At 42.4% G+C, this 144,179-nt stretch overlaps 2 protein-coding genes, 1 long non-coding RNA gene and 1 pseudogene across 8 annotated transcripts in view; 3 read left to right on the top strand and 1 right to left on the bottom strand.

The window, feature by feature from the left end:
• LOC136794284 (uncharacterized) overlaps positions 1-11,636 on the top strand; it is a 37,103-nt gene extending 25,467 nt beyond the window's left edge. The window contains exons 3-4 of the long non-coding RNA XR_010840863.1: positions 8,651-8,792; positions 10,102-11,636. This is a non-coding gene — a long non-coding RNA (uncharacterized lncRNA). The remainder of the gene's footprint in view (positions 1-8,650; positions 8,793-10,101) is intronic.
• Positions 11,637-35,207: 23,571 nt separating this feature from the next.
• SH3BGR (SH3 domain binding glutamate rich protein) lies at positions 35,208-99,099 on the bottom strand. 3 transcript variants are annotated; one of them, XM_059065292.2, is made up of 8 exons: positions 98,855-99,099; positions 90,985-91,170; positions 76,272-76,352; positions 57,606-57,680; positions 57,002-57,094; positions 48,697-48,726; positions 39,884-40,081; positions 35,208-35,636 (listed from the first exon to the last, which is right to left on the bottom strand). In XM_059065292.2, the coding sequence occupies exons 1-7, from the start codon at positions 98,897-98,899 to the stop codon at positions 39,917-39,919; spliced, it is 675 nt and encodes a 224-aa protein (XP_058921275.1). In that variant the 5' UTR covers positions 98,900-99,099; the 3' UTR covers positions 35,208-35,636; positions 39,884-39,916. The 3 variants fall into 3 exon arrangements, with proteins under 3 accessions (XP_058921275.1, XP_066891232.1, XP_066891233.1); XM_067035131.1 differs by lacking the exon at positions 48,697-48,726 and having other exon boundaries at positions 98,855-99,051; XM_067035132.1 differs by lacking the exon at positions 90,985-91,170 and having other exon boundaries at positions 98,855-99,050.
• LOC131757633 (dihydrolipoyllysine-residue succinyltransferase component of 2-oxoglutarate dehydrogenase complex, mitochondrial pseudogene) lies at positions 43,969-45,311 on the top strand (annotated as a pseudogene).
• A 9,102-nt stretch (positions 99,100-108,201) lies between the features above and the next one.
• On the top strand, positions 108,202-140,552 carry LCA5L (lebercilin LCA5 like). 4 transcript variants are annotated; one of them, XM_067035127.1, is made up of 10 exons: positions 108,202-108,263; positions 110,016-110,081; positions 121,045-121,370; positions 121,630-121,754; positions 126,738-127,252; positions 129,888-130,025; positions 134,021-134,102; positions 135,509-135,615; positions 135,782-135,899; positions 139,800-140,552. In XM_067035127.1, the coding sequence occupies exons 4-10, from the start codon at positions 121,703-121,705 to the stop codon at positions 140,528-140,530; spliced, it is 1,743 nt and encodes a 580-aa protein (XP_066891228.1). In that variant the 5' UTR covers positions 108,202-108,263; positions 110,016-110,081; positions 121,045-121,370; positions 121,630-121,702; the 3' UTR covers positions 140,531-140,552. The 4 variants fall into 4 exon arrangements, with proteins under 4 accessions (XP_066891228.1, XP_058921256.1, XP_066891229.1 ...); XM_059065273.2 differs by lacking the exons at positions 108,202-108,263; positions 121,630-121,754 and adding an exon at positions 109,126-109,194 and having other exon boundaries at positions 139,800-140,547; XM_067035128.1 differs by lacking the exons at positions 108,202-108,263; positions 121,630-121,754; positions 134,021-134,102; positions 139,800-140,552 and adding an exon at positions 109,126-109,194 and having other exon boundaries at positions 135,782-135,870.
• Positions 140,553-144,179: the final 3,627 nt, after the last annotated feature.

Below are 144,179 nucleotides of genomic sequence, written 5' to 3'. Positions count from 1 at the left end.
GATCAATGTGGATGTGGAAGACACCCCTTTCAGTGCAGTGCACTGAGGTCTTGGAGGGTCTTGCGTGGAAAGCCAAGTTCAGAGATTCCCACATATTTAGTTAGTGGACTGCTTGTTTTTTGGGGGTTTTTTTTCTTGACGTAAAAAAGACATCCTGCATTCCTGACGTCTGTTGCCTGGGAAGGTAAACACTGTTGAAAAAGCCTCATAAATTTTAAATGATTTTGCACCTTCTGTTTCACAAGTGTCTCTACACATAGTTGAATAACAGAGAACACGTAGGAGGGAAACTCTTTATCTGGGACATGCCTGATGCTAATGGCACACACATGGGTTTAAAGTCCCTTTACAAAGCTCTCTGCTCCTCAGGAGTTTGGAAACCCTAATCAGGGGAAAACATCCTGGCCTCTGAGTCAGAGTGACATGTTTAAAGTTATATCCGGCCTCATAAAAGCTGTGTGATTGTGAGCAAGTTAAGGAAACTCTCTGAGTGAGCCTTGGCTTCTGTATCTGGAAATTGGGAGTGATACACATTCCCTTGTAGGCGTCCTCTGATGATGAACTCAGTCAATGTAAGCCAAAGAGCTGGCATACAGCAGGCACTCAGCAAAGACCTGTGTCCTCCCTCTCAACAGGGGAGTCACATTTAAATCCACATCCAATAATAAAACCCCAAGAGAAGAGGATCAATATGATTTTGAATATTTTATATCAAGAATATATATATATATTTTATATATATTTGATAAATCAAGTTTTCTCTCTATACATTTGGAAATTATGCCTTCCCCTCTCTATTCTTTGGGTGGTTATCCTTAAAATTGGACTAGACGTACATGGCAGATGCCCAAAATTAATCCACTGTCTCATCCCACCGGGCAGCACAGACCTTACAGTGTGGAGTCTCCAGCCCTCTTCCTGCTGTATCTTCCTGCCTTGTCGTCCTGCATTCTCATTCCCTTTATTTAGAGCCCCAAACTAGTCATCATTATTTTATATAGTCCATGCTTTTTGTTTTTAATAGCTGTTCTCTTCAGTGATTCAGTGAAGGTCTACTGGTTTCCATCTGGTTTCCGTTTTATTTGTCTGAAAATGCCCTTGTTGTGCACTCATGCTTTAATGACCTCCCCCAGGTATAGAATTCAAAGCTGAAGGTATTTTCTCTCAGCTATTTGAAAATGTTCCTGTGTGATGTGAGAGTTATAGGCACAGGCTCTGCCTGGCTTCGCCAACTACTAGCTGTAGGAACTTGGCACGTGACTCAGAGACTCTGGGCCTAGCATCCTCATTGGCAACACCCGGATAATATAGGTCCCACCTTGTAGGATTGTTGTAAAGACATGATAAATGTAAAACCCTGAGAACATAACAATGCCTGCCATAAGGTTAGCTATTCTTTTTATCGTCACTTTACTGTCTTCTGACTTTTACTGCTGCTGTTGAGAAATCTGATGATGTCTAATTTTTGTTCTCTTTTTTTTTAGGTAACCTGACTTTGCTCCCTGCTTCCATGTAGGATCTTTGTTTTCGGTGTTTTACAATTTCATTCCCATGTATCTAGCTGTTGTTTTTTTTTAATTTATTGAGGTCTCACCGAACTTCCTGAATCAAAGAACTTGTTTTCTTCCTTGAGATTGGAAAATTCTCAGCCATTATTTCTTTGAATATTGCCTCTATCTCTTGCAAGCTCAACCTTGCATTTACAAGGATCTTTTTTTATGTCATCCAGTATTTCTAGGGTTTTCTTTAATAGCAGTAAGGTTTTCCGTGTATGTATTTCAGTGACAGAAATAAAAGTCCTAATCTGTGCATTTTTCAAGTTCTTTAAATTTAGCATTAAATTCAAATATAATACCAAAGAACTCTTTAGAGCCCCAAATTACTTATTTAAATGGAAAAATCTGAATACACTGCATACAATGACATTACTCTTATAACAGTGCTAAGCTGATCATTGAAAGCAAGGGAATATTTGAATTTAAATTTCCTCTGACTGATGCTCAAAAGATGTTCAAAAACCTTATTGTGCCAACATCTTTTTCCCAAAAACTTATCTGCCTGCAGAAACCTCTTACCAAGGCCAGTGAGTTAAAGAAGATACACCATGCGTTTCTTTTTTAGGGTCACCAACCTGCCCATTTCTATTCTCTTGTCTGTGGGCTAATTAAGCATCATGATTTCATTCCATTAAACATACCAACATTAAATTTATATTTTTTTCAGAATACTTAATAGCATTTTTATATACTTGACAGCTTTTTTTTCTTTTTGCCTAAATTCACACTCAAAATCAAATTTCCCTATTTCTTTTCTTTCAACTTAACTCTGCTGAGAAAAAGAGAATATATCCATTTCTAAGTTAAATGTTTCGGTGCATAATTACATGCCTTCGTTTTTTCCATCTCCTGCATTCTTTAAGTCTGGACTTCGTTGAAATCATTAAATCATAAAATGTGAGCTCCAAAAGGGCAGGGACTTGTTCTTATTCAGCCCTATATCCTCAGCCCTGTAGGATGCACTCAACAAATATCTGTTGAATGAATGAAAGAAACTTTAAGCTTTTTTTTTTTTTTTTTTTTGCAGTACGCGGGCCTCTCCCGTTGCGGAGCACAGGCTCCAGACGCGCAGGCGCAGCGGCCATGGCTCACGGGCCCAGCCGCTCCGCGGCACATGGGATCCTCCCGGACCGGGGCACGAACCCGTGTCCTCTGCATCGGCAGGCGGACTCTCAACCACTGCGCCACCAGGGAAGGCCTAAGCTTTTTCAAATGAACTTCCCTCCCAAAGCTGGAATCCCTTTTAGTGGCATCAGAGTAATCCAGACTCTGCCTAAATATCTCCGGTGGCAAAGAGCTCTCAACAGCATACAGAAATGTATTCCACTCACCCCTAGACGTGTCCCCCACTAGACCCAGTTGTTTGGTTGGTTTGGGTTTTTTTGTTTGAGTCACTCTACTTCCTACATCTAGTCTATCTGGGTCCCAGTTGATTCTTCTGCAGTAATGCTTCGTAGGATTATACTTGATTCTGCATGATAACCTATCATAAAAAAACCTCTCCCTTATCTTGTAATAGATTCTTAGAGTTGGACAGGATCTGAGGTTGGGTCAGTTTTTGGAATTTCCCCAATGGCTTTGGATGCAATTGGTTCATAGGCCAGCCCTAATTGGGTCACTATTCTGGCAACAAATTCTCCTCCAAATTTCTCCTCTCTTCAGTGAAACAGTCCTCATCCTTTTAACTGGGTCTATAAAGTGATGTTCTCCAGTTGCCTTCTTCTGTATTTAGTCTAATCTGGTCATTCCTTCCAAAAATATGTCACACATATAAATGGATTCAATACTCTATGTATGATCTGCCCACCACAGGCCATAATGAGACCAGATGGACACCATTTTTCTATCAGTGTGGACTGAGCTTTTCCATGGCCCCAAGTTTTGTCCCATTTTTAACTCATTGTCAGTTAATTCACAGTCCACCTTTTTCTCGTAGGCATAGCACCTGTAGTTGGAGGGGGTGGGGGAGACAATAAACTCAATGCAGAAATTTATGTTCACCCTTTTAAAATCTTATATTGGCTTTTGGCAAATGTCCCAGGAATTGGAGAAATATTTTAATCTTGAGTATCCAGTAGGAATTTCCATTCAGCTTTTTGTGATTTGCAAATATAATTCACATGCTTTCTGTTTCTTCATTTATTCACTCAACAAACACTGATAACCCACCATGTGCAAGTCATTAGCTAAACCCTCATGTGGGACATGAATTTCTACAAGACACAATGACTGTTTGCAGGGGCCCTGAACTCTAACAAGCACATCTACGTCTTCATTTGTATGACTGACAACAAAAGCCACCTCGGGGCAGAGACTTGTGGCCCAAGATTACAACTCTTTACCTCCAGACTGTGTCCTCCATCAACGCTATTTGAAGACAGTCCTTCATCAGGTCAGAATCCACCTCCTGGACCTTAGCCCATATTTCCTTATTTCTCCACCGTATCAAAGAACATTTCTATGAGAAACTTCATCAAGTATTTTAAGGAGATGAAAACATGCATACAGTATTCCTAAATTCACTAATTAAAAGCAAGAAGAAAATGAGGCTAATGGTGATGGATTTGTTCATCAGGAACCTCAGCTGGCACCCAGTGTTTGTTATCGCCTCTTGTACACATTCAGACGCCATCTGTTTCATGCGTCATTCCCAAGGCTGCCAGGGACTGACTTGAAGTTCGCCAGTTCAGAGTCTCCATTTTCCCATTTTTCTGAAGGGACTCACATGAGTCCAGTGTCTGGAGCCCCTTCCCAGGACTGTGACTCCTCAAAGGTGCCTGGTGGGAGCTTTGAGAAATGCTCTGGGATGTGACTGGTCTGAAGCTGAAGCATCTACTTGCCATTTAAACACTCGACCAATTTTCCGACTATGTTTTCACTTCTCCTGTGTCTACCTCCCTTTATATGTTGTTCTATGCTTTCTAACCAGAAGGCCCCCTTTGGAAGACCATAGATTGAGTGAGTCTGTTGGCCTTCCTCCATCTAGGGACAAGAGCATCTTCCTCATAGAAAGGTCTTACACTTCTCGGTCACCTGACCCTCTTCTTACAGGTCCCTGCCAAAGAGTTTTATTCTATTTATATAGAGCACCTCCCCCTCCATCCTTTGTACATTATTTCATAAAGTTGAGCTCAAAGACCTTCTTATGCAGCCTTCTGTCTTCTCTAGATGTCTTTCCCTTTAGTATTATTTGTGAGTTCTAAATCATCATTTTATTTTTTTTTCAAAGCTTCTATTCCTTATAGATGACTATCCCTTTTAAGAGTCTGTAGTCAGATCACTGCATCTTAACATCTTTTTAAAATAAATAGAAAAATCCAGAAAGTAGGGAAAGTTGTGTACAAGCAAGAGATTAAGTCGAGAGGATGCCAAGAAAATAATTCGAGAAGTTTGTAGCTGATGAAAAAAGATCACATTCAAAATTTCAAATACAAGAATGTCAAAAGTAGGAAGGCACTTTAGTTATTATCGGAACATAAAGGGGATATTTGGGAATGAAAGCCAAGAGGCACATGATTTTTCCCATACTTGCACTAAAAACATCAAAAGTACACGTGCTTGCTGTGGAAGAACCCAGACATTCCAGAGCTGCACCGAGTTCTACAAATGCCATGATCACTACCCGGTTACAAACCACAGTAAACAATCCTGTATGTCTCTTCCTAAGATGTAGGATTTCTTCGAGACAGCCTATATTGAACCTGAAGATTCAAATGAGGTTTCGTGGCACAGAGATCAGAAGCATCAGACTTAGTAATGTTTAGCAAGCAGGATTTTCTAAACCCAAGCTGACAAAATCATTTCTAAATAAGTCATTCAGTCTTCAGGGCACCTACCCAAGGTGAAATTCTAAAGCAGCCGCTCATAATGTTGCTGTAGAACTCACCCTCCCTGGAGGACAGAGGGTGGCAGCTTAGCCCCCAGCCAAATACACTTACTGAAGAGTTTGCATATTTTCCTATTTAAAAGGATGCCCCATTCCTCATACATAAATAAAACGAGACTATACAAACATATGTATCTGCATCGGTATCTGTATACATATGTACATATACATCCCTCTTTCTTGCCATCATACTTCTCTTGAACATGAAGTTTCCCAAATAGCTCTGAATCTGTCAGTCACCCCGTTTTAATGTTCTCAGGCTACCATAACAAAGTACCCCAGATGGAGTGGCTTAACCAACAGAAATGCGTCGTCTCACATTTCTGGAGACTAGCGGTCTGAAATCAAGGTGTTGGCAGGGTTGGTTCCCTCTGAGGGCTGTGAGGAGAAGGTCCGTTCCAGGCCTCTCTCCTTTGGCTTGTTCATGGCTCTTTTCCCATCTGCACTATCCCCATCTGCAAGCCTGTCTCCAAATTTCCCCTTTTTATAAGGACGCCAGTCATATTAGATTCGGGGCCACCGTAATGACCTCATTTTAACTTGGCAAGAACCCGTCTCCAAAAACAGCCACTCTGTGAGGCAGTAAAGGGTCAGGACGTCACCATACGGTTGGGAGGGTTACACAATTCAGCCCGTAAAGCACTCCCACCTCCAGCCTTTGCCCTGAAAGTCACTTTAATCTAAAAGATGCAGCTCTTCAGCAACACACAACAAAATCAGCTGAGAAGAACCAAGGCTCCAAAGACTATGCCCAGTTCTTGTAGAAATCCATGTTCCAGCTGGCTGAGTATCTATGAAAAACCAGCCTTTGCCAGGAGAGTAAGAAACACAGGAGACATAAGAAAGGAAAAAAAAGTAGGAAAGGAAAGGAAAGTACAGCAGAGAAAAGTCCCCCAAGCAGGTTGAGAGTGTTGCAGGGGGAGCTGCTGAGTAGCTGTTTGTTTAGCCCATCCATGCACCCCCCCATCGGGGAAACCAAGTCAGCCGTGCCTGTGGCTGGAAGCCCCAGGCCCCGACAGCAGACCACAAGGACTCCACGCGCCCGCCATCCAGACCTGTACAGGCACTCGGGGTCGTTAGCTGCCATGTTTCACACCTACAAGGTCACAGTCGTAGCCTACCGACTGGATTGTTGTGTCGATCATTCATTGCCACTGAGCTCCCTTCCACACTGTAGATGTGGGTGAGGGCGTCGCAGGATACGGGAGTGAACCTCCATGCAACCCAAGCGCTGGTCCACTACATATGCCAACATGTGTTTATTGAGCTCCTGCTCTGGACCAGGCACTGTGCTGAATACTGTATTTCAGTGTGACTGGGAGTCTAAGTGGAGATCGAGAGTTGATGGGGTGTGAGACTCTGGTTCCTTCCACCCCACCCAAGCATCCATTTTCATAAGCTGATTGGGGGTGGGGAATGTCATTGGAGTTAAAGACGGAGGGGAGAGGTGGTGTTTGGGGCCTGGGGAAGAGGCTTGGAGGGAACCAGGGGAACTTTGTGGGGAATGTGGGCAGCCCAGCCCCTCCCCTTCTTCCCCTTCAGAAAGTAGGGTTGTAAGTCAAAGGCAAAGAGAATGTTTTGATTAGGACTTTGTGACTTTGGGGCTCAGGGACAAGTTTCTCCCCTTTCCCGTGTGGACCCTGTAGCCACGTCAGTGGGGGCCTGAGGAGGTCAGCAGAGCAGACTGCTCTTCCCTTAGGAGCTTCTAAAATTGCCAACTTTCCCATACTTTGGTCAACAATTTATTTTGCAGATATTTACTGAACCAGTTTTTCTTTCATATCCTCAAAATATTTTGTTTCCATGAACAAAGACCTGAGACTTGTAAATAATTGCAAATGTTTTGATTTAACTAATTGTGAATTACTGAATCACATACATTCTTAAATTACTTAGGTAGCCATTACAAGAGAAGCATCTCCATGCTGAGTCTAGTCACTGGGGGAGTTTTTCAATGATGCCCTTTGAGAGATTATAACCACACCTGTTTAAGAAGGAACGCAGGACTTCCCTGGTGGCACAGTGGTTAAGAATCCACCTGCCAATGCTGGGGACATGGGTTCGATCCCTGGTCCGGGAAGATCCGAGATGCCACAGAGCAGCTAAACCCGTGTGCCACAACTACTGAAACCTGTGCACCTAGAGCCCGTGCTCTACAGCAAGAGAAGCCAGCGCAATGAGAAGCCCGCGCACTGTCTGCAACTAGAGAAAGCCCGCGCTCAGCAGCAAAGACCCAACACAGCCAAAAACAAATTAAAGGAAGAAAGAAAGAAATTTTTTTAAAAAAAAGAAGGGACCGCTACATTATAAAAGAAAGCATATTAAACTCTTGGCTTGGTTTTAATATTCACAATAATGTTTTAGAATTTGCCTCTCCACATTTTAAAATTCCATTTCTCTCCCACTTAAATAGCCATGATTGACTCTGGGCTTGCAACCTGCAAGGGTATTTCAGGCTTAAGCAACACCACATTGTCTTCTGTGAGTTATTCTGATAAGGCTGCTAAGTCATTAATTTTGCTTTTTCTCTCCAAGAAAAAGGCAATTTCCTAAAGTATAATTTCTCAAGCAGCATTTTCTGGTTCTCTTTCCTCCACCAGTGTATAAAGGCTTCTGTTATGATTTGCATTAACTTGCCAAGTGAATTAAATCAGTGTGCAAAATGCAAACGTTACCATGCAAATGTAGAACCCTGTCTGAGTGTGAGGGAAACCCACCCACCCTCATGCCACAGAGCCGGGGAGCTGCCCAAACACAGGAGAAGTTTGGCTGAGGGCATAAAACAGTCGTTTTATAACCCACTTATTGGGTTCCAGAACAGTTCATAAGTCAATTTCCTGTAGCCGCAAGTCCAGGCTTTCTTTGTTAGCAGACTGACGCTCTGTGCCATCTGCAGATGGGCCAGCCACTCGCCCAAGGTCTGGTTTCTATGTGCTTCCAGCTATTCCCTGGAGAGTTCTTCTGATCTTTCACCCAAAAGTACAATAAACATGGCCATCAACTGGTTTTAAAGTCTGTACATATTTTTTCAGGATGCATTTATAAACAATAAATATAAACCATACTTCAAAAAATTCTAAATTTAGCCAAAATCATCATTCTTTCCTTTCTCACCAATATTTAAATTTCTTCTCCCCATCTTCTTCTCTCTCACCCTACGCCACGACCGTCCATCCTCTCCTCCTGGTCTGTAACATTTCCAAGATAGAAATGGAGAGCAAAGAAGCAGTGCTGAGAGGAGAGGCACGTTACCCTCTTTAGCTCCTCTCCCTACAAGATGTGCACCTATGGTACCCAGCTTCTGAGGGACTTTGGAGGAACTCAATTGCTTGAAAGGAAATTACAGCAAGGTACTGAGGGAGGATATTTCCCCACTCATCTTTGTCTTTTGTCAAATTCCAAGTGCCCTCTTCATCCCTGAATCCCTGACTAGAGCTGTGAGATGCTCTCCATAAGGAGAAGGCATTTATTCTTTCTGTGCCTTCCTTAGTTCTTTGTTTTTCCTTCCAGTTTTATGGACATATCATTGACATACAGCACTGTATAAGTTTCAGGTGTGCAGCATAATGATTTGACTTACATACCTCATGACATGATGACCACAGTAAACTCAGGGAACATCCATCCTCTCATATGGATACAAAATTAAAGAAAGAGAAAAAAAAATTTTTTCCTTATGAGAGAACTCTTAGGATTTCCTCTCTTAACACCTTTCATATATAACGTACAGCAGTGTTACTTATTTTTATCACGTTGTACATTACATTCCTAGTAGTTAATTATAACTCGAAGTTTGTACACCTTGACCACTCTCCCCCAACCCCCTCCCCCCACCTCTGATAACCACAAATCTCACCTCTTTTTCTGTGAGTTTGTTTGTTTGTTTCTTTTTGAAGTATAACTGACCTACAGCACCATGTCAGTTCCTGTTACACAACATAGTGATTTGATATTTCTATACATTGAAAAATGATCACCAAGATGACCTACATGGGAAGGAAATCCAAAAAAGAGGGGGTATATGTATACGTAGAGCTGATTCACTTTGCTGTACAGTAGAAACTAATGCAACATTGTAAAGCAACTCTACTCCAATAAAAACTTTTTTAAAAAGGAAAATTAACAAAAATGATCACCACGATAACCCTAGTTATGATATATCACCACACAAAGATATTATATAGTTATTGGCTATACTCCCCACACTGTACATTTCATACTTGTGATTCATTTATTTTGTAACCGGAAGCTTGTACCCCTTAATCTCCCTCACCTATTTCTCTCCTCCCCCAACCCCCCTCTCCTCTGGCAACCACTTGTTTGTTCTTCATATCTATGACTCTCTTTTGTTATGTTTGTTCACTTGTTTTGTTTTCTAGATTCCACATATAAGTGAAATCATACAATATTTGTCCTTCTCTGTCTGACTTATTGCACGTAGAGTAATATGCTCTAAATCCATCCATGTTGTTGCAAATGGCAGGGTTTCATTTTTTATGGCATATATATTTTTATGTATCACATATGTCACATCTTCTTTATCCATTCACTTATTGATAGGCGCTTAGATTGCTTCCATATCTTGTCTGTTGTAAATAGTGCTGCAATGAACATAGTGGTGCATATATCTTTTTGAATTAGTGTTTTCATTTTTTTCAGATAAATACCAAGAGCGGAATTGCTGGATCATATGTTAGTTTTAATTTTTTGAAGACTCTCCCTACTGTTTTCCGTAGTGGCTCCACCAATTTGCATTCCCACCAAAGTGCACAAGAGTTCCCTTTTCTCCACATCCTCACCAACAATTGTTATTGGTTGTCTTTTTTTTTTTTTTTTCAGTATGCGGGCCTCTCACCGTTGTGGCCTCTCCCGTTGCGGAACACAGGCTCCGGATGCGCAGGCTCAGCGGCCATGGCTCACGGGCCGAGCCGCTCCGCGGCATGTGGGATCTTCCCGGACCGGGGCACGAACCTGTGTCCCCTGCATCGGCAGGCGGACTCTCAACCACTGCGCCACTACAGAAGCCCTATTGGTTGTCTTTTTGATAATAGCCATTCTGACAGATGTATGGTGATATCTCATTGTGGTTTTGATTTGCATTTCCCTGATGATGAGTGACATTGAGCGTTATTTTCATGTGCCTGATACCAAAATCTGCACATTATTTAGTTTCAAGGAGCAAAATTGTATATTCTGCTGTTGTAAAACTTGGGAGTGCTTAGGAAACTGAGTACTTAGCAGACCACAGTTTCAAGCAATGAAGGTCCATACAACAAGAGGAATGAACTATCTACAACAACATGCAAAACTGTAGATGAAATCTCACACACATAATGTTGAGAAAAGCCAGACAGCAAAGAAGACCTACAGTAAGTTTGTAATGACACAAAATTCTAAAAAAGAAAGGCAATATTAACTTCCAGTGTTAGAGGTCAGGAGAGCGGTCACCCTGGCGGCATGAGAGTGGATCGAAAGGGGCCTGAGGGGCACACCTGGGGTTCTGGTTATGCTCTGAGTCTTAATCTGAGCTCATACACAGGTGTACTCTGTCTATGAAAATTCATTGACTTGAGCACTTAGGATAACTGCTCTTCTCTGAATGTACATTATATGCCAATAATTTTTTTCAAGTGTGTGCCTTTTTTGGTCCATTTCCTACTTTGGCCCTCACTAACACTTTTTTTCCTCAACTTTGAATTTCAACACAGATTTTCAGAGACAGAATCCAAGTCCCATTCTTCCGTGAATGTAGTTCAGTATTTGTTCTACCTCATTGTCTGAATACTAAGCTGCACAGATGGAGAGGTGAGCCGTAGGAAACCAGCCTTTAAAACAAAACACACAAAAATTTTTTTTAAACAAAGCATATTCAACAGCAGCTGGATACCACAGGGGAAAAATGTTAATTTGCAGATTTAACCGAAATAAGTCACTAAACAAAGGAACAAGGGGAAAATACCAATAAAAATATTTGGGGGGAAATCAGAATTGAGAGTTGATACAATATACAACCTCAGAGATCAAGTTTTCAACAAAAAAATTATAAGATGTAAATAAAACAGTGACCCATACTCCAGAAAAAAAAATTCAATTAACACTGTCGCTGAGTGTCCCCAAATGTTGGGTTTAGCTGACAAAGACTCCAAAGTAGCTATTATAAATATATTCAAGGAACTAAAGAAAACCACGTGTAAAAAATTTAAAGGAAATTATGAGAACAATGAATCAACAAATGGAGATTTTTGATAAGGAGATAGAAAAGTATAAATTAAAAAATTCTGAGGGTGAAAAATCCAATAACTGAAATGAAACTTTCACCAGGAGGACTCAGCAACAGATTTGAGAGAGCAGAAGAAAGTTTCTATGGACTTGAAGGTAGATCAATAGAAATTTCCAATCTGAAGTATAGAGAGAAAAAAGATTAAGTAAAAATGAACAGAGCCTCAGAAACCTATGAAAAACCATCAAGTATAATATCTGCATGCAATGAGAGTCTTGGAAAGGGTGAAGAGAGAAAAAGAAGCAGGAAAAAATTGAAGGAATAATGGCCAAAACTTTCCAAAATTTATGAAAAAGCATTAATCTACCATCTTAATTCAGTCTGCTAAAGCAATTACCATAAACTGGGTAACTTAAACGTCAAGGATTTACTTCTCACAGTTCTGGAGGATGGCATCCAAATCAGCATGCCAGCAAGGTTGGGTTCTGATGAGATACAACTTCCTGTTGTATCCTAAGATGGCAGAAAAAGACCATGCTAGCTCTCTGGCCTCTTCTAATAAGGGCACTAATCACCTAATTACCTCCCAAAGACCATCCCACCTCCAAATACCATCACACTGGAAATTAGAATTCAACATATGAATTCAGTCAATATTCAACAGATATACAGTCAATAACATCTGTATATCCAAGAAGTCCGATGAATACTGAGTAGGATACATTCAAACACTGCATAGTCAAATTGTAGAATGACAAAGAGAAAATCTTGAAAGTATCAAGAGAAAAACAATTCATGTACAGAGAAGCATCAGTATGATTGATGGGTATCTTTTCCTCTGACAAGTGGAAACCAGAAAGCTGGAGAATGACATAGTCAATGTGCTTAAAATTGAAGAAAAAAAAAAAACTATCAATCAAGAATTCTACTTATTGTAGTAATCATTTTGCAATATGTCGATACATCAAATCACCATGTACACTTAAAACTAATACAACTGTTAGATGTCAATTATATCTCAGTAAACTGGTGGGGAACACAGGGAGATCAGCCCAGTGCTGTGTGACCATCTAGAGGGGTGGGATAGGGAGGGTAGGAGGGAGACGCAAGAGGGAGGAGATATGGGGATATATGTATATGTATAGCTGATTCACTTTGTTATAAAGCAGAAACTAACACACCATTGTAAAGCAATTATACTCCAATAAAGATGTTAAAAAAAAAAACTGGTGGGGAAAAAAGAATTCTATATCCACCAAATCTGTTCTTTGAAAATGAAAGCAAAATAAAGATATTTCCAGATGAACAAAGAGTAGGAGAATTCATTGCTAGCAAAACTGCATTACACGAAATACTAAAGGAAGTCCTTCAGGGTGAAAGAAAATGGTACCAGATGATAAAAAATCCAGGGAAAGAAATTAATAGTTCAGGAAATGGTAAATATGGAGGTTAAAGTCTATAAACATATTTTTTTCTCATTTATCCTCTTAACTTCTTCAATAGACATAGATTCTACAAAGCCATAACTCCTACACTGTGTTGTTGGATTTCTAACATCTACAGATTTAATATATAAGACAATAACGGAACAATTGGAGGAGGGAATAAAAGAAGAGGGCAATGGAACTATATTGGAGCAAAATTTCTACATTTTTGCCAGAATTAAGTTAGTATTAGTCTGAAGTGGGTTATGGTAAACTAACAGTCATATTGTAATCCCTAGCTCAACCACTAAGAAAAAAAACTCAAAAGAGATATAATTTTTTTTTACATCAACAGGAATTTAAATATGTTTTTAAACACTTATTTTAAATAAAAAGAGTGATTATTTTAAAAAGAATAGAACATTTATATTCATAATATGATTCTAAGCACTGTAAGCAGCACTATTATTTTCAGAATTTTTTTCTCATCTCAAGCAGTTTGGTTGGAAGGAACATCAGATCCAGTAAAAAGGCGGTTGAGAAATATGCCTGGGCCTCCCAGTCACTGAGGACATCCCAGGAGCTACTCCCTTTCTGAGACCCCAAGGATTTTGATCTGTGCTCCTTTCTGCACGTCTGCTTCATTGAGCGTCCAGCTTCAGTGTTGGCTTATCAGCACATACAGAGCTCCCGGTGGTTACCAGCCCCTGGGCGACTCGACCTTACAGGCCAGGCTCACCTGTCTGACCAGGCGCATTCCTTTTTGCAAATGCGCTCAGAAGAGGCTCTGGCTGGGTGCTGGTAGGCAGCGGCTAGGCAGGCACGTGTCAGCCCGCCGGGATCACCTTGCCTTCTTGGTGGTGGGAGAGGCCGGGCAGAAGAATCTCAGCAAGGGCTCAGAGGGGCCAGCAAAATGACTCATGTGGCTACACCACCTTCTTTTACCGAAAAAGGAACATCCTTTCGCTTTGTTCCCCGTGTGCCGGCTTGTTTGGTGGACACGTTTAGTTCCACGCATTCCTTTTTAGTCAGAAATCTTGACAAACAGCCAGAATCTAAGCAGTGGTTGGCGGCCCACAGAGGGGCCTCCCCCGGGGGGGAGCGGCGAGTGTGAGCTGCAGCCGGGGGGCTGGGGGCAGGGCCCCAAGGAACCCCGAGGAGGGCAGGCAGACCCTGGCAGTCGGCCTCACCCCTGGATGCACCCCAGAAGCCCTGGGGGAGCTGTTAGTTCCAGGAGATGCCAGGGCTGCATCCAAGATAGACTGAACGGAAATCTCTGGGCTTCGGGGGCTTCCCTTCCCTGGTGGCGCAGTGGTTGAGAGTCCGCCTGCCGATGCAGGGGACGCGGGTTCGTGCCCCGGTCCGGGAAGATCCCACGTGCCGCGGAGCGGCTGGGCCCGTGAGCCGTGGCCGCTGCGCCTGCGCGTCCGGAGCCTGTGCTCCGCAACAGGAGAGGCCACAGCGGCGAGAGGCCCGCATAACGCAAAAAAAATAAAATAAAATAAAAAATTATAATGTTGTATACCTGAAAGATAATAATGTTATATACCAAGTTTGCCTCAATTTTTTAAAAAAAGAAATCGCCTAAAAAGAGGTTAAGTAATTAATCCAAAATCTTACTCATGGAAGATTAAAAACACAAGAACAAACCACAAAGCCTAGGATTTACCGTTGTAACTTCCAACATAGCTGTTGTCATCGATCAAAATGAACCGGAATTCAGACACATTTTCACTGTCGCTAAAACTTCCAAACTTAGCAATTCTCTTTCTTTAAAATTCAAAATTATACCTTTTTTCAGGCTCAATACTTCCCATCCCAAACATTTTATTAACTTGGGATCTATTTTTGTCTTGAATTTGTAACACACGGATTATCTGTTAGTTGACAATAAACTCCCTAAGCAATGGGACTAAAGTAGACAACTTCGGGAATCACGCATCATGAAAAAGGTGCTACTTTGTTTTTAATTTTTATCGGAGTAGAGTTGACTTACGATGCTGTGTTAGTTTCAGGTGTCCAGCAAAGTGAAAAAGGTGCTACTTTTAATCCTACTTCATTTCTGAGTGGGGAACTAGTGGCCAAACCGACTAAAGCAGCACCTAATGGAAGCATAATATTCTAATAGTGGGGGGTATTTTAAAACAAACTCTGAGAGACGATGGCTTTTACAGTCCCTTCTAGACATTCGAGACAGCTTTGGCTACTGTGCAATTTGTACATAAAATGAGAAATAGTTAAAGAACACATTCAGACTCGGTGGACCATCAAACGCGTTTGTGTGGTAACATGTTGAATGAAGCAAAGATAACCTTTTAGGAGAGGATCCCGAATCACATGGGCACATTCATCGGGTTTGCTGGCATTTTTCATTCATCTTCTCATAAAATAATTAACGGTGCAACAATTAAGACACATTTTTCCCTCACGGGGTCCTCAAGGCCGAAGGCTTGCCATGGCCACTGTCACAGCCTGTGGCTTTCCTGGGTCCACCTGAACACAGAAAAGACTTTGTTGTAGGAATTAGCCTCCCAGCCTGAGCCCCTTGAGCTCTGAGAGCCATTTCATGTGGCAATGCTGTTGCCACAGTTACCAGGCCCTCCTAGGGTGCTTTCCAGATTACAGATATTGCTTGAAAACAAACTGGCTACTTGGTCTCCATTCACACAGTTTCCACTGTTTTATTCTTGGATGAAAAACCATCGTGACCCTCTGACATCAAAGAAAAATCCATCTCGGTTCCGGTACTCAAAAGCACTGTGAGCGTTATGTGGTTTTATCAACCATGGCGCTCGCTGCTTGGTTTGACAAATGGAATGTATGCCTTTATGTAAATGTCCTTATGTATGTCTATTTCACATCTTGGTGGGGTTTCCTGCCAGGGAATCCTGTGATGAGTTACTTCAATAAGCAAAAGAAAAAAAACATGTATTACTGATATAATAAAGTAAGAATTGCAGTGACCAGTTAAAAACCATCGTTTATGGCTTGCAGGCGTAAGTTCTTTCCCAGTGGTCAGAGGAGAGCAAAGATCTCGGGGACATTGTCTGCATCACTTCAGCAGCCGCAGCTCCAGGAGGGCCCTCTCACAGAGAACCTGCCGGAAGCTGGCCGCACACACCAGCCAAGGTGAGGGTGGCACATGCCCATATGGGCACCAGGTCCCTCCTGTCATTATGAAGTTAAGTCAACCCAATCTACACTAGTATAAAACAATACCAGGGGCGTTATTACTGACCTTGGAACTTTTTCTAATTTACTTATTTTATTATTGGCTGTGTTGGGTCTTCGTTGCTGCTCGCGGGCTTCCTCTAGTTGCGGGGAGTGGGGGCTACTCTTCACTGTGGTGCGCGGGCTTCCCATTGCAGTGGCTTCTCTTGTTGCAGAGCACAGGCTTCAGTAGTTGTGGCTCGTGGGCTTCAGTAGTTGTGGCTCGCGGGCTCTAGAGCGCAGGGTCAGTAGTTGTGGCGCCCGGGCTCAGTTGCTCCGCGGCATGTGGGATCTTCCCGGACCAGGGCTCAAACCCGTGTCCCCTGCATTTGCAGGCGGATTCTTAACCACTGCGCCACCAGGGAAGCCCCTGACCTTGGAATTTTACAAAACGTACAAGGCCTGAGCACCACTGAACCCATGCCAAGAGGGAAAGCTATGTGCTTTTTTTTTGCACAATTAAGATTTACAGATAAGTGGATATCAAGGTGCTGTGCTTAAGGATAGTTTAAGAGGACCAGCTATGAAGTCAGGGAAATCTGGGGTCAAACCCCGGCCCTGAGAACTCAGGTGAGCCAGGTAACGTTTCTGAGTGTCCATTTCCTCGTGGCAAAATGGGAACGATGACACCAGTTGTATGAGAAAATGTATTGAGATACTGTAGGTGAAATGCTTGATACAACACTCAAGACACAACATAGTAAACATTTGATAAGCGGTGGCTATAATAATAATAATGAGAAGAAAGAAGGCCAGGAGGCGGAGGAGGGGGAGAAGGGAGAGGGGGCAGTGGGGGAGGAGCCCTGAGCGGGAGGAAGAAGAGAGAAAGAGGAAGAAGATTCAGAAGATGAGTATTTACAATGCTTACAGTGTTTGCAACATCTGTAATGTGTAAACAGGGATGGAGGTGGTGAGTCATGGCCTTGAGATACGGAGTGATCTGGGTTCGAATCCTGACTCTGACGTGTATATATTCCTGACTCTGGAAACATCTCTATTTGTTTCACCTTCCCTTCAGACCATACAGATTCACTTTTCTGCTTAGAGTTTAACTAAGTGAAAGAATCCACCCAACCACCCCCGACTTTAGCAAGAACATTATTTAGAAGATACAACAAGGATCCAGCTTTAAGAAACTCTCAGTTTTACCCACTTTCTCTGCAGAACAGTCATTCTGTCCCAATGTCCATTCTCCAGAGCATAGCTAAGGAGGAAGCCTCAGAGACTGGGTTGTGACTCAGAATTCATTGGGGCCACTTAATCACCGTCCTCATAAAATTGGCCCCTCCAAGTGCCACCAAGCAACAAGGAGCAGTAAAATCAAGTATTGGTTGGACTCCAAGGAGCAGGAACTATGTGAGGTCATCTGCTGCCTTTTGCAGCATTTGGTGGCTTCAGAACTGGGCCTGGGAGGCAGAGAGTAAAGATTACCAAAGAAGCAAGGCTTAGGGGAACAATGCTGTGCTGATTTTCATCTTTCGCTGAGACATTTCCCCAGCATATTTCAAGCTAAGAAGCAGAGTTATTTCCCTGATTCCAAGAGCAGGGCAGCTGTGCCATTTTAGGAATTTGGAGTGGCAGATCCAATTGTGTGTGTGCGTGCATGCATGCAAAGTGTGTGCGCGCGTGCGTGTGTGTGTGAACTAAGCATCTGAAATACAATTAACAGTTAGAAATTGTTAGACATCAACTCTCAGTTTTCACACACAACAAACACTTTGTTTGATAAAAATACAAGCTGGCCAGAATAATAAAGTATGGTATACATTCTCAACTTCCAACAGAACGACTTGAACAAGTCTAAAGTCATATAGAGTAATCGTGTCTGGGTGTTGGCCAGAATTTTAGTGAAGAGCTCATAACTTAGTTCAATTATTTTACAGTGTGCCTGGAACTGACAACATAGAAGCCCCTGTGAACACTACAACCACTTTAGGACACAGGTCCCTGGCACCTTCCAGGATCTGTTCAGCATCTTCCTAGACTTAAGGTTCTCATAGACTTGGCTTGTTCCATCTGGCTGTTATAATTGATTTTCAGACCCAACTCCTCAATGCTTGGCCACCCCAACTGTTGGAAACCCCTTTATAGATGGCCTCCATGCACATTCCAGTATATACTTGACCCCCAAACCCTTCTGTATTCTCAAAACAAGACACCTCAGGATTATCTTGGTTTCCAAGATCTAAGATCTAGTGCTATTTACCCTTCAGGTGTATTGACCATGACATTTTCTGTGTCCTGATGCTTTGGCATCTGGGACCTTGCTGACCCTTGAAAGATTGCCCCTCCCAGGGCGAGCTAATTCCTAGACATAGTCAACAACTCACGAGCTCTCCAAATGCACACCAACCTGTCTAGAACCCACTCTCTGACCACTTCTTCTCACATTCTGGGCTACTATCCCCCTGTCCTAATCAGGGCCAGGTACCCGACAAGGAGGCAGTCCCTAGGCCCCAGAGTCCGCTGGAATTATTCAAACTAGCCCATCCGGAGCCTGCTGGCCCGCCTAGGCTGTTCCTTTCCACAAGAACCACAGTCAAGCCTTTTGCCCATATTTCTCCCACTCCCTTTGCTTTCTGACCCACCCTGGTGCTTCCCCGTGTGGCCTCCCCCCGCATGGCACAGAGCACCCTCTCCTTTGGGAACTGTAGTAACAAACTATCATTTCAATGGCAATCGTTTCCTGATCAGTTGGCCTTAATGAACCTCAAGTTTTCTATTAATACACTATACGTTTTCCTGGGGGGAAGAGAGAGTAAAAGATTGAACGTTCGTTGCTGGTCCCACACAGTTGTAGGCAAAGTGACCCCAGAAAGGAGCCTTTAGTTACTCACTGAGAGAAGAGAGTCTTACATCTTATAAAGTCATAAGTCTATACTGAGGTTTTCAACCGAACCTAGTTCCACCAAGTCATTTTCTTACGGTAACCTAACACAAAAGTGTCTCCACGTTTGCTCTCTTTTCCTCATCTGAGCAACAATCTTTTTATCATCTTTTGGAAAGGACATCTGTGCCAGCTTCAATGTATAGACAGTGGACCCTTGAACAACACAGGTTTGAACTGCATGGGTCCACTGATACGTGGATTTTTTTCAGTAGTAAATACTACAGTACTACACAATCCAGGGTGGTTGAATCTATAGATATGGAAACCCAGATACAGAGGACGGCTGTAAGTTATAGTCAGATTTTCAACTGTATGAAGGGTCATCGCCCCTAAACCCCACAGTTGATATTGTTCAAGGATCAACTATATAGTCACATTTATTCAATCAACTAGACAACACATATTTATTGAGCACCTACTGTATGCACTATTCTAGGCTCATGGGATACAACAGTGAACAGTACAGACAAAAATCTCTAATCACATGGAGTTTATAACCCAGTGAGGTAAGGCAGACAGTACACAGAATAAATGGTATAGTAAGTTAAGATTGGCAGGAAAATAAATCAAGAAAGGGAGATAATGAGTATCAAAAGGACAGGGAGTTCACTTTTTTTTTTAATAACAGCTTTATTGTGGTACAGCTCACCCTTTAAAACTGCCCAGTTCTGTGGTGTCTAGTATATTCACAGAGTTGTGCAACCAAACCCACAATCTACTTTCAGGACATTTTCATACCCAGTCTCCCCACCAAAAAAAAAAAAAACCATACCCAGTAGCAGCCACTCACCTTTACCCTCTCTCCCCAGACCCTGGCAATCACAGATCTCCCTTCTGTCTCTGGATTGGCTGTTCTGGACATTTCATATAAATGGAGTCCTACAATATGTGGCCTTCTGTGTCTGGCTTCTTTCAATCACATAATGTCTTTAAGGCTTATCTGTGTTGAAGCCTGTGTCAGCCCTCCATTCCTTGCTGTGGATCAATAATACTCCACAGTATGGAGAGACCACCATCTATTTATCTGTTCATCAGTTGATTGAACACCTGGGATGTTTCCACTTCGTGGTTATCGTGAGTAATGCTGCTGTGAACATTTGTGTACAAGTTCTTACATGGACATATGTTTTCCTGTCTCTTGGGGATAGACCTATGAGTGGAATTGCTGGGTCATATGGTAACTCTATGTTTAATTTTGAGGGAGAGAGTTCCATTTTAAATGGAGTGGTCAGGGGAGGCCTTATTGACAAGATGACCTTGAGCAGACACCTGAAGGTGGTGACCTAAGTGAGTCATACATGGAGACGGAGGGAGGACATGCCAGGCAGAGAACAGAAAGAGAGAAGGCAAGGGCACACGCGGTGTGTCCAAGCAACAGCCAAGTACACTTGTGTGGCTGAGATAGAACAAGAAGGAGACCACACATTGACCTACAGGGCCAACCACCGAGTTAGAAATATCACATTTAAGTGCAACTTGTTAATATGTTTTTGAGCAAATGGGGCCACACAGTCCAGCCTCATGAACTGAATTTCTCGCCTCAATATATTCACAAGAGTTTCCTTAATTGACTGATTCCCATTTCATCCAGTGTCATCCATGATTCTGTGTTGTCCTGACACGTTTCGTAAAGGAATATGCATAATGTAAGAGCACAGTGGTTATAGAACAAAGACTCGGTTACAGAGGTGTCTCTGGGTTCGGGGGTGGCATGGACAGGTATACCGCTGCCCCAGCCGGGTAAAGAAAGTGAACTGGAAAGCCCATCACCAAGTTCTGGTAGTGCCCACCATTTCCCAGCCCTGGCAAAGCAAACCAAGTGCAAGTTCAGGAAGAGCTGCATGATCACAGACCCCAGCAGGCTGCAACGGTGGTCACTACAGTTCCTGGATCACCTCTTCTTCTGTGCTGGTCAAACAGGAGAACGGAAGAGTGACCTGATGGGCTTAACTACTCGCTCCTCCTGGAAGTCTTGATTCTGTGGCTGTCACCCAGTTTCCCAGGACAGCCTTGGGGTATGATTTAATAGGGTGGTCAGAGTTCTAGACAAATGGAGTGTGTGAACGGCTAGGGGAGGCTCACTGGACACAGAAGAGATGGGGGCAGGGGAGCTGTGGTCAGGTGATGCTGCACGGAGGAAATGATGTCTTGGCTAAGATCTGAACAAAAAGATTTTTCTAGGTATGAACCAAAGCACTCTAGGAGAAAGAATAGCATGGACAGTGGCTTCTTTAAAAAAGCAGTTAACTATGGCTCAAGTGTGATGGGGAATGCAGAGAGAAGACCAGCCCTGGAAAGTACAGCCTCATTGCAGAGCGTTTTTAGACACACAGAAGAGTCTGGACTTCATGCTAAAAGCAACAGGCAGGAAAGGGAGGATTTCAAGGAGGGAAGTGACATGATAAGGTTTGATGTGGCTGATGGTTATGGATTGAACATGAGCAAGAACAGAGGAAAGGCACTTAGATAAAATTCACAGTTCTCGCCATGACTTTGGACTGACTGAGTGTGCCACTTTGGGATATCACAATTTGCAGATTTGAATCCCACCTCTGCCACCAATTTTACTTAATATGAAGAGCATAAATACTCACTGACACAACAAATACACCCCAGTGAGCCAAATCTGACAAGATCAGACCAGTCCAAATTCAGCCACATGAATGCTGTAATTATTTTGAAAAAGACCCATGTTAAGAGGGTTGGTTTGCCTACCTCTCCTTGCTGAGTCCTTCTTTTTAACTTAAAAATTATTTCAGTTGAGTGAAAGCAACTATGACAGATATGTGTATATACGCATGCTATATGTATGCAGAAACATACAATCATTGTAGTTTTTCTCTCCACTAAACTATCATGTCATCAAGATAATCTTTTGCTTTGAAAACTTCCCAAAGGGGGATGGGTTTTCTTCTATGAATGAAACAGGGGTTTGAGCCAAATTTAAGTAGATCTTAAAGGACCGCTACCCTTAGCTGACATCGAGATTATACTGGTAAAAGGAAAGAGAACTCTGAGACCTCCATTGTATTACTATTTTTCATAAAACAAAGAAAACCTTATCTGAAATTGCATCCTTGAAAATAATCTCCCATCATCATCACTTACCAAAAAAAAATCTTTCCTTTCCTTAGGTGTATTTCTAGGTTCTTCCTTTGTCTTCCCCAAGATACATCCAATGAACTCTTAACCAAGAATAGGTGTTCACAAAGGAAGCACTCTTATATGAAAATGGTCATAATCTTTTAGAAAACCTTATCTACCATCTATAGTCCTTTCTCCTTGGGTCTGTGTGTGGATGAAGGAAGAAGAGGTGGCTTAATGATCTGCCATCATGAGGACTGTGCATTTGAGCTGGAAGCTCCCTGCTCTCCATTTCTTGCTCAATGCTTCCATTTCTTTGGTGTTAGTCTTTTCTACACACACACACACACACACACCCCACAAAGCCTATCTTTCCATCTTATTTCTTGACACTTTTAGGACGAAAGCTGCTATATAGCTTTTGCCCTTAAAGTTGTGCCTGTCACATAAGATGGCCAACGGGCACATGAAAAGATGCTCAACATCACTAATTATTAGAGAAATGCAAAGCAAAGCTACAATGAGGTACCACCTCACACTGGTCAGAATGGCCAACATCAAAAAGTCTACGAATAACAAATGCTGGAGAGGGTGTGGAGTAAAGGGAATCCTCTTACACTGTTGGTATGTAAATTGAATGTAAATTGCTGCAGCTGCTATGGAGAACAGTACAGAGGTTCCTTAAAACACTAAAAATAGAGTTACCATATGATCCAACAATCCCACCCCTGGGCATATATCCAGACAAGATGAAAACTCTAATTCGAAAAGATACATACATCCCTATGTTCATAGCAGCATTATTCACAATAGCCAAGACATGGAAACAATCTAAATGTCCATAAACAGATGAATGGATGGATAAAGAAGATGTGGTACATATATACAATGGAATATTACTCAGCCATAAAAAATGAAATAATGCCACTTGCAGCAACATGGATGCAACTAGAGATTATCAATATCATACTAAGTGAAGTAAGTCAGAAAAGAAAGACAAATACCATACTATATCACTTATATGTGGACTCTACAATATGACACAAATGAATTTAAGTACGAAACAGAAAAAGCCACACACAGACATAGAGAACAGACTTGTGGCTGCCAAGGGGAGGGGAGGTGGGGGAGGGATGGATTGGAGTTTGAGATTAGCAGATGCCAACTATTATACATAGAATGGATAGACAACAAGGTATAGCACAATGAACTACATTTAATATCCTGTGATAAACCATATGGAAAAGAATACAAAAAAATGTGTATATATATATGTGTGTGTGTGTGTATGTGTGTGTGTGTGTGTGTGTGTATGTATAACTGAGTCACTTTGCTGTACAGCAGAAATTAACACGACATTGTAAATCAACTATACTTCAATAAAATAAAAACTTTTTAAAAAGCTGTGCCTGGGCTTCCGTGGTGGCGCAGTGGTTGAGAATCTGCCTGCCGATGCAGGGGACACGGGTTCGAGCCCTGGTCTGGGAAGGTCCCACATGCCGCAGAGCAACTAGGCCCGTGAGCCACAGCTACTGAGCCTGCGCATCTGGAGCTTGTGCTCCGCAACAACAGAGGCCGGGACAGTGAGAGGCCCGCGCACCGCGATGAAGAGTGGCCCCCACTCACCGCAACTGGAGAAAGCCCTCGCGCAGAAACGAAGACCCAACACAGCCAAAAATAAATAAATAAATAAATAAATAAATTTTTTAAAAGCTGTGCCTGTCATTTCAATTCAGAAATACGGTCTTACCAAGGAAAAGAATGGCTGGGGAGAATAGGAATCTCGATATTTGTCATTAATGATTTAAAAATAAAGATTCAAACCCCAAAGAATTTGCAGTGTTTCTGTCCAGGAAGCCATACTTCTTTGCCTTCAGTTGATTTTAGATGCAAGGCCCACAGTGACTGCCTGCTTCCCTCCAAATCTATAGGCAAAAAGAGTAAAGAGCAAAATGCAAAACTCAAGCATTATGTTTGTCTTTCACTTTTAAAGCCTGTTTTCTCTTTACTTTCTACTATTTTGAATCAATTAATCCTTAGCAAAAGAATCTCTGACCAAAAAATGAAGACAGAAAAGCATGGAGCCAAAATCAACTTCAGCAAAGTTGGTCTGAAGCCATAGAATAAGCTCTTCTGGAATTCACAGCTACAGCCTCAAATGTCTGAAAGGAGCACTCACTGAGTGAATCCACAAGAATTCAATGGAAATACAGTGGCCAGCACTTTGGGAGCACCTGGTGTGAGGTCTTTGCACCCATTAACTCATTTCTCCCTAACAACAACTGTGAGGTAGATATTACCATAACCATTTTACAGATGAGAAAACTGAGGCAGAGAGAAGTCGTGTGATTCGCCGAAACTCACCAGAGATCACACATGCTGGGAAGTAACAGAACCAAGAATCAGAAGTGAAGCTGGCTGACCCCAAAATCAGTGCTTGTACTGCTGTGTTATAATGTCTGCTTGTGCTTTGGCACAGCCACAAAAACTTGGAAATAGACTTTAACCAATTGTTTATGCCTAAAGCACATGCAAGCATCATGAAGGGATAAAACAACAGGTTGCTGGGGTTTTTAATAATGAAAAGTGGGGTAAAAATATGATTGACCCAATGCCTGTACATTTCTGTTTTGAAAATGCCTTTTAGAACGACAGGAGGTGTTCTAACTTCTTAACAATTTCATGTCATGGGGCTAACCGGTGGGAATGGACAGCGGCCAAGACATTGGAACAGGGTCCTGGGGGCCCCCTGTGGAGATGGGTACTAACCCTTTAGTTGCTGGATTGGGGGGCAGTGGAGAGGAGGGTGTCCCAGGGGAGGAGCCAGAGAGTATCTATTTACCTACGGCCGCAGAAGTGTTTCAACATTTTGTTCATCAATAGGAGCAAACCAGTGCATCCCAGCAAGGTCAGCCCCACTTCCAGCCCACCCTGTCCTTACCCTGGCCCTGTGTGCCACACTGAACCTGGTAGCAACTGCCCTCCTATATTTCACGCCCACTTGAGGAGATGGACGGATATAAAATCTTGACCCCTGGATCCCACAAAGATCTCTTTTTTCCCCCAAAAGATTCCCACGGCTCAAGAAAAAGGCTCCAGAATACAGAATAGCCAATGAACATGGTGGAAGTGTTATTTATTGTGAATCAACATGTGAAGAGCCAGATAATTAAATTTCCACAGGATGGCAATGGAGAATTCGTTTAATAGCCAAACATTGATAACATGGACAACGCAGGCAAAAATGTTAAACCCAGCTGATGACTCCCTTATTCTTAACCGTATATCATTTACAGCAGTAAATGATACAGCATCCCAGGCTTATGGGCTAACCCTTAGAGGCCATCGCAGCAGGATCTGACTTGTGTCTGTGGCCAGAGAGGCTCTAACGATCCCACAGAGGCCCTCTGGAGAATTTAAGGATTTTCCCACAAATTAAACTGCTTTAACTGTTTGAGGAGGGACCAAAAATAGTAGGAATAAATAAACCTGCCCTTTGGAGTCAAAGAGGGTTTGAATCCTAGTTCTACAACTTCCTAGCTGTGTGCTCCAGGGCTGACCACTTAAGTTTTCTGAGCCTCCATTTCTCCAGCTGGAAATAAAATTCTGTAAAAATAACACTTAGGTCTTACAGTCATTGGAAGGATTGAGTAAGGCAATCAATGAAAAATCCTTTAAGGAGTATCTGACACCTAGCAAACATTCATTAGGTATTAGTTCTCTTTTATGACCAAGAAATTCACATAACGCTTGGACTCAAGGCGCTGTGCTCTGGGTCACAAAGGTGAATGACATGTGCATTCTATAATGCATCTACAACCGAAACCTACAATCAAAACTCCCTTACTTGGTATTTCCTCAAGAGAAATAAAACATATTTGTGTGCTAAAAAGACTTGTCTGTAAATGTTCATGGCAGCTTTCTTCAAAATAGCCAGAAATTGGAAATGACTCAAATGTCCATCAACAGATGTATAAATAAACAAACTCTGGTAATCCCATACTCAGCAGCAGAAGGGTACAAACTGAAATTAGAGGCAAGGGGGCAGGGCACAACCATCAAAAGAATGACATAGGGACTTCCCTGGTGGCTCAGTGGTTAAGAATCTGCCTGCCAATGCAGGGGACACGGGTTCGATCCCTGGTCTGGAAAGATCCCACATACTGCAGGGCAACTAAGCCCACGAGCCACAACTACTGAGCCCAAGTGCCACAACTACTGAAGCCCATGCACCTAGAGCCTGTGCTCTGTGGCAAGAGAAGCCACCACAGTGAGAAGCCCGTGCACTGCAACGAAGAGTAGCCCCCAGTTGCCGCAACTAGAGAAAGCCCGTGCACAGCAATGAAGACCCAATGCAGCCAAAAACAAAAAACAAAAAAGATGACATAGCCATAGGACATGACAAAAACTGGTTAGAACCAGTTAGGTCCAAGATGGCAGAAGAGTTGACTTCCAGTGGACATTGAGCCTCATACACTCATTGTAATACATTAAAATAAGCTAAATGACACACCCACCAGCAGCATGACAGTTCTGAGGCCGACCATCATAGATCAAAAAGTGGGCAGTGGCCCAATTCCTGGAAACATCTGCCCCTCTCCCAAAATAGCTGGAATAATCCTCCCGCTCATTAGCCTATGAAATTACCCCACCCATAAAAACTAACCACCCCATATTTCAGGGTCTCTCGCCTTCTGAGATGGCCCACACTCTGTCTGTGGAGTGTGTATCTCTCTAAATAAATCTACTTCTTACCTATCACTTTGTCTCTCACTGAATTCTTTCTGCAACGAGACATCAAGAACCTGAGCTTCATTCAGTCCTGAGACCAGGTGTGTGATCTTAATTAAAAGATGGTGGGACTTCCCTGGTGGTGCAGTGGTTAAGAATCCACCTGCCATGGGCTTCTCTGGTGGCGCAGTGGTTGGGAGCCCGCCTGCCGATGCAGGGGACACGGGTTTGTGTCCCGGTCCGGGAAGATCCCACATGCCGCGGAGCAACTAAGCCCATGCACCACAACTACTGAGCCTGCACCCTAGAGCCCACAAGCCACAACTACTGAGTCTGTGTGCCACAACTACTGAAGACCGTTGCCTAGAGCCCGTGGTCCGCAACAAAGAGAAGCCACCGCAATGAGAAGCCCATGCACCACAACAAAGAGTAGCCCCTGCTCGCCACAACTAGAGAAAGCACGCGTGCAGCAACGAAGACCCAATGCAAACAAAAAATAATTAATTAATTAAAATTTAAAAAGAAAAGACCATTGGTTCAAGTCCCAGTCGGGGTTGCATGGTTTCTAAACTACTGATTCAAGCACCAACATGGATGAATCTCTGAAACATTTTGAGGAGAGAAAGAAACCAGACAAAAAAGAGTAAAGAGTCGTTTTACTCATTGAGAAGAAGTTCTAGAAAGGGAAATCTATAGTGTCAGAGAGCAGTGTCATGGTTGCCTGGGGATGGGGTGGAAGGGAGGGATTAGCCGCGAAGGAGCACAAAGGAATTCGACCAGGTGATAGAAAGGTTCTGTATCTTGACAGGGGTGTTAGTTACATGGATATGCACATTTGTCAGAACTCATCAAACTACGCCCTTAAAATGGGTGCTGTGGTATAATATGAAATACTTCTGGTCTTTGTCTCCAATTCCTGGCACAGGGCTCCTAGAACCCTTGGAATTTCCTTAGTGATAAAAGTGGATCCAAAAGAGCCCCTTTGAATCATGAGGTGACTCACTGAGGAGTGGTGGTGGGTCTAGATGCCTTCAGGATGGGAGTCGATGGACAAGAAAACCAACCACGTGATTAGAAGGTTAGAACGTTCATCGCTCCCCACCCACCTCCCAGGAAGCAAGAGGAGACGGAGATTGAATTCAGTCACCAGTGGCAATGGTTTAATCAACTGTGCCTACATAAGGAAACCTTAATTTTTCTATTTTATTTATTTATTTTTAATTTTATTGGAGTATAGTTGATTAACAATGTTGTGTTAGTCTCAGGTGTACAGCAAAGTGATTCTGTTGTACGTATACATATAGTCATTCTTTTTCAGATTCTTTTCTCGTATAGGTTGTCACAGAATATTGAGCCGAGTTCCCCGTGCTGTACAGTAGGTCCTTGTTGGTTCTCTACCTTATATATAGTAGTGTGTGTATGTTAAGAAAAAACGACAACTCAGATGAGTTTCAGGAAGCTTCCCGGTTGCTGAACACGGTGATGTACTTGGAAGTGGTGCCGCCCTCCTCCATAGGGACAGAGACTCCTGCACTCAGGACCCTTCTGGACCTAGCCCTTTATACCATTTACCAAATAAAGTTGGTGTGTCCAACACACAGTGAGGCCAAATAAACGGAAACGTCGGAGTTTGGAGCAGAAAAAGGTTTACTGTAGGGTCAAGCAAGGAGAACGGGTGCTCAAAAAAACCCCGAACCCCTTGATGGTTTGGGGGGAAAAGTTTTTCTAGGTAAAATTTGGGGTGAGAGCTGCAGGGTGTGTGGCTGTTTTCTGATTGGCTGGTGAGGTAACAGGGCAGTGCTCCAAGAATCTCACCCTGGGCCTGAAGTTACCATCCTCCACCCGGGTGGGAGCTCTGGTTCTACAGAAGAACTCAAAGATATTGTTATTTATATTGTATCCCTTGAGGAGGAGCCAGGACCCTGCCCCAAGGCTGCACTATTGCTCCTTGACTGTTCCTCCCTTGTCTCCCCATCCCCTCCCTTCCCTGATTAGCAACTGTTTGAATCTAACCCTTTGGAACTCAGGGAAGGCGGAGGAGGCTGAATGAAACCTATTTCCTACAAACAAGAAACAGGGGACACAGAAGGCTTTTGTGACCAGGAGCCCCACAGGGTCCTGCTGGGTTTCATACCTGTGCATCTGGCTGTTCCTTTGTATCTTACATAATAGATTATAATTATACGTATAGTGGTTCCCTGAGTTTTATGAGTTATTCTAGCAAATTGTCAAACCTGGGGGTGGGGTGGGGAGGAGGAGCCTCTGGATCTGTAGTCCGCCGGACAGAAATGCAGAAAGCGTGAGGACCCCATTTTCTGCTGGTGTCTGAAGTTGGGGCAGTCTTATGGCACTGAGCTAACCCCAAGGGACAGTGTCAGAATTGATTTGGAAGATATCCAGTTAGTGTCAGAAAATTGAAAAATTGGCTAGTGTTGGAAAAACAGCACAGGTGCATATTATTGTGTAATTAACCTCAATGAAGTTGACCTAAAAAGAAAAATCTACAACCAAGCAAAGGGTTTTCAAACTGTACTCTGAATTGAGTCCCCTGGGGGGGTCAAGGTCCCTGTAATTACATTCAGAGCAGCTCTCCTTCCCCCCGATTTTTACGTGGAGATCCGTTTAAACAAAGTGTTCCATGGCTTAAATATATATATATATTTGAAAACCACTGGTTCCTTTGTAAAAGTCCACAAGGAGTGATCAACTTCACTGTCCCATACAGGTGCGGGAGAAAGAATTGGGTGTTTCCCCAGGATCTGAATGCCTCCTGGCCAGCATTTCTTAAACCCAGCTTCACATCTGAGGAGCTTCTAAAAATACTTTGGTGCTTGACCCCCACCAAGAATCTTCATAGTGAGTTGAAGATGCCATCATTGTACTAAAAACATTCCAGGAATTCAAGCCAGGTGGATAAGCATCAAGAGGTGTGTTCAGAAACCACGCAAAACTACCATTCTCCTACCTATAGGCATTTTACAGATAATCTCCACATACCATGGAAACCCTCCTGTAACCATTCTGAAACACCATCAGGTACGTTTTTAGTGGATTTGACCTACCAGTATTTCAAGGTTTAAATCTCTCTGAATGTAGCGAAAGGCTGGAGAAAGTTATCTATAGAGATATCTATCTAAGCAGAAGTCCTTAGAGAAAAATAAAGCCAGGTTGCCTTTCTCTGCTTTATTTTTGCAGCGTCAGGAGAAATTAGTCTATGAGTGTGATGTTTTCTAGTGGGAGCTTTATTTTCCTCCCTAGATAACTTGTGTTTCATTGCAGGGGTAGACCGAGAAGACAAACATTTTTTATAACAGACCACAGAGAAAAGTGACCTGCTACAAAACAAGCAAACTAAAATTCATGTGCTGGGACTAAGGTACACTTTACCTCATTAAGTCATTCTAGGAGCCTGAAGGAACCGTCCCCTCAGCTACAGCTACCGCGAGGGGTTGGCTGCTACGGCTGCGTCACTGGACTGTGGTTGACAGGTAAGCCCCAGAGGACTTCTGGGCACTCCCTCAGCATCAGTGAGTGGAGTGTGTACCCAGGGACAGCCAGGCTGGAAAAGACAGATGACGATTTGTAGGTTTTCTCTCTGCAACCTAAGACTTGGGGTCTAAAGCCACCAGTCAATTTCTAGAGTATTGCCGGCTGATGGTGGTTCAAATCCCTCTAAAACTGGGGCTGGCATTGGTGGCCGCAGTGAGCAGCCCAAGAACCTGAGAATGAGGGGAATGGATTTACCCTCTAATGTTTTCTTCTGTTTGTTTTGGGGGGTTTTTTGTTTGTTCGGACGCTCGGATTGTGGGATCTTAGTTCCCTGACCAGGGATCAAACCCGGTCCCGGCAGTGAAAGCGCCGAGTCCTAACTACTGGACCACCAGGGAATTCCCATTTTATCTTATTTTATTTTTTTTGATGGTTTAGCTAAGAAACCAGCAAATGGTGGATCACAGCCAACAAGGACGAGTCACCTTACTCCGGGGCCTGGCCCTGAGTCTAAAGACAGAACACGTGGACCAGGGGCGGCCCGGGAAGGAGGCGCTCTGTGGGCAAGGTCCCACCTACCCACCGGCCGGCCAGGCACTGTCCCAGGGGCGGGGCAGTGCTCAAGGGCAGAGAGGACAGTGTTTGTTGGGAGGCTGGTCCTGGCCTTGGATCAGAACACACCCATAGACCTCCGTCCCAGAGTGGCCGTTTTCAGGCTGTGTAACCTCACACGAGGACTGGACGTCCCCGTGCCTCAGCTTCCTCATCCGTGAAATGGGTACCGGGTCCACCTCACCAGGTTACCGCAGGGATCACGTGGAGCCCTTGATACAGAGCCCGACTCACAGCGGGCACCCCATAAATGTCAGCAAGTAGAAGTACTGTGAAACACAACATCCAGCAGCCTAATTTTTTATTTTTTATTTATTTTTGCGGTACGCGGGCCTCGCACTGTTGTGGCCTCTCCCGTTGCGGAGCACAGGCTCCGGACGCGCAGGCTCAGCGGCCACGGCTCACGGGCCCAGCCGCTCCGCGGCACGTGGGATCCTCCCGGACCGGGGCACGAACCCGCGTCCCCTGCATCGGCAGGCGGGCTCTCAACCACTGCGCCACCAGGGAAGCCCCAGCAGCCTAATTTTAATCCTAAACTGTGGGTTTGCTTCCCGTGAGTCGGTGAGGAAAGGCGTCACCGTCCTGAGCTGACAAGATGCGTCTGCTGGACTTGACCGAGTTCCTTCTTCCCTGAGCGCGGCACCTTCCACGCTACTCACACCCACCTAGCGCAGCCCTTTCCCGGTTTGAATCTTCCACCCCTGAGAGAGCATTGCTACCCCTGTAAACAATCTCCAGAGGCCTGGCTTCTGGAAGACCTGTCTGCCCGACTGAGGTGTTTTAGAGATTTCACAACTCATTTTTTTCTACTTACGAGAAAGTCCTTCCAAAACGAATAGTCAAAAAGCCGAGTTATCTCAGGCACCCGTGAAAAGCAGGATCATGAATCTACTTCCTAACGTTTGGAAATATGTTGTTATTAGGGTTAAAAGGCTTAAAGCAGGAGAAGCCAATCAGCCGTTTGGCCAATCGGGCTTCTGTTTACACTTCAGTGAGGAGCTAGAGCCCTGTACAGGCTAAAGGACAATCCCGTATCTTGAACAAAATTGTCAGAAGGCAATCAGTTGTTGACCGACTTTAGACTCCTGTGTAACGCAAGGGTGTGAAATTCAAACATCAATGACCGGTTTTAACGGCTTTGAAGAATGCACAACATTTTGCCCAAAATTAATTGTCTTGGATAAAAGCATTATAAACAATATACTGATTCATTGACCAACGGGTTTGGAGGGGTTTTGTTTGTTTTTCTTCTGTCCGGTGGACAAATACTTATGACCACCTTCTTTTGTGTGTGTGTGTGTGTGTGTGTGTGTGTGTGTGTGTGTGTGTGTGTGTGTGTGGTTTTTTTGTTTTGCTTTGTTTTGTTTTTGCTTTAATCCAATAACTTTATTCCTTGGCATGTATTATAAGAAAATACTCCATTATCAAATGCTTTACATACAGAGACGTTTGTCATAAAATTATTTGTAAGTGCAATGATGTATGCCCACCTTCTGACCTCAACAGTACCCTAAACCGCACACGTAGCCAGCGGGGCTCCGGGACAGCAATGCTGTACCAAGGAGCTTGTCTTTTATCACCACCTAGTGGTCCTTCTCTATTATTACAACTCGCTAGGTTCGCCTTTTACCCTCACCACCCTTTTTGCACAGGTTTGACACTTACATTGTTTTTTAAAGAAAACTTTTCTACATATTCCTCAAGGAACTTTGTACGCAAAACATTCCACTCCCTTTCTACGGCTTTCACATTTAATCTAGAAAAGTCGATGACAACGATAAACCCTCCTTATTTCATACCTTGGATCCTTGTACCAAAGGAAGATTACAACCTAAAGAAATACAAGGAAACCCCAAAGGGGAAAAGTGGAGGAGGAAGTATTTACTGTTCAGTGGTTAAAAAATGCACTCAAATTTTTGTGTACTTGCTTTTCAAATTAAAGAATAAAAAAGAAACAGTTACTTTGAATGTTCAGGCCCTCTGTAGACTAATCAGCTCTGAAACTCTATTAGCTTCAGATCATCACAGAACTGCTCCATGTCTCTGGTCTTTTCTCTTTTTTTGGACGACGGATTTTGCTTATTCACTTGGGTTTTTCTTTTGAGTTATTCTTTTTTGCATATTTATAATGCTGTTTAGTTTCTAGAAACTTCCTATATTGATAAAGCATGTGGATTTTTTTAACTATAATTTGATATCACACAGCCCATTTTGTCACTGTGCCACTGGACCCACCAGCCACTGGAGGTCATAGGTGAAGCCAAATCTGAAAGAGAACTGATACTAGGGCTTCCCTGGTGGCTCAGTGGTTGAGAGTCCGCCTGCCGATGCAGGGGACGCGGGTTCGTGCCCCGGTCCGGGAAGATCCCATGTGCCGCGGAGCGGCTGGGCCCGTGAGCCGTGGCCGCCAAGCCTGCGCGTCCGGAGCCTGTGCTCCGCAACGGGAGAGGCCACGACAGTGAGAGGCCCGCGTACCGCAAAAAAAAAAAAAAAAGAGAGAGAGAGAGAGAGAGAACTGATACTAGTTACATGGTATTATTGACCTAAGTGATTTTTGCATTTTAATAATATTTAATAGAAAATGAAATGTGAGTGACTAAAGAATATTTACTAGAATATTAATTTCCTAACTACAGAAAGACAACATAAGAGAAAATTAATTCAATTTAAATAAGTGGTCTACTCTGCTTATTATTAGCACAAATATTTATCTTCCTTTAAAAATATGAGAAATAGGAGGGAAATTGGCACCTAGCGAAATAAATCTATCTCTATCCTACTCTACCACAAGAGCTAGAAGTCAGCCCAAGCAACAGTAAAAACGTAAAGCCTATTTGCCTGTGGAGGTGCTACAAAATTGTGATGCTTTTTAGACAGGACATAATTTAATGCAACGAAGTACTAAATAGGAACTAATTTTTAATTATATGAATTTCCATCCCACTGCAGTCTCTCACCTTATTTTTAACTAGGGTAAAATGTCCTCAAAGTAGTCTGCTTCTGGGCTTCCCTGGTGGTGCAGTGGTTGAGAGTCCGCCTGCCGATGCAGGGGACGCGGGTTCGTGCCCCGGTCCGGGAAGATCCCACGTGCCGCGGAGCGGCTGGGCCCGTGAGCCGTGGCCGCTGAGCCTGCGCGTCCGGAGCCTGTGCTCCGCAACGGGAGAGGCCACAGCAGTGAGAGGCCTGACTACCACAAGGAAAAAAAAAAAAAAAAAAAAAAAGTAGTCTGCATCAACAATTTGGAATAAAATCATCTTCATTCTCTTCAAAATGCCTCTTTTTGTTACTAGGGTAACAAGAAAAGAGCTGTTTGCCAGAGTTCCTGTGAGCCACACAACTTCTGCCACCAGAGACTACATTCCCCAAAGACACCAACAGGCTTAGCTGCAAAATCAATAGGCCGATTCAGAAGGAGAAGTTTATGGCCACTCCAAGCTGATGGCCATCACTGTCCTTAATTAGGAAAACAGCACGGGGAAGGGCCCTTCCGAGAGCACAGAAGCGACGTTGGCGGCAAGAAAAATACACACAGCAGCACATACACAGAGAGGGGAGAGATGTCTGCAGCTTCTTACCATAAAGAAAAACATAGCTATCACACACTGAGATGGGGCAGGTGAGCAGAGAACCGCTTCAAACCTACCCGGTGAACAAGGCATGGGGCCGGACCAGCTCTTGCTGAACAGACACACTCAGCATCAAGAGGCAAAATTACAGTCACGGGCTTTGCACGTGGCAGCCATGACTGCAAATCAATCAACGCGAGAGAAACAGAAGCAACCACTCCCTCCGGCATAGAAACGAGCAAAGGGCACTGGGGTGGCACATTTATTTGTCTGCATCATGACCCCGACACATGTGGACGGTAGTGACATTTAAACAAGGCTTCGGAGACCATGTATGCAGCGGTGTGAATAATATAAAATACGACGTAACAAGACGTAACCTTTGAAAACATGGACCAAATAATCAGTGCAACAAAAAGGATCCATCCCAATGGAGACAGAAAAGTGCTGCTGAGCATTCAGACTCTGCAAGAGACAGATTGAGTTCAGGTTATACACAGAGAGACTAGAAATGAAGAAATCTCCTCCTGGGGACAAGATATTTGCTATTCATCTTTATTAGTATGATTGTTCTCTATAAATCTCTTCATTTTCAAAGCTGATTCTGAGAAAAGTAGCATAAGGCACATACAAAGAAATACTTTTGTCGTATCACAAAGAGAAGTTCTATATTTTGAAATTATTTTCAGGGTGTTAGGTCTATTCATGCAGAGCAAAAAAAAGAAAAAAATTAAGCAAAGGCCACAAATGTCAGGCCCATGCAGGTATGCATGTGTTGTCTTCACATTTGATGTCGTGTTGATATGATTAAGCAGGTATATGCAGGGAGATCTAACCGTGTCGGATCGTACAATTCCTCGGTGAGCCCTGGATGTACTGACAGACGTGTGCGAGCTTCGGGCCAAAGCATTTTGTTGAATTTGGTTTGTGGGAAGAGAGTTGAAATGGTGCTTCGTGGCTTGGGTTTCCTAAAAGAAAGGGGAAATATTAGGGAGAAGGCTCCTAACGAGAGACAGAGGATGTTTATCAAAAACTGAACTCTTCAACATACAATCAAGGGAAGTCTTGCTTTTTATTCTAGAAACCACTACTCATCAAATGCAAAGAAAGGAAATTAAATTTTTCTCATGGAAAACCCAATGATGTTTACATCCTTTCTCTATGCTAAACTATCAAACGTAGAAGGAAGTTGATATCTTCCAAAGACGTAGAGAACAAACTTATGGTTACCAAAGAGGGAAGGGGAGGCTGGGACTAATTGGGAGACTGGAATTGCCATATATACACTACTATGTATAAAATAGAGAACTAATGAGAACATACGGTATAGCACAGGGAACCCTACTCAATGCTCTGTGGTGACCTAAATGGGAAGGAAATCCAAAAAAGAGTGGATATATGTATACGTATAGCTGAATCACTTTGCTGTACAGCAGAAACTAACACAACATTGTAAAACAACTCTACTCCAACAAAAATTGATTAAAAATTTAAAAATTTTTAAATGCAAAAGGAATTGAGAATGATTAAAAGGGAAGTGTTAAGCAAATACTAAGCAGATATTATTATAAAATGGATGTAGACATTGTCTCCTAATACTGGTAGGAATGTCTGTGGGCCATTTCTCTTATCATTTTGAAATTAAATAGTCATAAAATACCATTGCTTAAGGCAAGAAAATGTAAGAATGTAAAAATAAAGACATAACAGCCTTTGAAAATAAATTGGATTTATTGGATTTCAACATTAAAAAAAAAAAAAGAAGGAAGTTGACATCTTCAATTATAGTTTCCCTACTGCATTTTCATGGGAAATGGAGAGGCTGAATTTACAGCTTAGTCCTGGGGGAGGAAATTGAAATAGCTAGACTAGAGGACAGTACTAAGCAGCAGCCTGTTAGGAGACAGAACTCAGTCTCAGACTATACACTGTTCCTCCTGGGGCATCAATTTAGCCTCAATTTCAAACACAGGAAATGAGAACTGTTTCATAGTTCCATTCATTGCCACAGTCCTAGAACCATCTTTTCAAATAAAATGCCTGCCAGATCCATGAGCTATGAGCTGGGTTTGTCTTTAGACACTGAATGGTCCGCCCAATGGAAATGCATGATTGCACTGCCATGTTGCATTTTTAAGAAGGACATTGGATCTCGCCGGGGGTCAGGAGTGGGATTTAGGAAGCTATCTGATTCCCTCCCTCACTGTCAGGCATTTTGACCTCATGACAAATATAGTAATTCCAAACTAGAAGCCATCAGAGAAACAGTCAAAATGGGCTGGCCATAGCGATATTTGCCCTTTTCCCCCCCATAATCAGCCTATAAAGCCATCTGGCTACATGAAGGATTCCCTCTCAGCTGTGTCATTTCACATTCAAGATTTTTTTATAATTACATTAAAATTGAATAATTTTCAAAGAACTTTACAAACGGAGTGAATGGAAATGAATTTAAACAGTATTTATGAGTCTTTTACTGTTGGGGGAGTTGGTATAATGACACATATTGGCATATTTTCCTTTCCCATCATTCTTCAGATAAAATTTCTAAAAGTAAACTCGCCAGTTTTCTTTTTTTCCAAAACTGAGCCCCTATTCATTCCTTAGAAATGGGGTCAGGGACACTAATCAGACTGACAACAGACTGCTCAAGAGTAATTTTTTATTTTCTTTTATTTAGAAGAAAATAAAAAATAAAGGAAATGGGATCACTTCCAAAAAGACAATCGTTTGGCCCTAAAATAGATGTCTACGTGTCCACAACATGAAAGAAACCACCTGGGAAAACATCAAATGATGGGCTGGATTTGCTTTGTAATTTGAATAAAGGAGTGATGAAACTTTCATGGTCCGATAATAAAATGTGATGGCTACTCCCACCAGCTCCAAGATTTCCTAAAAACCTATTCATTTTTTAATAGTAGTATTTTATGTATAAGTGTAAGTAAATTAAGAGGGGAGATTCTAATATTCGAATTGGTCTTTGGTACGTAGAGCAGAGCTGTTTGTTAGCCGATATTGACAAGCACTGGGGATTTCTTTTTCCTTATCCAGCTGAAGCCTTTTGTCCGCCCTTCACTAGGCAGGCTCCAAGTGTGACCGCAGACCTTAACAGAAGACCTGCTGTGTGACCAGTGCTCACTCCCTCATTCTCCTCTTCTTCCTGCTCCCCTGATATCAACAGCCCCCAAATCTATCTTACATGTTTCAGCAGAGGCATAATATGGACAGAAAGGAGACTAAAATTTTTTTAAATTTAAATTAACAAGAACACTTATGGCACCAGAGCAAACTGTAAGCCTCACTGCCCTAGAGAATAAACAGCTGCCTTGGTTGCAAGGTCAAATAATGTCAATAAAAACATAACATTTACATGGGTATTTGCTAACTGTCTGTTAAACCAGATATTTTTATAGCTCTTAATGATCTTTTTTTTTTTTTTTTTTTTTTTTTTTTTTTTTTTTTTTTTTTTTGCGGTATGCGGGCCTCTCACTGTTGTGGCCTCTCCCGTTGCAGAGCACAGGCTCCGGACGCGCAGGCCCAGCGGCCATGGCTCACGGGCTTAGTTGCTCCGCGGCATGTGGGATCTTCCCGGACCAGGGCACGAACCCGTGTCTCCTGCATCGGCAGGCGGATTCTCAACCACTGCGCCACCAGGGAAGCCCTCTTAATGATCTTTTGATGTTTTCATACCTACCGTCTTATCTGTATGGCCCACAATATTTGAGCATTTCCCCTGTGATCTCAATATCCACTATCATTATCTTATTAAAATATTTAGGTGGCACTCACCAGACTATTAAGAAGTACATAATTCTTTTGCATCGTCAGTATAAGTTTAAAATTATAAGGCAGCACTATAGAGAACAGTATGGAGGTTCCTTAAAAAACTAAAAATAGAACTACCATACGACCCAGCAATCCCACTACTGGGCATATACCCTGAGGAAACCATAATTCAAAAAGAGTCATGTACCACAAAGTTCATTGCAGCACTGTTTACAATATCCAGGACATGGAAGCAACCTAAGTGTCCATCGACTGATAAATGGATAAAGAAGATGTGGCACATATATACGACAGAATATTACTCAGCGATAAAAAGAAACAAAATTGAGTTATTTGTAGTGAGGTGGATGGATATAGAGTCTGTCATACAGAGTGAAGTAAGTCAGAAACAGAAAAACAAATACCGTATGCTAACACATATATATGGAATCTAAAAAAAAGAAGGTTATGAAGAACGTAGGGGCAGGACAGAAATAAAAATGCAGATGTAGAGAATGGACTTGAGGACACAGGGAGGGGGAAGGGTAAGCTGGGACGAAGTGAGAGAGTGGCACGGACATATATACACTACCAAACGTAAAATAGATAGCTAGTGGGAAGCAGCCGCATAGCACAAGGAGATCAGCTAGGTGCTTTGTGACCACCTAGAGGGGTGGGATAGGGAGGGTGGGAGGGAGACGCAAGAGGGAGGAGATATGGGGATATATGTGTATGTATAGATGATTCACTTTGTTATAAAGCAGAAACTAACACACAATTGTAAAGCAATTATATTCCAATAAAAATGTTAAAAAAAAAATTACAAGGCAGCAAGTGTACTTGTCAAAGTTACCTCAAGTGACTTCACCATATTCCAAAGTGTTTCTACATGAGTGTTTGGGCTAATATTGAATAAATGAATATTTTGATATAAATCAATGAATATAATTGAATAAATGTCATATCAAGCACTTATCGTTGAATCTCTAGTAGCAATATCTTTTCTCATGAGCAGGCAGCTTTGTGGTATTTTTAGGTTGTAATTTATTGCCATCGTTAATGAACATCGATTGTAAACTCTATGGATACATAAGTATGTTGGTCAGTAAAGGAGTCCATGTGATAGAACGCTGACAACAGAACACGTCCTGTGCTTTCACTTAAATAAAGAGGAAGAGGAGGGAGCAAGTACAAAACAAACTCTTCCTCACCTCAAAGTTATGCTTTTTCCTAGAAATATACCAACCACAGGCCTTCCTCGCCCTAGCGCCCAAGAAACGGGTCCGGTAGAGTTCACCAGCCCTGCGGCTCCAGGAAGGGGCAGCCCAGGGCCTCGGGAAGACAGACAAATAGATCGAATTGAAATCCACTTCTATCACCAAGTGAAATGTGGTCTACATAGCAGACTGTAATAAACAAACCTTCAACCCCAGGGCGATGTGGCTACCTGGACAAGTGGAAGAATAAAGCATGAAAAGGCCTAAGAATCTTCTTCCTCTTCTCCTTCTTCTTCTCCTGGCCCCGCCTCTTCTCCTTTCTCAGCTTCTGCTTCCGCTTCCTCTGCTTCCGCTTCCGCTGCTTCCGCTTCATCTGCTTCCGCTTCATCCGCTTCCCCTTCTGCTCCCTCCGCAGTTATTTCTTCCGTCTTATTGTAACAAAAATTACATTATTATTGAAAAGTGTAAGGGTCAACAGATACAGTGAGGAAAAGAGTGTAAAACATCAGACTAGAGTTGAGGGCCTCCTACACACCCCGCCCAACACACAAACACGCAAACACACACACACACACACACACAGACATCATCTTCCTAAACACAGACCCCACGATCTGGGATGGTTCTGCAGGGCAAAACATTAATTCTAACAAGTTTCATGACTCCTCTTAAGCGTATAGTCTTTACTCATATTAACAGACTGCCCTCATCTTGTTGCCTCTAAAAATTCAGAAGGCAGTTGGAAGAATAAAATACAAAAAGAATCTCAGCTAATAGAATTTTGTCAGAAAGGATGAAGGTTTTAAATGTATAAACTGGTTATGTTTGTGATAGCAAGCTAATTTCTTGAAGCCAAAGTTATCAGCAACCTACATATATAATCTGAAACTACTTTCAAATTAATAATACGTTTGTCTTATTTTTGTATATAAAAATGGGATTTTTAAAAATGGAAGCTTGTCTAGTAAGAGAGAAACTAAAGAAATTATTATTGGAAAGATATATAGATAATGAAAAGTCACTGTATGGAATAGGCTAAAAATAACTTTTAGGTCTAAGAATAGGGAATAGTTTGATAAAATAATATTAAAAATAATGAAGCAGATCTATATTTACCATCCCCCCCAAAAAATATAGAGATTAATTACATGAACAAAAGTAGATTACAGAAGCGTATTCATCAAAGTTTGATAAATATGTGTATGCGTATGTGAGTATGTAGCTAGTGGTTCTCCCTGGGTAACGGGGTAATAAGATATTTTTATTTTCTGTTTTTATCTGTATTTTCTAAATTTTCTATAAAGATTATGAATTTTTTGTAATTTCAAAAATCAACAAACGTTTTGGGAAGGAGTTTCTTTTGACATCTGGGACCTTCTTTAATGTTGATGAGCTTCCAACTGAAATACCTACACAATACCTGTGACTTTGGGTAAATATTCTCTCTGTCCTTGAGTTTTCATTTTTAATTTAGCCCTCCGATTAGCATTTTTAAATGATTAACCCAAAAATGTTCAAAAAAAAATATCCTTAAAAGTCTTGATTACAATAAAGGTCACCGAGATTTAGCTAACGTGAGAGGATGGAATAGATATAGGGAGAATCCGAGAATGTCACTTTGGACCTGCCCCCAGAATCCACTAACATCCTCGGAAAAGACTCATCCACACATTGACATGATGCCGTCCCTGTTAGGGGTGAAAGTTAAAACTCCCCAACATCCAGCTGATAAAGTGCAAGCGGCAGGGTGAGAATCTCAGTCCTGCTTCGCTGCGACACATAGTACCTCTTCCCCATTGTCAGCAATAAGGGAAACAGCATCTGACCTTGCCATGCTCAGTTAACGAAAATTATCATAAAGCTCCTCACCATGGAGTCCTCCCCCAGTGCCTGTGAGGAAGCAAAACAAAATTTCTCAAACGAAAAAGAGACCATTCTTTGAAGCTTTCAAAATAAAACCAGTAGGATTTGAGTGTTTCAACAAGCAGGGAGAGAATGGGAAAGGAGAGGATGCATTTGTGAAAACTTAGATCGAGTTAAAGACTGTCCTCCGTCTTGGCAGCCTTCCCTTTCTCCTTTCTCATTTTCTATTACTCATCTCAGTCACCAAAAGAAAATTTAAAGCTCTTTTTGTTTCAACCACACACAAGTTCCTAATGGAAAATAAATATTATTGTGATGGAGATTAGATGGACTTTTTCTTATGAGCATCAGAACAGCAGGAGCTCTTATCTTGATCTCTACTTGGCAACACATGGATCACCTGGAACCTATGTTCTAATCCAGGGGTTCTCAGCCTTGAAGGAGCATCGGAATCACCTGAAGGGCTTCTCAAAGCAAAATCTGCTGGGCTCCACCTCGGATTTCTGACTCAGCAGTTTGGGGCCAACCCTGAAAATGTGCATGTGTAGAGGTTCCCAGGTGAGGCTGCTGCTGCTCTGGGAACCCCACTTGGAGAACCTCTGCTGTAGTCTGTACTCGCCCTCTTAAATCACACCGGTCGATTAAGGCACAGTGAGCCCTGGAAACTCGCAGGTTTGGCATCACCACCCACCAACGTCTTCATTTACCAGGGTGGGTAATGTTTGTTCCCATGCTGGTGTATCCAAGTTAGTCTTACTGTAGTTACACAATTTAAATAAGCATCATGGAAGTCAATGAAATATGAGCATGAAAAGAACTTTTTTCGCTATGTAAAATTAATGGAGTGTTTCGAAAAGACCCATATATGTAAGTCACCTTAAAAATTTGTCATCAGGGCTTCCCTGGTGGCGCAGCGGTTGAGAGTCCGCCTGCCGATGCAGGGGACTCGGGTTCGTGCCCCGGTCCGGGAGGATCCCACGTGTCGCGGAGCGGCTGGGCCCGTGAGTCACAGCCACTGAGCCTGCGCGTCCGGAGCCTGTGCTCCGCAACGGGAGAGGCCAGGACAGTGAGAGGCCCGCGTACCGAAAAAAAAAAAAAAACTTGTCATCAAATGAAGTGTCAAAAAGCTCAGGTGGCAGGGGGGAATCTGAAATCCAAAGAGATTCACGCATCTAGAGTACTTTGCAAGTGGCTTTAAATTTCTGCTCTATTTTTAAAGAAATCAAAACTGGAATTTCTAGACAGACCAATGAGTATGTTCGTCAGGGAGACACTGGGTAGTTCTAAACATTGGGCTATTATTTAAAGACCTTTGTCCTACATCCAAAACTTGGCAGTAAATAGACATTTACATATTTCAAGTTAAAATAAATGTTTAAGGACTCTACATTTTTATGATTTACGACTTTAATTGAATTATTCAATTGGTCAACTAACCTCCAGTTCCAAACATGGGATATGAGGTCTTCCTGGGAATGCTCGTTATTATTTAAGCATAGACCCTATAAACAAACATGTCACCCAGCCCCAAAGTAGTTTAAACTGCATGTTACAGAGGATAAATTTTATCCTTAATAACACTAATACTGTTTTCTAATTTTTCTTTTAATGTTTTAAATGTACTTTTTTTTTTTTTTTTTTTTTTTTTTTTTTTTTTTTGCGGTACGCGGGCCTCTCACTGCTGTGGCCTCTCCCGTGGCGGAGCACAGGCTCCGGACGCGCAGGCGCAGCGGCCACGGCTCACGGGCCCAGCCGCTCCACGGCACGTGGGATCCTCCCGGACCGGGGCACGAACCCGCGTCCCCTGCATCGGCAGGCGGACTCTCAACCGCTACGCCACCAGGGAAGCCCTAAATGTACTTTTAAATCTTATATCCTCAGTATTCAATTTTTTAATACTTCTTATTTTGTGCAATTCTTAATCTTTTATCTTTGTGAAACTTGATTCCCTTATATTTCAGTTCCTCTTATTCTACCTTTATTCATTAAGACATTTCTTTCTTAAATTCTTTATCTTAAACTGTATATGTTTCTTTTACATTCCTAATTTTAATTCTTTTTATAATCTTTTTCTCTCCTGTTGGTGGTGTTTCCTCTCGCGGGCGTAGGAAGGACAGCAAAGAGGAAGGCTCTGTCCCCAACAGGTGGAGGCCCTTATTATGCCTATGCTCGTCTCTATGTGCTCTGTCAACCCCTTCAGTCCTGGATCCTCACAATGAACGTGCTCCAGCCTCGGCTCTACAGACGAGCTGAAGGCATATGCTCGGCCCTGGAGGCTCTTATCCACTGGCTGACAGAGGCAGGCTTCTGAAGGTTCAAACACACCACGGGGGATTCTAACGCACACCAGCAGATGAGAACCGCTGTTCTGCTGTAACCTCAAGTTGGGGAGGCAGGTTGAAAATGCTTCCCAAGAGGCGCCGCCGCCGCCGCCGCCGCCGCCGCCGCCGCGATGCTGTCCCGGGACCGCTGCCTGTCCCGGGCGTTCAGCGGCTCGCTCTCCGCCTCCCAGAAGGGGAACTGCCCTCTAGGGAGACGTTCCCTGCCTGGGATCTCCGTATGTCAGGGACCAGGCTACCCTGACGGAAGGAAGATTGTCACTAGCAGCAGTCGTGTCTGCAGTGTTGGCTTTTCCGGAGCCACAGCCGTGCGCTGGGACCATATGCTTCCAGTCAAAACCCCAGCACTTGCAGAATCTGTCGCAGAAGGGATGTCAGGTGGGAGAAAGCTTCCCGTTGCAGAAGGTGAAGTGGTTTGTGAGACTGAAACTGACAAGACCTCTGCGCAGCTTCCATCACCAGCAAACGGCATGACTGCAGCTCTTCCGGTACCCGGTGGCGGGACAGCGGAAGGAGGTCCTCCTCTTTTCACGCTCAGGGAAACGGGCGCTTCCCCCGCTAAGGCCAAGCCGGCCGAAGCTCCTGCTGCCGCAGCCCGGAAGGCGGGACGTGCCGCGTCGGCAGTTGCTCCTCCCCTGCAGCATCCACACCCACTCGGATGCCCCCAGTGCCCTCGCCCTCCCAGCCTCTCGCTAGCACACCTGGGTCTGCCGTAAAACCCACCGCCGCCCCTGCGGGAGCTGGGCCAGGAGCCGGCGCAGGTCTGCGCTCAGAACCTCGGGGGCACATGCACGGGGGGCGGCAGCGCGTTGCTCGGCGTCCGAGGAAGGCTCAGGATACCTGAGCACTGCTTTTACCACTTTCCACGAGACTGACGTGAGCAACATCCGGGAGATGAGGGCTCGGCACGGAGATGCTTTTCTGAAGAAACAGAACCTCAGACGAGGCTTCACGTCGGCGTTCGTGAAGGCCTCGGCCTCTGCCTTCAAGCAGCAGCCTGTTGTACATGCAGCGATCGACGATACAACCCAAGAGGTGGTGTACGGGGACCATACTGACATCGGCGTTGCGGTGGGGCCACCCCTCGGGGTCTGGTGTTTCCCGTCTTCGGGGATGTGGAAACCAGGAATGATGCCGATATGGCGCGAACCATCCGTGAACTGGGAGAGGAGGCCCGGAAGAATGAACTTGCCGTTGAAGATACGGCTGGTGGTACCTTCAGCATCGGCAACGGAGGCGTTTTGGCTCCGCTCTTTGGGACGCCCATCATCAAACCCCGCCACCTTTGAAAGGCCGGAGCTCGTGGGAGGGAGGTTGGCGATGCGGCCCGTAACGCATGATGTACGTGGCCCTGACGTGTGATCACCGGCTGATCAATGGCAGAGAGGCCGTGACTTTCCTCCGCAAAATCAAGGCAGCGGTAGAGGATCCCTGAGACCTCCTATTGGACCTGTAGGAGGAAGCCATGTGCCCTACACATCAACCATGCAGGAACTGAAAGCCAGCCTTCTCCCTGTCCCCTCACGGGCCCCGGGTTAGCCTGGTGACAGACAGGCGTATGCTGTTGTTCTGAAGCAAGGAAACCAGGGCACGGTGTAACCAGCAGTCGCAGGTCTCTCCTGGGCGTTCCTGGCAGGCTCTCTCCCTCTCTGCACCCTTCTCTTACACTCGAATATCTGATTTCCTTAGGCTTGAGGGAGAGAGGGAGCCTTCATGGATGCTCATTAATTTTCCTGCCTTCCTCCATTAGCCCTCCGCAGAGATGGCTTTGCTTCTCCCCGTCCAGCATACCACAGGGAAACTGCCGGGGACCACGTGATTAAGTTTCTATCTCTTGAAAGTCTGTGCTCCAGAGACGCCTAGGAGGGTCCTGTGCCTCCCAAGCTCGGAGCAGCCTCTGTCCTGGCTGTGCACGTCCTTACTCGGTTCCACCCGGGTGGAGGTATTGACCGGAGGCCAGGGGGTGCTGCTTTGCTTCTTAAATGGCATCTTCATTCTCAGCTGTCACTGACTTCAAGCTGCCTCTTCTACCTCTTCCAGGAAGCACAGGCTGCGGGATCTGGAGGGGCGGGGGATGGGTAGGCAGTGTTGAGGGGGAGGACAGATTCTGAGGTCAGAGGTTATAAATGAGACTGGAGCAGAGCCCAGGCCTGCCCTCACACTCTCCGTCCTAGCCCTGTACCAGGAAGACCCATTCTGGCACACGCACGCCCAGCTGGGGCTGTGCCGACCTTTCCAGACCTGCTGGGACCATTCTACCACATTGTTCTCATCTAGGGCAGATTCTGGCGCATCTTGGCAGTGAGGCAGGGCGTGTCACAACCAAGGGCTGGATGGCGCCTGGCCGAGGCTGGAGGGAAGGAGGCTTCCTGTGGACTGGCTCACATTGTCTTGAGCTTTCAAGTTCCATTCATTTAAGCCTGTGGGCTGCAGAGGCGGTTCTGTTCCTTCCTGTTTCGTAGCCCTTAGGGAGCAGAGCCTTAGCTCTTCCTCCACAGAACACGGGTCTGGGAGGGGATGGACCGTGGTGGAAAGCAGCCCAAGATGCTCGTGCACAGTGGGGGAATGGCAATTGTCACCTCTGAGGTTCTGCCTTGGGTCTGGGCACAATCGCTGGCATTCTTCGGAGCACGGTTAAAGGCACACGTCCTGTCACGAAAGCTACTGGGCTTCATCGCTTCGTATCCAGCTGCGTCCAGTCCTGAGGCTGCTGACACGACACGGGGAGCCATTTATTTAGTGCAGGCTGGTCAGATGCATTTTGAGCACAGAAGCAAGGCCTGGGGGGTGGGGTAGGGGGAAGGGATGGGAGCCAGTACTGAGTGCCTGCAGCATCTCCTATGTCTTCACTACTCAGAATTTGTAATGAAAATATTTAAAGAAGCTGATTTTAAATGCAAATTCAAGGGCAAATGTTCCCAAACAGGGTTAAAAAAAAAAAAAAAAAAAAAAAAAAGAATTCTTCTCAAGTTGCTAATGCTCCCCTTGTGGGAAGGGATGAATTAGGAGCTCCGGATCGACATAGACACACTGTTGTGTATGAAACAGATAACCAACAAGGACCTACTGTATAGCAAGGAAACTCTACTCAGTGGTTTATAACAACCTATGAGGGAAAAGAATCTGAAAAAATATATATATTCTATATATAGAATATATTGAATATAGATATGGATATATATTCTATATATACAATATATTGAATATAGATATGGATATATATATTCTATATATAGAATATATAGAACATAGATATGGATATATTTTTTCTATATATAGAATATATAGAATATAGATATGATATATATATTCTATGTATAGAATATATAGAATATATATGATATATACTATGTATAGAATACATAGTATATATGGATATATGTAGTCTATGTATAGAATACATAGACTATATATATAGATATATATATTCTATACATAGTATATATATATTCTATGTATAGAATATTTAGAATATATATATTCTATGTATAGAATATATAGAATATATGGATATATATTCTATGTCTGGAATACATAGAATATATATATGCATATTTATATTCTATGTACAGAATATATAGGATATATATGGATATATATTCTATATATTGAATATATATTCTATATATAGAATATGTAGAATATATATTTTCTATGTGTAGAATATATAGAATATATATGTATATATATATTGTATGTATAGAATATATATGGACATATATATATATTCTATGTATAGAATATATATGGATATATAGAGAATACATATATATATATCACTTTGTTGTACACCTGAAACTAACACAACATTGTAAATCAACTCTACTCCAAAAAACCCCCCCCACACACACACACATACAAATAATAACGCTCCCCCTGGGTAGGTCCCCACTAGAAATTCTGGAACCATGTGGTTACTTAATGTCAAGTATCTTCCAGATGCTAAGCGATGAGCTGCATGTTTCAACCTCATGGTGTCTAAGGTACACACCTGTGGTGCAAGACCTAAAATTAAGCCTCAATACTATCTGCTGCCTTAACATCTGGTAAAATCAGGAAGACTTAAAATGGCCTGACAACTGGTTCACCTCCCCTTCTGCTCCCACAGATTGGGTCTCCCACCCGAGCAGCCCTCCTTATCAAGGGACCAGACACAGTGCCTGCTTATCCCCCAGAATTATGCAAACAGGCCAATCACATCCTCCACATGGACCAGGGGACACCCCACCCTCTTGATACTACAAAGCCTGCCTCCCACTTTCCCCAATTGTTCACTCTGGTCCCAAGTGACCCCCCCTGTGGGGCCCTGCATGTGTGGATAGCCTCGTCCCGTGGGCTTGGAGAGCGTGTGACTAATAAACCACTGTCCATCCCAGCTGTCCAGTGGCAGGTGTTGTGCCCTTCCTGTAACCAGACGGAGAGAATCCCTCCCTCACCAGCAAAGTGAATCGGAGGCAACCAAACACCACCAGTGAGCACCGTGCAAGCTGCATAAAGTGTGTGCTACTCAGTGGGGTGAGAAGAAAAAATGGAGAAGAAATCTCCACTGAAGGACTTGGCCCAGCCTGGCCTGACTTCACTGACGACACCTTCACCGCAGGAGGCTCAGAAAAGAGTCCAAAGCCACACCCTGTTTCCCCATCAATCTCCCATTGATAAATGTATCTCCATCTTATTTTATTTCTCTTCTTGGCAGGCTAAAGGAGGACTTTCTGGGAGTGTGGGTTGCATCCGCTTCTCTGTGTCATGAAGAACAAGGAGAACGTGGCTAAAGCTGCAGCTCTCTCACCTAAAAGAGGCTTTTGTTAAGCACAACACGGCTGTGAGATATGCTACTGTACCTCTTCTGTTGCTGTCTCTCCCTCTTCTTCCTTAAGTCCATAAACAGGAAAGAAAGAAAAATATAAATTCGCCTAAGTTTTTAAGTTGAATCTAAAACTTAAGCAAACTGTATAGCCAATAATTTGTAATAACTGTAAATGAAAAGTAACCTTCAAAAATTGTATAAAAATTAAAACCCATAAAAATTCTTTTAACTAAAAATATATAAAAATTAAGCAAACTATACTAAAATGCTTGTTTATCAAAATGAAAGATCTGTTTATTGAGAAAACGTATCAATAGCAAAGATATGATAACTGAGCAATGCCTATGTATTTCATGCATTAGATTTCAAGCCCTTGGAATATTATGAAATTAAAGACATATTTTCATCACTCTTACTCCTGAGAAAATATAACTAATTAGTAACACTGCTTAATTATATGTTTGATCCTGTTTCTATGTCCAAAGCATATTGCAGACCTATAGAGCTATCAGGGAAAATTCAAACCATATACGTAAGCAATTAGAAAATTTGAACAAAATTATGGCTTTTTGGCTTTTATGTCCTTATAAGCATGCCTTTACTTCAGTTCTGAACCAATGAATAAAAACAGATCAAAACCTTTTTCACCATCAGTACAAAATGATAACATTTCTGAACCATGTAATATTTAAACACAGATTTCTGCTTAAAGAAAGAAACTTTAAAGTAAGAAAGGGTGAGGCCATCCCGGGCTCAAACAGGTCTCCACTCTGCCAACCCACTGGACTTTCTATTTCCCTCAGATCAAAGTGGGAGAACCAGGCGATATCTCCTAAAATTGCAAAGAAATAAGAAACCTCCCATCCCTGAGCTCATGGAATTTTGGACTGAGGGAGTTGAAAGCAACCTCATATTTGCTTATATCCTCTTACCCAGTCCCTTCTATGGACAGATGAGGACACCAAGACCATACAGTTAAGTAATTTGCCCAGAATCAGAGAACAAGTAAGTAACATGACCAGGACTCACTTCAAGATTCCTGGTTCCTAATTTAGTCTCTTTCCTACGCTACCTCTCAAGATTCTCATGGAAGGCAAGTGGTGGAGGACCCACCACACTGCCACCTTCTTTGGCCCAGCCTCACGTTTCTGGCCAGCTCCAGAACAATACTCTCAGATTTCTGAGACTGGTAAAGAAAATACAAAATGTGAAAACCTGATCCAGCCAGCCAAGACTGAGTCAGCCCAAGACGCTCCCCAGCACTGGGAATCTCCAACTTAATTCCGGCAACACAGCAAGTTTTAAAGCTGAAATAAAGTCCCGGAAAAGAGAGTCCTGCACTTGTTGCAAAATCCGGGTGTTGGCTTCTCCGCGATGTGTGGATTGCGCCTCTGTAATATTGCCTCCTCCTGCCCCTGCCTTGTCCTTCCTTTGCCAGGACCGCCATCTTCTCTCGCCGGGGTTCCATCACCTCTAATCTTCCTTATCTCCAACCTGTTCTCCACACAGCAGCCAGAGATACCACTCTAAAAGACAACCCACCTTACCATGCTGCCCTCGTGTTGGCAACTTTCCATCTTTTCAAGATAAACCCATAATCCTTAGAAGAGTTGAAAGGCCACCATGATGTGGCCCCCTGCTCACCTCTCTAGCCTCATGATGCTTTATTTCAGCTAACAGTCACATACAACTTTCTCACATCAGCGACACCTTCCAGGACACTGCTCAAAATGATCTTTCCAAGGAAGACTTTCCTGACCCATAAGCCTGAGTTAGGGGACCCCCTTATCTGCTACCATCATCATCATTTCTTTATCTGTCTCCCTAACTAGTCTGTGTACTCCTTGGGGCACAACTTGTGTCTTTATTCATTTTTGGATCTCCAGGACCCAGCCACCGTCTGGAACCAAGGTATAAGCTCAATAAATGTGTTAAGTGACTAGATAAATGAACCTATAAAGTCTCCTATTAACTCTTTAGATCTCAAAGGACATTCATTTTCTTCTTATCCACATGAGATCAAATTAAAATCCACTATATGCAACACAGAATTGTTAGCTATGTAGAGTTTTACACTTTTCTAAATCCAATTATTTTCACTAATTGTGTACAGCTGAAACAAATGAATTAACAAAAAACACACTATTAAAAATGGGATTATCCTTAGAGCTAGGCTGGAGGGCAGTAGGCATTCTTACAGAAATAAGTGCTGATCTCAACTTTTACAGGTTAGCTAGCAGTAATTACCGAGGGACCTAGGGCTTTATCAGTATCTGAATTGACCTTAATTTCTTGAAAGAGACATTAAATAGAGAAAGTAACTACTCAGAGAATTTATAGAAATACTTAGCCTCAAAAGGTCAGGTAAGCTTTGAAGAACCTTGGCTATGACCATCACCAGCTCCACCAGAATAGAAGCTCATTTTCAGTCCCTGGACTGCCCGGCATATGGCAGCATTCAGTCTGTCAATAAAATGTTGAATGAAGGTATTTACGTATGCCACTCACGCCTCAAATCTTTCTTAGGAGGAGGTGGGATATATTAATTAAATAAAAACTTAAACATCCATCCTTAGCTCACAGAATTATAAAGTGTCAGAATTAGGTAGATCCTTAAAAGTCATCTATATACAATGCTTGAATTGATTTTTATGGTTGGCAAATAACTGTATTGGCAAAAGCTTATTCTTAAGATAATTATTATCACATGGTCAATTAAGTTGAGATTCTGCAGGATCTTAGGATAGGGTATGAATCTCTCACTTGACGAAGCTACAACTTAAAATCATTTTACCTTGTTGTTCTTCTAAGAAAGCGAATCAGAGGAAGCCTTCAAAGTCTTAGAACCTCACCAACAGCTATTTCCGTTGGGAACTTGGCCAGGGAGGCAGGCTGCTGCTGAGGCGCGTGGCCAGGACTAAGGACAGGTGTCAGCCACGGTGAGTGTCAGGCAGTGGTTGGTTAGGACAAGTGGCTGGTGTGGAAGGAGGGCGGGGGCCAGTCCAGGGGGACCTGAGGAGGGCAGCCAGCCTCAGAGTGGCTGAAGGTCAGGGGCAAGAGCAGGGCTCTCTCCATCTGCAGACAGGACAAGGACGCAGCCTTAGACTCACGAGCTTGTGGAGGACCTAAACTAATGCCCACCCCTTGGTTGAGCAACTCCCCTCAAGACAGATATTGGAGGAAGCAAAGTGGGGAAGATTTATAGACCATAATCCTGTAGTCAGTCAAGCCAAGGTCTTCGAAGATTTTGGAGAGGACCATTGAGTTAGCAAAGAGTACCATGTAAAATACTTTGACCTCGATGGAAACCAAACACCAAGATGAACAAGCTGCTGCTTCGCCACTTCCAGGGTTTCATAATGTTCTCACGACACGCCCAGTCTGCAGTCCCCTTCTCAGTGTGCCCAGAAGCTGAGGTGACCTGCTTTCCTCCTTTACTCCTCTGGTGCTGTTCACAAGCCTCCCCTCTGCTCCTTATCCCCTTATCCCTCCCTGGGTCATCAGGGAAGAGGACCATGAAGTCCCCTCTCTACAGGGGGACTGAAGCTACGGGTGACATCTTCTTAGGCAGGAATGAATGATCTTTTCAGTGTGCACCATCTCGCCTCCCGAACGCTGCCCCAACCTCTTAGCAAGTAGGAAATATACACCTCAGCATCTTGTGCGTAAGAACCCCAGAGGCTTGAGTTGGTGGTCAGGGGAAGTCCATCTCACTAAAGGAGATGACGGTTTCTGTCCTCATCTCTTTTTTTTTCAAATCAATGTGATATTCTTCAGTAAATATTTTCCCCATTAAAATGGCATCCTTTGAACATTTTCAAGTGTGTACCGAGTAAACATGTGCAATAGTTGAGATCAGATGAACACAACTCAGACACTCACTTAGCTGGTCTGTCACTCGTTTTAACACCGCCAGCCGCTGGAGGGAGCCGTTACCACTGCACGCTTGAAAATGGTTCTTAACACACAGAGGAACGACTTTTAACATACAAATGAAAGGTTTGAAAAAAACGGCCAACCCTGAAAAAAGTCCGCAAGCCTACTTAACAGAGATGCACCACTGTCATACTCCTGGTTTCCATCTCCCACTGCAGCCATCTGAGATGTCATCATTAGCGGAAGCCAGGCAAAGGGCACACAGGACTCTGTACTATGTCCCTGTGAGTCTGTAATCATTTCAGAATAAGAGGTTAAAATTCATTTGTATTCCTTGTCATGAATAGTATGGCTGTATATACCAGAATAAGAATTCTCATTTTGTTCTCCCTACTACCCAAAATTAGAGGGAGGGAACAGAGTTACTGTCATTCCCCACATTCCAAGAAGACAGCCACGTACCTGTTCTGGTTCTCCGCCTCTAGGGAAGAAGTCCTTGCTTATCAAAATCCTGGGCTGAAAGAGGCGAGGAAGCTAGATAATCCCTGGAAAAACGAGCTTGGAGCTTAGGGCTTGGAGCTGAGGAGATGAAGCAGTCAGATTGGAGAGAGAAGGAGGCAGAAGGAGGTGGGTGTTCCAGGTGCTGCTACTTAGGCCCTGCCTGATGTAGACGCTGAACCAGGGACCACTGGGGCATCTGGGTAGCACCTGGGCACGATGTACGAGGACGCGTATGACTGGTCACTGTGAGAGGCATGGCCACGTCCAGCCAGGGCAGAGGGCCTGAACCGAGCTGAGGGACCAGCGTCAACAGCTGCCAATAGGCAGCAGGAAACCAATGTCACAAAGTCACCACCACAAAGAACCAGGGCCCTCTCCCCTCCAGTCACCACTGAAGACCCCATGATGACTCTAAGTCCCCAAGAAGGAGTGAGTCTCCGAAACGCTTCACCCAGATTGAATCTCCTGCCAGCATAAAGCAGATATTATGGTGTCTAGAGAAATCAGTGAAGCTGACGGTCCACGGCCAGAAGTGTTATGAACCAAATCTGGACCCGCAAAGATTATGTTATTTATATCCCTCACGGGATGTTGGTTAGAGAAGGAAGCACAGGAAGCTGCTGTTTAGATACAGTGGGCTGGAGGAGCAAAAGGTACAAATCCATGAGATTTCCCCAAGATGGTTTCAACAGAGCCAGACATTTTATCTAAAAGCCTTGGATTTATCTGAGAAGAATCTACTGGATGTGACTGGTACTTTAAAAATTCGCATTAACAATTTATTGGGTTGGCCAGAAAGTTCGTTCGGCTTTTTCCCATAACATCTTAGGGAAAAAGCCAAACGAACCTTTTGGCCAACCTAGTACAATAGCCAACACATGGAAACAACCTAAATGTCCATCGACAGATGAATGGATAAAGACGATGTGGTACATATATACAGTGGAATACTACTCGGCCATAAAAAAGGATGAAATAATGCCATTTGCAGCAACACCGATGGACCTAGAGATGATCATACTAAGGGAAGTAAGTCAGAAAGAGAAAGACAAATACCATATGATATCACTTATACATGGAATTTAAAATACAACACAAACGAACGCATCTACAATCAAAAACAGACTCACAGGTATAGAGAACAGACTTGTGGTTGCCAAAGGGAAGGGGTGGTGGAGGAGGGAAGGATTGGGAATGCGGGGTTAGCAGATGCCAACTATTATATAGAGAATGGATGAACAAGAAGGTCCTACTGTAAAGCACAGGATACTATGTTCAATATCCTGTGATAAACCATAATGGAAAAGAATATGAAAAAGGATATATATATATATATATATATATATATATAATATGTATAACTGAATCACTGTGCTATATGGCAGGAATTAAATACAACATTGTAAATCAACTCTACTTCAAGAAAATTTTAAAAATTAAATTAAATTAAAAATCATGTTAAAGAGGTAAAACACATGATCTAATTAGTCTTTCTGATCATCACAAATAAGCCCACGTAAGCCTGGGTGCCCAGCCGGGAAAGATGTGGTGTCAAATAGCCAAGAGGGCCTTCCCACCTTAACCTTGAAAAACAACCCGAAACCAGAAGAACAGACAGAAGTTTCTTGAAGCACAAAATGCAAGCATCCCAAATATCAGATAGTTTTTGTCTCTTTCTTAAATGTCCATCGAGTTTCCTATATATTCAGTCCCAAAGCTAATCATGTTATGTCATTTTTAATGTTCACTGACCAATCAGTTTTTTCCTTATTTAACTGAATTACAGCAAGTCAAAGAGCATGTACCACTTGTCAAATGGGAAAAAGTCAAAATCTCTCTTTATGTAGAATAAATATTATTAAAGAGTTGATCATTAATGTTAATACTATATTCATCTAAAATAAAAATGTCTTCTATGTAGTCATTTCTTCATCGCAGCCCAAGCAAAAATAACACAGTGATGTTTTTAATTCCTAGTAGGACTCAAAAGACTATAATTTACTTTGTAAAGGGCCCACAATTTTTTAAAATATTAGCAAAGAGAACCCCCAAGCTGGATGGTTTATCACTTCATTGAGCTAACCAGCCCAGCGGCTGAAAAGCTGAAGCCAACCCCACCCTTGCTGTAGAAGTCAGGTTCTGATTTTTAAAATGCTGTCTTCCTCTTGGTCTCATGGGAGAAAGGGATTGGGGTGTCATGTTTTTACCTTTGTCTCTCTGTCTTAAAAGGAGCAAACTGAATTTCAACATGTAAATCAATAACGCTGTACCGGTGCATTAGGCAATTCATGGAAAGTTCAAATTATAAAATGTTTTTAAAGATTTTTATAAATTACAGGATAATTGAATTGTCACTCTATTTCACCTTAAATTGATTATTTCTGAATTACACAGGCCGCCAGAAACCCCACCTAACTTCTAGATCAAGACTGAAGATTTCATCTTCAAAACAGAAACGTCAAAGGGTCTTCAATCACCAGCATTTCAAACGTAAGGGAGTTTACTGCCTTGGCTCCTCCCCAATTTAGATCCCTTACGATAGAGACAAACTGGCGCCACCCCCACTTTCCACAGCGCGGTTGTCAGTCTTGGCCCCTTTCCTAGTCACATTCCGCCTGCTGGGAACGAGACTCCAGTGATCTTAAAAGCTGTGCACGTCTCTCCTGGAATCAACAAATAGGTACAAATGCAAACCATCGGGGTTGGGTAAATAGTCTTTGCTACAATTGGCCCCAGGCAGAAGCCCACGGAAATTCTCCCAAGAGGAGGCTCAGCCCATCCGGGCTCCCTCGGTGGCTCCAGGGTTTCCCCTTTGCCTGGCTTCCCAACCACATTTTCAGAATTCCTTGAATAAGCAGCCCATCTGATCCACCATTATCTTAGCTTGGTGCTTCCAGAACCACAGTCTCCCCTCGGCCCTTCAACCCTGCGGCCCCTGCATTGGAACGCTTTAGAATTAGCTTTAGAATTAGCTCACTGGCCTTGCATCAGTGGGGCCCTGAGAGTCCCCTGACTGGCTTTGAATTGGTGTCGGTTTCCCTCCCCCAGGGACCCTATTATCCTCAGCTCCCACTGGCTTCCCACAGATCCTCTTGGTGGAGTATGCCAACTACAAACTGGCACTTGCCATCTGCCTCTACAAGGATTAAATCATGAGCCGTTTCAGTTGCTGACCTTCAACGCCCCTTGAAAGGAGCTCAGGGTGGAGATCAGGAATGAGGTACTCCGAGCTCGGAGAAAAACTCGCAGAACAGGTCTTCAGATAATTAGATGCTTTCAGGAGAAGATTTTATGAGCCCAGTTCTGGCATCTCGTCATATCTAGAAAAGCACTAAAATCCTTCATGCTGACATCTGCTCCTTGTGACTATCAGTAACCTTCACGAGACTAGCAGGACCTTCTGAAAAAAATACGCTCTTGATTGCATGGACTCCCCTTTATCAGAATCACATATGTACCGACGTCTCCCCCTACCTCTTCAGAGCAGTTTCTCAGAGCTCTCTGAGATGCTATCTCCCGGGCTATGGTCCTCATTTTGCCCCAAATAAAACTTAACTCACAACATTCACATTGTACATTTTTTTTTAAGTTGACAAGTGTGATAGGAGTCCATCACTACGCATGACCAAGGCACGAGGTCCCTTGCTTTAGAAAGAACATGAACCCAACCTAACTGTAACAACACAATGACAGATCATTAAAGCCTTGCATAGCTTGTCACTCCAGGCCTGGGTTCAAGGTCCTTCCTCTGGCTTCCTTTCAGCCCTCCACCCACCTTGAACACAGCAGTTAACACAGTAAGTGAAAATTACCTGCTGCCTCCTGGCTAAAGCCTCAGTTCCTTACTTTCACGCCCACTCCCGTGTGCTCAGAAAGATTCCTGGCACCCGGCAGAGCTAAATAAATGCGTATTGAACAGAACTGAGTCCAGTGAAACTACAGTGAAAAAAGCAAACACTCACATTCTTCTCTGGGGATCTGGTGAGGTCGCTCGCATCTTCTTTGCCCTCTTTTTGTGCCTCGTGTTGTCCACTTTCTTCAGCCTTCTCTGTTCCCTGCTCATAAAGGAAACCCATGGTATCACTAACCTTGGAGAAGCTTCTAAGGCAACACCAGACCACACCGCGCCGTGGTTTCCTTATTTAGATACACGATACGTAAACAAAGCAAACGTGGACGTCTGTGTATTAGTCACTTAACCCCTAGAGTATGGGATCGCCAACCCTCAACACTGCTGATTGGATCTGTCGGTGTAAGTCCATGACCTGACTCATGTGCATGCTAGAGTAATAAAGACCCTCATAGGAGTTAATTCACCCATTCAAGGCTTGTGAAGAGAACTCCAAAGGATTCCATACTTAGGGAATATTTATTTTCTATTGCTTGTGTGGAAAGAAGCTTTATAATTTTAGAGATTAAAAAAGATAGAAAGATAGATAGATACATAGATAGATACATAGATAGATGAGGTAGACAGCTAGACAAACAGATACGAAAAGGTTAGAACCTAGTAGATTTTCTGAGTAAACGGGTCTCCAGGAGATGGTTCAAGATACCAGCTCTTACCTCTGTGTTGCTCTGTGTTTCTCCTGCCACATCACCATTGGGAAGGGAAGATGCTTCCTCGGGTGATTTTGTCACCTGCATCATAGACATTGAGAATGTCTGAGAATTTTCTTGAGGGTAAGTAGCTTGCATTTCAATACTATTTAACTATTTATCCAAATTATGTTTGTCTTCACTCTTCATTTTATCTGCACCACGACACTGTAACCTACTTCCATAGGGCAGTCACCCCACTCAAACTTAGAGGCAAGAAAATAAAGGCAAAAAATGTCACATTGTAAGTTAGGGGCAGGGCTAGGATACACCTTCTACTTTATGTTCTCTTGACTTAACCAGTGGTTCCCAGTCTCTTAAAATATTAGATTATTTTTCTCATCAGAAGGAAAAAAATTGTAACTATGTGAGGTGATGGATGTTAACTTATTGTGGTGATCATTTCACACCACCTACATACATTAAATCATTATGTTGTGACCACCTAGAGGGGTGGGATAGGGAGGGTGGGAGGGAGGGAGACGCAAGAGGGAGGGGATACGGGGATATATGTATATGTATAACTGATTCACTTTGTTGTAAAGCAGAAACTAACACACCATTGTAAAGCAATTCTACTCCAATAAAGATGTTAAAAAAAAATCATTATGTTGTACCCCTTAAACTCATACAATGTTATATTTCAATCACATCTTAGTAAAAATGGGGTGGGGGTAGGATTCGGTGATTTTTATTACAAAGGCACTTCAAGCTTGTGGGAAAAACTTAAGCCATATACACAATTTCCAGTTCCAAGCTTCTATGATACTCAATATTAAAAATTTTATATGTACCTACCTCTACCTTAATACATACACAGAGGCTATTTTTGTTTCATTTTTGTGTTTTTTTAAACAGATATGGGAACATACTGTGCACAATTTGATTTTTTAGCTTAGTACATCATGTACATTTGTCCAGATTAATTCATATGGTTGTAACTCATTGTTATTAACATCTGCTTAATATTAAATATATAACAACTTATTCAAATATTTCCCAGTTGATGGTTTTTCAGAAAGTTCACACGTTTGTGCCTGTACAAACAACGTTATATTAAAATGAATAAAATGGTGGGGAGGGTTAGATTTCTTTCTAAAAAAAGAAATTGTAGCAAGTTACATTCCCGTAGTAATATGTGCCTGGCCCCTTTTCCTTTATCTCCATGAGCAATGAAGATGATTGCTCTTTTTTTAATCTGTGCCAACCTGTTGGGAGAAAATGGAATTTCATTTTTGTTTTAATTTACATTTTCCTCATTACTGGAAAGGAAAGGCATATTTTTCATGAGTTTTAGCCACTTACATTTGCTGTTCAGATAAATGCCTTCATATGTTTTGCCCATTTTTACGAGTTGTTTGTGTTTTATTATCAATTTTTAGAGGTTCTTTATACAATAGAAGGATTAGCCCTTTGTCAGGTTACAAGGCTTTTTTTTCCAGTCTGTAACTTTTTACAAATTTTGTTGGGTTTTTTTGTTTTGTTTTGTTGCCCTTTATATACACAAATTTATCTAAGTTTTATTCTCTGAAATGTATTTCTATTATATTTGTATTAATTATTAACATCTAGAGACTTAATCCACCTGGAATCTAATTTTGTATATGATATAAAGTAGGGCTCTGTTTTCTTCCAGATAGATGACAAATTATGCCCGTACCATTATTTTTCCCTTGAATTGAGATGTTATTTTTGTCATTTATAAAGTTCTATGTATACATTTGGATCTGTTAACACACTAGTCTATATATAAATATATAAACATATCCATGGATGTATTTATCAGTTCCCATGCCAATATACAGCTTTTATCACTGTAGTTTTTAACATAAATTTCAATATTCAGAAAGGCAAGACTTTGCTACACAAAGTCTCCTTTTTCAAAATTTTCTTGGCTCTTCTCAGACATGTATTATTCCAATTCATTTTAAGATCATTTTTCCTAGTGTCAAAAATATTAAGTAGGCTTTTCATTGAAATAGCACTAAATGTATTTATTAGTTTAGGAATTATCACTTCTTATTGTTAGGTCATCCTACTCAGGGCATCATAGGTTTCTCCATTACTTTAGTATTTGTTGGTGTCTTTCAGATAAATTTATTCCTAAACATTTTAGAGATTTTTATCACCATTGTGAGTGAGATATGTTTTTTACATTTTAACTTCCTATCCATTATAGTTGATATAAATAAAAGCTACTAATTTTTGCATTTTTTAATCCAGAAACTTAATAAACTGTAATACTAATTCTAATGGATTTTATTGGAGTTTGTTGAGATTTCTAGGCATACAATTACATCATACACAAATAAAGATAATTTTTATATTTCATATATGCTACACATATATGAGATATTTCATTTTCTTATTTTTTTGTAATAACTACAACTTCTAAAACAATGTTTAATAATATGGTGATGACAGGCATGCCTATCTTTCCTCTGATTTTAATAGAAATGCTTCAGTATTTCATGGTTCATTAGGATACAGTTTTCTTTTGATAATTGGTTTTTATCATATTTACTCAGTTTCCTTCTACTTATATTTTAATCCATGTTTATTTTAACTAGGAACGTCTGATGAATTATATCAAATATCTTCTTGGTATTTATGGACACAATCTTACAGTTTTTCTCCATCAATAAGTTCATGTAATGAACTACTTTGATAGAAAAAATTCTGCTCTAATTTGGTGTATTACCTTTAATTCATTGCTGGATACAGTTTGCTAATACATTATTTAGACTTCCCATCTGAATTCAAAACAGAAATTGATCTAGGTATAACTGAAAGTTTTCTAAGTAATATATCAACTGCTCAGGGATTTCATCTATTTCATTTGTCTGTTCAAATTATATATAGTCAAATTACATATAAATGTATTCAAATTATATATAAATTGTATTCATATATGCACACAGAGGCACACAGACACACACTTTCTCTTTTGTATTAAATTAATCTTGGTTTTTCTTTTTATTGATTCACTGCCTACTCTTTTTTTTCTGTTTTCCTAATTTTATAAGTTGAATATTTATTTTACTAAGGTTTTACCTTTCTGCTTTAATTATAAGAATATTTAAAGTTAAAAATTTTCCTCTGTATAGAGATTTGGCTGTATATTGGGGTTTGTGTATGAAATAATATCTTTTGCTTATTATTTGATGACTTGTAATATCAGTTTTGTTTCCCTTGGATATGGAGTTATTTGAAATGGCATATATTTATTTCTTAAGTTTTTATGATATTTCTCTTCCAGATTGTAACTCTATACTTGGGATAAAAATGTGTCCTGTTGGGCTTCCCTGGTAGCGCAGTGGTTGAGAATCCACCTGCCGATGCAGGGGACACGGGTTCGTGACCTGGTCTGGGAAGATCCCACATGCCGCGGAGCGGCTGGGCCCGTGAGCCGTGGCCGCTGAGCCTGTGCGTCCGGAGCCTGTGCTCCGCAACGGGAGAGGCCACAACAGTGAGAGGCCCGCATACCAAAAAAAAAAAAAAAAATGTGTCCTGTAAAATCATCCCTTTTTGAAATTTATGAAAGTTTCCTTTGTGACCAAGAACATAATAGATTTGGAAATTGTTTAATAAGTGTAAGAGAAGAATACATTCTATTAATATCTATCTAATATATTCTTATTCTTATGTGTGCATACATATATCTATTAAATTGTTTGCTGTCACAAAAGACCCCAAGTAGCCAAAATAATCTTAAGAAGGAAAGACAAAACTGGAAGTATTATGTTCCCTAGTTTCAAACTAGGGACATGGGTTCGAGCCCTGGTCCGGGAAGATCCCACATGCCGCAGAGGAACAAAGCCTGTGTGCCCCAACTACTGAGCCCATATGCCACAACTACCGAAGCCCGCACACCTACAGCCTGTGCTCCACAACAAGAGAAGCCACCACAATGAGAAGCCCACATACCACAACAAAGAGTAGCCCCCGCTTGCCACAACGAGGGTAAAGCTCACGTACAGCAACAAAGACCCAACACAGCCCAAAATAAAATAAATTAAATTAAATAAATTTTTTTTAAAAAGTTAAAAAATATATAACTCAACATAAAAAAAATGTTAAATGGGCAGAGGACCTGAATAGACATTTTTCCAAAGAAGACATACAGATGGGCAACAGGCACATAAAAAGATGTTCAACATCACTAATCATCACAGAAATGAAAATCAAAACCACAATGAGATATCACCTCTCACCTATCAGAATGGCTATTATCAAAAAGACAACAAATAACAAGCATTGGTGAGGATGTGGAGAAAAGAGAATCCTCATGCACTGTTGACAAAAATGTAGATTGGTGCAGCTACTAGAGGAGACAGTATGGAGATTCCTCAAAAAATTAAAGGTAGAACTGCCACACAATCCATCAACTGCACTCTTGGGTATTTATTTGAAGAAAATGAAAACACTAATCTGAAAAAATATATGCCCCAATGTTCACTGCAACATTATTTACAATAGCCAAGGTATGGTAGCCACCTCAGTGCCCATAAATAGATGAGCAGATAAAGAAGATGTGGCATATATATATATATGGAATATTACACAGCCTTATAAAAGAATGGAATTTGCAACAACATGGATGGACATAGAGGGTATTATGCTAAGTGAAATAAGTCAGAAAGAGAAAGACAAATACTGTATGATTTCACTTAAATGTGGAATCTAAACAACAAAGCAAATGAACAAACATAACCAAACAGAAACAGAGTCATAAATACAGAGTGGTTGCCAGAGTGGAAGGAGATGGAGGGAGGAAAGAAATAGGTGAGGGAGATTAAGAGATGCAAACTTTCAGTTACAAAATAAATGTCACTGTTATGAAATGTACAATATAGGGAATATAGTCAATAATTCTGTAATATCTTTGTATGGTGACAGATGGTAACTAGACTTACGGTGGCCATTTTGAAATGTACAGAAATATTAAATCATTATGTTGTATACTGGGAACTAACATAATGCTGTTAGTTCAAAACAAACAAACTTCAAAAACAAACAAATTCACAGAAAAAAGTCTGTGGTTACCAGAGGCAGCGGGTGGGGAGAGGGGAATTGGATGAGGAAGACAAAAGGTACAAATTTCCAGTTACAAGATAAATAAATACCAGGGATGTACTGTACAACATGGTAAATATAATTACCACTGCTGTGTGTTATATACGAAAGCTGTCAAGAGAGCAAATCCTAAGAGTTCTCACACAAGGAAAAAAAATTTTTTTCTAATTCTTTCATTTTGTATCTGTACAGGATGATGGATAGTCACTAAACTTCATTTCATGATATATGTAAGTCAAATCATTATGCTGTATACCTTAAACTGCAGTGCTGTATATATACAGTGCTGCAGTTATATCTCAATAAAGCCAGAGAAAAATGTTTAATTTTTAAACTTTTAAAAATTAAGTTGGCGGATTACATTTGTTTGTTTGCTTCAAATTGTGCCTGATATGTAATAAGTACAATATATTTATTGAAAGGTATGTTTTTAACAAGTTTTCATTGTATGTCTAGGAGTTTCTGACTTATGTATTTGACTGCCATGTAGTATGATCCATAAAGATCCATGACTACTATATTTTCTTTATAGATTTTTACCATTTCTCATAATACCCCTTTTACCTGGTTAATGCTTTTGTTCTTGAATTCCTGTATATCTAATATTATTAATGTCACTCCAGCTTTCTTTTTGTTTGTTTATGCCCTTCATTTCCATTTTTCTTTGAATTATTGTTTTATTGTTATAAATAACATATGTCTCAATCTATGTTAAAATCTAATATCACTGACAACTCCAATTCCAGTGTAGGCAAGTAATATCCTATAAACTCTCTAACAAATAATGACTATAAACTGGGTGAATTTTTAAAAATAAATTTTCTTTAAAACAGAAGTAAAGGAAAAACAAGAAGAGAATGAACCAAAGTAAGAAGATTCAAGAGGAAGTTGACTTAAAAGATGAGAATGATTTGCACACTCAGGTTCACAGCTGCATTATTCACAATAGCCAAGAGGTGGAAACAATTCAAATATCATCAGTGGATGAATGGATGAGCATACATACAATGGAATACTATTCAGCCTTAAAAAAGAAGGAAAGGAAATCCTGACACATGCTACAACATAGATGAACCGTGAGTACATTATGCTAAGTGAAATAAGCCAGTCACAAAAATACAGTACTGTTTGATTTCACTTATATGAGGAATCTAAAATAGAAAAATTCATAGAAACAGAAAGTAAAATAGTGGTTACCAGGGACTGGGATAGGGAGAAATGAGGAGTTGTATGAGTATAGAGTTTCAGTTTTACAAAATGAAAAAGTTCTGGAGATCTTTTGCACAACAATGTAAATATACTTAACACTACTGAACAGTAAAGGTTTTTTTTAATGGTTTTTAAAAGAAGTGAGAATGGCACTGGGTGAGTTGCTGTTCTCAGGGCTTAAGCCTCATAATAAGCAAATCTTGTGAGAGACATAAAACCACAACAGTAAACCCACAGATTTTTTGTCTGAAAAATTAAAAAAAACAGAATTTGGGGCACCCACAGCCCCTAGAAAATGAGGACAGAATCCTGGACAGGAGAGAGGCAGATGGAGGGAGCCCCAAATTCTGTTTATAAACTCTGCCAAAATCTCCAGCTGAGCCCAGAACAATGTGTACATGGGACTGGTTTCAGCTAAAGAAAAAAGAGCTCAACTCAGATTTAAGCTGCTACTAGAAACATAGAGTTTGCAGCTTGAGTACGACAAAGTAAATGCCTACTGAAACAAATGAAAAATCAACAATTTTCAGATGAATGTAACAAAATACAGTCTGCACAACACAACCTTCACTATCTCCAAGTATCCAAAACACTTGAAGTATAAAGAACAAGGAAAATGTGACCCATCCTCAAAAGAAAAAACAATAAATAGAGACCAATCCAGAAAGAACCCAGATGTTGGAATTAGCAGACAAAATTTTAAAGCAGCTATTATAACTGTGCTCAAAGATGTAAAGGAAAATATGCCTACGATGATGAAACAATTAGAAATCTCATCAGAGAAATAAAAACTATAAAAATCAAACAAGTGGGACATTCTATAACAGAAGAAATACAATATCTGAAATTTAAAACTCACTAGACTGGATGCAGAATGAAGATGACAGAGGAAAAAATAAGTGAACTTAAAGATAGACCAACAGAAATTATCCAATTTGAAGACCAGAGAGAAACAAGATTTTTTAAAAATAAAAAAAGCTTCAGGGAAATATGGGATAATGACAAAAGACTTATCATATGTAATTAGAGTGTCAGAAGGCGAGATGAGAAAAAATGGGGCAGAAATAATACCTGAAAATATAATGGCTGAAAACTTCCTAAATGTGGTAAAAGACATATATATTTACAGATTCCAGAATCTCAGCAAATTCCAATAAGGATAAACAGAAAGAAAACTATGCCCAGGTACATCATAATCAAACAGCTGAAAACCAAAGATAAGGAGAAAATCTTGAAAGCTACCACAGAAAAATGACATATTACATACAGGGAACAAGTATTCAAATAATTTTCATGTCTCATTAGAAACAATGAAGACCAGAAGACAGAAGGAAACAACATATTTAAGGTGTCAAAAAATTGTCTGGGGCTTCCCTGGTGGCGCAGTGGTTGAGAATCCGCCTGCCGATGCAGGGGACGCGGGTTCGTGCCCCGGTCCGGGAAGATCCCACATGCCGCGGAGCGGCTGGGCCCGTGAGCCGTGGCCGCTGAGCCTGCGCGTCCGGAGCCTGTGCTCCGCAACGGGAGAGGCCACAACAGTGAGAGGCCCGCGTACCGCAAAAAAAAAAAAAAAAAATTGTCTGAGTAAATGTAAAAGGTTATATTTACTCTTTTAAAAAAAATACATAGGATTGTTCAATGCAAACATTATAATACTGTATAGTTGAGGTGATGATATATAAAAATGTAATATACATGATACATATAGCACAAAGGATGGGGGATGGTAAATGGATATATATGATTGCAATGTTTGTTCATATTATAAAGTGTTATAAGATTAACTATAGACTGTGAAATATTAAGAATGTACACTACAATCACTAGTGCAACCAAAAATAGTCTTGCACTACAAAAAAAATGGAAGAAGTATCGCTAAAAAGCCAAAAAATAAATTAAAAGGGAGTTCTAAAGTACATCCAAATAACCCAAAACAAAGCAAAAGCACGTAGAATAGAGGAATAAAAGGAGAGGGGACAAATAAAAAACAAGTAGTAAAATGATAAATCTAAACACAATTAATTCAATGATTACTTAAATATTAATAAACTAAATGGTCCAGTTGACAACAGAGATTGTCAGAATGAATAAAAAATGCACAAGATCCAAATCTATGTTGTCTACATGGGTAAGTTGAAAGTAAACGGATGGAAAAAGATATACCATGCAAACAGTAAGCATAAGAAGTCCGGAACATCTTTTTTTTTTTTTAATTTATTTTTTTTGCTGTACACGGGCCTCTCACTGCTGTGGCCTCTCCCACTGTGGAGCACAGGCTCCGGACGCGCAGGCTCAGCGGCCACGGCTCACGGGCCCAGCCGCTCCGCGGCACGTGGGATCCTCCCGGACCGGGGCACGAACCCGTGTCCCCTGCATCGGCAGGCGGACTCTCAACCACTGCACCACCAGGGAAGCCCTGGAACATGTTTTTATTTTTATTTATTTATTTTTTTTTAGACAAGTCGAGCTATTTATTTTATTTATTTATTTATTTTATTTATTTATTTATTTATTTTTTTTTTTGCGGTACGCGGGCCTCTCACTGTTGTGGCCCACGTTGCAGAGCACAGGCTCCGGACGCGCAGGCTCAGCGGCCACGGCTCACGGGCCCAGCCGCTCCGCGGCACGTGGGATCCTCCCGGACCGGGGCACGAACCCGCATCCCCTGCATCGGCAGGCGGACTCTCAACCACTGCACCACCAGGGAAGCCCTGGAACATGTTTTTAAAACAGCCTTTTTTAAAAATCATAATATACAGGTAAAAAGACAAAGAGCATTACCAGGGATTTTTAAAAGATATTTGATAATAATAAAAGGGTCAATTCATTAGAAAGTCATAATCATAAATATGATTGTGCTTTTAAAACGTATGAAGCATAAATTAGCCAGATTAAAGGGAAGAACAGACAATTCACATAACTGGAGATCTAACACCCGTTTCTCATCAACTGTACAACAACTATTCAAGAATCCAGGCTAGGAAATTTCAGCCTCTCCAGATTTTTAGAACAACTGATAGAGTTGGTTTGATTCTTTCTACCTTATTAATTCATTAGAGCTCATCTGTCTTCTCTCATGTCTTTCCTTCCCTTCATTTTGCTGACTTAAGTTTCTCTCCGTTCTGTTTTTTGGCTCTGCCCCCGTCCTGCTAATCTAGATGTTCTGAAATGCTTTTCTATTTCACTATTGCTTACCTTTCTGTTCATAAAACTCACAGTTCTCTCTTAATAAATCACAGTTACATACTATGAACGATCCCCAACAAAATGATTTACCTCCCCTGCCCCCCACTTGAGCCCAGACCTTCAGAACATCGGTGTTTCCCTCCTTTTCTCCATCTCCCCAAATCAGAATGGATATTCTCGCATAGGTCATTGTTCCCATATGGCCTTCCACAATTCCTGGCTTTTTCTGGGGTTGTTTAAAATTCTTGACGTCACTATTTTGACAAGGTTTTCCTTTACGGAGGTGGTTCTCAGCATCAGGAGCGCATTGAAGTCAACCTGGAGCCTCCCCGCCCAGAGATTTCCCTTCAGCCCATCTTGGCTACGGCCCTGGCATCTCCTGGAACTAACAGCTCCCCCAGGGCTTCTGCTGTGCACCTAGGGGTGAGGCCGACTGCCAGGGGCTGCCTGCTCCAGGTTTCTCGGGGGGGCCGCCTCCCCCAACCCAGCTCACACTCACCGCTTCTCCCAGGGAAGACCCCTGTGTGGGCCACCGGCGGGACTAAAGGCAGGATGGAGGTGGGGTGAGAGGGGTTCGGCTGCCAGGCTGCTCCAAATCCCTACCCAGGGACCCTCCTGCAGTGCGAATGCCCCATCTGGGCCTGCAGGGCCCTGAGAGCTGCGCCCACCTTGGCCAACACCAGGGCTCGGTTCCTCCTTCAAACCAGCCCTTCTGCTTTCCATCTTGCAGGGACTCTTGTCCAGTTTCTGGTCCTCGGACAGCACCCTCTGGTTTTCCTGCCCAGCCAGGAGACGAGGGGCTGGGGGGGAGGCCGCGGCCTCACCGTCAAGTGGAGGGCCCTCTGCTCCCTCTTAGTCGTGAGTTCTCGTCTGCTCTTCACTCTACCTTTCTCTCCTCACCCTTCTTATTTATGTATTTTTGCAGTACGTCCTTGTTGGTTATCCATTGTATTAAAAAAATTTTTTTTTTACTGTGCTAAAACTCACATAATCTAAACCATACTATGTTAACCATATTTAACCGTACAGCTCAGTGGCACTAAGTACCTTCACATTGTTGTGCAACTCTCACCATCAACCATCTCCCAAATTTTTCACCTTCCTAAACTGAAACTCTGTCCCCATTAAACACTAATTCCCATTCCCCCCACCCCCACCCTCCCCACCCCCTGGCCCCTGGCATCTACCGGTGTACTTTCTGACTATGAATTTGACTATTCTAGGTACCTCGTATCAGTGGAATCAAACAGTATTTGTCTGCACCTAATGTATACTGGAACATATTCTAATGCATATATTACATTTTAATATATTTCCGGCAAACAGATTGTACCTTCTTTTTTTTCCCCTGTGCTATTCAATAGGCCCTCACCAGCCATCTACTTCATACATAGGCGTGTACATACGTCAATCCCAATCTCCCAATCCATCCCACCACCCACTTGGTATCCAGACGTTAGTTCTCTACATCTGTGTCTCTATTTCTGCTTTGCAAATAGGTTCATCTGTACCATTTTTTCTAAATTCCACATATATGTGTTAATACACGATATTTGTTTTTCTCTTTCTGACTTACTTCACACTGTATGACAGTCTCTAAGTCCATCCACGTCTCTGCAAATGGCACAATTTCATTCCTTTTTATGGCTGAGTAATATTCCATTGTATATATGTGCCACATCTTCTTTATCCAATCCTCTGTTGATGGACAGTTATCCATTTTAAATATAGTAGTGTGTACATGGCAATCTCAAACTCCCAATCTATCCCTCCCCCGACCATTCTCCCCAGTAACCATAAGTTCATTCTCTAGGTCTGAGTCTCTTTCTGTTTTGTAAATAAGTTTAACTGTATCACTTTTTTAGATTCCACATATAAGCGATAGCATACGACATTTGTCTTTCTCTGTCTTACTTAACTTCACCAGTATGATAATCTTCGCTCTTTCTGGAACTACTCTTGTTCAGGTCCCAGGTCTCCTGGGGCTGACTTCCAGGCTCTGGCTTTCCCAAATGATTTCTAATTTCTTTGCATTTTGTTTTGTGTTGGAGGTATTTCCTCCTGTTGATCTTGAACCACACGTGGGTCTCAACGGCATATCCACTCTCTCCGCTGCTCATCTTTTGCAGTTTCAAATTAGGAAATTTCAGAATGTCTGTTTCTGCTCCAAATTCATGTCTTTTACAGTCCTCATTAAATGTTTCTGTCTCCCTCTCCTTCTTTTTTTTTTTTTTTTTTTTTTTTTTCGGTACGCGGGCCTCTCACCATTGTGGCCTCTCCCGTTGCGGAGCACAGGCTCCGGACGCGCAGGCTCAGCGGCCACGGCTCACGGGCCCAGCCGCTCCGCGGCACGTGGGATCTTCCCGGACCGGGGCACGAACCCGTGTCCCCTGCATCGGCAGGCAGACTTTCAACCACTGCGCCACCAGGGAAGCCCTCCCTCTCCTTCTTGCTTTCACGCTCCTTCCTTTGAAGGCACCTGGATCATCTGCTCAGTCTGGTCTTCCTCCTTCAGGTTACTGGGAAACCCTGCACTTACTGAAATATTTTTTCCGTGACTCAAAATTGCTTTCAATGGAAGCTCACTAGTCACACCAGAAACTGAGGATCAAAACTTTTAATCACACGTCATTTGGGGCCCCAAATTACATTATCCAGACACATTATCTGCACCTTCTTCACCAGACTTGGATGCGTCCTAAGAGAGAATCCATCTTCTGCTAGAGGATGCGACCATGACCCCACCAGATGATTGGAACCCTCTTGAGAAATGTCAGTGTCACTGTGGGAAATGTCAGAACGTCCTGTGGTGGCTGCTGTGACGACGGTCCCCACTGGGATGTTCAGATTCTGACACTGAATAGTCACACCCTGACAGCGTTCTGTAAATGTGATGCTTTGTTATTGTGATGACTGTACGTACCTCTACCAGGTACAGGAAAATCTATTCACATATATACATGTATAAAACTGGATATTTTCCACTGGTGTCTTAATAATACTCCCCTGACTAAAATAACGTATAGAAGACATTGATCCTAGTGGTTCCTTGCATGATATTTGACAATGGTGGTATAGGTTATCAATCCTAACTTTAGTTATTTGCTTTAAATGTTAACTTGGTCATACCTTTACTTCTTTAATTTCAATCTAGCATAATCTAGGGCAGTAACTTTCAATTAGAGATTCCCACCATATACTCATGTAGTTTTACTAATATATAGTTGGTTCAGGATCTACTCCAGATTGACTGAATCTCATTACTTGATATTCTTGATATATTCCTACCATATATGGTAAGAATATGCTTGTCATTCATAGCATATTGCATGGTACATATGCTTTTGGTATATTCACAGTATAGTTCTCTGGATAATTTTGTTGTATCAAGATTTTTCCTCTATTCATCCACTTTTATAAATAAGATAGAATGATTGCTGTTGTGTTGGAAAATAGGCTTAGTGATTACATTTATATTTTGCCTAAAACTTTTTCGGAGTGACTTTATTACTTCATTTTGCATGCCACAGAATCAACCTAATTTTTTAACCTATCACTAAGTACTTTTTAAAAACTTTTTTGAGGTAACATTGATTTATAACATTGTATAAGTTTTGTGTATACATTACATTTCTGCTTCTGTATATCCTACAACGTGCTCACCACCAAAAATTTAGTTTCCATCCATCACTATACAGTTGACCACCTTTACCCATATTGCCCTCTCCCTCACCCATCCCCTCTGGTGACCACTACTCTGTTCTCTGTATCTACGTGTTTGGTTCTGTTTGTTCATTTATTTTGTTTGTTGGTTTGTTTGTTCATTCGTTTTTTACGTTGCACATATTGAGTGAAATCATACAGTATTTGTCTTTTTCCATCTAATTTATTTCACTTCTCATAATACCTTCAAGGTCCATCCACGTTGTCACAAATGGCAAGATTTCATCTTTTTATGGCTGAATAGTATTCCAATGTGTGAGTGTGTGTGTGTGTATCACATCTTCTTTATCCATTCATCTATTGATGGGCACTTAGGTTGCTTCCATATCTCGGCTATTGTAAATAATGCCACAATAAACATCAGGGTGCATGTATCTTTTAGAATTTGAATTCCTTTTTGAGGAATCTCCATACTGTCTTCCATAGTGGCTGCACCAACTTACATTCCCACCAACAGTGTATAAGGGTTCCCTTTTCTCCACATCCTCCTCAACACTTTTTACTTGTTGTCTTTTTGTTGACAGCCCTACTGACAGGTGTGAGGTGATATCTCTTTGGGGTTTTGATTCACATTTCCCTGATGATTAGTGATGCTGAGCATCTTTTCATGTAACTGTTGGCCATCTGTATGTCTTCTTTGGAAAAATGTCTATTCAGGTCCTCTGCCCATTTTTAATTGGGTTGTTTGTTTTTCTGATGTCAAATTATATGAGTTCTTTGTATATTAATCCCTTGTCAGATATATTGTTTGCAAATATCTTCTCCCATTCAGTAGGTGGGAGAAGAAGTAGACTTTTTGTTTTGTTGATCTCTTCCTTTGCTGTGCAAAAGCTTTTTAGTTTGATGTCATTCAGTTTGTTTATTTTTGCTTTTGTTTCCCTTGCCTGAGGAGAAAGATCCAAAAAAATACTGCTAGACCAATGTCAAACAGTGTACTGCCTAGGTTTTCTTCTAGAAGTTTCACGGTTTCAGGTCTTACATTCAAGTCTCTAATCCATTTTAAGTTAATTTTGGTGTATGGTGTGAGATGGTGGTCTGATTTCAATTTTTTTACATCTTACTGTCCAATTGTCCCAATAACATTTAATGAAGAATCTATCCTTTCACAATTTTATGTTCTTTGCTCTTTTGTCTTTTCTTTCCCTGGGAGTTTGGGATTAGCAGATGCAAACTATTACATTTAGAATGGATAGCACAGGGAACTATATCCAATATCTGGGGATAAACCGTAATGGAAAAGAATATAAAAAAAGAATGTCTATATGTGTATAACTGAGTGACTTTGCTATTCAGCAGAGATTGGCACCACACTGTAAATCAACTATACTTCAATAAGAAAAATAAAATAAAATAATGATGCTCATTGAATCAGATATGACCGGATGCTTGTGAAGAACTGAGGTTGATTTTATGGAGGCAATGCTTACTTACAAAGCTCTCTTGGGAAAACTGGCCTGGCACTTGGCCTGGTACAGCCTGCCTAAGATAAGAAAACTGTTCTACAAGCAATAATGCTGCTTATAATGCTTAATATCATTTTATAAGCATACATTTTCTCCAGACTAGTCAAGAGTATCTATTTTCAGCTTGAACAAGATTGATTTCCTTGCTGACACTTCTCCACGATGTTGTTTGCTACAAAACGATACTGTGACAAATAATATCGCTTCCATAAATCATCAAGTGTCTGTCTTCCCAAAGGATACTTGAAGGACTTTGCCCCAAGTACACACCAACACCTATAAACCCAAGCAATGCTGACAGCACCAAAGGTTCTAGCATGGACTGTGCTGCTAATTAGTGGAGTATCTTTGTGAAAATCACCTAAACTTCTTGGGCTTCGAGTTCCTCCTTTGTGAAGAGAAGGCTCTGAACTGGAGGTTAAGTCCCTCTAGGCTGACCTCTATAATTCCATGGCCATCCCTTTCTTCTACTTAGTCAAAAAGAATTTCACACAATAGGACAAAACCTAAGCACAAACCAGGGTGAGGTCTAAACTCTGAGATTAGGTAATTTTTTTAGTGGGATACGATGACGCAGAGCAGGGATGAGATAGGATTACATATGTCAGGGTGGCTGCGTCTCAAAACGTAATGAAAAAAGCAATTTGCAGAAAATTCCATAAAATATGATAGCAATTAAGCATGAAAAATACAAAACAATACGTGTACTGCTTGTGGAGATGAATGCATAGTTTTATATATAGTCTTAAAATACCCATGATGTTAGTGGCCCCTAAGGAGCGAGGGAAACAAGGATGGGGAGAGAAACAAAGTGAGCTCATTGTTTCTCTGTAATGGGTGAGTTCTTTAACTAAAGCAAATATGATATCACCTTCACTTTGGTGAGGCATATCTATGAATATTTGCTAAATGAGTCCTTAACTCAGTGGTTGTTAAACAGGAGTGTGAATCAGAATCAACCTAAGAACTTTTTTAAAATGAAGATCCCTGACCATCTCCCCTTATAATTCAGGGTCAGTAGGTCTGAAGCAGAACTCAAGCATCTTAATTTTTTAAAAACTGTCCAAGTGATTCTTTTGCACAGCAGCCTATAATACAATACTAATACTTAAGATAAAATTAAACAAAAGATACCAATGGTCATAACAGCATTATTCATAATAGTCCCAAAGTGGAAACAACCCAAATGTCCATCAACTGATGAATCAATAAATAAAATGTGGTCTATTCATACAATGGAATATCATTCTGCCATAAAAAGAAAAGAAGTACTGACACATACCACTACATAGACGAGCCTTGACAGCATTATGCTAAGTGAAAGAACCAGAAGCAAAGAACAAAATATTGTATGATTAGTCCAGGAGGCCCAGCAGTCAAATAAGAGGAATTTCAAAAAGAGCAAAGAAAAGAAAATGGAAACTAATGGGAAGAATGACCACAGAAATAGTACCTCCAACATCTTCCAGAACTGAAGGACATGACTTTCCAGATTAAAAAAAAGGCCCAGCAAGTGCCCAGCACAAACAAGGAAGAAAAGACCATTCCAAGCACCTCATCATACAACTTCAAAGCAAAAGAGAGGAAGCTAAAGTCTCCCAGGAATGAGAAAAACAAAAACAGACACAAATACAGGCTCAGTAGACAGACTGGCACCAGGTTTCTCAACAACAGCCCTGGAAACTACTAAGAATATGGACATGCAGCTTTCCAGTCCTGAGCAGAAGTGATATCTGGCCTGGAACTCTGCACCGTAGCACACTGCCAAAGAGAAGTCGTCCACGAGGGATGAAGGCAGGACCTACCATTTTCTGTAATAACCCTTGTAGCACTACTTGACCTTTTCAAAATTATACACATATTAATTGGATAAAAATTAAATTTTAGGGGCTTCCCTGGGGGCTCAGTGGTTGAGAGTCCGCCTGCCGATGCAGGGGACACGGGTTCGTGCCCCGGTCCGGGAGGATCCCACGTGCCGCGGAGCGGCTGGGCCCGTGAGCCGTGGCCGCTGAGCCTGCGCGTCCGGAGCCTGTGCTCCGCAATGGGAAAGGACACAACAGTGAGAGGCCCGCGTACCACAAAAAATAAATAAATAAATAAATAAAAATAAATTAAATTTTAATATTCAAAAAACAGCCTTCTCATGAGAAATGAAGATACGCATTGGGTACAAAGATGCACTTAAGATAAAAACTCATCACAGTACAGTCCCTCTTCAGAGCACAACAGAACCAGAAACCAAATTGTAAAATAGAATCTGATGGTCCTAAAATCAAGGTGGTTAAACCCTCTCATTGCTGGTTCAATCCATCAGCAATTCTTACCAATTCTTCCTCCACAACAGGTACTAAAATCATCCACTTCTGTACTGTTCTACCCCCACCACCCTAGTTCACGCCAGCCTGACATCTCATCCGTTTTACTACAGTAATTTGTACCACTTCAATCCATTCATCCCATTGTAGCCAAAAAGAGTTCTAGACAAGGAAATAAAATCACTCCTCTGCTTAAAACCCTTACAATGTCTCAACGGCCCCTAAGATAGACTCCAGGACACTGCTGTTCCCACCTCCCACGGTGCCCCTTCCCTCTGCACTCCGGCAACTCAGGACTCAGGGCAGTGATGGCAGGTCTTAGGAATCTCCAAGCCCTTTCCTGGCTCAGGGCCTTTGCATTTTCTCTTACCTTTGCCTGAAACACTCTTCCCTCCACCCTTCCTTTCCTTCTTCACGACCCAAGTGACCTGAGTGTCCCCACCAAGAAACATACCTTAACACTAAGGTACCATCTCTTAAACATAATAGCTAAACTAACGTGACCCAGTTAACAAACTCCTATACCAAATAAAAAAGATCAAATTGCATGTAATAGCTTTTAGCACTTTTTAAAACGGTTAATAACGTGTATGAGATATGTTGCGTTTAAGTTGACCAAAGCCAAAAAAGTATTTCATTAAAATGGAAATACCTTTATTTCCCTGTATAGAACCATTATTCCCTTATAGAACATTAACCAACTGTAAAATCTACATGTTACTATTTGGAGAAGGAATTCGTGTTACACCTGCATGTGTTAACCTAAGCACTGAGAGACCTCAGGTGTCATTACCTGAAGAATGAGGACACATGGAAGACAGCACATCCACATGCCTCTGAGACACACCCACCTCTGTAAGGTAGGATTTTTAGTTGTGTCTCCTATGGTGAGAAGTCATTGGGACTCAGTCATCACAAATCTCTTTTGAAATGAAGCTGGGTACAAACAGATTAGTTAAGAAATAAATGAATTAGACAAATGTGTGCTTGTCTTGTATCTATGGAGAGTCATGTATGAGATGCTTGGTAGAGGTGAGGAACGCAGTGAAGGTAAGGAACAAAACCAGGTGATCTCCACCAGACATTCAAATTCATGCTATTTGCTTTATTAGCATAATTCTTTATTTAACTGATATACATGATCAAAGATGAAACAACACCAGAGGGGAAAAGAAACCTGATGAAATTTATCTTGTTCTTGAGTCTAGATCTTACTTTTTCCCTCCTCATCAGACAAAAAAAGCAAAATTCAATTCATTTTCAATAGAAATAATTAATATAGGAGTACATATCATTATAAAATTAACTAACATAAGCTGTCATGAGAAATTCATAACAAAATAATTTCATAGATACAACCTGAGAATTTATACTTTTACATATTTATTAATTAACGCACTTAAGATTTGAATGCAATGATATTTCTTAGGTATCTAAAGCTTACTATAGGTGTAAACAGAGCAAAAATAATAAAAGCATAGTTTTGAAACACGCTGTAGTAGAAACCATGCATTATCTCTATGCATAAGACTTCATTAGAATAATAAGTGTATTAAAATCATGTTAATTTAAAGATCATCACTTATTAAACAGTGTTGGTGCTGATTTTATTCTCACTTCTTATGACCTGCATTGGACCCCAAGGGGGTGTTCAAGCTTACCTTTGATCCTGGAGGAGGAGCCAAGCCAAGGAAGGAATAAATAATATTCTCTTCTTTTGCAGAGAAGAAAGAGTCAAAATCCTTGAAGGAAAGAAAAAGAATGATTAAACCCAGTGCACACTTGTGAGCCAGTATATTGACCTAAGTTAATATTTTTTATTTATTAGTTATTAAGTGAGGAGCTAACACAAAATGTTATCCCCATTTGCTTTGCCAAAATGATCAAGCCCAAATTTAGGAAATTGAACCAAGAATTTTACATTTGTTTTTACACACCTTCATTGTGCCTATTACAGTACAGTGAGAACACACACACACACACCACACACACACACACACAAATTGTTCCTGCTCAGGAATTGCTAACAACACACAAACATACATACTGAGGAAGAACCTAGGGGCAGGACAGGAATAAAGATGCAGACGTTGAGAATGGACTTGAGGACACAGGGAGGGGGAAGGGTAAGCTGTGACGAAGTGAGAGAGTGGCGTGGACATATGTACACTACCAAACGTAAAATAGATAGCTAGTGGGAAGCAGCCGCATAGCACAGGGAGATCAACTTGGTGCTCTGTGACCACCTAGAGGGGTGGGATAGGGAAGGTGGGAGGGAGACGCAAGAGGGAGGAGATATGGGGATATATGTATATGTATAGCTGCAGCAGAAATTAACACACCATTGTAAAGCAATTATACTCCAATAAAGATGTTTAAAAAAAAACAGGGCTTCCCTGGTGGTGCGGTGGTTAAGAATCCACTTGCCAGGGCTTTCCTGGTGGCACAGTGGTTGAGAATCTGCCTGCCGATGCATGGGACACGGGTTCGTGACCTGGTCTGGGAAGATCCCAAATGCCGCGGAGCGGCTGGGCCCGTGAGCCATGGCCGCTGAGCCTGCGTGTCCGGAGCCTGTGCTCCGCAACGGGAGAGGCCACAGCAGTGAGAAGCCCGCGTACCGCAAAAAAAAAAAAAAGAAATCCACCTGCCAGTGCAGGGGACACGGGTTCGAGCCCTAGTCTGGGAAGATCCCACATGCCGCGGAGCAACTAAGCCCGTGCGCCACAACTACTGAGCCTGTGCTCTAGAGTCTGTGAGCCACAACTCCTGAGCCTGCACTCTAGAGCCCATGAGCCACAGCTACTGAAGCCCGCGCGCCTAGAGCCCGTGCTCCACAACAAGAGAAGCCGCTGCAATGAGAAGCCCGCGCACCGCAACGAAGACCCAACGCAGCCAAAAATAAATGAATAAATAAATTTATTTTTTAAAAAAACATACATAGTGGAAGGCTTCTCTAAAAGTTTCACATCTTTAGCTGGTTTCCTTATAATATGACCCTATGGATTTGGACCCTAATCAGGGTCCAAACAACACAGGACTAAAACAATTAAACCAACACAGGGTTTCTCTGCTGTTATTATAGTAGCTTCTAAGGGCCCAGACCTGTCTCAGGTCCTTCTGATATCAGGAGCCACAAGATTACGGAGGGTTTAGAAAGGCGCTTGTTTTGCCAAAATGGGAAAAACTGCACAGCGATCTGAAACCTAGTAGCAGACAGAAACCAGAAGCTCAGTGAAACTCCACCCCCACGCCAGATCACATCCAGGCCAGTGCTTCACCAGGTGGGTCCAGCCCTAAGCCAACTCTCCAGTAGTGTAATTGTCAATAGGTCGGAAGAGTTTCACTTTTTATCATTAAACATAAAAGATACTCCCTGGCCACTTTCTTACTGCCAACCTTTGTCATTGGGGCTGTGATGCAATTTCAACAGTGTTGCCAAAAGGCTCAGAAGGTACAGGGTTAGTCTGGCCTGAACTGAACAGGACACTCAAACCAACATGGTCATGTTATTGCCTACCCTCCTCTTTTGTGTGTTAAGAGCTTAAAACCAAAGACAGGCCACCTATATTGGGAAGAAAATGTTATGTATTTCTCGTGTGTTCATCTTAGACTAAGATTCATTTTCCTACCTGTAGCCCTGATTCTCTCAGTGATTAATTTTCTTCTTTTGTACTGAATGTATTTTTGTAAACTGCCTCAAATCTTAGTTGAGGGAAATACAGCATGGTAAGTGATTCTTTGGTATCAGAAATTCTCACTAATTCCCAGAGCACACACTTATTAGGTGGTTGTTAAAGATTACATGATAGAATTCATTAGTAGTATAGCACTAGTAAGTAGGTAAAAGGTAATAAAGTAAATTTATGCCAGTTTCTTAAAATTCCATAGATAAATATCTGACGATCTCTAGTTGTCAACTCTAGAAGCTTTCAAGTCAAAGTAAGTTTTCTTATAATTGAACAGATTGTGTTTTGCTTCAACTTAAGTCCATACAGCTTCTTCAGAATTTCAGAGGACTGAAGAACAGTTTGTCCATATTTTGTATTTGATGTTAACAAATAGATATAGAAAATAATGAGTATGAAATGGTTTTTCAACTTCCAGTTACGTTAGTGTGGCAGATTAGATGCCCTAAAACACCATCTTGAAAAAAAAAAATTTTAAGCCAGATTAAGAAAAAACGTATAAATGCATTGCTAAGCTGGTACTGGAAAAAAAAAAAAAAAAGAGTATAGCCAAGTGAGATCAAGAATCCTAAGAATAAGCACACAAAAAGGCCACCATCCATGTTGAGAGTTTCTTACAAAACCAGGAAATCTTTATCTTCCACTCTGATGCCACAGAGAGAAAAGAGGGAAGTGGATAAAGGCTGGGCCTCCTTAAGGTGGGGAGTTCTATAAAACACACGCACATACATACACACACAGAGATATACATTTGCACAGACACATACATACATACATACATACATGTGCACATATAAACATATACATAGATGTATAGATACACATACATACATATGCACATGCATACACACATATACATAGATACACACATACATGCACATATATACTTATATACACAGACACACACACACCAGAACCCCACTGAGGGCTCTATCCTCAATGTAAATATAAATGAGAAGAAACTTTGCCATGAAAAATAGAATGGAAGAAAACTTCCCTGATTCAACTTTGGTGCTCAGTGAAAGAGAAAACATTCTCTGAGAATTTATAACTACAAGCCAAAATTCATGAGAGTTTTTGATCCAAATTCCCACGACGTGTGTGGTCCAGAAAATCTTCAAAGGAAATCAGGTTAAAAGGGTTCTAGGGCTTCCCTGGTGGTGCAGTGGTTGAGAGTCCGCCTGCCAATGCAGGGGACGTGGGTTTGTGCCCCAGTCCAGGAGGATCCCGCATGCCGTGGAGCGGCTGGGCCTGTGGGCTGTGGCTGCTGGGACTGCGCGTCCGGATCCTGTGCTCCGCGACAGGAGAGGCCACAGCAGTGAGAGGCCCGTGTACCACAAAAAAAAAAAAAAAAAAAAAAAAAAAAAAGGTTCTAACTTTTATAGAGCTCCCAGGAAACTAGCAGAAACAAATTCCAGGCTCAAAGAGTATCTGCAAATAGCATTTTTTTAAATGAGCAATTCACAGTCAAAAATCACAAAATAAATAAGGAAATAAAAATATACCATGAGTGAAAGCCAGCAGAAATAATGGAAAGCAGAATCAGACACTGGAATTATCAGGCAGAAAATATCAAATATCTATATTTAATATACATAAAGAAATGAAAGAAAAGCTTGAAAACACAAGAAATAAACTAGAAAGAACAATTAAGCAAATTTGGAAAGAACCAAAAAGTCCTCCTAACAATGAAAATGTGGATTAAATAGCTAATTAGACCACATCAGAAGAAAACAATTTAGCTTACTGGGAGATTCAACCAAAGACATTATCTGGAGAGGGGGGAAAAAGGATGAAAAATATGGAAAAAATATTATTATAGGAAGACAGAATGAGAAGGTCTAACACACATCTTATAGGAGAAGCTAACAGAGACAATGGGGGGAAAGCCATACTCAAACATATATGGCTAATAATCTTCTAGACTTGCTGAAGATACCAATCCTTAGACTCAGGAAGCCCAAAAATAATCCTAAACTGGATAAATAAGAAGAACTCTAGGGAATTCCCTGGTGGTGCAGTGGTTAGGACTTGGCGCTTTCACTGTCATGTGGCAAAAAAAAAAAAAAAAACCACCTCTAAATCTAGACACATCCTAGAGAAAGATTATAGTGCAGCCCATGGAGGGAGGGGTAGAAGGGAGGGGAAAAGGAAAACGTTTCCCCTGCAAAGTATGGCATTAGATTGACAACTAGCTTCTCAATAGCAATGCAGAAGTCAGAAGAAAGTAAAATAATTTCAACATGCTTACAAAAAAAAATAACCCTCGACTCAGAATTCTAGACTTAGTGAAACTATTTTTCATACATGAGTGAAATAAAGACACTTGTCTGGAAAAATGTCTTTTTTAAACAAAAAAAAATTTAGAGGATTTACCACCAACAGACCCTCACTTAAACTCTTATAGGATGCATTTAGGCAGAAGGAAAATGATTCCACGTGGATTATCTAAGATGCAAGAAGAAATAATGAGCAAAGATATTAATAAATATGTAGGTAAATCTAAACAAACCTTGACTATAAAAACAACAAGTAGAAATGTTGTGAGGTGGTATAATGGCCAACAAATTAAAATACTATAATAACCGAACACACGTAAATAGGGAAAGGGTGATTAGGGTTAAAGCAAAGATACAATCTTACCTAATTTAAATTAAGTATGGTTGTTAAAATAACTAAAGTAACCACTAAGAGAACAGATAGCTTATATTAAGTAAACAGAGAAATGTAATTAGAAAAAAAGACTTTAGTCAAAATAAAGTCAAGAAAAGATGAAAAAAGAAACTGCAAAAGTTGGAAAAATAAAAAGTACATAACAAAATAATAGAAGTAACTCCAAATATATCCAAATCTCAATGCATGGGTCAAAAAAGAAATCATATTATGGACTACAAATGTTTTAGAAACAACAATGAAAATATTGCATATCAAAATACATGGAATGAGCTAAAGAAGTACTCAGATGGCAATTTATAGCCTTAAATATCTATATTAGGGAAAAAAAAGCTTTAAAAGTAGTGAGTCAAGCATTAAAGTTGGGGGAAAAAATAAACCAAAGAGTATGGAAGGAAAAAATAAAGATGAGCAGAGATTTAGCAAATAGGAAAAAAATTATATATAGATAGAGATGTATATAGATAGAGATCAGTAAGAATCAATAAGACCAAAAAATGGAAAAACAAAATTGAAAGTTGCTAAGACACTAGATCGTATAAGTTCTCATCACAAAGAAAAAATGGTAACTACATGAAGTGATAGATGTTAATGAAACTTATTGTGGTAATCATTTTGCAGTATATACATATATCAAATCATTGTGTTGCACACCTAAAACTAATATAATGTTATGTGTCAATTACATCTCAATTTTTAAAAAATAAATAAGGGTAAAATTTTTAATAATTATTTTAATTTTTTTTAATCACCAGTTATTTCATCCAATTGTTTCATCCACATTTATTAAAAAGTCCATTCTTTCCCCATCTATCTGCCATACCAGCACTGTCATAAGCAGTTGCGTATTGTGTGGGGCTCTATTTTTGGACATTAGGTCTACCTGTCTATTTATCCTTCAATACCACACTGTCTTCATGATCACAGCTTTATAATGAGACTTGCTTATTTTCTGCTTCTTCTTGTTATTCTTAGACATTTCCTTTTTCATTTTAGGTAAATTATCTTGCTTAGTTCTACAAAAATTCTTTCTGGGATTTTGATTGAAAAAGATTGGATCTATAGATCATTTGGGGAAGAATTAGGATCTTTAAGATACTACCTTTTTATAGAGATGGTCAACCCAAGGATATGTTCTATAGCATCATTTATTTAAGTCTTCCATAACATTTAAATTTTCTCCAGACATCTCTTGTTAGATTCTTTTGGAGAGACTTCACATTTTTTATGCTCTTCTTAATTATGTGTATATATATATATATATATATATACATATATATTATATATATTATGCTTGTCCTTTTTCCATCATAAGGAAAAGGCAAAAACTCAATTGAAAAATGTTCTAAATATATACAGAAGAAGACACACAAACATGAAGAGCTAAGCAATGTCTTTACTAACGGCCACAGTTAAAGGATACCTCCTGTGGGGCCTCCCCTGAGCTGCCACAGGGACCCAGAGCAGATGGTTTAAAACATTTTTTAAATGGGAGAGGGGTTGAAATAGAGTTGATGGATTATTTTGTTAAAGAGAAAATATTTTTAAATTGTCAGCCACTGTCACCATCATTTTTCATAAAATTGAAAAATATATTTTACCAAAAAAAAAAAGTGGTAAAAATGTGCAACTCGCAAAGGTTCTACTCCACTTGACCCCAGTCCTGACTCCTAGTACCTAGAGGGAAGGTCAGATCAAAACAACAACCAAAACCTTCTTAGAGTGACTGGAAATGTGGGGGTGATCTCACCAGTGCTTCAAACATCCACAAAGCTGTCTTCCCTCTCCTGGAATCACTGCCATCATTAGTTTCAAAGTGTGACCATCCCTCAGCTCAGCTTTAAAAGACTCTTTGTATTGTCTGTTAGAGCTAAACATACTGAGAGTGATGACCTAGGTCATGAAGGTGGAGCCCTCATGAACGGAATTAGTGCCCTTTATGAGGAGACCCCCCCCCAAGAGCTCCCTCACCCCTTCCATCACGTGAGGACAAAGCAAGAAGGCACCAGCTGTGAAACAGGGGGCCCTTATCAGAACTCAACCACGCTGACACCTTGATCTTGGACTTCCCAGCCTCCAGAACTATGAGAAATAAATTTCTCTTGCTCATAAGCCACTACATCTGTGGCATTTTGTTACAGCAGCTCGGACGGACTAAGACACACACCAGTGTCCACTCTGAAGCAATGAAAATGAATAAACTAGGAACAACACCAATCAACATGGTTGTATCTTTGAAATATGTTGGTGAAAGAAGCAACTCAAAAAATACAGATAGTATGAGTTCATTTATATAAAGCTCAAAAATAGGCAAAACAAAACAATGTATTCCTTGGGTGTGTATACATGGGAGATGGGAGAAAAGGAAAGGAACGGTAAACACAAAATTCAGTACCCTGGCTCCCTCTTGTGCAAAGGGAGCTGGACACAATCGGAGAAGCACGCAGTGTGCTTTTAAATTTCTGGAGCTATCACGCTACTCAAACCGATGGTGTGCACGTGGTTGTTCATTTTTATTTTCCCTCTTTAAACTACATATTTTTTATCATCTATGGCACATTTCATAATAAAATTTTAATAACATAAAATAGCTTGTTCAAGACTTGTGTTTGCCAAGGGGGAGGGGGTTGGGAGGGAAGGACTGGGAGGTTGGGATTAGCAGATGCAAACGATTATATAGAGGATGGATAAACAACGAGGGCCTACTGTAGAGCACAGGGAACTAGATTCAATATCCTGTGATAAACTATAATGGAAAAGAATATATATGTATAACTGAGTCACTTTGCTGTATAGCAGAAATTAACACAACATTGTAAATAAATTACACTTCAATAAATTTTTTTGAAGGCAAGGAAAAATTGCCCATGATGGCAAAACAAAAAGGAACTTTTATTAACGTGTTGGTATATGTACTGTCAAAGTTATATATAAGATATAATAAAATTGTGATCGTACTGAAAAAGAAATCTTAATTAAAAAATAAAATAAAATAGCCTGTTCAGTAACATCAGTGTGTTGAGAATGTCCTCCCCCTGCCCTAATTGGGCAGGCACCCTGTCCTCTCTTGAAGTCCTGAGTCCCCACAGATACTTGCCTCTCTGCTGAATGGTCAAGGTCCCCTTTGGCTGCTGCGTCCAGGCCCAGGCAGAGACCCCAGCCCTCACCTAGGCGAAAATGCACAGGCTCCGACTTGGCATCAACAGACAAATTGGCTACTTCCTGTTAGTGTTTTTCTGCCAGGTGGGTGACCGGGCCTCCACTGTGCTGGCTTCCCGGTGGTGTCCCCTTTCTGTAGCCAACAGCTGTCCGCCATATGCCCTCACGATCACATCTTCATCTATTCTGCCCAGAGCGGCAGGGGTTCAGGCTGGCAGGGACATGATGGTACTCAGAGCTACCTGTGACACCCAGCCCTCTCACTGCCCTGGTGCAGAGAAAGCCACTGCTTGTCCTTGAGGTCCCTGTGCAGCAAAGTGATTCAGTTATACATACACATAGAGCTGTTCTTTTTCAGATTCTTTTCCCATACAGGTTATTACAGAATATTGAGTAGACTTATGCCATTTTAAACCTGACATATCCTTCATAACCTTTGAGTCTCCTTTCAAAATCAGAACCTACAATACAAATAGTCATTTTTACCTACTTTCTGAAAACAAAGTCCTTTGCCTCATTAATGAACTTTTGTTACGAAGATCCACAGACTGCAGAAAAGCAAATTTAGCAAAGTTGCTAGTAAGAAAAACTTCTAATACCTCTCTGAAGGCAGAACTGAAAAGAATTAAAAACAGTTAAACATAAAATAATTTGTATGCTTATCTCATTAGAGCCATACTTGTAATAGGAAAATACATCTTAAAAATAGAAGCCTTTTTTCTTACTTGGGAATTCTTTTCTTCTTCTTCCACAATTAAAATGAAAAGCATTGCTAGATCACAGCAAAACAGAATAAAAAATGCCTTTGAGGTTTTATTTTTATAGCAGAAAATAACTGCAGAACTTTTACCCTGGAAGTTAACATAGGTTGAAAGAAAATGCTTCAATATTGTTTCTACCGTAACTAGACTTGATTGAAAAGGACAGCTAAAATAAGCAAAAGTAAGAGGTTTTAAATCCTACTTTCACTGGGAAAGTACTAGAAGAAAACATGAGATGATTCCTTTGATGATTTTAGAGTGCAGAACAATTTTCTAAACAAGACAGGAACCATTTTTTAAAAAAAGATTAATAGATCTGTCTGCACACAAAAAATTTAAGTCCTGCATTCCAAAAAAATCACTTAAAAAAGTCCAAAGACAAATAAACATGGGAAAATATTTGCAACATGGTAGTGACAGGGCTACTTTCCTTCAAAAGTAAAGGCTCTTACAAACAAGTAAACGTTACGTGGAACCAAATAGAAAAATAGTAAGTCATAGAAAAAAACACAGAGAGCTTATAAACAGAGAAAAAGATGTTCAGCCTCACTCACTAAGACAGAAATCCAAGTCAAAGCAATGAGAACACGTTTTTCACTTAACAGATTGGCGAAGATCCAAAAGTGTGCATATAGAGTGTTGTCAAAGTCACAGGGAAACAGCCACAGTCAAATTACGTTTGAAAATGTAAATTGGTGCAACTATAGTCCAGGTTTAATATCTATTGAAGGGTGAGAAGTGTACATGCTGTAACTCAGCACACCTTCTAGGAATTTATCCTACACATATACTCAGACTGAATACAAAGCACTGTACCCATAAAGAGGTTTCCTGCAGCATCGTGTGTAGCTGAGAAAGACTGGAAGCAACCTGAATGTTCCCCATTAGAGGAACTGTGCCAGTAAATTATGTCACATCCAATGGAGTGTTTTGCAGCCATTAAAATAAACAGTATATGATCCAGCAATCCCACTCCTGGGCATATATCTGGAGAAACGCATGGCTTGAAAAGATACATGCACCCCAATGTTCATTGCAGCACAGTTTACAGTAGCCAAGACATGGAAGCAACCTAAATGTCCATTGACAGATGAATAGATAAAGAAGATGTGGTACATACATACAATGGAATATTACTCAGTCATTAAAAAGAATGAAATAATGCCATTTGGAAAATGACAAATACTGAATCGATCAATCAATAAATAATAAAATTTAAAAATTAAAAATGATACAAATGAACTTATTTATAATAACATAAATAGACTCACAGCCATAGAAAACGAACTTATGGTTACCAAAGGGGACAGGGAGGGAGAGATTTTTTTTTTTTTTAATAAGAAAAAAAATGAAATAGTGCCATTTGCAGCAACATGGATAGACCTAGAGATTATCATACCAAGTGAAGTCAGTCAGACAGAGAAAGACAAATATCATATGCTATCACTTACATGTGGAATCTTAAAAACTGATACAAATGAACTTATTTACAAAATAGAAACAAACTCACAGCCCTAGAGAATGAACTTATGGTTACCAGGGGGGAAGGGTAGGGGAGAGGGATAGATTGGGAGTTTGGGGTTGACATGTACACACTGCTGTATTTAAAACGGATAACGGACTTCCCTGGTGGCTCAATGCTTAAGAATCCACCTGTCAATGCAGGGGACATGGGTTTGGGCCCTGGTCCGGGAAGATCCCACATGTGGCGGAGCAACTAAGCCAGTGCACCACAACTACTGCGCCTGCACTCTAGAGCCCATGAGCCACAACTACTGAAGCCCACGTGCCACAACTACTGAAGCCCACACGCCTAGAGCCCATGCTCCACAACAAGAGAAGCCACCGCAATGAGAAGCCCACGCACCACAACGAAGAGTAGCCCCCGCTCGCCGCAACTAGAGAAATTCCGCTCAGCAACGAAGACCCAACATAGCCAAAACATTAATTAATTAATTAATTTTTTAATAAAAACAACGGATAACCAACAGGGACCTACTGTCTAGCACAGGGAACTCTGCTCAGTATTCTGTAGTAACCTAAATGGGAAAAGAATTTGAAAAAGAATAGATACATGTATATGTATAACTGAATCACTTTGCTGTACACCTGAAACTAACACAACATTGTTAATCAACTAGACTCCAACATAAAATGAAACTGTTTTTACAGAAAGGGTATGTGCAGCTATGCAATGATCTCTGAGATATGGTTATTAAGTGAAAAGAACAAAGTGTACAGAGTACACCCCCATTTTGAAGTGATATGCAATTGTTAACGCACATAGAAAATTCCTGGAAGGCCAAACGAGAAATTGCCAGCATTGGCTGGTCAGAGCAGGACCGGCTACATAATTTGCAGGCCCCAGTGCAAAATAAAAACAGGGCTTCCCTTGTTCAAAAATCATTATGAATTTCAAGACAGGACCAGTAGAGCATTAACCAAGCTGAGGGCTCTCTTGAGCAGGGTCTGGTGTGACTTCCCAGATGGCAGATCCATGAAGCTGGCCCACCGGAGAGGAAGGAACTAGAGGGGCCTGAAATGGGAGGGAGAAGAATCTTCACTGCAGGCAACTTTGGAACCATTTTAAGTTTTCCATGTGCACATCTATTAATTTTTCAATTGTTAAAAAAATGTTATGAAAAATAAAAATTATTCATCACCACTACCCCCCCCAAAAAAAAACTTATTCTCCCTTTCTTTATCCAAGAAGAGTTGCAATTCTTAAAAATTCAGCTCAGGGACTTCCCTGGTGGCGCAGTTGTTAAGAATCCTCCTGCCAATGCAGGTTTGAGCCCTGGTCCGAGAAGATCCCACATGCTGCAGAGCAACTAAGCCCATGAGCCACAACTACCGAGCCTGCACTCTAGAGCTCACGAGCCACAACTACTGAAGTCTGTGTGCCACAACTACTGAAGCCCCCGTGCCTAGAACCTGCGCCCCACAACAAGAGAAGCCACCGCAATGAGAAGCCCGCACACCGCAACCAAGAGTGGCCCCCGCTCACTGCAACTAGAGAAAGCCCGCGCACAGCAACAGGGACCCAACACAGCCAAAAATATAAATAAATAAATAAGCAAGCAAATAAATAAATAAACATAAGGTCAAATTTAAAAAAAAATTCAGCTCAGGGTTGAGGGATGTCCCGAGGCCAGGAGGTCTGAAGGGGGTGGGGAGAGGAATGTGGGGTGCAGGGGAGGGACTCTTCCTCACAGAGCAAGTGCTCTCTATACTCTGGGAAGCCCCAGCTTCAATCCCAGGAGAGCTGGACTGGACCATATGTTCCACTAAATAACTGCTTGCCACGTTAAGACTGTTTGAAGACACTCCCACATCCACAGGACTTTGAGCTAAGCCTCTGAGGAATCCTAAAACAGCCTTGTAAATTCGCACAGCCTGTACTGTCCCCTATGAAGCCATGTCCATCCAGGACCTCAGAAAGTGACCTCATCTGGAGATAAAGATATTTACAGATGTAGTTAGTTATGATGAGGCCATGTTGGACTAGGATGGACCCTATTCCAATGAATTTTTGTCTTTATAAGAAGGCCATGTGGGGACTTCCCTGATGGTGCAGTGGTTAAGAATCCACCTGCCAGTGCAGGGGACACGGGTTTGAGCCCTGGTCCGGGAAGATCCCACATACCACAGAGCAACTAAGCCCCTGTGCCACAACTACTGAGCCTGTGCTCTAGAGCCTGTGAGCCACAACTACTGAAACCTGCACACCTAGAGCCTGTGCTCTGCAAGAAGAGAAGCCACCACAATGAGAAGCCCACGCCCTGCCACGAAGAACAGCTCCCACTCGCTGCAACTTGAGAAAGCCCATGCACAGCAACAAAGACCCAACACAGCCATAAATAAATAAACAAATAAATAAATAAATAATTTTTTAAAAAGAAGGCCATGTGAAGATACAAAGAGACCTGCAAGAAGACCATGTAAAGATGGAGGCAGAGATGGGCATAATGTGTCAACAAGCCAAGGGATGCCAAAGATTGTTGTCAGCCACCAGGAGCCAGGAGAAAGGCGGGGAACAGATTTTCTCTCAGAGCCTCCAGAAGAAACCAGCACTATTGACAGCTTGATTTCAAACTTGGGTCTCCAGAACTGTGAGAGAATAAATTTCTGTTACTTTAAGATACTGTAATATCTCGGGCTGCCATAACAAAATACCATAGGCTGGGTGGCTGAAATAACAGAAATGCATCCTGGCTGCAGCATAGTTGGGTTCTGCTCTCTTCCTGGCTTACAGACAGTTGCCTCTGGCTGTTTGTTCACATGGTGAAGAGAAACTGTTCTCTCTCTCTTCCTCTTCCTGTAAGGGCACTAATCCCATCATGGGGACCCCACCCTCAGCACCTGTCTAACCCTAATCACCTCCCAAAGGCCCCATCTCCAAACACCATCACATTGGGCATTAGGACTTCCACATATGAATTTGGGAGGGACACAAACACACAGTCCATAAGAACCACCAGGCTTGTGGTGTTTTGTTACATCAGCCCTAGGAAACGAATGCAAACCCCCAACAATGAAACAATTCATGATTCATATAAAAGGCCCGAAAGCGTTTCTGTAAATGGGCAGATCATAAATATTTCTGGCTTTGTGGGTCATATGGTCTCTGTTGCAACTGCTCAACTCTGCCATCGTGCAAAATTAGCTATAGGCACTAGGTAAGTGAATTAGTGCAGATGTGTCCAATAAAACTTTACCAAAACAGGCAGCTGCAGGCCTTGGCCCTCTGGCTATAGTTTGATGACACCTGCTTTGTGTGAGAAACGTAACAGTACAGAGAAGCTAAGCTAAAGGGCCAACAGTTTTGTGCAGCAAGAAGAGAAGAGGTGAGTGAAGATTCCTACACCAGGCTCCAGCCTTCAGAAGTAGTCAACTCTGGGACTTCCCTGGTGGCACAAGTGGTTAAGAATCCACCTGCCAATGCAGGGGACACGTGTTTGAGCCGTGGTCCAGGAAGATCCCACATGCCACGGAACAACTAAGCCAGTGCACCACAACTACTGAGCCTGCCCTCTAGAGCCCATGAGCCACAACTACTGAAGCCTGCGCACCTAGAGCCCGTGCTCCGCAACAAGAGAAGCCGCCGCAATGAGAAGCCCACGCACCGCAACAAAGAGTATCCCTCGCTCACCGCAACTAGAGAAAGCCCACACATGGCAACGAAGACCCAATGCAGCCAAAAATTAATTAATTAATTTTTTGAAAAAAGAAGTAGTTCGCTCTGGGCAACTGAGTCCCTCTGTCTTCCAGAAACCTGATTGCTGCTTCTGAAAAACGGCCTAGAAGTCGTAGAGGACCCCTAAGATAACTCCAGTTCTCATGCTCCAAAGCCCTTTGAGTTTTTAAATGTTTCCTTTCAACAATTTGATTTACTAAGCAGAATCTATAAACTCTGAGGAAAAAGTGATTTTATGGTAAAATGGACTACACTAAATGTGTAAAATAAAATTGTTATTGTAATGAAATGTCCAGAACAGATTTTGTTTTTTGTGTTTGGGTGGTTTAGGAACAACAGCTATTTATTTCTCACAGTTCTGGAAGTCCAAGATCAAGACACCAGCAGATTCAGTGTCTGGTGAGCCCACTTCTTGGTTCATAAATGGCCACCTTCTTGCTGTGTCCTCACAAGGAGGAAGGGTGTCCAGAACAGTTTTTAAACTGTTCAGGTACATTTACACCAATCTCTACTTTTGCAAATTATTCTTTACAAAATTGAAAACATACCCAGTGTCCCTGTGGGAGCATGTATGTGTACCCTGCGAGGTTGACCAGAATATCTTTCCAACTAAATGTGTATTTTGCTCGAACAAGTGGCCTCAGTTCTTCAAAACAAAATAAGGAACCTAAAAGAATCCCAAGAACTTCTGAATCATTATTTTATTGTTTCCATCATTTTGTAAGTCTTAACTATTGATCCTTCGCCATGGATCTACCATCCAGGTACTGAATGGTAGAAATAGATCATGACCTGAAAAATGTCAAAAAATTCAAACGCTGCCTCGAAATTGATCTGCTTTAAATGACTTCTGATAGACACACACGCAGAAGACTTTTCCAGAAAAACCAAATCTCACCCCACAGTACTGCTCTTCGTTGAATATCTGCGGGGGCAGAGGAATCCCATTTTGAGGTTTCTTCTCTCCAGGGACGTTCTCTCTCATCCACCTCCGATTGCCTTCATCTCCAGCAATATCGAACTCCTTAAAATCGATTTTATTAGCTTCCAAAAAGCCTACTACTTCTTGCTGTTTCTTCCTAATCTGGTCAAGAGTAGAGAGATTACTATTAGACAGTTTGTATAAAACCATTTTATTTATATTTACATAAATGAAGCCCTTCCTTCAACTATACCGTACGACACAAATAATATCGCTAAATACTTAAACAAGGAAATTCATAAAATCATAGCTCTTCATTCCATAGATCAACAGGGCCATCATTTAAATTCCGAAATGTTTAAATCATTGATGTATAATTGACGTAATGAAAATAGCAATGCTCTCATTATAGCTTTTATTTGAAACCTTCGAAATACTTTTAATTCTCTGCGAAGCTTCAATGCCAAAAAATAAGTAAGAATTGTTTACAAAGAAAAAGATGACAGAGAGAAGGAAAAAAGGACAATTTACTATGAAACTCAAATACCAAGTATACCCACATTAAAAGGCACTTTATTCACAGTTATGAAAACAGGAACGAGTCACATAGAACAAAAGCAGTTTTAGAAATAATACGGGAAACTGAGACGGCCACATGGAGATTATTAGAAGAGAAAGAGAGAAAAAAAGCTAGAAAAGCTGGTGGCTTTTCAGAACATTGAAGAGTAATGCAGTAAAATAACCCTGTTCTCCTTTCGCACTCACACCCAGCTCTTCAACTGAGATCAGAGCGCCAGCCACACCTAAGAGAGAACATCCTAGGGCCCTTTTCTCTACCCTTGGTTCATGTACAAGGACTGCATCTACCAAATGCCATTTCTTTGTGAATGTGGCCATCTTGAAAGCTTAGAACTCCTTCCCCAGAAACAATTACAGTTTTCTCTCTTCAGTCAAAGAATTCACGCCCAAAATGAATGATGCCCTCTTTTATTTTTTTAATAAATTTATCGATTTTTTATTTATTTATTTTTGGCCGCGTTGGGTCTTCGTTGCTGTGCACGGGCTTTCTCTAGTTGCAGAGAAGGGGGCTACTCTTCACTGCGGTGCGCGGGCTTCTCATTGCAGTGGCTTCTATTGTTGCGGAGCAAGGGCTCCAGGCACAGGGGCTCAGCAGTTGTGGCTTGCGGGCTCTTGAGCGCAGGCTCAGTAGTTGTGGCGCATGGGCCTAGTTGCTCCACAGCATGTGAGATCTTCCCGGACCAGGGCTCAAACCCGTGTCCCCTGCATTGGCAGGCGGATTCTTAACCACTCAGGCAGATTTACTTTTAATTAAATATTCAGGAGGCAACATCCTTTATTCTGTCCAAACCCCTGTCTTCCTTCCCCCTCAAATACCCTCCCGGGAGCCTCAGCCTGGCTGAGGTCCACTCCCTCACCAGCGTTATTTCCATCTCTATTAATCATGCCTCAGGACTTAACTGAATCACTGTGCTGTACACTTGAAACTAACACAACATTGTAAGTTAACTATACTTCCATTTAAAAAAAAGAACTCTAAAAGAAAATCATGCCTCAGGACCTGAGGTGGGATGGAAAAGGATTTCATTTTGTTCCACAGTTTCTACACAGATGAACATTTCCCAAAGTCTTGACTTACGTTTCTTCTGCTGGAAAGTCAAAGAAAGATGGAGAAAACAGGAGAGGAAGGTCTGTTTATTATCTAAAAATAGAACTACCATACGACCCAGCAGTCCCACTACTGGGCATATACCCTGAGAAAACCATAATTCAAAAAGAGTCATCTACCACAATGTTCACTGCAGCACCATTTACAATAGCCAGGACATGGAAGCAACCTAAGTGTCCATCGACAGATGAATGGATAAAGAAGATGTGGCACATATATACAATGGAATATTACTCAGCCATAAAAAGAAACAAAATTGAGTTATTTGTAGTAAGGTTGATGGACCTAGAGTCTGTCATACAGAGTGAAGTAAGTCAGAAAGAGAAAAACAAATACCATACGCTGAGACATATATATGGAATCTAAAGAAAAAGAAAATGGTCATGAAGAACGTAGGGGCAAGACGGGAATACAGATGCACACCTACTAGAGAATGGACTTGAGGACACGGGGAGGGGGAAGGGTAAGCTGGGACAAAGTGAAAGAGTGACATGGACATATATACACTACCAAACGTAGGGTGGATAGCTAGTGGGAAGCAGCCGCATAGCACAGGGAGATCAGCTCGGTGCTTTGTGACCACCTAGGGGGGTGGGATAGGGAGGGTGGGAGGGAGGGAGACACAAGAGGGAAGAGATATGGGGATATATGTATATGTATAGCTGGTTCACTTTGTTGTAAAGCAGAAACTAACACAACATTGTAGAGCAATTATCCTCCAATAGATGTAAAAAAAAAATGAATCTATTTATTATGATTCCTCTCAAGACAAGCAATTACGTCCACAGGAAGTTGACTGACTGTTGGCTGCACGGATTGTGCTACATTTTATTTCTCAGCACCGCCCCCAAATAAAGAAAAGAAAAATAAAATCTGCCCCTCCGGACTCCTCAAACACCAGCAACTTAAACTCAGTCAAGAGCATGGCTCTCCTGGCTGTCTGGAACGCTTGGCTTCTGCCTGGTCTGGAGAAGGGTCTTAGGATGAGCCCAGAGGAGGGAGAGGGGGAGCAGGGAGTGCACGAGCTCACCCGGCTGGCACGTGGCCTTTGCCCGCACTCTGATGCCCACGTGAGCGGGGCGCACCCCCCGGAACCCCCCCACCACCACGGTGGTCCTTGTTCAAGGGTCCCTACTAGACGCCGCTCCCACCACAAAGTACAGCCTTTCTCCGTGTGGCCTCCTGAGCTGACTCTAGGGACACAGCATCAGTCCCCAAAGGTCACCCCCCCTTTATGGCTTCAAGGATAGGGGTGTGCACAGCACCCCAGTAGCCCTCACCACAGATACATTCCCCCCTGCACCTCTCACACCCTCTCCCCTCTCCAGGGCACCGTGGCCATTGCTGGCCCCACAGGCTGCACTGTGCTTCTGGGCAGTCCCTCTGGAGGATCCAGGGTCCTCGGGGTGTGTGTCACTTGGAGGCTTTGGGACCTCAGTGGAGGCTGAGAGAGTTCTGTTCTCTTATCCCGTTACATTGGGAATTCCCTGGCGGACCAGTGCTTAGGACGCCGTGCTTTCACTTCCCATCCTGTTCCATTGACTCACAAGAATGTGCCATATTCTCCTAGAGAACAGACGTGTGGTGACCAAGGGGCGGGGGGGGCGGGATGGACTGGGAGTTTGGGATTAGCAGACGCCACCTGTTACGTAGAGAATGGATCAACAACAAAGTCCTCCTGTAGAGCATGGGGAACTATATTCAATATCCTGTGAGAAACCATAATGGAAAAGAACCTGAAAACGGAATCACTGTGCTGTACAGCAGAAAGGAACGAAACACTGTAAATCAGCTCTACATCAATAAAATAATTTTTAAAAAATAAAGTAAAACCATCATTCTCTGTCCTGACGTCACCGGCCACTGCTGGTGACTGTGCTGCATCAGAGCAAGCTTGGGGTCACTCGCTTGGCATGTTCCGTTTGTTGTCTTGCACAACCTTTCCAAACAAGTTCCCTGTATTGTAGTAAAAAGCACGCTGCATTTGAGTGAAAGGTGACCTGCATTTCCATCCTGGCTGGGAAGGTTGCTGTCTGAGCACAAGCTCTGCCCGTCCATTGCCTCATCTGCAAAATGGATAGAACGCCGCCTTCATCCTGGTTGCTGGTGAGAATTAAGAAAGCATGGAGGGCTTCCCTGGTGGCGCAGTGGCTGAGAGTCCGCCTACCGATGCAGGGGATGAGGGTTCGCGCCCCGGTCCGGGAGGATCCCACGTGCCGCGGAGCGGCCGGGCCCATGAGCCGTGGCCGCTGAGCCTGCGCGTCCGGAGCCTGTGCTCCGCGACGGGAGAGGCCGCAACAGTGAGAGGCCCGCGTTGCACCACAAGTCGAGAAGCTGTGCAGTCAGGCACCCTGGCATGACTCGTCCTGATTGCCATGTCAGGCAAGAATTCTGATCTTCTGATCACCATTCTACGATAACAAGGCTGAGGTGCCAGTGAATTAAAGAATTTTCCAAGGGGCTTCCCTGGTGGCGCAGTGGTTGGGGGGGGGGGGTCCGGGACGCGGGTTCGCGCCCCGGTCCGGGAGGATCCCACGTGCCGCGGAGCGGCCGGGCCCGTGAGCCATGGCCGCTGAGCCTGCGCGTCCGGAGCCTGTGCTCCGCAGCGGGGGAGGCCACGGCGGTGAGAGGCCCGCGTACCGCAAAAAACAAAAACAAACAAAAAAAAGAATTTTCCAAGGTTCACATCCAGATCCATCTAATTCAAGAGCCATGTTTTTCCCTCTATATTTAACCTCAGTCAAGACTGGAAAAAGGATTGTGAAATCCGGGGGCCACCATTAGGGTCTGTCCTTAAAGATGGTGGTCCAGGGGCTGTGCATCTTGAAAACAGGGAGGACCGTCCTCTCTCCCTTTGTCCCCCAACCCCTGTGGCGATGGCCTTCAGGAGGAGAGGAGGGTCACCCACGAAGATACAACAACTTTCTCCCCTACTCCCAGGGTCCCTTCACCCAAATCTCTGTGTAAAGTGGTAAAACATGGAACCACGCTTTGGTGTCAACTGTTAAAATAGAGATGCGATACACAGCTGCATGCCTAAACCTCATCAAGAGATTATAATTGGTTTTTTCCTTTTTCATTTATTTCATTCATCCAAAAGAAGTCATATGCCCTCTTTGATGAGGTCACAGGCAACCTGTTTTTAAAGTATACAGACTGAAGAAGTAAGTAGCAAAGACCAACTGCCACACACACAGCGTAAGTACTGGCAGCTGCTCTGGGGTCGTCCTGCAAAGAAGCTTCTGGGTGAAATTCCCCAGCCAGGAAAAATCATTAGCACTGACACCGTGGGAAGAATCAGTTCTCATTCTTTAGGATAAGACAGAAATTCTTCCATTTATGTGGCTTGAGAGAATTCTTCTGAAAAATCATCACAGATGCAGATCTTCTAATATTAACTAAAATATAACTACAAAAATATTGATTAATATTAACTAGCATTAACTAATAACCAATAGTTATAATAATTATAATACTAACTAACCATAGCTGATAATTATAACATTAACTAATAATGATAAGACTTCCCTGGTGGCGCTGTGGTTAAGAGTCTACCTGTCAATGCAGGGGACACGGGTTCGAGCCCTGGTCTGGGAAGATCCCACATGCAGCGGAGCAACTAGGCCCGTGAGCCACAACTACTGAGCCTGCGCTCTAGAGCCCGTGAGCCACAACTACTGAAGCCCGTGCACCTAGAGCCAGTGCCCTGCAAAAAGAGGAGCCACTGCAATGAGAAGCCCGTGCACCGAAACGAAGAGTTGCCCCGACACTCCGCAACTAAAGAAAAGCCCGTGAGCAGCAACGAAGACCCAACTCAGCCATAAATAAATAAATAAAAACGAATAATGATAATGTTTATTAAGCACTTGACACCCTGCTGGGCACCCTTTGCTTACTTCCTAAGTCCTCATGACAACGCTATGAGATGAGTACTATTCTTATCCTCATTTTACAGATAAGGAAACTGAGGCTTAGCAAGGTGCAATGACTTTCCCAAGGTCACATGGTCCCAAGTGGCACCAAAACATTTGCTTACAGCAGCAGAATGAACTTGGATTTTCTAAGATCCTGGAATAAACAGTATCCCTCCAGATCCCCCCAGGCTAACTAAATCATGCTCCCAAACTTCAAGAACGTAGGACATCAGATAATCCTAAGAAATCCATCAGTTTGTTCATTGTCTCCGGAAGGATGCATGGGGCCACTCAGACCTGATCGGCAATGAGTGTGTCAACAGCATATTTGAAGCCCACGAAAGCCATTTTCTACCCAAAAAAAACTTTTAAAATCTAAACAGGGCTTCCCTGGTGGCGCAGTGGTTGAGAGTCCACCTGCCGATGCGGGGGACACGGGTTCGTGCCCCGGTCCGGGAAGATCCCACGTGCCGCGGAGCGGCTGGGCCCGTGAACCTTGGCCACTGAGCCTGCGCGTCCGGAGCACAGAGAGGCCACAACAGTGAGAGGCCCACGTACCGCAAAAAAAAAAAAAAAAAAAAAAAATCTAAACAGTCCAAAAATGTGCTTTTTGTAGATCAACTAAAAGTTTCTGAGGTCATCAACAGCCACAAAAGATTTTGCAGTTTTGCATTTGGAATTGTTCCTCATTGTCTTCTGTTAAAAGATGTTCGAGAGATCACCAAACAGTTGCCCACCAGTTGTTCTCAGAAGGAACGGCCAGACGCTTTTCTCGTGTTTTCCTCTCTTCCTCTCTGGAAACCGCGTGAACTTTCAGGGCTGGAGGGGGCGAGGCGGGGGCGGCGCGGGTGGCATTCAGGAGCTGCCATTAGGACAGTTCCCTGGGCCAACCGTTTGTCTAGCGTATCATCCCTGGCTGAGGGACCACTGAAACCCAAGCTGCAACCCGAGAAGTTCCAGGAATCAGATATAAAAGGAAACAGCCCCTTTGCTGGTCTTCAACTCTCAGGATTAATAACACTCTTTTCTCTCCACAGCCTCCTAGATGCTAAAATGCTGGCCAAAATGTCGGTCCCAGATGGACACTGCAGGTTCAAGCCTAAAATCAAAGCCTGAATCATTTCCAAGGATAAACGAGTCCCTCCCTTACCCCTATTTCTTAAGGCACAGAATGAAAGCTGGACTTAGAGAGATCGATGCCTGGTTCCCAGCCTGGTCCCAAGGAAATCAGACAAAGCAAAGCTTTGGAGGTCGGCTTTTAGTACCTGTTTTTGGTCTGTGTGGATTCCTAGAGCATTGAGATCTTTAGCCTTAGAGATGTTTGTTCTTGTCACTGTGACATCATTATCCTCAAATAATAATATTACACAAGCTAACTTTACACTTTCACCAGGATTACATTGCATACACAAGTAATTACACCCAGGAGTCATTTTAGTAATCTGGCCCATCATACGTCGCGAACATTGTTACACAAAGTGTCATTTATTTGCAATTTTAAATTAGTCTGTCTTGCAGAAGGAATGGCAGAAACATTCCACCAAAAAAACGCCTCCCGTTCTATCATATATGAGACACAACACGACACAAATCACATGTTAAAAGTTCTAGTATCGGGTACTTCCCTGGTGGCGCAGTGGTTAGGAGTCTGCCTGCCGGTGCAGGGGACAAGGGTTTGAGCCCTGGTCTGGGAGGATCCCACATGCCGTGGAGCAGCTAAGCCTGTGCGCCACAACTACTGAGCCTGTGCTCTGGAGCCTGTGAGCCACAACTACTGAGCCTGCACTCTAGAGCCCACGAGCCACAACTACTGAGCCTGCGTGCTGCAACTACTGAAGCCCACGCGCCTAGAGCCCGTGCTCCGCAACAAGAGAAGCCTCCGCAACGGGAAGCCCACGCACCGCAACGAAGAGTAGCCCCTGCTCGCCATAGCTAGACCCACGTGCAGCAACGAAGACCCAACGTGGCCATAAATTAATTAATTGATTTTTTTAAAAAAGTTCTAGTATCAAACACACCCCCTTCCTTGAATCCCCTTCCACACCCAGCTGTCCCAGATCACACACACTTCTTCAACACCATTCAAACCAAGGCAGAAAGCAAAGGGCTCACAGGCTTACTTACACACGCCCCCAAAAGACATGTAAAGCCAGCACTGGGCCATACCCCCTCCTTCTACTTCCAAGTCTGAGTTATTCAGAAAATAGGACAGGAAGAAAGCCCCCAAATTCCATCAGACACCTACCGCTATGGACCCAGATGATGTGGCAACAAACACTTTGATAACCATTTTGCGAGTCGCAAAGAGGGCTCCCCCCAACACACCCCTGCGCGGGAACGCGGAGTCAGACAAATCCTGACAGTGACACAGACGAGTGCCAGGTGGGGACTGGCGAGGGGCCCAAGGCTGTCTGAGCTCCCCCTCTCAGCTCAACTGAAGCCCTGCCTCTCCCACGAGCGGCCCAGGCACCTCGGGCTCTCTGCGCCATTGGCCAGGGAATATTTGGGGATCTGTCAGGAAAACAGTTGATTGGTTGATATAAGCAGCCGCTGGACCCTTTCCCTTATCACTTTGAAAGCCCGACAACAGTCCCTAAAAGGCAAGGCTGCGCTCCGCACCAATCAGAGCCCTGCGGGGAGATGCCTCGGGCAGAGGGTAGCAGAGGAGGAGAGAAGAGGACGGAGGCGCGCCCCGGAGCTGGAAAAGGCCCAAAACACCAGCTCGGTGCCGGAGGAGGATCTGTTTACAGGGGTTTTGGCAGGCACACGGCACGGCTCAGAACAGCCGCGGAAGCCTTCACCTAAACAAAGAGCGGCTTCCTTACTTTAAAATTTTCTGGCAGATTAAAAAAAAACTCAATGACCTCCAACTGGAGTCAGCTTTCATTAATCTCCACTTTAATTCTGTGATGCCTATGTCATGCTTTATTATATTTTGCTTCAGGTAAATTTCACTGAGCAAGAAAACTCAAGGGAGCACAGTGGGTGAAAATTTACTCAAGAAATTAAGTTTGTCATTAATACAAATGATAGGCCATCTGCATCAGCAATAACGGTCTGTTACTAAAGAGTGTTTTTAAAGGGTGCATGATTTTTATTCTTAAACCGCTCCGCAATGGCACCTAATGTACAAAGTGTGTATTTTAATCAGAGAAGGGGGCATGCTAATTAAGCAATACTTAATAATTGTCATTATCATTTATGGATACTCACCTTTTACCACATTCAAGTCTACTCTGAGGAATACCTGGAAACTTAACGAAGCCTTCAAACACAATTCCTATGGATAGAGTTAAAAAGTAAAAATAATGATTGTTTTGCATTAAAAAAAAAAATTCAATGAACTGTCATACAATAGACTCCTTTAGGAGTGACCTGTTCCCAGTTCTCCCCCTTTACCACCTGTTTCTCCTAAAGAACAGAGGCTGACAAGCTGAGGACCGTGTCAGGTTTCACTGACATCCCCGACCAGGCAGGGAGGGCTGGCTTACAAGCAAATTGCTTCCACTGTTTTAGAGACAGCTGGGGGGAAGAAATGAATGATTGGTTTGTAACAGGCTCTCTCTCTGTCTTATGTGTATAGATAATTTGAATTGTGTTCAACGTTAGAGGCATTAAAAACCTACTAAGAAGAGAAAAAACTAACACACTATTGTAAAGCAATTATACTCCAATAAAGATGTTAAAAAATAAAATAAAATTAAAAAAAAAAAAAAAAAACCTACTAAGAAGCCCAAATGGTAGCCACCCCACTCTCCTGGTGGGTTTCAAAGTCAAGATCAAGGGCGTTAGGGGCAAAGGCGGGAGGGTATATTTAGTCTTCTTAAGATGGCTGAGTCTCTCTCTTATTTTAAGTCCCTGACTGCTCATGAAGGTCGTGGCTGTAAGATCCTGGGAGCGGGGAGGGATCTGTGGGGTTTTGATCTCCAGCCCCTTCACCAGAGCCCAGGAGGTCTGGAGGCCTGCTCCCCTTCCCCTCAGGTAGGTGCCCTCCACGAAAGGTCGCCCTGACCCTAGAATATAGCTCCGCTTCATTTAGATCAGGATGAATGGTTGAGATGACACCGCAACAATTTAACTTAGGGCATGCAAAGTTTACTCCCCAAATTAGGTGAAGATGACTCATGGTTCCCCAAATTAAAGTCACAAGCGTTATAAATTTTATTTATTTTTTAACATCTTTATCGGAATATAATTGCTGTACAACGTTGCGTGAGTTTCTGCTATATAACAAAGGGAATCAGCTCTACATATACGTATGTCCCCATATCTCTTCCCTCTTGCGTCTCTCTCCCTCCCACCCTCCTTATCCCACCCCTCTAGGTGGTCACAAAGCACAGAGGTGAGCTCCCTGTGCTATGCGGCTGCTTCCCACTAGCTCTCTGTTTTACATTTGGTAGTGTGTATATGTCCCTGCCACTCTCTCACTTCGTCCCAGTAAATTTTATTTTAAAGCCCACCAAAGATTATAGGTCATTTTTGCTTCTCTTCTTTGCTGTATTTTCCAAACTTTCTCCACTGAGTATATACTATTTTTGTCATACGAAATATTTTTTTCAAACACCTTAGTCTTAAATCCACCACATGAGCATACTATTTTGCTGCAAATATGATTTAAGAAAGTAATAAGCTCTGTGTATTTCTTAATGCCTTTGTAAGTTAGTGACATAAACTGTAGCTCATGTGCCCTAGAGAATATACATCTGCTGATCATATAGTAAAACTGAGGAAGACCCTATGGGGCCTCCCTGGACAGACCCCTCCCCCCCCCATATCCTCTGCCTGCCTCTGGTCTGTAGAAAAGCTATAGTTATCTCAGGCCTCCCCTGAGTCACAAAAGCCTGGCTCAGGAATTCATGATTGAAAGGATGTGAACAAGTAGTGACAAAAGTATCCGTTGGGCCAGGAGAACTGGTAACAACGTAAACAGTACATCAGCCATGTGGCAGTCACAGACGTTTTAGTTCCTCCCTGAAGGACACAGATCACAGTATTTGTTTTTTTTTTTTTTGTGGGTTGAATACATAAAATTATTAAAGGACTTTCTTAATATATCTGTTACATAATACAGCGTTTGCAAGTTCATGTGATAGCACATGCTTTTATATTTCAACATGGTTTGTTTTCACATTTTTTAACATCCACATTAATGCTATGGGAACCATAGAAAATTTTCTATTATTTTTACAACCATGGCATATTGCTTGCCCAAAATAAGATAACAGAACAAATGACAGTTAATTATAAAATATGATTCTAGCTTCATTTGATAGCAAAAATCTACAGTGTGAAATATCAACATATTTTCTAATATTCTACTCAATAAAATATAAGTCCAAAATGACTGAATTCTTTTAAGCTTTATCAATGTCAGATAAAATCAACATTTTCATCTTTCAGGAATTCATACTTAGGTAGGTATAAGACAGGTAGATAAAAGTAGCACAAATACCTGACTATTCATTAAAGACTCAGTCCACGGCTTCCCTGGTGGTGCAGTGGTTAAGAATCTGCCTGCCAATGCAGGGGACACAGGTTTGAGCCCTGGTCCTGGAAGACCAGGCATGGTCCCACATGCCACGCAGCAACTAAGCCTGTGAGCTACAACTACTGAGCCTGCATGCCGCAACTCCTGAAGCCCACGCACCTAGAGCCCGTGCTCTGCAACAAGAGAAGCCACCACAATGAAGAGTAGCCCCTGCTCGCAGCAACTAGAGAAAAGCCCGCGCAACAACAAAGACCCAACACAGCCTAAAATAAATAAATAAACTAATTTTTTTTAAAAAGAGTCCATTTGAAGCATTCTAAGGTTGAGTGACCTTCACTGACTTGTATGTATAGATTATCGAATATCATAGTAGAAGTAACAGACCATGAACAGTGCCTTATTCTCTTCAAGCTAGATAGTGCATATAGTCATAATTATTTCTGAGTCCAGGGTCAAAAGAACTGTTCATCACTTTTCTGGTTTATTGAGGAATCTTTTAAAATAATAAGTAATACATCATTATTGTCCCTAGGTTATAAAGAAATTAAATGAAGCAAATTCTGGGGGTAATTTTTGATAGTATATTATCTAGAGCATCTTGCCTTTCATTCTTGTCATTTCATCTTTTAATGTAGATCTCATATTTCAGAACTCCAGGTCACTCATTCAACTTCTTTTATACTGTACTATAATAATACATTCCACTGGATTTTTCTCCATTTAATTTACTAAGTCATTACTGTTTTGTACAAAGTATTAATGAGGGCATTAGACCTACTATAGAAGATAAAACAATTTTATTCTTTCTGTCAAAGAAATAAATTCCTTTTACCATGATACACTGTCATAGAAAGCAAAAATTAGCAGATGAAGGAAACAATTTCCTTCAAGAAGTTAAAAAGTAGAATCTAGTATTTAAAATACTGGAGGAAAGATAATACAGACTTTCAAGTAGCCCAAGTTGAAAGTAGCCCAAGCTCAACTTTTGAAAACACAATTATTAACTTTTATGAAATAATATATTTATTTTATAAAATCACTGATATGGAATAAACGTTGAGAAGTTTAAATACACATGTTAAATACAAAAACCTTTCATCTACTAAGACTTAAAGCAGGTAAATATAAGTGATTGACACTGATGGGTCAGTCACTACCAGTGGTAGTGTAAACTGGTATACCTTCACTGGAAAGCAATTTGGCAATTTATAGGAAGAGCTTTAGACATGTTTATAACTCCATTACATGTAATTCTACCTTGAAGAATCTTTTTTTTTTTTTAACATCTTTATTGGAGTATAATTGTTTTACAATAGTGTGTTAGTTTTTCCTTTACAACAAACTGAATCAGTTATATACATATGTTCCCATATCTCTTCCCTCTTGCATCACCCTCTCTCCCACCCTCCCTATCCCACCCCTCTAGGTGGTCACAAAGCACAGAGGTGATCTCCCTGTGCTATGCAGCAGCTTCCCACTAGCTATCTAATTTACATTTGATAGTGTGTATATGTCCCTGCCACTCTCTCACTTCGTCTCAGCCCACCCTTCCCCCCCCCATATCCTCAAGTCCATGCTCAAGTAAGTCTGTGTTTTATTCCCGTCCTACCACTAATCTCTTCATGACATTTTTTTCCTTAGAGTCCATATATATGTGTTAGCATACGGTATTTGTTTTTCTCCTTCTGACTTACTTCACTCTGTATGACAGACTCCAGGTCCATCCACCTCATTACAAATAACTCAGTTTCATTTCTTTTTATGGCTGAGTAATATTCCATTGTATATATGTGCCACATCTTCTTTATCCATTCATCTGTTGATGGACACTTAAGTTGCTTCCATGTCCTGGCTATTGTAAATAGAGCTGCAATGAACATTTTGGTACATGACTCTTTCTGAATTATGGTTTTCTCAGGGTATATGCCCAGTAGTGGGATTGCTGGGTCGTATGGTAGTTCTATTTGTAGTTTTTTAAGGAATCTCCATACTGTTCTCCATAGCGGCTGTATCAATTTACCAGATCACAGTATTTGATGCACATTCCTGAGCTGTTTTACAGATACTAAAGCCCCCATCAAATGGAAGAAGCGAACTGCATGATGATGGTGAGCACGAAGCCCCCAGACCCGCTGGAGCCTGAGGACTGATGATAACTCCTATGACACCATCCTGACGATTGATTCCCTCACCGTCAACCAATCAGATCATTGTGCACAAGCTGATCACCCACCCTACAGCACCCCCCTCCCTCACTTTACCCTTGAAAACACTTTCCTGAAACCCACCAGGAAGTTCGGGTTTTTTGACCATCAGTTGCCCACACTCCTTGTTTGGTGCCTACAATAAACCCTGCACATTCCTTCGCACCTGCACACCACAACCCAGTAGATTGTCAGTAGATTGGCTTTACTGCACACAAGGCCAGAGGACCCAATATTGGTAACAACAGGGCAGGCAAAACCTACTTCTGTCTTGACACCCCCTCCAGCTGCCTGCCCTAGGGAGAAACAAATCTCCTAGTTGAAATAATAGCTAACAACTTTGAGGTGTTTGCCAAGCCAGACCTGCTCTAAGGGCTTTGCATAAACCACTCCCTTAAACCACACAACAGCCCTAAAACCGGGTTCTATTACTATCCGTCCTCACCGATGAGGACTTAGAATGGGAGATGAGGGAATTCCCTGGCAGTCCAGTGGTTAAGATCAGGCACTTTCACTGCTGAGGGCCCGGGTTCGATCCCTGGTCAGGGAACTAAGATTCCACAAGCTCGAGGTATGGCAAAAAAAAAAAAAAAGAATGGGAGATGATAGGAAAGGTAACAGTGTATCCAGGATTTGAACCCAACCTCATTTATGTCCACACCCCACCAGAAAAACTCCTGATTTCCTACCCTCAAATTCCCAGTGCTCCTTTATTCCACTATGAATTACTTTTAGAAGCTTATCCTTTTAATAATGACCATGAAAATGTACAAATCAGAAATTTGAAAACTCCAGCTGACAGATCTTTTGTTACAGTGACATCAGTGAGCTTCAAGATAACTAATAGGAATACAAAATATTCCAAATGAGTCTTAAAAGAAAGCTCAATGAATCTCCGACTTTGAAAATTCAATTCAGAAATAAGTTGTCTAGGGCTTCCCTGGTGGCGCAGTGGTTGAGAATCTGCCTGCCAATGCAGGGGACACAGGTTCGAGCCCTGGTCCAGGAAGATCCCACATGCCGTGGAGCAACTAAGCCCATGTGCCACAACTACTGAGCCCGCACACTACAACTACTGAAGCCCGTGTGCCTACAGCCTGTGCTCTGCAACAAGAGAAGCCACCGCAATGAGAAGCCCGCGCACTGCAACAAAGAGTAGCCCCCGCTTGCTGCAACTAGAGAAAGCCCACGCGCAATGAAGACCCAACGCAGCCCAAAATAAATAATAAATAAATTTATTAAAAATAATCTTAATAAACAGCCACTTTTGTTACTGTCTTGGGAACACCAGCAGCAATGAACCAGCCATCTTTCCATGAAGGACAAGTCTAGGGCAACACTTGTTTAACGTATGTCCACTTGGAGATGGTGCCCAGCTCACCCACAACAAAAACTACTACCCACCTAATATGAATAACTCACCACCCAAGGTTGTAGAAACACATAATGCACCAAAATTAAGAGTGGGCACTCTAACAGGATACGGAGGAGCAGGTGGTGATGGGACAGGAAAGCCTTGCCTCACACCAACCCCTAAAAAGCTAAAATTGAATGGGGTCGGCTTGAATCCCACTCCTGGGCATATACCCAGACAAAACTATAATTGGAAAAGATACATGCACCCCTATGTTCATAGCAGCACTGTTTACAATAGCTAAGACATGGAAGCAACCTAAGTGTCTATCGACAGATGAATGGATAAAGAAGATGTGGTACATATACACAATGGAATATTACTCAGCCATCAAAATGAAATAATGCCATTTGCAGCAACATGGATGGACCTATAGATTACCATACTAAGTGAAGTAAGTCAGAAAGAGAAAGACCAATACCATATGCTATCACTTATATGTGGAATCTAAAATAAGATACAAATCAACATACCTAGGAAACAAAAACAGACTCACAGATATAGAGAACAGACTTGTGGTTGCCAAGTGGGAGGGGGGTAGGGGAAGGAAGGAGTGGGAGTTTGGGATTAGCAGATGCAAACTATTATATATAGAATGGATAAACAACAAGGTCTTACTGTATAGCACAGGGAACTATGTTCAATATCCTTTGATCAGCCATAACGGAAAAGAATATGAAGAGGAATATATATATGTGTGTGTGTATATGTATGTATATATATATATAAATATATAAAACTGAGTCATTTTGCTGTACAGAAGAAATTAACACAACATTGTAACTCAACTATACTTCAATAAAATTTTTAAAAAAGAGAAAAAACAGGGTCTGCTTGGAGATGCCCACTGCCCCCTATTACATAAAAACAAAATGAAAAAACCATAAAGGGAAATGTGATAAATTTGAGCTACACAAATACAAGATACAATATAAACAAACTTAAAAGGTCATTGACAAACTGAAGGAAATATTTGCAACATATACCATAGTCCGAGTTTTATAGAATGTCAAAAGTTCTAACAAATCAATTTTTACAAAGATGAACACCAGTTGAAAAAGTGGGCAAAAGGCAAATCACAAAATAAGTACAAATGGTCACTGAAAGTATGACAAAAATGCGTATCCTTCCTAGTAATCAAAGTTGTGAAAAAATCAAAGTAAGGTGTCACTTTTTGACAATAACATGGGCATACTTTTTTCTTAATTTTTAAAATTTTATTTATTTATTTTTGGCTACATTGGGTCTTCATTGGTGCACACGGGCTTTCTCTAGTTGTGGCGAGTGGGGGTTACTCTTTGTTGCAGCGTGTGGGCTTCTCATTGCGGTGTCTTCTCTTGTTGTGGAGCATGGGCTCTAGGTGTGTGGGCTTCAGTAGCTGTGGCACGTGGGCTCAGTAGTTGTGGCGCACGGGCTTAGTTGCTCCGCAGCATGTGGGATCTTCCCGGACCAGGGCTTAAACCCGTGTCCCCTGCATTGGCAGGCAGATTCTTAACCAGTGCGCCACCAGGGAAGCCCCTACATGGACATACATTTTTAAAATAAATAAGATTATCCGCAAATATGGATTAAGGATTGGAGACATTTGCCTGGAAGGCAAACTTTCCTATACCTTCAGAAAGCCACAAAGTGGGCCTATCCTTTGATCCTTCAACTTCACATGTAGGAATTTATCCTAACGAAACACGGGTTTGAGCCCTGGTCTGGGAAGATCCCACATGTCGCGGAGCAACTAGGCCCATGAGCGGCTGGGCCCGTGAGCCACAACTGCTGAGCCTGCACATCTGGAGCCTGTGCTCCGCAACAAGAGAGGTCGCGGCAGCGAGGGGCCCGCGCACCGCGATGAAGAGTGGCCCCCGCTCGCCACAACTAGAGAAAGCCCTCGCACAGAAACGAAGACCCAACACAGCCCCAAAATAAATAAATAAATAAATAAATAAATAAATAAATAAAATTTTTTAAAACTCACCTATAATTTTTATAGGTTATTTTTACTTTTTCTTGGTACTTTCCTGCACATGGTAACTTATCTACACCAAACATGCATTGCTTTGTGATCAGATTTTCTTCCACCAAGAAATCCATCTTTATAAAGTTTAACAGAAGCGCTCTGCTCTTAGTCCACGGCCCTCCCAGGCTGGGAACCGGACATGTACATCGGACTCAGATTCAAAACACCCGGTGCGCCGGCGAGAGCGACAGGGCGCGGGAAGGAACCGCAGGGTCAGCTCGCTCGGCCCGGGCGCGGCCAGGGAGCAGGCGGGATCCGGGCGCCGAGGAGGGGCGGCTGGAGACTTGTTTGCGAAAGTCTATGCAGCCAGCTGAGTTCACCCTCACGGAAGACTCAGGTGAGGTAGGCCTCACAACGACCCTGGACGTCAGAAACGCGGTCCCGGGTGCGCGTGCGCGCAGGCCTCCTGGCTCCGCCTCTGGTTCCTCCCCTCCTGGCCGGGCAATCCCAGAAAGCCCCGCGCGCCGGTTTCCAGGGCGACGCATCAGAGCCAGGAGGCCGTGGGGCTGGTGCTGCAGCTGCAGCCGCGAGGAGCAGGTAACAGATTCACTGCCGCCGCGCCCCGCAGCCGGAGGTCTCTGCCCTGCCCCAGCCGAGACTTCTGCTAAACTTTCCGAGCCTTTACGTGTCGCCCGGTCTCTCAGTCCTGGCCCCTGCCCAGCTCGGGCCTCCCTACTTGGCTCTGGAGTTGGTAATGTAGGCGGGCCGTTAGGCCGCTTCCTCCTGCAAAGCGCGGCATGGTAAAGAGCAGCCCTCGGCGTCGTTCTTCCCAGTTCAGACACTGTGACTGCGCCCACGCAACACACTCACAACCCCACCCTGGCCCGGGGACCCGTGAACCCGCCCTCACGCGGACTGGCCGCTGGAGGCATTCGGGCAGGGGGCGGCCCCGAGCTCGCCCGGGTATGGCCCGAGGGCGGGGCCCGGCCCCAGTCACCTTACGCCTTCTTCCAGCCTCGCCACGCCGGGTCCGATTTCACCCCTTCACCAACTGGCAGGCTTTCGCCGACATTTTTCGTTTATATCTGAATCTGATACCTTAAATTTTGCATCTGCCTGCTTGCTTTTGCTTTGTTTTTTCCTTCTTTTTTTTTTTTGAGGTACGCGGGCCTCTCACTGTTGTGGCCTCTCCCGTTGCGGAGCACAGGCTCCGGACGCGCAGGCTCAGCGGCCATGGCTCACGGGCCCAGCCGCCCCGCGGCACTTGGGATCTTCCCGGACCGGGGCACGAACCCGCGTCCCCTGCATCGGCAGGTGGACTCTCAACCACTGCGCCACCAGGGAAGCCCTGGTTTTTCCTTCTAACCTTAGCGCTGACATTTCCCTAATCCCCATCCCTGGGAAATCTGAATCCTTTGCAGTGTCTTCTGTGTTTTTGTGCCTCACCCGCTCAACTCAGCCTTGGAGCCCTCTGTCCACAATTTCCCCGTGGTGCTTTAACATTTCCTTGCCACACGTGTGCCAGCGGGTAAGTTTTCAGGCCAGTTTTTCACTGCCACACATGACCTTGAACTTTTTTTTTAAATCTACCCTCACTTCCTAGGTGAATTCATCCAGGCTCATAGGCTCAAAACCCATCTAAATGCGAGTGAACCCCACATGTGTATCTCCAGTCCTGACCCTCCTCTGAACTTCAGACGCATGTCTGCCTGCCCATATTTCTGCTTAGATGTCTAAGGCATCTCCAGCACAGCAAGTCCAGAACATTCCCGCAAACCTGCTCCTCCCGTGCTCTTACCCACCCCAGTTACTGGAAGCCATTCTCCCAAGTTGTGTAGGCATTAGTGTCCTCCTTGACTCCTGTTTATCACCCTCCCCACATTCAGTCTGTCAACATCCTTCAGAACGTATCCAACGCCCACTGTCAGCACCCTGGTCCAGGCCGGGATTATTTCAGTAGCCTCCTAATTGGTCTCCCTGCCTTGAGTATAGACAGCCTTATGCTGTTTTCTTTTTCTGTGTTATTTCATGTGAGTACGTTGTTTTTTTTTTTTTGAAGGATATGAATTTTATAGTTTCCATAGATAAAAATACAACATTTTTAGTATGCATTTTTGCGACTTTTAAACAAAGTAGACGAAGCTACGTAAGCACCTTACGGTTAAGCTAAAAATTGAAAGATGCCCTTCAGCTTTCTGAGGTTTATGATAGTGTCTCTGGATAGAACTATGGCAAGAACTTTAAAACTGACTTTACAGAAGAATGAAAGAATTCTTCCAAGTGAGAAAATAAGTCACGTAGGAATTTACGCTCTGTCTGTTCTGTATTCTTTCTTTTTTGGTTTTTTAGAGAAGCACCAAAAGAGGCAAATTGAAATGAAGACAAGCGAGCATTCCTACGCTGATCACTGTGATAGTAAGTACCTGGCGCTGATACAACAGTCAGGCACAGAGTGAGGCAGTGATTGATATGACAGGTCCCTGCCCTCAGAGAGCTAATGGCCCCAGACACCTGGCCTCTTTGCCAGTTGCAAACCCGCAGCCTCCGTTGTCTCTTTTTCCATCTAGTGAAACCCTGACAGACCAAAGTATAACAGTAAGGCAGCTGCAACTTGCAGAGAGTCTATAGGATGTTCCCCTCTCCAGCCTCCCCTTGTCCTGTCACTTCATAGAGGCTCTTAAAGCCGCCTGAGGGGAATCTGCTCCGTCTTCAGCTGCCACACTGCAACCCCACTGTGCTTTGGATCTCACCCCCTCCCACTTTGCTGTCACTCTCGCTGTCCATTCTCTCACCTGTGTCATCACCTCTTCCATCTTGACTGGCGCTTTCCCGCGGCTTTTAAACATGCTCAAGACCTCCCGTCACAAAAGAAACAGAAACAAACTCCCTTGACCTCTCAGTTCCCTTTCATTTTCCGGTTATTGCTCAATTTCTCATCCCCCTTGACAGGCAAACTTTGCTAAAGAATTGCCATATTCAGTGTATCCATTCCCTGCCTCTCATTCCTCGACCCGCTCCAGTCTGCCCTCCACTCTCAGCTCTGCACTAAAACCACTAATCAGACGTTCCCGGCCACGTCTTGTTCAGTCTCTCAGCAGCACGTACGTTTTTTGACGCTGCTACTCCCCTCCCACTCGCGAAGCACTGCCTTCCCTTCTGCACCCTCAGCCACGCCCAGCCTTCTGACCCTCCAGCTCCCATAGGTCCAGCTACTGGGCAGCAGTGCCTCTTAATACGTCTCAGACCTGCAACTCAACACGCACGGCACCTGGCAGTCTCCCAGCACCCCACCCACTGGGACCCCTTCTCCCGGAAACCAGGATTCCTCCTTGACCTTTTCCCTCACCCCAGCACCCAGTGGGTCACCAAGCCCTGGTGACATTGTCCCCCGTGCATCTTTGACATCATCGCGGGCACCGGGGTCCAAGCTCCCGCCTTCCGCCGTCCCACCTCCTGCACCCGCTGCTCTCTGGCTCTTCCCTCCGCCGTTCTCCGGCCCTGCAGCCAGAGCCACCTCTTCGGGAGGCAGCGCAGACCGTCCCTTCCCCAGCCTCTCTCTCTTTTGCTTACTGCTAGCTGGCTGTTCCTCCTGGATGAAAGATCCAGGCCATAAACATGCCTTCCAGTGACCCTGCAGCTGTTCACCTCACTGACCTCTGGAGCCCCATCTGGAACCGCTGGCCCTTGTCACGGGGCCCAGCCACAGGGGCCTCCTCTACCCGCCAGCCCTGGCACCGCCTTCTCTCTCTGCGCTCTTCTTCCTTCCCACCCTCCATTCCTCTTTGCCCAGTCAATTCCCACTGACCCTGCAGATCTCAACTTAGAATGCCCCGCTCTAGGGAAACGCCCAGGTCACTGTCTAGATCAGGCTTCTTTGCCATATATCCTCACAGAGTTGTAGCTCTTTCCTTTAAAACACTTAGAACAGTCACTGTTGTGATTATTTTATTACCGACGTATTAGCTCCACGAAAACAGACACGTTTCTGTGTTCATTATACTCCACACCTCACACAGCTCCTGGCACGTGGTAAGCACTCACATGTGTGTTGAAAGAATGAATGAAATGGACATTCGAATGTGTAACATCAAATGTGGGATATTTTCGTAGAATTTTATTAAAATAGAGTGAAAATGCTAGTAAAAAAGAATGAGGTCAGGACTTCCCTGGTGGCGCAGTGGTTGAGAGTCCGCCTGCCGATGCAGGGGACGCGGGTTCGTGCCCCGGTCCGGGAGGATCCCACATGCCGCGGAGCGGCTGGGCCCGTGAGCCGTGGCCGCTGAGCCTGCGCGTCCGGAGCCTGTGCTCCGCAACGGGAGAGGCCACAACGGTGAGAGGCCCGCGTACAGCAAAAAAAAAAAAAAAAAAAAAAAAAAAAAAAAAATCAGGTCAACACTGTAAATTAAAAAGAAATGTGGCAGTGGCCAGGAGGGGGAGCTAAAAGTTTCCGCGTCTATGAATGTAGCCCTAGAGCGTGGACTCTTCCTGTAGCCCATGCAGTAGCTGCATTTGCCGCCACCTGGTGGGAGTAGAGAGGCACAGCTCCTAACCCTGAAGGCGCTGCCTTGTGAAGCTGAGTCTGGTGATGAATTTGAGCTCTTTGTCAAAAATCAGTTAAATATATAAAATTGTTAAATAACCAAAAGCTACGTAACTTGTCTATAACCACCCAAACCTCGAATGGTACAATTCCACGTTACCCAATAAAGCCTGAGATTTCTGACGTATATATTAGGTATATTTAATTGATGGACTTTCGTGCCGGACTAAACCTGAAACATCATTGAAAACAGCAAATTTCGTACATTAAACCATTGAGCCAGGCAGCTAGCTAGTACAGGCAGAGCTGGAACTATAACTCAGACGTCTCGCCACACAAGCCTTTTTCCTGCTGTAGCGTACTTCCTCTCTTCTTTATTCCAGTGTTCATTCTTTTTTTTTCCGGCTGCGTTGGGTCTTCATTGCTGCGCGTGGGTTTTCCCTCGTTGTGTAGAGCAGGGCCTACTCTTCACTGCGGTGCGTGGGCCTCTCATTGCGGTGGCTTCTCTTGTTGTGGAGCACAGGCTCTAGGCACGCGGGCTTCAGTACTTGTTGCTCATGGGCTTCAGTAGTTGTGGCTCGCGGGCTCTAGAGCACGGGCTCAGTAGTTGTGGAGCACGGGCTTAGGTGCTCCATGGCATGTGGGATCTTCCCAGACCAGGGATCAAACCCACGTCCCCTGCAATGGCAGGCAGATTCTGAGCCACTGCGCCACCAGGGAAGTCCCCCACTGTTCATTCTTAAACTTCCTTTTTTCAATATTAGAGCAACCACATTTCTGAAGCCAAAAATTGGGACACATCATCTGAGAGTCTGCCTGCCGGTGCGGGGGACATGGGTTTGAGCCCTGGTCCGGGAGGATCCCACATGCCGTGGAGAGACTGAGCCCGTGCACTGCAGCTGCTGAGCCTGTGCTCTGGAGCCCACGCTCTGCAATGGGAGAGGCCACTGCAGTGGGGGGCCAGCACACCGCGGCGAAGAGTGGCCCCCTGATCGCCATGGCTGGAGAGGGGCCACGTGCAGCAACGAAAACCCAATGCAGCCAAAAATAAAATAAAATAATAAATAAATTTATTTTTAAAATTCCTAGAAATGTACAGTTTCCCAAGACTGAACCAGGAAGAAATAGAAAATATGGACAGACCAATTACAATTTCATTAGTAATGAAATTGAATCAGAAATAATAATAATTTTTTTTTAACTTTCAACAAACTAAAGTCCGGGACCAGATGGCTTCACAGGTGAATTCTACCAAACGTTAGAGAAGAGTTAACACCTATCCTTCTCAAACTATTCCAAAAAACTGCAGAGGAAGGAATGTCTGAACTCATTTTACAAGGCCAGCATCACCCTGATACCAAAACCAGACAAATATATCACCAAAAAAAAAAAAAAAATTATAGTCCAATATCACTGATGAACATAGATGCAATAATGCTCAACAAAATATTAGCAAACAAAATCCAACAATACATTAAAAGGGTCATACACCATTATCAAGCAGGATTTATCCAGGGATGCAAGGATGATTCAATATCTGCAAATCAATCAATCAATGTGATACACCACATTAACAAATTGAAGAATAAATACCATATGACCATCTCAGTAGATGCAGAAAAAGCTTTTGACAAAAGCTAACATCCATTTATGATCTCACACACACACAAAAAAAACCCTCCAGAGAGTGAGTATAGAGACCCAACATAATAAATGCTATATATGACATAATAAATGCTATATATATATATATATATATATATAGTCCACAGCTAACAACATACTCAATAATGAAAAGCTGAAAGCGTTTCCCCTAAGATCAGGAACCAGACAAGGATGCCCACTCTCGCCACTTTTATTCAACATAGTGTTGGAAGTCCTAACCACAGCAATCGGACAAGAAAAAGAAATAAAAGGAATCCAAACTGGAAAGGAAGCAGTAAAACTGTCACTGTTTGCAGATGACATGATCCTATACATAGAAAATCCTAAAGACACCACCAAAAAACTCCTGGAACTCATCAATCAATAAAGTTGAAGGATACAAAATTAATATACAGAAATCTGTTGCATTTCTATACACTAACAACAAGCTATCAGAAAGAGAAATTAAGGAAACAGTCCCATTTACCATCACATTAAAAAGAATAAAATACCTAGGAATAAACCTACCTAAGGAGGTAGAAGACCTGTACTTGGAAAACTATAAGACACCAATTAAATATACTGAAGATGACACAAACAGATGGAAAGATATACTGTGTTCATGGATTGGAAGAATTAATATTGTCAAAATAACCATTCTACCAAAGGCAATCTACAGATTCAATGCAATCCCTAGCAAAATACCAAGGACACTTTTCACAGAACTAGAACAAATAATTTTTAAATGTATACGTATGGAGGCACAAGAGACCCCAAATACCCAAAACAGTCTTGGGAAAGAACAGAGCTGGTGGTATCACACTCCCTGACTTCAGACTATACTACAAAGCTACATTAATCAAAATGGTACAGTACTGGCACAAAAACAGCCACATAGATCAATGGAACAGAATAGAGAGCCCAGAAATAAAACCATGCACTTATGGTCAACTAATCTAAGACAAAGGAGGCAAGAACATACCATGGAGAAAAGACAGCCTCTTCAATAAGGAGTGCTGGGAAAACTGGACTGCTCCATGTAAAAGAATGAAATTAGAGCATATTCTAACACCATATACAAGAATAAACTCAAGGGTACACTAATATGTATAAAACAGATAAGTAATAAGAACCTGCTGTATAAAAAAATAAATAAAATTTTTAAAATCAATAAATAAATAAACTCAAGGGACTTCCCTGGTGGTCCAGTGGTAAAGAATCTCCAATGCAGGAGATGTGGGTTTGATCCCTGGTTAGGGAACTAAGATCCCACATGCCACGGGGCAACTAAGCCCAGGCACCACAACTACTGAGCCCACACAACTCAACTAGAGAAACTGCGTGGCACAAACTACGGAGCCCATGTGCTCTGGAGCCTGCGTGCCACAACTAGAGAAGAGAAAACCCACATGCCACACCTAGAGAGAAGCCTGTATGCTGCAACGAAAGATCCTGCATGCCTCGACGAAGATCCCATGTGCCACAACTAAGACCCAACACAGCTAAATAAATAAATAAATAACAAATAAATCTTTTAAAAAATAATTAAAATAAACTCAAAATGGATTAAAGACCTAACTGCAAGACTGGAAACCATAAAACTCCTAGAAGAAAACATAGGTGGGATGCTTTTCTTTTTTTGACCACACCATGCAGCATGTGAGATCTTAGTTCCTGGACCAGGGATCGAATCTATGTACCCCTGTAGGAAGTGCAGAGTCTTAACTACTGGACCACCAAGGAAGTCCAGGTGGGACCCTCTGACATAAATTGTAGCAATATTTTTTTTGATCTGTCTCCTAAGGCAAAGGAAACAAAAACAAGAATAAACAAGGGGGACCTAATTAAACTTAAACGCTTATGCACAGCCAGGGAAGCCACTGACAAAACAAGAAGACAACCTACGGACTGGGAGAAAATATATGCAAATGATATAACCTATAAGGGGTTAATATCCAAACTATATAAACAGCTCATAGAACTCAATGTCAGAAAAACAAACAACCCCATTAAAAAATGGGCAAAAGATCTGGATAGACATTTCTTCAAAGGAGATATACAAATGGCCAAAAGGCACATGAAAGATGCTCAACATCATTAATCATCTGAGAAATGCAAATTGAAACCACAATGAGATATCACCTCATACCTGTTAGAATGGCTATGATCAAAATGACCATAGGGCTTCCCTGGTGGCGCAGTGGTTGAGAGTCTGCCTGCCAATGCAGGGGACACAGGTTCGAGCCCTGGTCTGGGAAGATCCCACATGCCGCGGAGTGGCTGGGCCTGTGAGCCACAACTACTGAGCCTGCGCGTCTGGACCCTGTGCTCTGCAACAAGAGAGGCCACGATAGTGAGAGGGCCCACGTGCCGCGATGAAGAGTGGCCCCCGCTCGCCGCAATTAGAGAAAGCCCTTGCCCAGAAACAAAGACCCAAAACAGCCAAAAATAAATAAATAAATAACTTTTTTTTAAAAAAAGACCATAAATAACAAATGTTGGGGAGGATGTAGAGGAAAGGGAGCCCTTGTGCACATCTGATAAAAATGCAGGTTGGTGCAGCCACTGTGGAAAACACTATGGAATTTCCTCAAAAAACAAAAAATAGAACTACCACATGACCCAGCAATTCTACTCCTGGGTATATATCTGAAAAGAATGAAAACAGGGATTCAAAAACATATATGCACCACAATGTTCATAGCAGCATTATGTACAATAGCCAAGATCTGGATGCAACTTAAGTGTCCATTACCAAATGAATGGATAAAGAAGATGTGGTATATATGTGTGTGTATACACACACACACACACACACACACAGATATACATATACATATACATGGAATACTACTTAGTCATAAAAAAGAATGAAATATTGCCACTTGCAACAACATGGATGGACTTGGAGGTTTTTATGACAGAGAAAGACAAATATTGTATGGTATCACTTATATGTGGAATCTAAAAAATAAACTATTAAATGTAACAAAAAAGAAACAGACTCACAGATATAGAGAACAAACTAGTGGTTATGAGTGAGGAGAGGGAGTAGAGAAGGGACAAGAGAGGGATAGGTGATAAGTACAAAAAATTATCATGTGTAAAATAAATAAACTACAAGGCTATATTGTACAGCACAGGGAATATAGCCAAAAATTTATAATAACTATAAATGGAGTATAACCTTTAAAAATTGTGAGAATCACTATGTTGTAGTACACATGAAACATATAATATTGTAAATCAACTATACCTGAATAAAAAAACTTTAAAAATTTTATGCAGCCATTTTTACTAATTGTTTCCTTTGTGGTTTGTGAGCTTTATTTCTTACCACACTCCATGTTTTCTTTTAAGATTTGTTTTTAACATTTACATTTTTAATTCATCTAATATTTAAGTGTAAGAAATGTAATAAGAATTCACTTTCATTCTGATTTCCAAACAGATGTCTAGCCTGTTGCCCCACACCATTATTTCTTGGAAGTCTGCTTTTCTCCACCTTTATCTTATACTAGGTTTCCATATGTATTTGTTTCTGTTTCTGAACTCTTTTTTACATTATATTGCTCTGTCTATTCAAGCACTATTATCAGGCTCTTTTTATGACTATAGCTTTATATCACAATATCTGATACAGGTAGTCCCTTCTCATCATTTTTTAAAGCCTTTTGTTCTCATGTATTTTTCATATTCATAATTATATGAATTTAGTATGATCTTGTCAAATTTCCAAAAAAAATTACTCTTGACATTTTTACTAGGAATACTGTGATTACATACATTAAATTAGGGAGAATTTACATCTTTATCACCTTGGTCCTTCTTATATAAGAATACGATATGTCTTTCCACTTACATAAATCTTTCATTTCTTTCAGTAGTTTAAAAGTTTTTTTCATATTATTTGTATTAAACCTGTATCAGATGTTTTAAATTTTTAGCTGATATATAGTAAGTGGGATCTTTTCATCTATTTTCCAAGTCATTTCAGTTAACATATAGAAAAGATTGATTTTTTTTTTTTTTTTTTTTTTGCCTTACGCGGGCCTCTCACTGTTGTGGCCTCTCCCATTGCGGAGCACAGGCTCCGGATGCGCAGGCTCAGCAGCCACGGCTCACGGGCCTAGCCGCTCTGCAGCATGTGGGACCTTCCCAGACCGGGGCACAAACCCATGTCCCCAGCATTGGCAGGCGGACTCCCAACCGCTGCGCCACCAGGGAAGCCCGTAAAGATTGATTTTTATATCCATTTAATAGCCAATAGTTTTATTGAATTCCCTTTATTTCATACTGTTGTATGGGGTTTTATAAGTTTAAAATCATGTTACTGGCACATAATAAACGATTTGCCCTTTCTTTTCCAATATTTATATGTGTTATTTCTTTCTCATGTCTAATTTCATTGGCTAGTACCTCCAGAGCAATATTAATTAGCAGAAGTGATCGTTGGCATCTTTATCTAAATCCTTACAGCAATGTAAATTGATGTTCGATTGTTAAGCATGAGATTAGCTTTTAGTTTGAGATATGTATTAATATTTCTTTATATTGGGAAAGCATGCATTTAGGGCTTTTTGAGTTGGTCAGCACTAGTGAAAAGTTTTTCAGGAGTAATGGATATGGAGAAAGGACTTAAGAACCATAGAGGCACCCTGAACATTCATTTATTTAGTCAGTCTTTATTGAACACATTATTTCCCAGGAACTCCTCTAGGCACGGGATACAGCAGTAGACAAAACAGTCAAAAATACTGCCATTATGAAGCATACAATTTAATTGAGAAGTCGGGCAACAAATCAGATGAATAAGTAAAATATGTATGAAATTAGACTAGTGATATATTCTAAGAGGAAATATAAAGTGGGAAAGAGAATAGAAGCGTTGAGAATGGGTGAGAAAAGAGGGAAAACTTGTAAGTCAAACTACCGTTTCCCATGAAGCAGGACTGAGAATACAGTTAAGAATACAGTTACCTACCCACACAATAATTTGGGGTGGGAAACATAGCCGTAACCACTTGAAAACGAAATGGTCCCTATAAATTAATTATAACTTCACTACAGAATATTTACCTTTAAGAATTAGGGCTTCCCTGGTGGCACAGCGGTTGAGAGTCCGCCTGCCGATGCAGGGGACACGGGTTTGTGCCCCGGTCTGGGAAGATCCCACATGCCACGGAGCGGCTGGGCCCGTGAGCCGTGGCCACTAAGCCTGCGCGTCTGGAGCCTGTGCTCCGCAACGGGAGAGGCCACAACAGCGAGAGGTCCGTATACCGCAAAAAAAAAAAAAAAAAAAAAAAAAGAGGATTTTCTGGTTGTAATAAAAGCCAAGAATCTGACAATTTGTGAGACAGATTGTTGAGTCAGAAGGATACATTTCAGTACATAATACTAAAGTCTGTCAATATCAGTGCTTCTAACATAAGATCCAGTGCCCACCAGTAGTACCTGTTGCTTTCAGGCAAGTAACACATAATACAAAAACCTTCATTATTCATGTTCAGATTTTTATTAGAAAGAAAGAACAGGCAGTTGGGCCACACGATCTTTTGTTTTGTGCCCCAAATTTTGAGACGTACTGCTCTGCTGTGGCCCCTTCAAATCTTATTTCAGCAGGACTGTTTGATAACTACAACCAAGAATCTCCCAATCAACTGCCAATAACTGATTCAGTTTGATAGAAAGCCTTATAGTGTGTGAAGTATAAAGCAATCCATATGCAAATAAATATATATAAATTAATACTGGTTCAAAACTTTTAACTTCCAATTATATAAATGTTTATTGATGAGCTCTTAACATTTGCCTTTTGTAATATCATTCTAGGTTTTTTGAAATGTATTATTTTCTTTTTTTAATATAAATTTATTTATCTGTTTATTTATTTAATTTTGGCTGCATTGGGTCTTTGTTGCTGCACGCGGGCTTTCTCTAGTTGTGGCGAGCGGGGGCTACTCTTTGTTGCGGTGGGCAGGCTCCCCATTGCAGTGGCTTCTCTTGTGGAGCACGGGCTCTAGGCACGTGGGCTTCGGTAGTTGTGGCTCGCGGGCTCAGTAGTTGTGGCTCGCAGGCTCTAGAGTGCAGGCTCAGTAGTTGTGGCACACTGGGCTTAGTTGCTCTGCTGCATGTGGGATCTTCCCAGATGAGGGCTTGAACCCGTGTCCTCTGCATTGGCAGGTGGATTCTTAACCCACTGAGCCACCAGGGACATCCCTGAAATATATTATTTTCTTAGAAATAGACCAAAGAATGTCAGAAAACACTACCCTGGAAACTTTATAAATATTATAGTGTGAAGAACCCCCTGCTCAGGACATAAAGTTGATTTTTCATACATCTTAGGAACATTTGGTAAAGAACGGCAGGTACGCATTAATTCATTTTAAAACACTTTTCCTGTGTTTAGTTTTTGGTCCGCCTTGTTGTAAAAGCAGAATTGAAGGCAACTACACAACACTGTAGTATTCAGAATTGTTCAGATGTATATCTCAATCTTGAACATTCTCATTTCTCATTCTATAATTAAATGAATGTGATATACAAATTTATTGTACTTACAAGCAGCCACCCCTTTTCACCATGGTGCATTCCAGAAAAAAACATATCATCAACAGGGTCACATTTTTCCATTAGGTTTTTTTTGTCTTGTTTTGTTTGCAGTACGCGGGCCTCTCACCGTTGCGGAGCACAGGCTCCGGACGCGCAGGCTCAGCAGCCATGGCTCACGGGCCCAGCCGCTCCGCGGCACGTGGGACCCTCCTGGACCGGGGCACGAACCCGCGTCCCTTGCATCGGCAGGCGGACTCTCAACCACTGCGCCACTATGGAAGCCCTAACACAACATTTTAAGTCAACTATACTTCAATTTAAAAAAAAAAAACAAACAAACAAAAACAGCCAGCCTTAAAGAATGAGACTGTAATTCACTAACTTTTTCATTGTTGTCATGTTACCTGATGTGAACTTTATATTTCCTGTGAATATAATCTCCCCAAAGTCCAGTCTCAGGAGTCTTACATTTTAGGTAGAAAAAAATATAAAAATCAAACTGAAAATTTTTCCAGAAAATACTTCAAAATAATGTGTTGTTTTGTATTCCTAATTATTCATTTATAGTTAAATATATTAAAGCACAGGTTCATTTCAATGTCAATAGCCGTAAATCTAAAAATACTTTTCTTCTATTAGGTTGTTTACTATGTCATTGGCTGATCTAACAGAAACAAATCTAGATGGACATTTCCCCAGTGTGGCCTTAGAAAACGGCAGGTCTGCAAAATGCCAGAGCAGCAGCCCAGGTTTTCCCAGGAACTGCAACGATTCCGACAAGAGTGTCGATTACAGCAGATCTCAGTGTTCCTGCAGAAGTTCAAGTTCTCACTACGATTATTCAGAAGACTTTCTCTCTGAATGTTCAGAAACCGCGGCTAAAAAGAATTTAGAGAAGCCTGTAGTAAAAGAAAAAAAGGAGGAGAAGAAAAAGTGTAATGTTTCTAAAGTCTCCCAACCTAAAGGTAAGAAGCAAAATTTCCCAACCAAGACCAAATTTCCGGTTATAATGACATTATTATTTAATGCACTACTATCTGAAGTGGTCCATATTCAGTTTTCTTGTTTTTCCAGATTGTAAATTATAAATATTATAAGTGAATTGTTATAGAAGGAATGGGAAATAGAGAAATTAAGGACAATTACAAAATAACAGAAAGTTAGGCTTAGAACATAAAGCCTAGCCCTCTTGCCGTTTTTAGTTAACAGGTGGACTTGTTACAGAATACCACAGTACTTGGAATTCCCTGGCCTCTTACCCTTCATCTCAGCTGAAGAATCCAGGTTTCAGTCACCGATGAAATGTAACTATCTGTCTCAGCGGCCCAGGAAGATGGTTTCCGCCTCCGGTGAGCATATTGGCAAGGATGCTCTTTAGAAACAAGGATGGGTCGAAAGGCTGTTCACGATCTCATTTCCTTGTGGATTTTAAAAGCACTCCATCAGCTCCCAACTATCCAAATTGGGATTAGCTCTGCGACATCCTAGACCTCTCCACTCCCCGCCCCCTGCCCCGGCGGCGATCATCCCCAGGCAGGCAATCCTAGGCTTATAAATATTCCCTGTGTAGAAATAGCTGGAACTCTTTTTCCACCGCGACCATCAGAACTGCCCAGTCAGTAGCTGGAAAGTAATTGAGAGCCTACTCTAACTGGAGCACACGTGGTGTCACATTCACCCAGTACCCGCCCGCCGTGACCAGCGGTGCCTGGGGCCCCCCCGTGAAGATCTAGAATCTTCGACCGCCCTTCTTCCCAGCTATAGAGCAGGGATTCTTCGTCTAAGACCCACATCTGCAAACCCCAGGGAATCCTTCGCATTTTTGTGTGTATTTACTTGCGCTTGTGAACTTTCTAGGGAGAAGGACCCATAGTTTCCATCCAGCTTCTCGAAAGGTTAACAGCCCTTTCTCTGGAGAGGTGGGAGTCCCGCACGTCCTGGCAAGGCCCCGGGCAGGAGACTCTGTCATGGGCAGTCAGTTCGGGCATTTGTAGAGATAATCACAACAGCACACACATCGTGGACAGGCTCCATAGTCACACTCCCTCAGCCGCATTTCCAATTTACGAAACTCCCAAAACCAAACGTTTTTTATATCTTTGGCACCAACACTGATTTGGCAACAGAAACCTGATTTGAACTGACATGAGACAGATCTTTATTTATTTCACTTTGTGCGAAATATAATCATATAAATTTCACTACAAAAACAAAGTGTGATGTCCCCAGCCCTACTGGGCGTACTTTGGAAAATACTGTATATGCATCACGAAGAATAAATCCCCCAAAATTCAGAAACAGTTTGGCCCCCGGGGTTTACGACAAGAAATCCTCAAATGATACACTACATCTTACACGGAGCCTGGGCTTTTGTGGGACTGCGTGAGAATGCAGTTAGCATTTATAAAACTACTTCCACAAGAAACGAACTGTATTTTGAGTTCTAAGCACCTTATAATTTGACTTTCAAAAACTGATTCCGCCTTTATTTATTCCACAAATATTTATTGTGTCCTTTATGCAAGATACCTGTTCATAAATTGGGAACAGCCGAAATGAACTGTCACTTCACAGTGGACTAGAACCTAAATTCCATGATCCGAGTGAGGGCTTGCTCTCCCTTAGGTACGCTTTCGTGTATGAATAATCTGAAATTATTTTAAGTAAGTCTTGGCTGCATCATTAACCCAAATTATATGTCCCTGAGGATCCTCGTACTGGTGTATGATGACCTTAGAACACTCACTGTAACATCAAGCTTTGTCACAGAATGATAAAAGTCTCTTGGCTTATTCTTTTATTCTTTTGTTCTCTCCCAGCTCATGTTTTGCAAGTGTTTGCCAAAAAAATGTAATCAGCAAGTAATTGACGAATTCATGCTGGGGTAATGTAATTCTAACCCAAAGCAAAAAGGCCTTACGTTTCAGCCAGTGCAGTTCATTCTCCAGTGAAGGTTCAATTTCTGTTCAGCTTTCTTATGTATAAAAGTAGACCTCTGACCCTCAGGGGCTGGTAACACTGCATCAGGAACCACCACTACAGACCCAGAATTCACTCAAGAATAGGAACATCAGAGATTATTTTCAATTCCCATCTTAGAAAAGCAAATTTTATAGCAGAAAAACATTTCATAGAGAAAAATTATAGGGATAAAAAGAGGACTTCAATATGATAGGATATTTGCTCTGGTCAGATATTGGAGATTTACTCAAATCAATGTAAATAGCAAGCAATGTATTTCTGTAATTTGATTTTCAAAACATGGTTATTTCTTTCTGTTGTAGAAAAATGTACTTTCAGAATTCCTTCAATTATACATCCTTCCTTGATGTGTTTTGTCAATACAATGCTAAAATATGTGATAGTCATTCAAAAACTGGTATACAAGAAAGTTATTTTACTGCATTCAGTTGCTCTGGACAGCTTTTGCGCTGTGGTCTTTAGTCGGGGTGAGGTGGAAGCCCTGCGGTGGGGCTGAGGGGATGCCCCCTCCGACACTAAGGCCAGGGCTCCGGAGAACAGGAGGGGCAGGCCTGCCTCTGAGCCTCCTCCAACCCTGCTCCTTGCAGGAACTGGGCCATGCCTTTTAAGGTGACCTGGGAGAGAGAGAGAGCCCGGCAGAGGGCAGGGCCAGCGCCAGCAGGGACGTGGCTCAGGCTAAGGACCAGAACCAGATTGAGGCTGTGGACGACCCCGGGAACGGAATGGAGGAAAGTGACCAGGAGACGGGGCTACGACGGGGCCAGGGAAAACGGGGGAAGAGACAGCACGGGTACAGCAGTGAGACAGGAGGACAATCATTCTTTGAGAAGGAGGGGCTGAGGGTGAGGCGGCACCTGGGGAAATGGACGGGCTGGAGCCAGTGAAGAGGCGAGTGCCGGGCCGTCCTCAGGTCTGTTCAAAAGAGCACAGTTCACCCTTTGTAGTGGGAAGCGCGCCTACCCTTAAGCAATGAGAAGAGTCCCTTTTGGGCTAACATGGAGTCAAACGTACATGTTTTTGGTGAATTAAGTGTTTTAGCTTAGCGGTTTAACAATCAGTTCTCTTAAGAGTAGCTTAATCATTCAGCTAAATCTGCCTTAATTGTGTGAAATGGGACAGAAATTGTAAGCTTTACCATTCTTATGTATAGGTTAGGATAATGAGATATAAATCTTTAAGGATTAAACCCTCTTTCAAGTTTCCTAACCTTTATTATTATACAAGTATGCATGACATATACGGTATGAATTTATTCTACATCACTCAAATGCAAGTGGGATATTTACCTTTCTGAAGCAAAACAATCTGGTTCATTCTCTCACACGCACCCACTAGGGTAGATAAGACATTGAATCTCAGTCAAGTTTGGGGAATGAAGGGAGTCTGGGGGGCCTTACACAGACAAGGACATTTGGGGAAGGGTCTCTGGCCCTTCCATTTTCATCACATCTGTGTTTCTTGTCCAGGCCCATGTGATCTTTAAAAGGCTTGACACCCCCTGTTTCGAAGCACCCAGGCCCTCGGTGCACATCTCGACCTGGGGCCTTGGCCAGTGCCCCATGCCCGTGGGGTCTAGTCCCCACTCATGCTGACTCTGCCCTCCCATCACTCGAGTCCAGCGTGAGGTGGGGACACAAGCCTCCAGTGCCCACGGAACCCACCACCCCTCATCCCTCCAGGCTCAGGAGAATCTCTTTCTCCTCCACGGTCACACCACCCAAGAGCTGGAAGGCATTACAAGTTGGGGTCAAGTTCAGTCATGCTGGACACGGTGTGGAGCCTGAGAGCCCTCACCCACCCCCGTTTTCATCCAGCCTGACCCACACTGCCTGGGTCTAGCACTCCCCCAGCCAGTGCGCAAGGTATTAGAGTGTCCGGCCTGATACAACCACAGACACCTCTTCTCTGGCCTTCTAGTAGGTGTCTTAGAGTCTGACCTCTGCTTCCCAGTTTTCACTGTGCTCAAAAGTCTATTCCAAGATACTCACGTATTCAACCATAGCCCCTACTACATTGTTCCCAGTGGGAAAATAAAAACCTCTGGAGGCATAGCTGTAAAGACAGTTCATTGGTTATTGATGTGATACCGATCCTGTGATCATTGTGAAATCTGTGGTCTGTCAGGCTCAAGATTCACATGCTTTATCCTCAGAAAGCATCTTCTGTTTCTGTTGACTCACTGTTTCCATCACGGGCAGAACTGCCTTTCCCACCACCTAGTCCAAACACGCTAAGCCATGTCTCAGATGATGTGTCCACACTTGGCCAATAGCTTAGGGTTAGGACTCCAGTGACACTGGCCACTAAGAGCCTTTCTCTCTCCAGGATGAGGACCATATTTTTTTTTAGATTCTAGAATCCAGTTGCAATCTCTCTTTCTCAGAGTATAGATATACTAATATGTGCACATGCACACACACATATTTACAGACGCACATATGAATATCATACAGATGCACATACGATACATATGGGGCAGTGACAAAGGCACATAGACGTGAGTCTGTCTTACCACTTACCAGCTGTGTGCCCATTGATAAGTGACATCACTCAGCACAGTTTTTTCATCTTTAAAATGGGATAATCATACAATGAGGTTACACATGCATTTGACTCAAATTCGGCTACAGAAGCTTCGTGTAATATCATTTAGATGCTTTTTGTTCAAAATAGACTCCCACATACAAACCATCCAACTAGTTAATTTAGTGCTCACCCAAAAGTATCAGAGGAAAAATTGGTTGTGTTGGGTTTATTGAGAGATGGAATCCTTATATGAATACTCTAAGCAGTTCAATGGCTTTTTAAGGTTCTTTTTAAATACATGAGATCATCATATATATAACATTAGGCTCTAATGTTACACTCTGATTGCCTTGTAACCTTTTGTTGGAAGAATTACATCAGATAATCTACATAAAGCATTTAATTCAATGCTTCACATGTGGTAAACCCTTAGTAAATGTTATCGATTATTGTGGTTTTTAGTATACCTTTTATGATAGAAATAAGTACAGGTTTTAGAGTCAGAGAAGACCTGGTTTTCAGTTCATTTTATGTCACTCTGTGGTTATGTAACCTCTGACAAATGACTTATAATCTCCAGCTATAAAACGGACTACTACTGACGTTAAAGGATTGTATTAAAATGAGATACCTAAACAAAGTACCTAGACTAAAGCATGGGTATTCATTCACTGTTAGTTTCCTCCCCTTCTAGTTTGCGTGTGTGTGCGCGCGCATGTGTGAGAGGGCAGGGGGCGGGGGGTGTTACACACGCCTGCGTATTTACATATCTACATATCTATACACACATTACTAGTAACAAACGGGATTATGTGCTTACACAGGCCAGAAGGAAATGTCGGCGGAGAAAAAGCACAACTGGAACGCACCATTTTTCAACTCTCAGCTCAGTGCGGCCGTCCGCAGACGAGATGCCGTGGCTCGCCGCATACTCTCGGCGAGGCTTCATAAGATTAAAGAACTGAACAACGAATTAGCTGATCTGCACCACAAGCTGGAGGCCACAGTCACAGAAAACCAATTTCTGAAACAACTCCAGCTTAAGCACTTGAAAGCTATAGGAAGATACGAGAATTCACAAAACAATCTGCCTCAAATTATGGTTAAGCATCAGAACGAAGTAAAAAATTTAAGGCAGCTACTCAGGAAATCCCAGGGAAAGGAAAGAGCCGTGTCTAGGAAACTCAGAGAAACGGACAGTGAGCTGTTGAAAACTAAAGATGCCTTGCAGACCCTGCAGAAACTTTCTGAAGACAGAAATCTGGCAGAGAGGGATGAGCTTACTCAAAGATTGTCGGTTCTTACAACAACAATGGAGGGGAATGACAAACAAATACAGGTCTGTATTTCAGAGGCCTAGAAACGTTAAGTTTCCAGAGTTAATAGAGGGAGGGTGCACGTTCATCATACGTGCCTGTGGAATGAAGCACTACCGGCTGCCGTGCTGAGCAAGAGCACACGGGGGGGGGGGGGGGCAGGGAAGGGGAGGGGCACAGGAGAGAGAGAAACCGCTCCTTCTGTTGTGCACTGAGCCAGAGGCCCTGTGGCTATGCTACCCAGCCTAACTTGGGTCCTCTCGCCCACGCACACGCACAGTAAAGCCAAACTACCGACACCGGGCTGTGGTGAAGGAAGGTGTTTATTGCCGAGCGCCAAGCGAGGAGTCCAGAAGCTAGTGCTCAAAAGGCCCAAACTCCCTGATGGCTTTCAGGGAAAGGCTTTTAAAGGCAGGGTGAGGGAGGGCGCACGTGGGCTGTGTGATCAGCTCGTGGGCCTTCTTCTGATTGGCTGGTGGTGAGGTCATCGGGAGTCAGCGTCATCGGCCTTCTGGTTCCAACCCGACTGGGGTCTCCGTGCTGGTGGGCAGCGTGCAGTTAACTCCTTCCACCTGGTGGGGGTTTCAGGATCTACAGAACAGCTCACAGGACATGGCTCAGAATATTAACTGTAGCCCCTGAGGAGGGACTAAAGGTCCTTGACTTTGTTTAATGGCTAAACTGTTATTATTTTGTCTTTCTTGACTGTTTTCCTTTCTTTCTGCATTTTCTCATTTCTCTGATTAGATTTACTCTTTGGAACTCAGGAAAGGCCTAAGAGGATAAAGCTTTTCTACAGACCAGGGGCAGGCGGAGGACACTGCAGGGGGTGGGGTGAGGGGTTCTGTCCCAGGAAGGCCCCGCGCTGCTCTGCTCAGCTCAGCTACAGCTGCGCTCACTTATCTGGCAGTGAGCACTGTCTCAGGCAGTCCAGCTGCCGAGGTCAGGGTAGGTTGTTCACATGCTGAGGGGGGTTGTGCTGTGCTGTGTTGTGGGAAACCTCTCCTAGAAAGCAAGCCTCTACTCCGAACTGCCTTCTTAAAAGGCTACTTCCCGAAACCCTGAGCGCATCTCCTCACCACCCCCCTCCTAGTTCTCTCCCTCATCAGTCTGTCGAGACACTTCTAATGTCCTAGAAATAGAACATTTCCCCAGGTAATAGTCCTGGGGACAGATAGGGAAAAGGAACGTAAATAATTTTAGACATGAATAGGTAGATATTCCTCAAGGGTGCGTGGTGGTCAAAAGCCTTGGGGATTACATGACAAGGGATGATTGGGGAGGACACTCTGATCACATTGACAATTCTGCCTGTTTTACATTTAGGTAGTTTTGGTCTCTATGGACATAAACACAAATGGAAGTTACTTACTGTTTAATTCCCTAATGGTGAGAGACAAGTATTTTCAATCATCTTGAAGTAGTATTAAGACATCAAGTTCATTTCAGCCACTTTTTTTTCCTGTTATTTCTTTTTTGGTAAAACCCTCCTCTGTTCTCAACGAGAATTTTCGCGCATGAAATGGATACGGGAGCTACAGGAAACAATGAGCCACCTCACTTTCCATTCATGCAAATGGTGTACCAAGCTTCTAACGTTTGGCCTTTCAGGCAGGACGGGATCCATCTTAGCGCCCGTCTGTCACGTGAAAGTAAATGTATTTGTATCTCATCTACATATTTTTTACACAAACATGTTTAATTACCTTGGTTTATACGACAACCAAAACCAAAAAGAATTTGAGAACTAATTAGCTATTTTCTTATCGGAGGCACTTGGTTGTATGGGAAATTTCATTTGGTTGTAGGGCATTTGGTGGGAGAAAAAGTTTGTGGGCCAAAACATGTCGGTATTTTTTTTTTAATGTTAATATGTTAGGAAATGGGATTTTTAGCGATTATTTCGTCCTATTAGCTTACCATGTTTTCCACTTTAATGAGAAAGTATTAATGTTGTAATGAGGGAAACCACACTTTATGGAAAAGAAGAAAAGAAAAGGCCCTTTGGCCAAGCTCCCGTCAAAGTCCCGCTCAAACAGTTCTCCAGTAAAACAGTTCTCGTTCTACAGAGAAGGCGAATATGCAACAGTGAGTCCTTCATATTTATAGACGGTTACTGTGCTAAGTCAGTCGTTTCATTGGCTTATAATCCATCCACGTGGTGTGGCTCTGTGAGACCCCATCATAACTTCCCGTCTCAGTTATCTGAGAATCACAGTCCGAGAGTGATGGTCTGCACTGACGCTGGTCAACCCTTTGGCGAGAGAGACTTGAAAGGTTTTCACGGGGTGCACCATGCTAAGTTAGCGGTATACTTCATTTCAACAGAACTGCTTAGGTTTAGTTGTAAAGTATAACGTTGATTTTACTTATTGATTTTTCAGGATCTGTTCCAAAAAGTTTTTTTACCAGATTCCAGAGTGTAAAAAACATTAGGCTGGAAACATGATATTTATTCCCTAGAGTTGGGATCTGGAATTTTTTGGCTTTTTGTGTGTGTGATAATATTTAGTTCTAATATGTGTCCTCTAGACAAGCCATCCACTAAAATTGTATTAAAATTTTGCACTTTTCATAAATGTAATTAGTTCCATTACAGTCAAAGTTTTTTATAATACTACCCTGGTTCCAGAGAGTTGAAATATATACTATTTTCAGAGCTTGGAGAAACAACTGAGGCTGAACAATAAAGCCTTTACTCGGCAGTTGGCCTTTGAGAACCGGAAGACCTTAGCGGCTCAAGCAGCTACAAAGACTCTGCAAATGGAAATAAAACACCTTCAACAAAAACTTAAGGTACTTCTTTTAAAGCAAAATGTAACGAAATTTGTGAAATGCTGCTTCCCAAAATATCAGAACTATTTATGCCTAATATATCTTTAAATTACTTAACTTCAAGTATAGCTTGCTCAAATTAACTTTTTTCCCTACAACCATATGAACAGAGGATCTGAAATTATGAGAATCAGTTAACAGCCTGGTGAATATGAAATTAGAAAAATTAAAACTCTTGTCTATTCATTCATAAGACTTCTTATTATCATTTTTATCTCATCACATGAAGTAATATTGTACTTTGTTAACATTTTAGTGGAACCCAAAATAAGTTTTTCTATTTGAAAAATTCACTTATAACATTAAAATATTTAGAGTAATTTTTGTGGCCCATAATTTCATTTTTCTTATTGAAGTATAGTTGATTTACAATATTGTGTTAGTTTCGGGTGTACAGCAAAGTGATGCAGTTATTTTTTTTCAGGTTATTTTCCATTATCGTTTATTACAGGATATTGAATATTGTTCTCTGTGTTGTACAGTAAATCCCTGTTGCTTATCTACTTTATATATACATAAATTCATTTTAAGGCCTCACTTGCAAATAGGCTTACAAAACTGTCTTTTAAAATGTGCCCTCACTTGGAGAATATTATGCTAGGTGAAAAGTCAGGCAGAGAAAGACAAATACTCTATGATATCACTTATTTGTGGAATCCAAAAACTACAATAAACTAGTGAATAAAACAAAAAAGAAGCAGACTCACAGATAGAACAAACTAGTGGTTACCAGTGGGGAGAGGGAAGGGGGAGGGGCAATATAGGGGGAGGGGAGTAAGAGGTTCAAATTATTAGGTATGAAATAAGCTACGAGGATGTATTGTACAACACAGGGAATATAGCCAATATTTTATAATAACGGTAAATGGAGTTTAACCCTTAAAAACTGTGAATCACTATACCGCACACCTGTAACATATAACACTGTATAGCAACTATACTTCAATTTTTTAAAAATCTGCCCTAAAAATGAGAATTAAAAATATTTTCTTTGGGGAGTTCCCTGGCGGTCCGGTGGTTAAGACTCAGCACTTTCACTGCCGGGCCCCGGGTTCCATCCCTGCCTGGGTGGGGAACTAAGATCCCACAAGCTGTGCAGCGCAGCCAAAAGAAAAAAAAAAAACATTTAAAAAAAAATTTACTTTTCAGACTTTTGTTCTTTCTGCCTTCAAGATTTCTAAAATGTGCAACAAGTTGGAAAAGCTGGATAAAATACTTAAGAAAGATAGGTTGTTCAAGCCTCAGTTAGTAAATCTTAAGCATGATTCTTTAAGACAAGAATCTTAAACTTGTATGACAAATAGGAAATACAGGTTTCCCAGGAGCCTTGAGAGCGCTCAGACAGGGAAGAAAGTTGGATGTAAACTCTCCCTTTGAAAAGCAGGGAAAAGAGTTCTGTTTCATTCTTCTCTGGAGCCTCAGGAAACTTCAGAGAGAAGAATATGCCAGAAAATGGGCGTGGCTATAGGAACTACCTTAGAAGTCTAACAGAAGAGGCTTCAAGGTCCACTGGTCAAAGCAAACACACACACATATGGAGACACAATCAGGGAATTTTAAAATAAAGTTTGTGCTTTCATATGCAGCCGTGTGCACATATATACTATACAGTCATTTAAAAAACAATTTTGACAGGAGAAAAGCTTAATTATTAGTGAAATGCTTAATGAAAAGAAAGATACAAAATTCTATATACAGTAAGATCCAAATTTGTTTTAAAAAGAAAAGTAAATATACGCAATGGATTTCTGTGCTTCTGTAAAATGGAATGAGGGTTCTTTCTATAGTAATAAGGAGTAATCACCAGGATACATTGATAAGTGAAAAAAGGAAGGCAAAGGGAAGTGTGTAGTATGCCATCATGTAAGAAAAGGAGACAATACAAATATATCTACAAATTTGCTTATATTTTGAAAAAAGCATAGTAGGATAATAGTGGAAATGGGGAGAAAATAGAGTAGAAGGGACAGCTATAGAACCTAGATTTCCTTGAATATCTTTTTGGTAGATTTGACTTTGGAAATTTTTGTGTAATTATGAAGCAGAATGAAATGTAAAAAAAAAAAAAAAAAAAAAAAAATCAAAGAACTTTCCCTAAAAATCCAGAGTAAAATGAAAAAAAAAAAAAGAGCCCACTGCGTATTCTGGTGTAGGCATAATGTCACAGAGAGACACTATTCCAGGAGACCTAAAACACGTCAACTTCACTGCATATGCCTAGTAAAATACACTCCTGATGACAGAGTTGGTACGGTTATTTTGAGACTGTTGTATATATCTCATGGGATAAAGCACATAATGAACTATGTTGGTGTCATTGAGAACTGGGATTTGGGAGATGGAAGAAAGAAAATACAGAAGTAAGATAAGGTCAAATAAAAATCCTGTAGTCCTGATTGTGAATTGAAGTGAAAGTATGATTTTATGATACATTTTATCTTTAAAAATAAATACGTATTTCCTAATGTGACCCACTCACTAACAATGAATACCCCTAGTGACATATATGGTCTTCAAAATCCATAAGCCACTAAAAAGAACTAAGGCACCTTAAAAAAATTCTAGGTCTGGAGCATGAACTAGACTACGTGAGCCTGGGACATATAGAGAAGCAACGACACTACAGAGAACCATTAGGGTAAAATGTCAAAGAGATTCAGGAGCCAAAGATGGTTCTTACTGGCCAAAGATGGGGCAATTTTGGATCAGTAAAGATAACTGTGTGGATTGAAACTTAGCAAATATACAGCAATCAGAAAGTTCATAAGGATATTTACAAAACGAAACACCTCAGTGATTACTCAGTCACCTTTAGAGGATGCTAGGGAACCAGCACACTATTTCAAAAACTGGTAAATAAAGGAAAAGAAACAATTACTTTTACCTTTCCTATACTCAGAGTAACCAAATAACTTGTGAGAAGGGAAGACCTTCCTTGTAAAGGCATTTCCGTCAATAATGAAGAAGGAATGAAAGGATGGGAATATCACTATTTTGGAACTTCTAATGAAGTAGTGGATCTGAGCAATGATCGTCACAGAGGGAAACCATCCAATGCTATGCACTTCCTGACAGACGTACACACCTCCACCGAGGGAGTACTACTGCCAGAAAAAAACATACGTAGATCCAATTAAACATTTGGCTCTAACAACCAATTTAAGAGAAATACGGTAGCAGGGGAACATGATAAGCAACACCTCAGGGATGCAATCAGCAACATCAGCCTGTGGCAAACGCTACAGCACAAACTACCCCGTTTCCACAACAAATAAATATCAAAGTGAAACAAATAAAAGAGATGAGGGTGGGAACTTACAGATTAAAAGAGACTGTGAGGAAAAACTCAACAACCAAAAAACAAATAACCCAATTCAAAAATGGGGCTTCCCTGGTGGCTCAGTGGTTAAGAATCTGGCTGCCAATGCCGGGGACACGGGTTTGAGCCCTGGTCCGGGAAGATCCCACATGCTGCGGAGCAACTAAGTCCGTGCACCACAACTACTGAGCCTGCGCTCTAGAGCCCTCGAGCCACAACTACTGAAGCCCTTGCGCCTAGAGCCCATGCTCCACAACAAGAGAAGCCACCGCAGTGAGAAGCCCACGCACCGCAACAGAGTAGCTTCCGCGTGCCACAACTAGAGAAAGCCCGTGCGCAGCAACGAAGACCCAACGCAGCCCAAAATTAATTAATTAATTTTAATATATATATATATTGTCCACGTCACAATGGTTTGTTACTCTGTTAAAAAGCTCGTGCTTTTTTTTTTTTTAAGCTAGTGCTTTTTGATGTCGGGAATCATATATAATGATATGGCCCATTTCTGTTTCTGCTGGAACCTATAGATTTTATTCAAAGGACACTGACCTCACTTTAAATTGTTTTTTTTTTACAAGAAATCAAGGTTGATAAAAGCAAACAATTATAGAAATATTGGTACTGTGGTTCTCTTTAGGAGAAGGGTCGAGAGCTGGAAATTAGAAACATCTATACTAACCAGATACTTAGAAATTTACGTGACAAAGATTATCCAAAAGGTAAAGTATGTTTTAATTATTTTTGCTCGAAATCTATTTTGAAGTATCTAGTCAGATTTTCTAACTTATATCACCAAGATAACAGACATTTTACAAAATCGTTTTGTTAGGCGTTGAGACACATTTTGTGATTCTAGAATAACAAAACTGTGACATTGGCTGAAACAGAAGAGAATAGAGAGGTTTTCTCGTGTTCCCATCCTCCTCTCAGTCTTTTATGTCCTTACTCGGGTGAATGAGAGGGTAACTTTCAACTTGATGCAAAATGTCTGCCAAATACTGGACTTTCTAGGTAGATCCGTCAGCCACTGCGTGGATTTTTAATGTTAACTTTATTTAGGTACAGTTTACCCCAATACGATGCATCTGTTTTAAGCGTGCAATTCCATGGGTTTTGACAAGTGTTTATACCCATGTAACCACCACCTCCCTCAAGATTTAGAACACCCGCCCACCTCCTTAGGAGGTGCCCCCTCATGCCCCTGGCAGTCCGGGGTCCCCCAGCCCCAGCCCAAGACAACCTCGGATTTCCTCGGGCACGATAGTTCGGTTTGCCTGTTCTAGAATTTCATGAGTGGGATTGTACAGCAGACCCTCTTTGGTGTCTGGCTTCTCTTGGCCAGCATGTTTTTGAGACTCATCTATGCTGTGCTACTATCATTAGTTTGTACCTTTTTATTGCTGAGTAGCATCTTTACCTTCAAGACAGGATGTACTTATTCCCTCCCCCCCCCCCCCCCGCCCCCGAGATCTCCGTAAGATTACAGCATAAGATTCTGCTCAGAAGAGGCACAACAGGAGCACGGGCCTCTCATTTTGCTACGAGCAACTATGTGTTTACTTTTCAAGGCAACAACCTCAGATTTCCTTGCCTGCCTTTGTTTGCTTTTGGTTTATAATCCAGAACAACAGCCGGCGGAGATGATAAAATCAAACACGGGGTCATTTAAATGGGATAACACTTCACGGAAAGTCACTACTAGGTTTAGCGTTCCTGCACTTCAGTGCGGGCAATCCAACCATCGATAACCAAGAGCTCTGACACGGGAGACACGACGGCGCTCCCTCCCACAACCGCACGGCTACGGCTTTGAGTCCCTTCTGCCGGCGGGGACAGCCGTGCCCTCCAGTGGCAATGGCGACCCCTCCTAAAGCCTGCTTCCTTGGTACTCCACCACTGTGACAGCCATCATCTCTGGGGCCCAAAAGAAGACGAAACAGGCGAGAGGCTAGGGGAAAAAGTGAAACTGGCAAATGCTATATATTTACTGAAAATCTTTAGAAAACATCTACTATACTTTGTTTTATTATTACATTACAAACTTCAGTTGTTATTTTATATTTAAAGTCAATATTGCTTCCAAATGTAAAATATGTTTCTTACATATAATATACCTGTTCTGTAGTTTCTTCAACAAAGTCAGTACAAGCCGACAGGAAAAGTGTTTCATTTACAAGTATGCGACACCAGGAAACCCAAAAATCAGAAGATGTTCCATCTTTGACAACTAAGGTACAGCAAATTTGAATTCTTGCAATGTCTAATTAAACATATCTTTACAAAAATAAGCTTTACTCACTTGTTCTATGCAAAAAGTATTTATATTCATTAAATAAAACACAATTTAAAATTACCTCTACTGCCAAAAATATGTTTTTGCCACTTTTCTAAATTATAGGGTAAAAAGACAAGAGGAAACATTGGTCATAAAGAAAAATCGATTGAAATAATCGATGCAATTCCTCACTGTATCAGTAAACTACCAAACCAAGAGGATTCCAAGAGAAAATATGAAGGTAATTTTAACAACTTTCAAAAGTCTCCTTTACTTTTTTTTTTTTTTTTTTTTGGCTGTGCTGGGTCTTCATTGCTGCATGCGGGCTTTCTTCTAGCTGCAGCAAGCGGGCTACTCTTTGTTGAGGTGCGCGGCCTTCCCAGTGCAGTGGCATCTCTTGTTGCGGAGCACGGGGTCTAGGCGCAGGGGCTTCAGTAGTTGCGGCACGCGGGCTCAGGAGTTGTGGCTTGTGGGCTTAGTTGCTCCACAGCATGTGGGATCTTCCTGGGCCAGGGCTCGAACCCGTGTCCCCTGCGTTGGCAGGAGGATTCCTAACCACTGCGCCACCAGGGAAGCCCCTCTCCTTTACTCTTACTTTATTTTTTTAACTTGTGAATTAGTGTGTGTATAAAAGTATACATAAAACAGATACATTCAGTTTAAAGAAGTGTTATTAAACGAACTCCACTACCTGCTTAAGACGGAACGTTAGCGTCCCCTGGGACACCCTGTGGGCCCTTCATAACCATAACACTTCCTCTCCCCACCACAAACAACCACGATCTTCCGTCTTATGCCAGCTTTTCCGCACAACTCCCGATCCCGTGTGTATTCTTAAACAACGTGTTCAGTTTTGAAAAACTGAGTCTCGATCTCAAACCCAGCTGAGTAAAGGGCAGCACTGCCCCTCACGAAGATTCCAGAGCGGCAGGCTGGCCGCGGCTTCCCTGAAGGCACCGGGGCCCAGCCAGGGCCAAGGTCATGCCGGGTCCTGGGAGCTGGGGACCCATCGGAGACGGGCAGCGGCAGGGCTGCTCTGCGGGTGGGGGGTGGGGAGAGAGGGCTCTGTGCGGCGAAATGAGGGTCCTCGGCCCACCCAGGCTGCAGGCACCGTAGGGAGGGCGGCAGCTCGGCCAGGCCCCACGTGGTCAGGTCAGACCAAGGACGCTCGCTGGACGCTGGGGGGTTAGCGGGGCAGGGGCTTGGTGGTGCCAGCCCTTAATGCTTAAGCCCTCGGCCTGGTGCCCTCTGCGGCCCTGGGGCCTCCCTTCACCCTTCCTGCTGGCTCCTGTCACCCCTTCGCCACCAGGTCTCTTTCCTACCCTGTGTCCTTCCCTTTCCTGGTAAACGCCATCATGTCCTACGAGCACAGCCTCTACTGGCTTCTTGAGAACACTTGCGTGGAAGGCAAATCTGTGTGCATTTCCTCTGGAGATGTCATGTTTCTACTTAGACTTGATTAATAATTGACTGGAAAGAAAATTCTAGGCTGGAGATCCTTTTCCCTCAGAACGTTGAAGACACTGCCCCATTGTTTCCATGTTATTGCTAAAGGGACATCTGGGCGACACCCCACCGGGCTGGGCGAGCACAAGCCCCCCGGAAAGAGCAGCTGCGGGAACAGCCCCCAAGAGGCCCAGGGCCCTGCCGGGAGGGGCCGCCTCTTAGCAGTGAGGCCAGACTGGCTTTCGAATGAGGTTTAAATAACACCAAGGGTGGGCAGAACCCCTGGAAAGCCACCGGCTCCCATGCGGTTCCTTCTGTGGTCACTGGTCAGTTTACGTTTTCCACCTATTTTTTAGTCCATTTGGTAATTCTTTTTTTTAAAAAAAAATAAACGTATTTATTTATTTTTGGCTGTGTTGGGTCTCCATTGCTGCACGCGGGCTTTCTCTAGTTGCGGCAGGCGGGGGCTTCTCAGTTGTGGTGCGCGGGCTTCTCATTGCGGTGGCAGAGTACCGGCTCTAGGTGCGCCGGCTTCAGTAACTGTGGCTCGCAGGCTCTAGGCGTGCGGGCTCAGTAGTTGTGGCTCGCGGCCTTAGAGCGCAGGCTCAGTAGTTGTGACGCACGGGCTCAGTTGCTCCACAGCATGTGGGATCTTCCCGGACCAGGGCTCGAACCCGTGACCCCTGCATTGGCAGGCGGATTCTTAACCACTGCGCCACCAGGGAAGCCCCATTTTGGTAATTCTTACTGTCCTAGAAAGTTTCCTCACTCACCTGACAAATATTTTCTGCTCATATACTGTGTCAGGCACTGCTCCGGGCCCTGGGGACAGTATGCCCTGCCCTCGGGAGCCTGTGCCCTTGGGGAAGACCTGTGGGGCGGCGAGGGGCGGTGGGTGCTAGAAAGAAGGTCCCCACCGAGGAGGGAGCAGGGAAGGGGCTGAGGGTGAGCTGACGGCAGCTCAGGAGACTAGAAGTGATCCATGCAGAACCCTGAGAAGAAACGGTGCCACGGACGCTGGGCCCAGAGGTGGGGTCGAACAGGGGGTGACGAAGTAGGAGGGGGCGTGTCGGAGGGGGCGGTGGGCGGGGCGCTTCGACCACGGTGAGGGCCGTGGAGCCGGGAAGGAGCTGGGGCGGAGGAGGGACCAGACCCGCCCCTGGGCACAGGGGGGAGGCCAGGCGGGGACGGGGAGGCCGTGGAAAATAAGTACTTTCCTCCATGTTCTCATCAAGTATCATAGGGCATAATATTAACAGCTATTTAGAGTTAACTGTACGTTTGACTGGCTTCCAGGCTCAGCATTAATTCTTTTTTTTTAATCTACTTTTTTTTAACTTTTGATTTTATACTGGAGTACAGCATTCTTGAAACATACGTCTTTCTCCTGCTAGTATTATTTTCATTTTCCTGGAGTATAAGTGAATACTTTTATTCCGGAATGTAGTCACATGAGGAAATGCTCCAACTCTTTCCACACCCGTTATTGTCCCCATCCTCCCTCACAAACGATGGCCTCACTGAGCGGTTCGCTGTCAGAGATGCTGTTTGCTCAGAACCCGCGAGGGCCTGGTCCTCTGAGGAGGGGAGAGCTGCACACAGGGCTTCCTCGGTGCCTGGGGAAGGATCTGCAGAGGAAGTGACATCTTTCCATACAACAGTATTCTGCGATCACCTCCTCGTGGCAGTGCATGCTCACCTCCTCATTCAGTAACTCAGTTTCCACAATCCCACGCACTCTAATTCATTTAGCCAGGAATCCTTGAACATCTGTTCAGGATGTTTCACTCTTACTAAACCAGGCTACAGGACTTCCCTGGTGGCGCAGTGGTTAAGAATCCGCCTGCCAATGCAGGGAACACGGGTTTGAGCCCTGGTCCGGGAAGATCCCACATGCCGCGGAGCGGCTAGGCCCGTGAGCCACCACTACTGAGCCTGTGCTCTAGAGCCTGCGAGCCACGACTACTGAGCCTGTGTGCTGCTACTACTGAAGCCCGCGTGCCTAGAACCCATGCTCCACGAGAAGCCACCTCGGTGAGAAGCCCGCACACCGCAACAAAGAGTAGCCCACACTCGCCACAACTAGAGAAAGCCCGTGCGCAGCAACGAAGACCCAATGCAGTCAAAAATTAAATAAATAAATTTATTGGGGAGGAAAAAAAACAAACAGGCTGCAATTAACATCCTTAGACTCATCTTTGTGTATTTTTGTGGGGTTTGGTTCTACAAGTGAAGTTGTTGGGTCTAAGAGCATGTTGTTCACTTTAAATTTTGATAGATACTACCAAATTGCCAAACTACATAGCAGCTTACAAAGCCACCAATGGGGAACAAAAGTTCCAATTTCCCCACATTCTCTCCAACTCTGGAAATTATTTGCCAGTTGGATGGGTAAAAAAATATTCTCGTTTTAACGGGCACTACTCTTAGCTGGTGGTGTTGAACACCTATTAATAACATATTGGCAAAATTTATGAATATCATTTTCTTTTGGTTTCATAATTCTCATTTATCTGGTATGTTCTAGGAAAGTATAACATTTCAAGCTTGTTAATACCACCTTTCCCTGTATTTTTTTTTTCCTTTTTGTCATTGTAATGTGCTTGTCAGTAGGTGAAAATAACTGCTCAACATGCCATCTTGAAATTAATGGATAATTTTAAACATCAGTAAATTAACTATTTTTCTACTACAGATTTATCAAAGGAAGAGGAACATATAGAAGCACAGCCATCTCTGGAGAATACTGGGCAACAGAGAGAGAGAACAGAAGATCAAGAAAAGAAAACCACTTTAGTAAAAGAAGAACAGGAACTACCACCAAAAAGAATTCAAGTAATCCACCCCAAAGGGGAAAGTGGTCAGGAAGATGATACAGTAAATGAAAAGTCTAAAAGAAGTCCAGAAATAAGTGAAATGGGCCAAATGCCAGGTAAAAATGCTGCTCCAAATATCAAAATACCCTTCAGACAAAGAAAGCATTATTCATTCACAGAAGCGATTGAAAACTTGCATCATGGGCTTCCTGCCTCAGGCGGGCTGGCCAATGCCGGCAGCACAAGGTGCACTCATAGCACAGGCAAGCACCACAGCCACGGAGGAGAACTGAGGCTGGAGCCTCCTACTGTCACCTATGAACCCTCTTTTGGTAAATCTTCCAGAACAAAAGCAAAAGACACAACTTTCAGAGAGAAGAAAAGCAGTCTAATGGAAGAACTCTTTGGATCAGGCTATGTCTTAAAAAATAACCAAACAAGCACTGCTGTTATGAAGGGGCCTGAGGAGACTTTGCAGAGTAAGAAGATGCATCATTTACCCCCTAGTCAGGCCTCCACCAGCAATGCTTTTGGAGATTCTAAAGTAACTGTGGTAAATTCTATTAAGTCATCTTCACCTACAGAAGGAAAGAGAAAAATAATTATTTAAATATATTCCAATATCCTAATCCACTCTGGTTTGATATTCTGGTTTTATGTGCCTTTAATCTCATAGTTTTAGTGTGTGTGTGTGTGTGTGTGTGTGTGTGTGTGTGTGTGTGTGTGTGTTTTCAGTACTTAAATTGACTTTGAATAATTAAGATTTTGTTTTATTGCTAATCTATTTTTAAAAGCTCATTGTATATTAGCCAATGACAACAAATACAAAATTACATCTTTTTTCTTCTACAACTGACACCTGTCCATTATCTTTTGGAAGACTGATTTATTACATGGCTTCAATATACTATGGGATTCCATAGCTAGTAAGTGTAAGTCAGTCAACCTAAGATATACACGTCATGCATGTAAGAACCTTATCAGGAATCAAATTACAGTGTAACTTAAAAACATGGAAGCAGCTCTGAAAGGAAATATAAGAAGCCTCTATTAAAAAAAAAAAAAAAAAAAAAAAAGCACAGCAATTACCAAACTTGGTTTTACGAAAATTACTTTTGAGCATTCTCTTATTCAGCTAAACTGGGCATCTAATATCCTGCCCTTGTGGGTGACACTTTCCTCATATACACCCAAGATTCAGTATTTTTTATCTGTTGCATACCCTGAACCCTGACCCTTTTTCTGTTAATCTTGCTCTTTAAAAAGAGCACACTGGTATAATCAGTGTCCGTGCAAGTTAGCTGCTCAGTCCTAATGAATATATTCATGATACTTAGAATATTTTGTATTAGGACTATACAGAGGAGGCTGTACTCCCAATGTTAATCAATTAACTTACTTTCATTTATTTATAAGGGCAACTTATTTGCAATGTAGACCATACTATTTCCAAACATGTTTATGGGATGGTGTGCAATACTGTCAATGAAAAAAATTAATCAATAGTTGATGTAAGAAAGAAATGGAAAATTTTATTCAAGCCAACCTAAGGATTATAACCTGGAAGTCCTTCAGAAAGTTCTGAGAACTGTTCCGCCCATTAGAAGTCAAAGTGCAGGTATATAAGTTTTTGAGGCAGAGGGCTATATATCCGATGATGTATTATTGACAGTTTACACAGTCCAGATCTACACATACAAAGCGAGTAGTGTGAATCATCAAGACCTCTTGTAAGATTAAGAAGGAAGGTTATCTCCTAAGCAGTTGTGACCCTTCCTGAGGTGAAGAAGGAATGTTATCTCCTAAGGAGGTCTGGTTAATGCAGATGCACAACGCACACTAAAGGGGAGAGAGAAGGCCCAAATGGGCAGAGAAAGTTGTTATGTTTAAAGTCTTGCCATAAAATGTGAATTTTATTTCATTAATATAATATCAACACACTTTTGAAAATTGAGTATAGTAAACTTTCAAAGGGGAATGAAAAGTCATGGTGGGAAAAAAACTATATATAAAACCAAAGATGAGATAAATACTACAATTGGCATAAGGTTTGATCTTTATGAAAATCACAGTGGAAAAAAAAAAGAGAGAAGGAAAGAAGGGGAGAGAGGGAGGGAGGAGAGTTAGAATTCTGAGGCTTAACATGGGGAGATATACAAATACACATGAAATGACACAACTGCAAAGCTCAAAACTCTAGAGAAATGTATTCAAAGGATTCTTAGAAATGGTGTACAGAGTAATATTATAACATTGCAACGCCTACTCCTGCTTTATAGGAGATGGAGGACTTTTCAAGGGGTCTTTTCTTATGCCTACTCACAACAAGAGCACAAATGGTAACATTAAATCAGAGCAGTCTAAAAGTGCTTCTGGGGAATTCCCTGGCAGTGTAGTGGTTATGACTCCACACTTAATCACTGACGAAGGCCCGGGTTCAATCCCTGGTCGGGGAACTAAGCTCCCACAAGCCATGAGGGGCACGGCCAAACAAAATAAAAAACTAAAATTAAAAAAAAAAGTGCTTCTGTACAGGATAACAATTAAAATATAATCTAAGCCTGTTACCTTCTGGTCATCTTGTTTAAAAAATTATATGCATAGGAAGTTGCAGGGTAATAAATTAAAATGCTAACTTTTTATCTCTGAGGAATGAGATTGTGGCCAATTTTTAAATTTATTCTTGGTATTTTTTTTTTTACTATGATTTTCTATAATGAACATAACCTTGTAATCAGGAGGAAAAATGGTTTCAAAATAAAAACAAGAGATCCATTTCCTGTAGTCTGGTAGACGAGGTACTCTGGCACTCCTGCTGTAAAAAGGCTAAAAACGCCGTATTAACTATACAAACACGTTTTTTAATCAGTTGTTCAGCTGGTAAACACTCAGGAAAGTGGGCATCAGGGAGGCAGGTAAACAGAGCTCTGAAGTCAGCTCACCTAATGGGCTGTCAACTGAAAAAAAAAAAAAAAGTGAACTAAAAATTGAGAGTTATGTTTTATTCGGCGTACAAAATTGAAGACCTAAGCCCAGGACACAGCATCTCAGATGGCTCTGAGGGACCGCTCTGAAGAGGCAAAGTGGGTGCCAGAATATACAGGAGTTTCTGCAGCAAAGACCAGGTAGTAGGAACATCAAAAGATTACTGTTAATTAAAGAAGACCAGACAGCTCAAGTTAAGGAATTTAGTGCTTTTCTGTATTCGGGAAGACACAAGTCTGGGCTCACTGAAATCATTCCTTTGATGTGCACCTGTTCTGTCTGGGGCCAACAGCCAGTGTTTTCCCATCCTGAGCCTCCTGAGGGTGCACCCTTGGGGGGGTGCAGTGGCTGACAGCTTGATGTTGGGCATCCTGTCTCCATCCTGAGTTCCCTCGGGGAGGCTGTATTGTGATGGCATGACGGCTGCAACATTCTTTGTTTACTGATATGGCAGGCGACATTTTTAGTTCACAGGGCATTTGCTGAGCATCCAAAAAGCCTCCAGGACAAAACCCAGGGGACAAAATCTGCCTAAGTAGGGGCCTAAGAAGAGGTCCCTCCCGCAAACTGGGACATCCAACCTGAGCGAGCTACCAAACTTAAACTCTGTAACCATAATCAGCCCTCATCCTATTGGAGAGCCTGAAATTGGGTTACCCGGTCTCTGTAATTTAAAGTTTAAAGCGATTTAGGCTGGTAGTACCCCCAGGGCAGTAGAGATGCAAACCCTCTCCAGAAGAAGCTACCTTTAATCCAGGCCTCAAGAAATTCCCCTAGAGAGGTCAGAGAAAGACACAAGAAAACAAGGTACTATGAGAAGCAACAGGAACAGATATCTCGGTCAGATCTATGAAGACTTCACATATTAGCATTATTACACTGTGGACAAAGAATGCCGCCTGCCGTTTCAGTAAACGAAGGATGCTGTGGCCAGAAAACCATCAGCCAATGCAGCTGCCCCTGACTGCTGAGGGGATTCAGGATGGAGAAAAACAGGACACAGGCCCTAGATAATAAAGAGGCATATCAAAGGAATCATTTCAATAAGCCCAGACCCCTCAGGATATGGCTGCGTTCCAATAAAATAAACACACTTCAGCCTATAGGCCAAGCCCAGCTGCTCCCTGATTTTGCAAATAGTGGTTTGTGAACCCTGTTCTAACAGATAAACTTCAAGCAGGAGGAAAGTGATTTGAGATAAAAGGTCTCGTATGCAAGAAACTGGTAACTCTAAGAGAACATTACCATTTTATACAACTGATTCCTCCTGGGGT

This window comes from Kogia breviceps, chromosome 5 (assembly GCF_026419965.1).
Source record: "Kogia breviceps isolate mKogBre1 chromosome 5, mKogBre1 haplotype 1, whole genome shotgun sequence".
NCBI lineage: Eukaryota > Metazoa > Chordata > Mammalia > Artiodactyla > Physeteridae > Kogia > Kogia breviceps.
Note: the sequence above shows the minus strand (reverse complement) of the source record. Positions and strands in the feature narration are given on the sequence as shown.

Coding starts and splice junctions, on each gene's coding strand:
- SH3BGR (XM_059065292.2), bottom strand. CDS start 98,899: ATGGTTATCAAAGTGTTTGTTGCCACATCATCTGGGTCCATAGCG. Junction 57,681..76,271: donor CTCCTCCTCCAGGATCAAAG/GTAAGCTTGAAC, acceptor TCTATGATGCAG/GTGACAAAATCACCCGAGGA. Junction 48,727..57,001: donor CCAGATCCCCAGAGAAGAAT/GTGAGTGTTTGC, acceptor TATGGACTTAAG/GAAGAAGAGGGAGAGACAGC.
- LCA5L (XM_059065273.2), top strand. CDS start 121,055: ATGTCATTGGCTGATCTAACAGAAACAAATCTAGATGGACATTTCCCC. Junction 121,371..126,737: donor TAAAGTCTCCCAACCTAAAG/GTAAGAAGCAAA, acceptor GTGCTTACACAG/GCCAGAAGGAAATGTCGGCG. Junction 135,900..139,799: donor TTCCAAGAGAAAATATGAAG/GTAATTTTAACA, acceptor TTTCTACTACAG/ATTTATCAAAGGAAGAGGAA.